Source organism: Heterodontus francisci, chromosome 28, assembly GCF_036365525.1.
Source record: "Heterodontus francisci isolate sHetFra1 chromosome 28, sHetFra1.hap1, whole genome shotgun sequence".
NCBI classification, from domain to species: domain Eukaryota; kingdom Metazoa; phylum Chordata; class Chondrichthyes; order Heterodontiformes; family Heterodontidae; genus Heterodontus; species Heterodontus francisci.
The window spans coordinates 31,491,189-31,609,758 of NC_090398.1; the positions used below are offsets into that span (position 1 = coordinate 31,491,189).

At 45.5% G+C, this 118,570-nt stretch overlaps 1 protein-coding gene across 2 annotated transcripts; it reads left to right on the forward strand.

Annotated features, from left to right (window-relative positions):
* The first annotated feature begins 8,521 nt into the window (after positions 1-8,521).
* On the forward strand, positions 8,522-112,410 carry LOC137385169 (NACHT, LRR and PYD domains-containing protein 3-like). 2 transcript variants are annotated; one of them, XM_068060138.1, is made up of 18 exons: positions 8,522-8,719; positions 10,830-11,056; positions 12,849-13,014; positions 14,610-14,762; positions 17,730-17,899; positions 21,335-21,430; positions 42,158-42,324; positions 55,882-56,053; positions 56,159-56,224; positions 65,854-67,591; positions 74,800-74,886; positions 76,351-76,521; positions 76,663-76,833; positions 76,977-77,066; positions 102,344-102,424; positions 102,693-102,863; positions 111,086-111,253; positions 111,421-112,410. In XM_068060138.1, exons 6-18 carry the CDS (start codon positions 21,367-21,369, stop codon positions 111,506-111,508), a joined length of 3,234 nt encoding a protein of 1,077 aa, XP_067916239.1. In that variant the 5' UTR covers positions 8,522-8,719; positions 10,830-11,056; positions 12,849-13,014; positions 14,610-14,762; positions 17,730-17,899; positions 21,335-21,366; the 3' UTR covers positions 111,509-112,410. The 2 variants fall into 2 exon arrangements, with proteins under 2 accessions (XP_067916239.1, XP_067916238.1); XM_068060137.1 differs by lacking the exons at positions 102,344-102,424; positions 102,693-102,863; positions 111,086-111,253; positions 111,421-112,410 and adding an exon at positions 77,317-78,336 and having other exon boundaries at positions 8,581-8,719; positions 76,977-77,144.
* Positions 112,411-118,570: the final 6,160 nt, after the last annotated feature.

Sequence of the window (118,570 nt, forward strand, 5' to 3'; positions counted from 1 at the left end):
TTCCACTGTGCGGACTGCGACACTGACCACTCCCTGGTGTGCAGCAAGGTTAGACTCAGACCAAAGAAGTTGCATCATTCCAAGCAGAAGGGCCACCTGCGCATCAACACGAGCAGAATTTCTCATCCACAGCTGTTACAAAAATTTCTAAATTCACTTGTAACAGCCCTTCAAAACACTCCCACAGGGGATGCTGAGACCACATGGGCCCACATCAGAGACGCTATCTATGAGTCAGCTTTGACCACCAATGGCAAACGTGCGAAGAGAAATGCAGACTGGTTTCAATCTCATAATGAAAAGCTGGAACCTGTCATAGCCACTAAGCGCACTGCACTGTTGAACTACAAGAAAGCCCCCAGCGAGTTAACATCCGTGGCACTTAAAGCAGCCAGAGGCACTGCACAAACAACAGCCAGGCACTGCGCAAATGACTACTGGCAACACCTATGCAGTCATATTCAGCTGGCCTCAGACACCGGAAACATCAGAGGAATGTATGATGGCAATAAGAGAGCTTTTGGGCCAACCATCAAGAAGATCGCCCCCCTCAAATCTAAATCAGGGGACATAATCACTGACCAACGCAAACAGATGGACCACTGGGTTGAGCACTACCTAGAACTGTACTCCAGGGAGAATGTTGTCACTGAGACTGCCCTCAATGCAGCCCAGCCTCTACCAGTCATGGATGAGCTGGACATACAGCCAACAAAATCGGAACTCAGTGATGCCATTGATTCTCTAGCCAGCGGAAAAGCCCCTGGGAAGGATAGCATTACCCCTGAAATAATCAAGAATGCCAAGCCTGCTACACTCTCAGCACTACATGAACTGCTATGCCTGTGCTGGGACGAGGGAGCAGTACCTCAGGACATGCGCGATGCCAATATCATCACCCTCTATAAAAACAAAGGTGACCGCGGTGACTGCAACAACTACCGTGGAATCTCCCTGCTCAGCATAGTGCGGAAAGTCTTTGCTCGAGTCGCTTTAAACAGGCTCCAGAAGCTGGCCGAGCGCGTCTACCCTGAGGCACAGTGTGGCTTTTGTGCAGAGAGATCGACCGTTGACATGCTGTTCTCCCTTCGTCAGATACAGGAGAAATGCCGTGAACAACAGATGCCCCTCTACATTGCTTTCATTGATCGCACCAAAGCCTTTGACCTCGTCAGCAGACGTGGTCTCTTCAGACTACTAGAAAAGATTGGATGCCCACCAAAGCTACTAAGTATCATCACCTCATTCCATGACAATATGAAAGGCACAATTCAACATGGCGGCACCTCATCAGACCCCTTTCCTATCCTGAGTGGCATGAAACAGGGCTGTGTTCTCGCACCCACACTCTTTGGGATTTTCTTCTCCCTGCTGCTCTTTCACATGCGTTCAAGTCTTCAGAAGAAGGAATTTTCCTCCACACAAGATCAGGGGGCAGGTTGTTCTACCTTGCCCCTCTCAGAGCGAAGTCCAAAGTACGGAAAGTCCTCATCAGGGAACTCATCTTTGCTGACGATGCTGCTTTAACATCTCACACTGAAGAGTGCCTGCAGAGTCTCATCGACAGGTTTGCGGCTGCCTGCAATGAATTTGGCCTAACCATCAGCCTCAAGAAAACGAACATCATGGGCAGGACGTCAGAAATGCTCCATCCATCAATATTGGCGACCACGCTCTGGAAGTGGTTCAAGAGTTCACCTACCTATGTAAATCTGAGTTCTTTTTGCCTTCAGTCTGGTTCAGTAAGTATACCGAGTCGGATGTGTAGGTAAAATCAATTACTTTATTTGCGCAGTAGCCAGCGGACTTACTCTGAGAACAGCGGCACTGACTCCACCAGAGTCTGTCGGGTCCCCCCCCAGAGTAAGTGAAGTTTGTGATACAGGTACGACTGTTTATACATTAAGATTCATGCTCTCCATCCTTGTTTAACCAATCAGTGCGGTACAATTCGACTTCACCCACGTGGTGACATGCAGTACATCTGTTACTGAGGTTACAATACACTCCATTCTCAATACATATTTGTTACTAATAAAATATTGTTTTGTACCAGCAAGATTAAAAGAAAACAGACATTAAGACAATTAGCAAAGGAAGAGGAGTTAGAAACAAGATACTGATTTTGATTCCCACAGATACTGCTTTTGCTTCCCACAATTGTCATAAGTCCTGGGATCCTGTAATCTCTATCAAGTCACATCATGAAGTAACACCAAGCAGCAACAGTATACAGTGATAGTGGGGCCTTTCATTCCTTATCATCACTCACACAGGGATGGCCAGCATCTCTCACAGGAATCCATTTGTTCCAAACCACAAGGAGTCACACAATCAAGTCATGAATGAACAAATGTCCTTGCAATTACCAGTGCCTGTAAGTTTATACGATCTCACACTCTCAGCCTTTACTTTTAACTATTTCATTGCAGTTTCTCAAGATTTAAATCATTTCATCAGAGCTCAGCAAAGTGACTACTCCTAACTTGGCTATATTTCCCATCTAGCATAGTGCCATGTCGTTCTGCTCACTTCCACACCTAGGCTCAAGTATCACCAGTAACCTGTCTCTAGATGCAGAAAATCAACAAGCGCATGGGAAAGGCTTCCTCCGCTATGTTCAGACTGGCCAAGAGAGTGTGGGAAAATGGCATACTGACACGGAACACAAAAGTCCGAGTGTATCATGCCTGTGTCTTCAGTACCTTGCTGTATGGCAGCGAGGCCTAGACAACGTATGTCAGCCAAGAGCGACGTCTCAATTCATTCCATCTTCGCTGCCTCTGGCGAATACTTGGCATCAGGTGGCAGGACCGTATCTCCAACACAGAAGTCCTCGAGGCGACCAACATCCCCAGCTTATACACACTCCTGAGTCAGCGGTGCTTGAGATGGTTTGGCCATGTGAGCCACATGGAAGATGGCAGGATCCCCAAAGACACATTGTACAGCAAGCTCGCCACAAGTATCAGACCTACCGGCCGTCCATGTCTCTGCTTCAAAGACGTCTGCAAACGCGACATGAAGTCCTGTGACATTGATCACAAGTCGTGGGAGTCAGTTGCCAGCATTCGCCAGAGCTGGCGGGCAGTCATAAAGGCGGGGCTAAAGTGTGGCGAGTCGAAGAGACTTCGCAGTTGGCAGGAAAAAAGACAAAAGCGCAAGGGGAGAGCCAACTGTGTAACAGCCCCGACAAACCAATTTTGCTGCAGCACCTGTGGAAGAGCCTGTCACTCTAGAATTGGCCTTTATAGCCACTCCAGGCACTGTGCCACACACCACTGACCACCTCCAGGCGCTTACCCATTGTCTCTCGAGATAAGGAGGCCAAAGAAGACAGCGAGCTCGAAGCACAGTAACAAAAACCCTCTTTAGAGATTGCCTCAAACTTCTCCATTTTATTTTTCTTCTGCTCTTTTCTGTCACTATTTGCATGTGTGTATCACATGTACATGCCAGTATGGGTGCGTGGTATATCCGTAGGCATTAACTGTGTTAGAGTCTAAGTTTAAGGTTTAATACATTTCACTTTTCTTCTTTGAACACAAGAAAACCTGGTGTGGTAACTTCTTTGCCTTATAATTGGAAAGTTGTGAACAAGGATTCACCAAAGGGGGAGCGTAAAACAAAGTGTGTTTAAAATTAATCCCTGTAACAATAAGACCAGGTGAAGATAGTAAAAGACCCCTCGACACCTTTCTCACCTGGTCCTAACATCAGTGACCATTTAAATTACTGCTAAAATACTAATTTGATTGCAAAATATAATCAGGTTCGCCATACATCCAAAATACCAAATTTGGATAAACATTTTGTGAAACTCCAGGACGTGTTTAAAGCGCCGAAACATGGTGCATTTTTAAGTTCTGCTAAAAGCAGGTTTTTTAAAATTCATTCATGGGATGTGGGCGTCACTGGCCAGGCCAGCATTTATTGCCCATCCCTAATTGCCCTTGAGAAGGTAATGGTGAGCTGCCTTCTTGAACTGCTGTAGTCCATGTGGGTTAGGTACACCCACAGTGCTGTTAGGAAGGAAGTTCCAGGATTTTGACCCAGCGACAGTGAAGGAATGGCGATATAGTTCCAAGTCAGGATGGTGTGTGACTTGGAGGGGAACTTGCAGGTGGTGGTGTTCCCATGCATCTGCTGCCCTTGTCTTTCTGGTTGGTAGAGGTCGTGGGTTTGGAAGGTGCTGTCTAAGGAGCCTTGGTGCATTGCTGCAGTGCATCTTGTAGATGGTACACACTGCTGCCACTGTGCGTCGGTGGTGAAGGGAGTGAATGTTTGTAGATGGGGTGCCAATCAAGGGGCTGCTTTGTCCTGGATGGTGTTGAGCTTCTTGAGTGTTGCTGGAGCTGCACCCATCCAGGCAAGTGGAGAGTAGTCCATCACACTCCTGACTTGTGCCTTGTCGATGGTGGACAGGCTTTGGGGAGTCAGGAGGTGAGTTACTCGCCTCAGGATTCCTAGCCTCTGACCTGCTGTTGTAGCCACGGTATTTATATGGCTACTCCAGTTCAGTTTCTGGTCAATGGCAGCCCCTAGGATGTTGATAGTGGGGGATTTAGCGATGGTAATGCCATTGAATGTCAAGGGGAGATGGTTAGATTCTCTCTTGTTAGAGATGGTCATTGCCTGGCACTTGTTTGGCGCGAATGTTACTTGCTACTAATCAGCCCAAGCCTGGATGTTGTCCAGGTATTGCTGCATTTCTACACAGACTGCTTCAGTACCTGAGGAGTCACGACTGGTGCTGTACATTGTGCAAACATCAGCGAACATCCCCACTTCTGACCTGATGATTGACGGAAGGTCATTGATGAAGCAGCTGAAGATGGTTGGGCCAAGGATGCTACCCTGAGGAACTCCTGCATTGATGTCCTGGAGCTCAGATGATTGACCTCCAACAACCACAACCATCTTCCTTTGCGCTAGGTGTGACTCCAGCCAGCAGAGGGTTTACCCCCGATTCCCATTGACCTCAGTTTTGCTAGGACTCCTTGATGCCATACTCGGTCAAATGCTGCCTTGATGTCAAGGGCAGTCACTCTCACCTCACCTCTTGAGTTCAGCTCTTTTGTCCATGTTTGAACCAAGACTGTAACGAGGTCAGGAGCTGAGTGGCCCTGGCAGAACCCAAACTGAGCGTCACTAAGCAGGTTATTGATAAGCAAGTGCCGCTTGATGGCACTGTAAATGACACCTTCCATCACTTTATTGATGATAGAGAGTTGGCTGATGGGGCGGTAATTGGCCAGGTTGGATTTGTCCTGCTTTTTGCGAACAGGACATACTTGAGCAATTTTCCACATTGCAGGGTAGATGCCAGTGTTGTAGCTGTACTGGAACAGCTTGGCTAGGGGCGCAGCAAGTTCTGGAGCACAGGTGTTCAGTACTATTGCCAGAATATTGTCAGGGCCCATAGCCTTTGCAGTATCCAGTGCCTTCAGTCATTTCCTGATATCACGCGGAGTGAATCGAATTGGCTGAAGTCTGGCATCTGTGATGCTGGGAACTTCAGGAGGAGGCCGAGATAGTTCATCAACTTGGCACTTCTGGCTGAAGATTGTTGCAAATGCTTCAGCCTTATCTTTTGCACAGATGTGTTGGGCTCCCCCATCATTGAGGATGGGGATATTTGTGGAGCCACCGCCTCCAGTTAAGTTTAATTGTCCACCACCATTCACAGCTGGATGTGGCAGGACTGCAGAGCTTAGATCTGATCTGTTGGTTATGGGATCGCTTAGCTCTGTCTATCGCATGCTGCTTACGCAGTTTGGCACGCAGATAGTCCTGGGTTGTAGCTTCACCAGGTTGACACCTCATTTTGAGGTATGCCTGGTGCTGCTCCTGGCATGCCCTCCTGCACTCTTCATTGAACCAGGATTGGTCTCCTGGCTTGAAGGTAATGATGGGGTAGGGGATATGCTGGGCCATGAGGTTACAGATCGTAGTTGAATACAGTTCTGCTGCTGCTGATGGCCCACAGCGCCTCATGGATGCCCAGTTTTGCATTGCTAGATCTGTTCGAAATCTATCCCATTCAGCACGGTGATAGTGCCACACAACACAAAGGAGGGTATCCTCAATGTGAAGGCGGGACTTCGTCTCCACAAGGACTGTGCGGTGGTCACTCCTCCCAATACTGTCATGGACAGATGCATCTGCGGCAGGCAGATTGGTGAGGCCGAAGTCAAGTATGTTTTCCCCTCTTGTTGGTTCCCTCACCACCTGCTGCATACCCAGTCTAGCAGCTATGTCCTTTAGGACTCGGCCAGCTCAGTCAATCGTGGTGCTACTGAGCCACTCTTGGTGATGGACATTGAAGTCCTCCACCCAGAGTATCTTCTGTGCCCTTGCCACCCTTAGTGCTTCCTCCAAGTGCTGTTCAACATGGAGGAGGACTGACTCATCAGCTGAGGGAGGGCGGTAGGTGGTAATCAGTAAGACGTTACCTTGCCCATGTTTGACCTGATGCCATGAGACTTCATGGGGTCCAGAGTCGATGTTGAGGACTCCCAGGGCAACTCCCTCCCTACTGTATACTACTGTGCTGCCTCCTCTGATGGATCTGTCCTGCCAGTGGGACAGGACATACCCGAGGAAGGTGATGGCAGTCTCTGGGACATTGTCTGTCAGGTCTGATTCCATGAGTATGACTATGTCAGGCTGTTGCTTGACTAGTCTGTGGGACAGCTCTCCCAACTTTGGCACAAGCTCCCAGATGTTCGTAAGGAGGACTTTGCAGGGTTGACATGGCTGGGTTTGCCGTTGTCGTTTCCAGTGCCTAGATCGATGCCAGGCGGTCTGTCCGGTTTCATTCCTTTTTATTGACTTCGTAGCGGCTAGGTGCAACTGAGTGGCTTGCTCGGCCATTTCAGAGGGCATTTAAGAGTTAACCACATTGCTGTGGGTCTGGAGTCACACGTAGGCCAGACCAGGTACGGAGAGCAAATTTCCTTCCCTGAAGGGCATTCGTGAACCAGATGGGTTTTTACAACAATCGACAATGGTTTCATGGCCATCATTTGACTGGCTTTTTTTTAAATTCCAGATTTATTGATTGAATTCAAATTCCACCTTCTGCTGTGGTGGGATTCGAACCCATGTCCCCAGAGCAATACCCTGGGTCTCTGGGTTACTCGTCCACTACGCCACCACCTCCCCTACATAAAAGATCCCCAGAATAATCAGGTGATTGTGTTGAACGAGCACAGAAATGAATAGAGAATGTATCCGGACAAACACTGTTCTCAGTTTAATTTTTTAAAAAACTCTCAGCCAAGCTGAACTGGGTGATCAACAAGAATCTTTCTTCTGAAAATAATTCCAAGTGATTATTTTGTTCATTTTTACAAATTTTTATTAAAATAAGCTTTCCATATCTTCATGTTTATATTTGAATGACAGTGATTTAACTGCAAATTTTGAAATCCAGAAATAGATTTGCTGAGGGGAAATAACTGAAATACAACACAGCATCCAGTTCAGCATTATAAAATCATTTATTCTGATAGTTGGATATGAAATATATCTGAATTCAGTAACACTGTCTAGTACTACATTAACACACAGTATAACATTATGGGGACCACAAAGGTCATTTCTTTCCCCATTGGTTTTGGGGGCTGGGAGTTAGTGTACACCTGCCGGGCAGACTAACTCAGAGATCAAATCCCTTTAATCTAAAATACACAGAAGATTCACTTGTGACTGTGTATTTTCACAGAATCACAATCACAGAATTGTTACAGAGCAGAAGGAGGCCATTCGGCCCGTCCTGTCTGTACCAGCTCTCCGAATGAGCAATTCACCTGGTGTCAATCTCCCGCCCGCAAATCCTGCACATTCTTCCTTTTCAGATCAGAGTCTAATTCCCTTTTGAATGTCTCCATTGAACCTGCCTCCACTAAACTCTCAGACATTACATTCCAGACCTGAACCACTCGCTCTCTGAAGATGCTTTTCCTCAAAGTCGCTTCTGCTTCTTTGGTCAATTATTTTAAATCTGCGCCCTCTTGTTCCCCATCCTGTCATGAGAGGGAAATTGCTGCCACTTGCCCTTCCATTGCAGGTCTTCATGCTGGATAATTGTACTGGGTGATCAGACTCTCCCAGTCTCATTCTCACTATTTACTCTCTTACCTTGTTATCTCAGGCCGGTGACCCTTCCTCTTAAACTGAGTCTCAGCAGCAAATCCCGCCGATCATTGGCCAGTCCGGCGCAGGCGCAGGCGCAATATAAACAGCCCCGCCTCCCCTCCGATTGTTTCTCGCGCGCATCAATCAAAAAGTGGTCATGCGCACTGGGGAGAGGACTCAGACTATTGCTGCCTGACACGGAGTCAGTTTTCTGGCCGAGCCACGTGACCGCGAGCGACCCTGTTGCCGGAATGGGGCGGAGCTGGGATTGCCCCCGGCCTGTTCTATCGGCAGATGTGGTTGTCAATCTGTGCATCCGCGACCAGTGGGAGGAGCGGACAGATTGAGTGTCATTAATTTATGCAGCGTTCGGTGGCGGTATTGCGCATGCTCCGCTCCAGCACCCCTCCCCCTTCCCCCAGCCTGGGTCGCGCGCAGTTTTCGTTAAATTTCTGTTTTGGGAAAATAAATAAAACGGAAAATACTGGAAATCTGAAATAAAAACAGAAAGTGCTGGAAATACACAGCATCTGGTCTGTCAGCATCTGTGGAGAGGGAAACAGAGTTCACCTTTCAGGTCTGTGACCTTTCATCTGAATCAGAGAATGGTGACAGCAGAGGCCATTCGGCCCGTCCTGATCGTGCTTGTTCTCTGCAAGAACAAATCACCTCGTCCCACTGCCCGGCCTTTTCACTGTGGACAGAAATTGTTATTCTCTTCAGATCCTGCCTTTTATCTCCAAATAGTTCAACGTTGATCAGTAACGAATTGATCAAAATGGACCTATTTAAATAAACACCCAAATACTGAAGGGATGATGTGCTTTTTAAAGACTTTGTTCAATCCTCAAACTCCAATTCTCCCCCAATCTCACCTATTTTGTCAGGACAGCAACCCTGATACATACTCAAACTCCAATTCTCCTAATCTCACCTATTGTGTCTGGAAAGTCACCCCAATAAATCCTCAAACTCCAATTCTTTAAGAACTGTTTCTGTTTTCATCGATAGTGATTTGATTTATCCTAAAAATAAGCGCAATCTGTATTTAATTACACATTCTGCTTTAAATTATTAAGTTACTGACTCTGATTTTCTCAAGCCTAAATATTTACTATTACAGACATTGTCATGAACAGATGAGAACCAACTATACATTGTGTTTTTGTGCACTTGGGTGTTATTGTCAACTGCCACTATACACAGCATGTTAAGTTTTTACTTCTGTGTTCCACTTGTTAAAATGGAGGAGGTGGGACAGCCACTTGAAGTGGTCCAGTCACATGGCCCAGAAGTCATCCTTTTCAGTCTGCCTGGATTTGAAACAGTAGCAGTTGAGGGAACAGCTCATTCAAAAGCCACAGCTGTCTTGAAGCTGCATCTAACTTCTCTGAGGCCTCCCTGCAAGAAAATTAAAAAGAAGGTGCAGTCTGCAAAATGGCAAGAAAATCTGCTCTCTGCCAGTTTTCTCTCCATTAGAAAAGGTTGCATCAGAAATTAAGCTGCCTCAATTTATCTCTGAAAGTGCAAGAGGAAGAAAGTGTAAGAAGTGTAAGAAGGATAGTGCCGAAGGATGTTGTAGGGTACAGAGGGACATAGATAGGCTGCAGAGCTGGGCTGAGAGATGGCAAATGGAGTTTAATGTGGAAAAGTGCGAGGTGATCCACTTTGGAAGTAGTAACAGGAATGCAGAGTACTGGGCTAATGGGAAGATTCTTGGTAGTGTAGATGAACAGAGAGATCTTGGTGTCCAGGTGCATAAATCCCTGAAGGTTGCTACCCAGGTTAATAGGGCTGTTAAGAAGGCATATGGTGTGTTAGCTTTTATTAGTAGGGGGATCGAGTTTCGGAGCCACGAGGTCATGATGCAGCTGTACAAAACTCTGGTGAGACCGCACCTGGAGTATTGCGTACAGTTCTGGTCACCGCATTATAGGAAGGATGTGGAAGCTTTGGAAAGGGTGCAGAGGAGATTTACTAGGATGTTGCCTGGTATGGAGGGAAGGTCTTACGAGGAAAGGCTGAGGGACTTGAGGTTGTTTTCGTTGGAGAGAAGGAGGAGGAGAGGTGACTTAATAGAGACATATAAGATAATCAGAGGGTTGGACACAGTGGATAGTGAGAGCCTTTTTCCTCGGATGGTGATGGCAAACACGAGGGGACATAGCTTTAAGTTGAGGGGTGATAGATATAGGACAAATGTCAGAGGTAGTTTCTTTACTCAGAGAGTAGTAGGGGCGTGGAACACCCTGCCTGCAACAGTAGTAGACTCGCCAACTTTAAGGGCATTTAAGTGGCCATTGGATAGACATATGGATGAAAATGGAATAATGTAGGTCAGATGGTTTCACAGGTCGGCGCAACATCGAGGGCCAAAAGGCCTGTACTGCGCTGTAATGTTCTAAAAAAAAAAGAGGTTTTTCCAGTGACTTGTACCCAACTCGACATTTCCAGTCTGTTAACTCCAGTTTTGGACTTTCTGATAATTAAAAAAAGGATTCTAGTTTCAACAGCAATCTATGTTTGTTTGCAGTTAAGATTTTTTTTCTATTTAGCAAATGTCCTTGCCCTTTTTATGTCTTTACCTTTCATTATATGTTCGTGAGCATGTGTTGGGAAGTTAACCCCTTCCTAAGTTTAAGACTGTGTTAAGAAACCCTACTGCTTTGTTTTAACTTTAACAACAGTGGGATTGCGGTCTTTTACAAGTCATGGTTCAAGGGAGGAAAAATTCAATCATAATCTGTTTCTGTGTGAGCTGATGCATTTTGGGAGGACTAACAAGGCAACGGAATATACAATGGATGTTAGGACTCTAGGAAGTACAGAGGGTCAGAGGGATAACAAGGAATGCTGGTAATAGTCAGCAGGTCTGGCAGCATCTGTGGACAGAGAAGCAGAGTTAACGTTTCAGGTCAGTGACCCTTCTTCGTAACAATATGTAAATGAGTTGTCAAATATTATCCAGTTATGTACATAAATTGTGAAAACTCCTGTGAATTTCCACATTGAGGTACTGTAAATAACTATTTTGATTGTTAAATATTCCTATTAAGATGTCTCACTTATAGTTACAAACATTCCTTAACAGCCCCACTTTGGAGTTTGTACCTAACTGGAAGCACATGCAGTCTCAGAGTCGTCCAGTACCAACGCAAGGCTGTTAGAAACCCAGTCAACAACACTTATTCAGCAGAGTGTCCACACTAAAAAGGAGCAGAGCAGCAGAAATATCTTGTTCTGCTGATATATCAGCCCCATGCTGTGTTATGTGAATACTAAGTGAAGTGAACTGACTACTATAGTTACACTTCCAGTCACAGTGTTGTGACAATACAGCTGCCTTTTGTAGGTAGAACCGTGTTACTGATGATATTTTCCTATCAACCCTCCCTGTTTGTTCATGGTTCCACTAAAATACAAATGGAAACTGGGAGTCTGGTCCCTGATTAGAGTTCAGCCAGAAAATGTAATGGAATGTCCACTGATTCAAAAATAGCCAATCTGATCCCAAAACAGGCAAGACATGGAGAATAAACTGTCTCTAAACAGGGACTGAATATCGAGACATGGAGAATAAACTGTCTCTAAACAGGGACTGAATATCGAGACATGGAGAATAAACTGTCTCCAAACAGGGACTGAATATCGAGACATGGAGAATAAACTGTCCCTGACTGGGGATTGAAGGTGGAGACATGGAGAATGAACTGTCTCTAACCGGGGACTGAAGGTGGAGACATGGAGAAGGAACTGTCTCTAACTGGGGATTGAAGGTGGAGACATAGAGAATAAACTGTCCCTGACTGGGGACTGAAGGTGGAGACATGGAGAATGAACTGTCTCTAACCGGGGACTGAAGGTGGAGACATGGAGAAGGAACTGTCTCTAACTGGGGATTGAAGGTGGAGACATAGAGAATAAACTGTCTCTAACCGGGGACTGAAGGTGGAGACATGGAGAATGAACTGTCTCTAACCGGGGACTGAAGGTGGAGACATGGAGAATGAACTGTCTCTAACCGGGGATTGAAGGTGGAGACATAGAGAATAAACTGTCTCTAACCGGGGACTGAAGACAGAGACATGGAGAATGAACTGTCTCTAACCGGGGACTGAAGACGGAGACATGGAGAATGAACTGTCTCTAACCGGGGATTGAAGACGGAGACATGGAGAATGAACTGTCTCTAACCGGGGACTGAAGGTGGAGACATGGAGAATGAACTGTCTCTAACCGGGGACTGAAGGTGGAGACATGGAGAATGAACTGTCTCTAACTGGGGACTGAAGGTGGAGACATGGAGAATAAACTGTCTCCAACCGGGGACTGAAGGTGGAGACATGGAGAATGAACTGTCTCTAACCGGGGACTGAAGGTGGAGACATGGAGAATGAACTGTCTCTAACCGGGGACTGAAGATTGAGACATGGTGAATAAACTGTCTCTAACCGGGGACTGAAGATTGAGACATGGTGAATAAACTGTCTCTAACTGGGGATTGAGGAATAAAACTATCACGTGGTGGCTGTGACTGTAAAGAAAGATGGAATGTAGGAGCAGAGCTCCTCAATAGTGTGTTTATTCAGTGAGATATTTTATTTAAGTTTGTTACCTTTTATTATTAAACATTAAAGAACAAGTGTACATTACATTTATCTTGAGACCATCAGTATTATTCTCATTTTCTGTCCTGCCATAATTAGATCTCCTGGTGAATGACGGAGTGATGAGAAAGGTCCACAGCTGGAAGTAAACAGGGATTGTAGACTGAGGAACAACAGCAGGTGAAACAGCACAGGATTGTGAGAGCACCAACCAGAGAGAACCCTTCCCATTCAAAGAGCTGTCATAGATCAACTGGGGATAAAGGTAAGAGAAAGTCCCATTCCGAGACTATATAGATTGTTTGAATACCACACATTCAGCGTATGTGGGTTTTTTGAGGCTGTGCGGCACACTCGAGTCATTGTTAGAGAGGACCTGGGGGTCACAGAAAACGCCATCTTTTGGGCTGATTCTACAACCTGCCCTCCAGTCCAGTGAGACTGCACCAAGAGCAGAGCCTGGTCATGTGACCCTGTAATACCGTGACTGGGCGGGGCTTGGGCTGGCTGCTGTGTGATTGGCTCCTGGCTTCCTTTGTGATGTCACCCGGAGACACAGTTCAGCCCCTGGTTACAATTCATCAGTTGCAGTTCCTGTGGGCAGGAACTGGAGTTGGCAGCTGACACGTGCCTGGATGGGTGCAGCTCCAACCACACTCATCCAGGGCAAAGCAGCCGGCTTCATCAATACCCCATCTACCACCCTCAACATTCACTCCCTCCATCACCGACTCACAGTGGCAGCAGTGTGTACCATCTACAAGATGCACTGCAGCAACTCACATCTCTTTTGAGTAAATGCTTGGTTAAAATGGTGATTTTTAAAATCATCTGAAGCGTAGAGGGAGGGGAAGCTGTTTGGCTTTGAGAGCAAATTCTGGAGCTTAGGGCCTAGACAGCTCAAGGCTTGGATACTAATGTAGGGACAAAGGAAATTGGGGTGTAGAAGAGGCCAGAATTGGAGGAGCACAGAGATCTTGGAGGTTTACAGGTCTGGAGGAGTCATAGAGTGATACAGCACTGAAACAGGCCCTTCAGCCCACCGAGTCTGTGCCAACCATCAACCACCCATTTATACTAATCCTACATTAATCCCATATTCCCCACCATATCCCCACAATTCTCTTACCACCTACCTACACGAGGGGCAATTTACAAAGGCCAATTTACCAATCAACTTGCAAGTTTTTGGCTGTGGGAGGAAACCAGAGCACCCGGTGGAAACCCACACGGTCACAGGGAGAACTTGCAAACTCCACACGGGCAGTACCCAGAACCAAACCCGGGTCACTGGAGCTGTGAGGCTGCGGTGCTAACCACTGTGCTGCCCCATTTGAGCACTGAGGTTACAGAGATAGAGAGGGGTGAGACCATGGAGGGAATTGAACATGAGAAATAAAAATGTTAAAATTGAGGCGTTGCCAAGCTGGGACCCAATGTAGATCAGTTAGCACCAGGTGAAGGGGCAACAGACAGCTGGAGTGAATACCATCCTGAACATAATAGGAGTAACCATGGCAAAATCACTTCCTCCTCGTTCAACAACACTTTCATTCAGCAGTTAAATGGTTAAAGTGTTGATCTTTCGAAGTGGCAAGTTCTGACCACATTGAAACATCAGACATTGACTGTTAGGTGTTGGTCTGAAAAGCCAAATATCAGGGAATTGGTGGAGCATTGAATACAGTTTCAGACAGAAAGGGAATGATTCATTTCTATTGAATGGGCCGTGAGACAGTATTTAATAAAGAATTAAAATCAAAATACTGCGGGTGCTGGAAATCTGAAATGTTTATGACTAACTTTGTTCACGGTTGAAAGAGTTGTTAAACCAGTTCGACTTGTATTTATTTTAAACAGCAGCTTCCAGTCAGAGGACAGAAGCATCAGATCCAATTACCAAATGATGATTTGCTGAAAGAAAACCAGGAACAACCTCGGGATTGGGGGCAACAGGTTTACACGGACGGAACTGGGAGGCTGCCCGTGGAAATGGAGAATCTGTGGATCAAGGTAAGGTTAATATAGTTTCTGAGCCTGTGTTCTATGTCTGTCTTTAATCTTCCTTTTGAAAGATAATTTCTCCCAGTGAGATTATGTTGTCTGGGAGGTTGTGGCCATTCCTTTTCCTCATGTCGCTCAGTGTGAACTCAGACAGTTACTGAGGGTGGTCTGTTTAACAATGAGGGTCCTCAGATCAGGCCGCTGTTGTTCTGCACCCTCCTTTCATTTTGAAGAGGGATGGTGTGAGATAATCAGAGTGTTAGACCATCCTAGGTAGCTGTGACAGGGGTGGGCCCTGGACTTCTCTTCCTCACTCTGGATGTTTACCACAATTCATACTGCATCTTTTGGGGAAGATTTCAGTTTTGAAGTTACAGGAAAGCAGGTTCAGGACCTCTGGCGGAGTCGGCCCGCAGGGTTTAACCACACCCATGCACTTACCCCACTCAATACTGAGCAACTCAGGTAATGAAAGAGCTCTCGGGTGTTTGACTAAAACTTCAAACATGAGCTAATCAGTGAGACTTTTCATCATGTTCAAGATACAGATGTAACAATTGGTGTTTAACCTTGTGTCTGTTTCACTGAACTTACTGAAGAAGTGAGAAAGAAACATTTCTAACTAGCCTTAAACATTCTTTACAGCTGAACTGGGTGAAGATTTGTCAAACCAGTTCAATTTGTTTTTGTAAGAACTGCCAGCTTTTTTTCTTAAAGTTCTTCAGATACAAACCAATCTCATAACAGAAGCGACCTTACATCAGAGGGTGAAACTCGGGCACAAATCCTACAAACAATGATCAACTGAAATGATCACACTCTGATTTGTACAAAGTAAACCAGGAATTGACGGTGAAAGAATTTATGAAGACAGCGCAGAGACAGAAAGCCCTGTGGGTTCAAGATAATGTGAATGTAGTTTCTGAACCTGATTCTGAATCATTCTGCATTAATTCATTCCTCTTCCCATTTAAAGCTGTCTTCTCCCAGAGAGATGATGTTCCATGGGTTCCTGTGGTAAATCCATTCCCCCGTGGCTATAGCCATTCTGTGGGAAGTGTTCGCAGACCAGGATGGTCTGTTTAACAGTGGGACCCTCCCCCGCCCCCCCCCCACCCCTGCTGAATCTGCTCCTGTTCTCCATCATCCCTCTCATTTTTAAAAGGGGTCATCTGCGATTAACCAAACCAATTAGGAGCAGGAGTAGGCCTCTCGGCCCCTTGGGCCTGCTCCACCATTCAATACAATCATGGTTGATCTGATTGTAACCTCGACTCCACATTCCCGCCTATCCCCAGTAACCTTTCACCCCTTGCTTATCAAGAATCTATCTACCTCTGCTGTAAAAATATTCAATGTCTCTGCTTCCACTGCCTTTTGAGGAACAGAGTTCCAAAGACTCATGACAGTCAGAGAAAAAAATTCTCCTCATCTCTGTCTTAAATGGGCGACACCTTATTTTTAAACAGTGACCCCTAGTTCTAGATTCTCCGACAAGGGGAAACATCCTTTCCACATCCACCCTTGTCAAGACCCCTCAGTATCTTGTATGTTTCAATCAAGTGGCCTGTTACCCTTCTAAACTCCAGTAGATACAAGTCTAGCCTGACCAACCATTCCTCATAAGACAACTCGCCCATTCCAGGTATTAGTTGAGCAAAACTTGTCTGAAATTCTTCCAATGCATTGGCATTCTTCCTTAAATAAGACCTACACATACGAAAATACGTATTGGAGCAAAACTAGGCCATTCGGCCTCTCTAGCCTGCTCCGCTTTTCAATAAGGTCATGGCTGATCTGTTTGTGTTTCAAATTCCACTCTCCCAACGACCCCGAATGATCTTTGATAATGCGGACCCAGTGTGATCAGACAGTGTGTAACCCGGGGGAGGATGGACCCAATGTGATCAGACAGTGTGTAACCCGTGGAGGATGGACCAAGTGTGATCAGACAGTGTGTAACCCGGGGAGGGTGGACCCAGTGAGATCAGACAGTGTGTAACCCGGGGAGGGTGGACCCAGTGAGATCAGACAGTGTGTAACCCGGGGAGGATGGACCCAGTGAGAGGAGAGTGTGTAACCCGGGGAGGATCCTCCCAGTGAGATCAGACAGTATAACCCGGGGAGGATGGACCCAGTGTGATCAGACAGTGAGTAACACGGGGAGGATGGACCAAGTGTGATCAGACAGTGTGTAACCCGGGGAGGATGGACCCAGTGAGATCAGACAGTGTGTAACCCGGGGAGGATGGACCCAGTGAGATCAGACAGTGTGTAACCCGAGATGGACCCAGTGTGATGACAGTGAATAACCCGGGGAGGATGGACCCAGTGAGATCAGACAGTGTGTAACCCGGGGAGGATGGACCCAGTGAGATCAGACAGTGTGTAACCCGGGGAGGATGGACCCAGTGAGATCAGACAGTGTGTGACCTGGGGAGGATGGACCCAGTGAGATCAGACAATGTGTAACCCGGGGAGAATGGACCCAGTGAGATCAGACAGTGTGTAACCCGGGGAGGATGGACCCAGTGTGTTCAGACAGTGTGTAACCTGGGGAGGATAGACCCCGTGAGATCAGACGTTTTCCTAAAACACTAAAAAAATGCCACATTTCCATATTAAATTGTGCAGGTTTGCAGGAATTCCAGGTGGGTGAGCTGGGGATCTGAGAAAGGGACTAAATTCACCAGACAGACGTGGCCCTGATCCTGAAGATGTGGAGGATCCCGGCAGCTATTTGTCCCTCTGTTACCTCAGCAATCCAAGAGACAGTTTCTGATACAATGTCAGTTTCTCCACGGTGCCGAGAAAATAGGCTCATTTCTGTCGCAAACACTGGGCTGGAGATCTGGAAAGTACAAAATTAAAGAGAAACACGTGACCCTCAAATTCAATTTTGATGGCCTGGAAGAAAAGTGTACATTACATTACCTCACACCGCCTGCATTCTTTTCATTTTCTGCCCTGCTATAGTTAGATCTCCTGGTGAATGACGGAGTGATGAGAAAGGTCCACAGCTGGAAGTAAGCAGGGATTGTAGACTGAGGAACAATAGCAGGTGAACCCGCACAGGATTGAGAGAGCACCAACCAGAGAGAACCCTTCCCACTCAAAGAGCTTCCACAGATCGACTGGGGAGAAAGGTAAGAGAAAGTCCCATTTACTCTGACAAACACTGGTCCTGTAGACAGTACACAAAGCTAATGAGATAAGGTGGGAATGAGACTGGGAGAGTCTGACCATTGAGAACAATTACCCAGAATGAGGCCGTGCAGTGGAATGTGAAGTGGGATCAGTTTCTGTCTCAAAACACACAAAAACCAGAAACACCTTCATAACCACACAGAGGTCCAAGTAAATCTTGTGTACAATTTTTAGTAAAGGGATTTGATGAAAGGGGTGACTCCAGTCTGGGGCAGAGCCCAGCAGATGGACATCTGTCTGTTTATTACGTGGGGCTGAACTCACACCAACATCATCAGATCAGTGTTAAAATGTCTCAGATTTGGGGACAAATCAAATGAGAGATTGAACTGTGAAAGTAATTCCTGTCAATTCACTGAACACGATGCAGAGACAAACCTCAAAGATCAGCACGGCCTCTGACCAGCAGCTGTGGAGTATTGTCAGATAGTGAATGCTGAACACAGCTTCATTACCTTTCAACAAGCCCAATGTTTAGTACTGGAGATGGTAAAAGACATTAAACACCGGGTAAGTGTTTGCCTCCTATTTCATTGGTCACAGAGACACACAATCCAGAAATCGAACAACAGTGGTCAAAGCAAGCAGGGAATGTATTTCCAAAATCAACGTCAGATACAAAGCCAACATCAGCTTCCCAGTGTATTCTGAAATAGAATCCAAACCAAAAAAAACACAGAATCTAGTCTGAAATGGGGATGAGTCATATTAGAAATAATGCAGAAAATGCTGGAAATACTCAGTGGATCAGAGAGTATCTGTGGAGAGAGGAAGGTGAGGTTGATGTTTCAGATCCTGATCCTGTTCTCAGGAATGGTCATCAACCTGAACCATTAACCTCACCGTCCTCTCCCCACAGACACTGTCAGACCCACTGAGGATTTCCAGCATTTTCTGTTCTTTTTATCAGACTTCCAGTATCTCCAATATCTTGCTGTCTCTAATAAGATTGGTTTAGTTTTGAGTTGGTTTCCTCCCTTGTATAAATGGCCCTTATAGTCAGGGTGAGACTGTCCAGACTGTAATAAATGCCTGTCCCCCATCTTACTCCCCTCACTACTCCATGCTCCCTGGCTGCCTCTTTCTCCCCATTCCCAGCCTCTCCCCTCTTCTCTCCGGCCCTCTGTACCTTGGACCCACACCCTCTTCTGTAGCTGCAACAAGCAAGCTCCTCTGATGGAACTCAAAGATTCCAGTCTCCCAGCTACAGCACGTGGAATATCCTGTAAAAGTGAACTGACTTTAATGGTTTCTGGAACATTAAATCAAAAATGAGATTGTGTATTCTAGAAGATAGGGTTCGATCAGGGACTCACCCAGTTTGACCTGTGGGTGGAGAGTTCGACATGTACATCTCCATCTCCAGCCTCACTTTCCTTTCATCAATTTGTTGGCTTCTTATTCCCTGCAAGTTTCTCAATCTCCATGCTTTAATCTCCAATCTGGCTTCTGCTCCTGTCACAGCTCTGAAATAACAAAAATCAAAGTCACAAATAGCCCCTTCTTTGACTCTGACTGTGAAACTCTCCCTCTTGATTCCTCTCTACCTCTGCAGTCTTTGACACTGTTGAACACAACATCCTCCTTCAGTGCCTCTCCTTCATTGTCCAGCTCAGTGGGACTGAACTCACTTGTTTCCACTCTTACCCATCCAATGATTGCCGGAGAATCTTGTTCAATGGCTTCTCTTCTTGCCCCTGCACCATCACCTCTGGAGACCCCCATGGATCTCTCCTCACTCCCTCCTATTTCTCATCCTTATGCTGCTCCTTGGAGACACGATGTAAAGACAAGGACTCAGCTTTCACATGTCCACTGACAACACTCTGCTCCACCTCAGCCGCATACCCCTGTCCTATCCCCATAGCCTTTCAAATTTATTTCCCTCAAGTGCCCATCCAATTTCATTTATAAATCATTGATCATCTCCACTTCCACTGTCCTTATAGACAGCGAGTTGCAGCTCATTGACACTTGCTGTGAAGAAAATTCTTCCTCACATCCGCCCGCCCCCCCCCCACCAGCATCTCTTACCCAAAATCTTAAATCTGTGGCACCTCGTCCTCATACCATCAACTAATGGGAACAGCTTTTCTTTGTCGACCTTATCCAAACCTGTCATAATCTTGTAAAGTTGCAGCGATGAGAAAAGATTGGTTTGGCGAGGGTCGTTTTCCTTAGAACTGAGGAGGCTGAGGGCTGACTGAATTGAGGTGCATAAAATTACAAGGGGCCAAGATAGAGTAGACAGGAAGGACCTGTTTCCCCTCGCGGAGAGGTCACTTACCGGGAACACAGATTTAAGGTGATTGGTAGAAGGATTAGAGGGGACATGAGGAAAATCTTGTCCACCCAGAGGGTGGTGGGTGTCTGGAATTCACTGCCCAGATCAGTGGCGGAGGCAGAAACCCTCAACCCATTTAAAAAGGTACCTGGACCTGCACCTGAAGTGCAGTTACCTGCAAAGCTACGGAGCAGGTGTTGGAAAGTGGGATTAGATTGGGCAGCTAGGTTTTTCAGCTGGCGCAGACACAATGGGCTGAATGGCTTCCTTCTCTGCCGTAACTTTCCTATGGTTCTAAACCTCTATCAAAATCTCCACTGGCCATAAACTTCCAATCTTCCTTAGATACAGGGGTGGTGCCAGAGGACTAGACAATTGCAAATGTTACACCCCTGTTCAAGTAAGGATGAACCCAGCAACTACAGGCCAGTCAGATTAACCTCAGTGGTGGGAAAGCTTTCAGAAATGATTTATTTATTTGTTTGGGGGATGTGGGTGTCGCTGACTAGGTCAGCATTTATTGCTTATCCCTAATTGACCTGAGTGGCTTGATGGGACATTTCAGAGGGCAGATAAGAGTCAATCACATTGCTGTGGGTCTGGAGTCACTCGAAAACCAGACCAGCTAAAGATGGCAGATCTCCTTCCCTCAAGGACATTAGTGAACCAGTTGGGCTTTACGACAATTGATAGTTTCATAGGCTTGAGGGGCTGAATGGCCTACTCCAGCTCCTATTTCTTATGTTCTTATGGCACCATTACTGAGACTAGCTTTTAATTCCAGATAGTTATTAATTTATTGAATTAAATTCCACCAGCTGCTGTATTACTAGTTCAGTGACATTATCATTACACCTTTGTCTTTCCCACTGCTAGTGCAGAGTCTCGGTGATGGGTGTCCATCTGGAACAGGGTGATGGAGCTCAGCGGGACTCAGGGCAGCTTTCTGGGTCACACCTGATGCTCGATCCCAGAGATAACAGCTGTTATACTGATGGGGAGGAGGGACTGATATCATGTTTAACTAGGCAACGTTCTTTTTTTTTAGTATTTCTGTCTGACCCTCTTATTAATTTTACCTTTATTACAGAGAACCAGAATCTGGGAACGCCTGTCACCACCATGGCTGAAGGTCCAAATAGAGGAGAAGATCCAACATCTTCAAAAAGAATGAGAATGGATACAGGTAGGTTCACAAAATACTTGAAAATATCATCTCTGACCTGATCTTGTGCAAGAACCTGCAGCTCACACAGCAAGAGGGAACAGAATGGGCTGAGTAGAAAGAGGGAGGTGAGTGACCATCTAGAGGGATATTACAGTCACAGGTGGAGGGAGCCCCTGAGTACTGGAACTGTCCAGTATATACATGGTATTGGGGACTGAAAGGTGGATAGAGACAGTGGCTTGGAGAAGGATCTTCCTCTGTAACAGTGTGACACCAGGGAGCAGGAGGTCACCACGAGTGAGTGGGGGTGAGAGACAGGTGGAACATGGCAATAGGAGAGTGTAGTGGTGGGAGATTCTATAGTCAGGAGGATTTTTTTTCATTCATTCATGGATGTGGGCATCGATGGCCAGGCCAGCATTTATTGCCAATGCCTAATTGCCCTTGAGGAGGTGGTGGTGAGCTGCCTTCTTGAACTGCTGCAGTCCATGTGGGTTTGGAACACCCACAGTGCTGTAAGGAAGGGAGTTCCAGGAATTTGCACCAGTGACAGTGAAGGAGCGGTGATATAGTTCCAAGTGAGGATGGTTTGTGACTTGGAGGGGAACTTGCAGGTGGTGGTGTTCCCAAGCATCTGCTGCCCTTACCCTTCTAGGTAGTAGAAATAGCAGGTTTTGAAGGTGCTGTCGAAGGAGCCTTGGTGAGTTGCTGCTGTGCACCTTGTAGATAGTACACACTGCTTCCACTGTGCACATCCCTCGGTGGTGGATGGAGTGAATGTTTGTTGATGGGGTGCCAGTCAAGCAGACTGCTTTGTCCTGGATGGGGTTGAGCTTCTTGAGTACTGTTGGAGCTGCACCCATCCTGGCAAGTGGAGAGCATTTCATCTTACTCCTGACTTGTGCCTTGGAGATGTTGGACAGGCTTTGGGGAGTCAGGAGGTGAGTTACTTGCTGCAGAATTCCCGGCTTCTGACCTGCTCTTGTAGCCACAGTATTTATATGGCTACTCCTGCTCAGTTTCTGGCTAGTGGTAACCCGCCATGTGTGATAGTGGGGGGTTCAGTGATGGTAATGTAATTGAAAGTGAAGAGGAGATGGTCAGATTCTCTCTTGTTTGAGATAGTCATTGCCTAGCACTTGTATGGTGCGACTGCTACTTGCCACTTATCAGCCCAAGCCTGGATATTGTCCAGGTCTTGCTGCATTTCTACACAGACTGCTTTAGTAACTGAGGAATCACAAATGGTTCTGAGCATTGTGCAATCATCTGCGAACATCCCCACTTCTGACCTTATGATTTGAAGGAAGGTCATTGATGAAGCAGCTGAAGATGGTTGGGCCGAGGACACTACCCTGAGGAACCCCTGCAGTGATGTCCTGGAGCTCAGATGATTGACCTCCAACAACCACAACCATTTTCCTTTGCGCTAGGTACGACTCCAACCAGCGGAGAGTTTTACCTGATTCCCATTGACTTCACTTTCCTTGGGCTCCTTGATGCCATACTCAGTCAAATGCTGCCTTGATGTCAAGGGCAGTCACTCTCTCCTCACCTCTTGAGTTCAGCTTTTTTGTTCATGTTTGAACCAAGGCTGAAATGAGGTCAAGAGCTGAATGACCCTGACGGAACCCAAACTGAGCGTCAGAGTAGGTTATTGATGAGCAAGTGCCGCTTGATAGCACTGTCAACAATACCTTCCATCACATAACTGATGATTGAGAGTAGACCGATTGGGTGGTGATTGGCCAGGTTAGATTTGACCTGCTTTTCATGTACAGGACATACCAGGTCAATTTTCCACATTGCTGAGTAGATGCCAGTGTTATAGCTGTACTGAAACAGCTTGGCTAGGGGTGCGGCAGAGTGACTCGAATTGTCTTAAGACTGACATTTGTGATGCTGGGGACTCCGGGAGGAGGCTGAGATGGATTATCCACTCAGCACTTCTAGTTGAAGATTGTTACAAATGCTTCAGCCTTATCTTTCACACTGATGTGCTGGGTTCCCCCATCATTGAGGATGGGAATATTTGTAGAGCCACCTCCTCCTGTTAGTAGTTTAATTGTCCAGCACTATTCACGACTGGATGTGACAGGACTGCAGAGCTGAGATCCTATCCGTTGTTGTGGGATCGCTTATCTCTGTCGATCGCATGCTGCTTATGCAGTTTGGCATGGAAGTAGTCCTGGGTTGTAGCTTCACCAAGTTGACACCTCATTTTGAGGTATGTCTGGTGCTGCTCCTGGCATGCCCTCCTGCACTCTTCATTGAACCAGGGTTGGTCTCCTGGCTTGATGGTAATGGTAGAGTGGGGGATATGCCGGGCCATGGGTTACAGATTGTGCTTGAATACAGTTCTGCTGCTGCTGATGGCCCACAGCGCCTCATGGATGCAGAGTTTTGCATTGATAGATCTTTTCGAAATCTATCCCATTTAGCACGGTGATAGTTCTAAACAACAGGATGGAGGATATCCTCAATGTGAAGGCGGGACCTCGTCTCCACAAGGACTGTGAGGTGGTCACTCCTACCAATACTGCTATGGACAGATGCATCTGCGACAGGTAGATTGGTGAGGGCAATGTCAAGTATATTTTTCCCTCTTATTAGTTCCCTTACCAGCTGCTGTGGACTCAGTCTAGCAGCTATGTCCTTTAGGACTCGGTCAGTAGTGGTGCTACTGAGCCACTCTTGGTGATGGACATTGAAGTCCCCCACCCAGAATACATTCTGTGCCCTTTGCTACCCTCAGTGCTTCCTCCAAGTGCTGTTCAACATGGAAGAGTCCGGATTCATCAGCTGAGGGAGACCGGTAGGTGGTCATCAGCAGGAGGGCCATCTTTGACCTGACACCATGAGACTTCATGGCATCTGGAGTCCATGTTGAGGACTCCCCAGACAACTGCCTCCTGACTGTATACCACTGTAAAGCCTGGCTACCCAACCCGAACCCAAATAGACCCGAGTGCATTTTTCGGGTTCGTGTCCGGTTGAAATTCCGATTCCGGTATTCGGGCTTGGATCGGGCTGGACAGTGCTGCTTCCGGGAAGTCACAGGATCAGGCTTACCCATGATTCCCCACAACTCCATCTGCAGAAATAGCCTGCTGCTGGAACAGATGAAGGATATTCGTGTCAGGTCGGGTCGGGTGCGAAAAAAAATTAAATTGCTCGGGTTGGCTGTGGCCAGGTCTGGCCCAGGTCAGGTTTTAATTTTATACCCGGGCCATGCTGTATACCACTGTGCCGCCACCTCTGCTGGGTCTGTCCTGCCAGTGGGACAGGACAGACCCGGTGATGGTGATGATGGTGTCTGGAACATTATCTGTAAGATATGATTCTCTGAGTGTGACTATGCCAGATTGTTGCTTGACTAGTCTGTGGATCAGCTCTCCCAACTTTGGCACAGGCCCCCAGATGTTACTAAGGAGGACTTTGCAGAGTCGACAGGCTGGTTTGCCGTTGTCGTTTCCGATGCCTAGGTCAATGCCGGGTGGTCCGTCTAGTTTCATTCTTTATTGACTTTGTAGCAGTTAGATACAACTAAGTGACTTGCTAGGCCATTTTAGGAGTCAACCACATTGCTGTGGGTCTGGAGTCGCATGTAGGCCAGACCAGGTAAGGACAGCAGATTTCCTTCCCTAAAGGACATTAGTGAACCAGATGTTTTTTTCTGACAATTAGTAATATTTTCATGGCCATCATTAGACTAGCTTTTAATTTCAGATTTGTTAGTTGAATTCAAATTCCACCTTCTGCCATGGTGGGATTCGAACACATGTCCCCAAAGCAGTACGTCGGATCTTTGGGGACTAGTCCACTGACAATAACACTCCGCCACCACCTCCCCCAGTATTATTCCCTTTGAGGTTCTGCTTCTTCATTTGGTGCCCAGTTCCTCATACTGACTCTGCAGAACCTCCTTCCTTGTCCTGCCTGTATCATTGGTACCTACATGGACCACGATGACTGTATCCTCCCTCTCCCACTGTAAGCTCCTCTCCTGAGCAGATGTCACTCACCCTGGCACCGGGCAGGCAACACAGCCTTCTGGACTCTCGCTCTTTGCTACTGAGAACAGTGTCAATCTCCCTCACGATACTGTCCCCGACTACCAGTACTTTCCTTTTTGCTCCTCCCACTTGAATGGCTTCCTGGTGCCATGGTCAATCTGCTCCCCCACACTGCAGCCCTCGCTCTTTTCCATACAAGCTGCAAGAACCTCGAACTTGTTGCTCAATTACAAGGGCTGTGCCTCCTCCGCTCCCACCTTCTTGATCCCTTTACCTGTCTGACTCGCAGTCACACCCTCCTGTCCCTGACCACGAACCAAAGGAGTGTGACTGCCTTCTGGAACAAAGTGTCCAGGTAACTTTCCCCCTCCCTAATGCATTGCAGTGTCTGCAGCTCGGCCTCCAGCTCAATGACTCTGAGCCGAAGCTTCTCAAGCTGCACTCACTTACGACAGACATGGTGGCCATGGATTGCTGTGGCATCCAGGAGCTCCCACATACTGCAGTCGTGACACATCACTTGTCCTGCCTTCTTTATTACGTTAATTTAAGTTAAATTGTTTTCTCTTAATTATTTTACAGTTGCCCTCTTTACTGAACTCCCTCACTTAACAAACTCCCTTCTTCACACTCTGTGCCCTCCAGCAGCACTCAATGTAGACAAGCAGCACTGAGGCCCCTGAATTTATACTCTCTGAAGCAAGTTTTTCCTCATGCTGCCTCTGACTCTTTTGCCAATCACCTTAATTCTGTGTCCTCTGGTCATTGACCTTCAATCATTGGATACAGTTTATTTTTATTTACTCTGTTCAAAGTCTTCATAATTTAAACGCCACTATCAAATTTCCTTTTCGCCTTCTCTTTTGAGAACAACTCCAGTTTGTACAGTATATCTGTAACATTAATCCCTCAGCCCTGTAACCATTCTAATAAATCTTTTTGTACCCTCTCCAAAGCCTTCATGCTCTTCCTAAAGTGTGGTGTCCAGAATTGGACAGTTTGGTTGGGGCTGAACTGGTATTATATAGGTTTAGTATAACCTCCTGACTTTTGTGCTCGATGTCTCTATTTATAAATCCCAGGATCCCATATATGTTATTAACTGCTTTGTTAGCCTGCCCTGCCACTGTCCAAGATTTGTTCACTAACACCCCAGGCTTCTCTGTTCTGGCACCTCCTTTAAAATTGTACCATCAGCTTGTATCGTCTCTCCTCATTATTCCAGACATCACACTTTGCTGTATTGAATTTCAGCTGCCATGTGCCCACTCATTCTACCAGCCTGTCTATGATCTCTTGATGTCTATTATCATTTTCCTCACCATTAACTATACTTCCAAGTTTCATGTGACCTGCAAATTTCTAAATTGTTCCCTGCACTTGCACACCCAATTCCAAGTCATTGAGGTGCATCAAAAACACCAGTGGTTCTAGTGCTGAACCATGGGAACCAACAGTTTTCTAACCCTTAACCAATTTTGTATCAGTGCTGCTACTCCCTCCTTTATGCCATAATTTTTAAATCATTACCTGATCATTAAAATTTTCACCTATGTGTTCAAATCTTTCCATGGCCTTCCTTTACACATCTCTGTAACCTCCTCCAATCCTACAACGCTCTGAGAATTAGAATTAGAACATTACAGCGCAGAACAGGCCCTTCGGCCCTCGATGTTGCGCCGACCTGTGAAACCATCTGACCTACACTATTCCATTTTCATCCATATGTCTATCCAATGACCACTTAAATGCCCTTAAAGTTGGCAAGTCCACTACTGTTGCAGGCAGGGCATTCCACGCCCCTACTACTCAGAGTAAAGAAACTACCTCTGACATCTGTCCTCTTTCTATCACCCCTCAACTTAAAGCTATGTCCCCTCGTGTTTGCCATCACCATCCGAGGAAAAAGACTCTCACTATCCACCCTATCTAACCCTCTGATCATCTTATATGTCTCTATTAAGTCACCTCTCCTCCTCCTTCTCTCCAAAGAAAACAACCTCAAGTCCCTCAGCCTTTCCTCATAAGACCTTCCCTCCATACCAGGCAACATCCTAGTAAATCTCCTCTGCACCCTTTCCAAAGCTTCCACATCCTTCCTATAATGCGGTGACCAGAACTGCACACAATACTCCAGGTGCGGCCTCACCAGAGTTTTGTACAGCTGCAGCACGACCTCGTGGCTCCGAAACTCGATCCCCCTACTAATAAAAGCTAATACACCATATGCCTTCTTAACAGCCCTATTAACCTGTGTAGCAACTTTCAGGGATTTATGTACCTGGACACCAAGATCTCTCGGTTCATCTACACTGCCAAGAATCTTCCCATTAGCCCAGTACTCTGCATTCCTGTTACTCCTTCCAAAGTGAATCACCTCACTTTTCCGCATTGAACTCCATTTGCCATCCCTCAGCCCAGCTCTGCAGCCTATCTATGTCCCTCTGTACCCTACAACATCCTTCGGCACTATCCACAACTCCACCGACCTTCGTGTCATCCGCAAATTTACTAACCCACCCTTCTGCACCCTCTTCCAGGTCATTTATAAAAATGACAAACAGCTGTGGCCCCAAAACAGATCCTTGCGGTACACCACTAGTAACTAAACTCCAGGATGAACATTTGCCATCAACCACCACCCTCTGTCTTCTTTCAGCTAGCCAATTTCTGATCCAAAGCTCTAAATCACCTTCAACCCCATACTTCTGTATTTTCTGCAATAGCCTACCGTGGGGAACCTTATCAAACGCCTTACTGAAATCCATATACACCACATCCACTGCTTTACCCTCATCCACCTGTTTGGTCACCTTCTCGAAAAACTCAATAAGGTTTGTGAGGCACGACCTGCCCTTCACAAAACCGTGCTGACTATCGCTAATGAACTGATTCTTTTCAAGACGTTTATAAATCCTGTCTCTTATAACCTTTTCCAACATTTTACCCACAACCGAAGTAAGGCTCACAGGTCTATAATTACCAGGGCTGTCTCTACTCCCCTTCTTGAACAAGTTGACGACATTTGTTATCCTCCAGTCTTCCGGCACTATTCATGTCGACAAAGACGACATAAAGATCAAGGACAAAGGCTCTGCAATCTCCTCCCTGGCTTCCCAGAGAATCCTAGGATAAATCCCATCTGGCCCAGGGGACTTATCTATTTTCACACTTTCCAAAATTGCTAACACCTCCTCCTTGTGAACCTCAATCCCATCTAGCCTAGTAGCCTGAATCTCAGTATTCTCCTCGACAACATTTTCTTTCTCTACTGCAAATACTGACGAAAAATATTCATTTAACGCTTCCCCTATCTCCTCTGATTCCACACACAACTTCCCACTACTATCCTTGATTGCCCTAATCTAACTCTAGTCATTCTTTTATTCCTGATATACCTATAGAAAGCCTCAGGGTTTTCCTTGATCCGATCCGCTAATGACTTCTCGTGTCCTCTCCTTGCTCTTCTTAGCTCTCCCTTTAGATCCTTCCTGGCTAGCTTGTAACTCTCAAGCGCCCTAACTGAGCCTTCACATCTCATCCTAACATAAGCCTTCTTCTTCCTCTTGACAAGCGCTTCAACTTCTTTAGTAAACCACGGCTCCCTCGCTCGACAACTTCCTCCCTGACTGACAGGTACATACTTATCAAGGACACGCAGTAGCTGCTCCTTGAATAAGCTCCACATTTCGATTGTGCCCATCCCCTGCAGTTTCCTTCCCCATCCTACGCATCCTAAATCTTGCCTAATCGCATCATAATTTCCTTTCCCCCAGCTATAATTCTTGCCCTGCGGTATATACCTGTCCTTGCCCATCGCTAAGGTAAACCTAACCGAATTGTGATCACTATCACCAAAGTGCTCACCTACATCTAAATCTAACACCTGGCCGGGTTCATTACCCAGTACCAAATCCAATGTAGCATTGCCCCTGGTTGGCCTGTCTACATGCTGTGTCAGAAAACCCTCCTGCACACACTAGACAAAAACTGACCCATCTAAAGTACTCGAACTATAGTATTTCCAGTCAATATTTGGAAAGTTAAAGTCCCCCATAACAACTACCCTGTTACTCTCGCTCCTGTCGAGAATCATCTTCGCTATCCTTTCCTCTACATCTCTGGAACTATTCGGAGGTCTATAGAAAACTCCCAACAAGGTGACCTCTTCTCTCCTGTTTCTAACCTCAGCCCATACTACCTCAGTAGACGAGTCCTCAAACGTCCTTTCTGCCGCTGTAATACTCTCCTTGATTAACAATGCCACACCCCCCCCTCTTTTACCATCTTCTCTGTTCTTACTGAAACATCTAAATCCCGGAACCTGCAACATCCATTCCTGCCCCTGCTCTACCCATGTCTCCGAAATGGCCACTACATCGAGATCCCAGGTACCAACCTATGCTGCAAGCTCCCCCACCTTATTCCGGATGCTCCTGGCGTTGAAGTAGACACACTTTAAACCAAGTTCTTGCTTGCCAGTGCCCACTTGCGTCCTTGTAACCTTATCCCTGACCTCACTACTCTCAACATCCTGTACACTGGAACTACAATTTAGGTTCCCATCCCCCTGCTGGATTAGTTTAAACCCCCCCGAAGAGCACTAGCAAATCTCCCCCCCCCAGGATATTGGTACCCCTCTGGTTCAGGTGAAGACCATCCGGTTTGTAGAGGTCCCACCTACCCCAGAAAGAGCCCCAATTATCCAGGAAACCAAAACCCTCCCTCCTACACCATCCCTGCAGCCACGTGTTCAAATCCTCTCTCTCCCTATTCCTCGCTTCGCTATCACGTGGCACGGGCAACAACCCAGAGATAACAACTCTGTTTGTTCTCGCTCTAAGCTTCCACCCTAGCTCCCTGAATTTCTGCCTTAAATCCCCATCTCTCTTCCTACCTATGTCGTTGGTGCCTATGTGGACCACGACTTGGGGCTGCTCCCCCTCCCCCTTAAGGATCCCAAAAACACGATCCGAGACATCACGAACCCTGGCACCTGGGAGGCAACACACCAACCGTGAGTCTCTCTCGTTCCCACAGAACCTCCTATCTGTTCCCCTAACTATGGAGTCCCCAATGACTAATGCTCTGCTCCTCTTCCCCCTTCCCTTCTGAGCAACAGGGACATACTCTGTGCCAGAGACCTGTACCCCATTGCTTACCCCTGGTAAGTCGTCCCCCGCAACAGTATCCAAAACGGTATACCTGTTGTTGAGGGAAACGGCCACAGGGGATCCCTGCATTGCCTGCTGGTTCCCTCCCGTTCCCCTGACGGTAACCCATCTACCTACTTCTTTTACCTGAGAAGTGACTACCTCCCCATAACTCCTCTCAATAACCCCCTCCGCCTCCCGAATGATCCGAAGTTCATCCAGCTCCAGTTCCCTAACGCGGTTCTCGAGGAGCTGGAGTTGGGTGCACTTCCCGCAGATGCAGTCAGCAGGGACACTCTTGGCGACCCTTACCTCCCACATTCTGCAGGAGGAACATACAATTGCCTTAAACTCCATTCCCACTATTCTAACTTCCCAACAAATCGACTGAAAAACCAAAAAAAAAGTCAAAACTTGTTAGCTTAGCAATCCGACGGACAGAATTTTTAAAATAAAAAGCTTACCTTATCAACACAAGAGAGTCCTTTTTTTTTGATTAGAGGAGGAGGGTGGGTGGGAGATACTACATGTGTAGTGTCTCGGGTACAGCCACCGCCCAAATATATAGTTTGCACTTACCCAGCAGTCCCCTGGTCCTCCGAAAACAAAAGGGAATTAACTTTTAACTTGCACTGAAACTGACTTCCCAGCTGCAAGTTTGCTCCGTACCTCCGCTTCTGTCAAAGCTGCTGCAACCAAAACGAAAAGAAAGTGATTTTAAACCGCCCAAATATCTAGTTTTTACTTACCCAGCAGTCCCCTGGTCCTCCGAAAACAAAAGGGAATTAACTTTTAACTTGCACTGAAACTGACTTCCCAGCTGCAAGTTTGCTCCGTACCTCCGCTTCCGTCAAAGCTGCTGCAACCAAAACTAAAAGAAAGTGATTTTAAACCGCCCAAATATATAGTTTTTACTTACCCAGCAGTCCCCTGGGTCCTCCGAAAACAAAAGGGAATTAACTTTTAACTTACACTGAAACTGACTTCCCAGCTGCAAGTTCGCTCCGTACCTCCGCTTCTGTCAAAGCTGCTGCAACCAAAACTAAAAGAAAGTGATTTTAAACCGCCCAAATATATAGTTTGCACTTACCCAGCAGTCCCCTGGTCCTCCGAAAACAAAAGGGAATTAACTTTTAACTTACACTGAAACTGACTTCCCAGCTGCAAGTTCGCTCCGTACCTCCGCTTCTGTCAAAGCTGCTGCAACCAAAACTAAAAGAAAGTGATTTTAAACCGCCCAAATATATAGTTTGCACTTACCCAGCAGTCCCCTGGTCCTCCGAAAACAAAAGGGAATTAACTTTTAACTTACACTGAAACTGACTTCCCAGCTGCAAGTTCGCTCCGTACCTCCGCTTCTGTCAAAGCTGCTGCAACCAAAACTAAAAGAAAGTGATTTTAAACCGCCCAAATATATAGTTTGCACTTACCCAGCAGTCCCCTGGTCCTCCGAAAACAAAAGGGAATTAACTTTTAACTTACACTGAAACTGACTTCCCAGCTGCAAGTTCGCTCCGTACCTCCGCTTCTGTCAAGGCTGCTGCAACCAAAACTAAAAGAAAGTGATTTTAAACCGCCCAAATATATAGTTTGCACTTACCCAGCAGTCCCCTGGTCCTCCGAAAACAAAAGGGAATTAACTTTTAACTTACACTGAAACTGACTTCCCAGCTGCAAGTTCGCTCCGTACCTCCGCTTCTGTCAAAGCTGCTGCAACCAAAACTAAAAGTAAAAACAAAACTAAAACTAAAAGAATTTCCTCTAAGTCGGGTCTCTTGTGCAGCCCCCACTTCTTTTGCCTCGCCATTGGCAGCATCCCTTCAGCTGTCCAGATCCTAAGTTCTGGAATTCCCTGCCTGATCCCCTCAGCCTCTCCATCTCACTTTCCAAGATGTTCCTTAAAGCCCAGCTCGTTGAGCAAACTTTCTAATTGTTCGAAGGCTGCGTTTGCTGACAATACAACCACCAGGTGGCGCAGCGCTTGCACATGCACAAATACAGGCTCTTCAACTGGAACGTCAGTGCCTGCGACGTTCTGGCAGCTGCCAGGATTAAAGATGGCACTGCTCAATTTATCACAGGAAATGCTTATGGCGACATTGTTCCAGCAAACTAACCTTACATTAAGTTGGATGGAAGCCCAGTAATATGCTACGATGTAGTTATAGGATACTAACTGTAATCCTCAGAAACATTTAATATTCCAGTAATCCTATTGAATGCAAAAGGAATTTTATACTTGAATTTCCATCGGAAAATAGTGTATTGTCACCCTGATCGAAAATCGGGCAGATTATAAAATGTGCTGCCAATTCATTATTGCGATTTGTTTATATGACTGACCAGGACTGATTTTACCCGAGTGCAGCTACTAGCTCCTGTCCCACTGGCCGCTCTCCCCCCTCGGCAACTCGCTCCCCCCCCCCCACCCCCCAACCCCCCTTCTCTCCAGACCTCGACGCTCCCCCCCACTCCCCTGGCCAATTGTTCCCCGCTCATGCCACTCCACTCTCCGGAGCAAGTGGCCGAGAGGAAGGAAGCGGTGCAGCCCAGAGCTAGCAGCCGGAGAGCGGGGTGGTACGAAGCGAGTAACAATCGGGTGAGGGGGAGCAGCGAGGTCTGGAGCGAGCAACTGAGGGGAGGAAGCGTCGAGGTCTGGAGGGAGTTGCTGAGGCGATCAAGCTCCAGCCTCAAAGTCTCCCATTCAGCCACTTCCTCCAGCGGAACGGGGGGGAGAGGGGGGGGGGTGCGTGGTGCTGGATACCCGATGATGCTTCAACGCGCATGTGCGAAGATGGACCAGGTGCCGATACGCGATGACATTAGTGCTGCACGATGACATCATCCCGCGCATGCGCCACTTCGTCCTGGTAAGATGTAGCTGCGTGTCTGTGCATCTTGGTGCACTCTGATGATGTCAGCGGTCTGCTGCGTTGTCAGGAATCACTTTGTTGTTCTAATGTCCCCTCCTTTGACTTGATGTCAGCTATCCTATGAATACACCCATTTTTCACCAGCTATCTCTTCACAACATTGTTTGTCTACCTTTAGAGATGTGTGCATTATGTCATGCTCATGTGGAGTGCAGCGATTGAAAATACAGAACTCAATTGAAGCGTTATAAAAAAATTGACTTTTAAAAATGTGGATAACTTGCTGGAAGAAAATGGCCACTGCAGGTCACACAGTATATTCAAACTGTCTTCCTGTCTGGCAAGGACAAAAGGATACATTTCAAGCTAAGAGGTGTCAATTACACTCATCCTGAACCATCAAGAGACATTTTTCAATTGAATAGGTTCTTCTGAAACAACAAAGGTGTGAAATAACCACATCCTGGTCCATTGTTGGTCACCACAGGGAAGAAGACCAGTGTCTCCTAACAGAAGCTAATGAGAGATTTCTTACCTTAAAAAAGCAGCCCTCTGGGGAGAGGGAGAGATCTCAGCAAGTCATCCAGCTGACACCTTTGAAAGCAGCCCAGCCAAGGCAGATGAACCCTGCTACACCACAGCACAGAATTTAAAATGACCATCAACTCAATTCTGAAATCTTAACCACCAGAAAATATACAAACATCTCAACAAGCTCAAGTCTACAAGCAAACCAGGCCTGCAACTTTAAATGAAAAAGCCCATCCACCAGAGAAGTTCCAACAGGTTTACTGCAAACCACGAACACCAACCTACTTCCCCCTTTTCCTTTCTATTCTTGTGTATGAGTGTGTGAGTGAATGCGGATGTGAATGAGGTTACCACCATTTTGGGAATCGTGAAAAAATAAATATTTAATCTTTTGTGTTAACCCTGTGATAAAACCTGTCATTTGTCTGTTTATTTGACCTAAAGATACTCAAAGGACTAACCCATCACTTTACCTTTCAACTGACCACAAACGTGTTTAGTTAAACAGTGGGAATGACCCACACACCTTACCACTTGTCAGTAAGAAATTGGGGGTTTGAAGCCAGTAGCTGAAACAGCAGGTTAGACAAGAGATTTGTGGAAAATTAAGCAAACGGGTTTTCTCATATCATTTACAGCATTGAAGGAGGCCATTTGGCCTGTCGAGTCCGTGCCAGCTCTCCACGTAGTTATGTTGTAAGTTTCACTCCCTGGCTCGATCCCCGTCGCCCTGCAAGTCTATTTCTCTCAGGTGACCATCCAACTTCCTCTTGAAGTTATTGATCGTCTCCATTTCCACCACCCTTGTGGGCAGTGAGTTCCAGGTCATTATCACCCACTGTGTAAAAATGTGTTTCCTCATATTCCCCCGGCATCTTTTGCCCAAAGCTTTCAATCTGTGTCCCTAGTCCTTGTAACATTTGTTAATGGGAACAGCTTTTTCTTATCTAACTTATTAAAGCCTGTCATAATCATGTACACTTTTAGTAAATCTCCGCTCAATCTCCTTTGTTCCATGGAGAACAAACCCAGCTTTTCCAACCTAACCTTGTAACTAAATTCTCCACCGCTGAAACCATTCTGGTAAATCTCCTCTGCACCCTCTCAAGGACCCTCACATCCTTCCTGAAGAGTGGTGACCAGAACTGGACACAGTTCTCTAGTTGGGGCCTAACCAGAGACACGTAGAGGTTCATTCTTTTCTTCTCCACGTTGGTAAAAACAAAAGACATGGCCATCTTTAATGCTCAGGAGTTGTAGAGCAGGGAGACATATCCCATAATATGTTAAATTAAGTATTGAAGATTTAAAAGTTGTAGTTACTGAGGTGGGAGACACTTTTATACAGCAAATAAAGAAACCTGCACCCGCTTCCCCTCCCCCCCTTTTCCCCCCCCCCTTCCACCTCCAGTCCCCTTCCCTGCTCCGCCCTCTCAGCTCACCCCCTCACAACCCTGTCCCAGCCCGCCCCCCCTCGCACCATCTTCCACCCCGCACCCCCTTCCCCTGCATCCCCCACCCCCTTACAGCCCCCTTCCCAGCTCCCCCTCGCACACCCTTCCCTCCACCCCTTCCCCACGCACCCCCTCCTCCCACCGGCATCCTCCTACCCTGTGTAGGGGCCCTAACAACCCCACTGCCTTGTGGGCGTCTCGGGAGAGACCAAGGCAAAGGGAGTAAAACCCGAACAGATAATCTGGAGCGGAACCCCGTAGGCGGTCATGTGTCACCTTTGGCATGTTTCCGGCAGTTCCTGCAGCCATACCGGTGCCAAACGTCGTGCTCTGCACTCCTTTGGACTCCACCAGAAAGGCCGAGAGGGGAGTTTTGACGACTGGGCAACTCTCAACCTCCATAAATTCGCCCAGGCATGCGCCATGGAGAGATCACTCCATAGTTGCCTCACAGCGACTGACACAACATGGAAGGCAGCAGTTACGGGTTATAAGTCCAGATAAATTGGCGTAGAAACTGGGCGCCACGGGTTGCCTTTGTCGGTGGGAGAGGTCATTGCACCTCACTGGATAGCTACCGCCCGCCTCAAACCGGGCAGCCCCCGGTCAATAAAGTTCTGTCCCGCCACAGTCTACCTGCTTCAGTGGGTGCTTGGAGCTCAGGGTCATTGCCCGAAAGGTGGACTGATACACCGCACCAAACTACATGAAAAAAGGAAAGAAGGTACCAGCCCTTCGCTTTGCAAGTTGGAACGTCAGAACTATGTGTCCTGGCCTGTCGGAAGACCTTACACAAATCAACGATTCTCGGAAGACCGCCATCATCAACAACGAGCTCAGTAGACTCAATGTAGACATTGCAGCACTTCAGGAGACTCGCCTCCCCGCGAGTGGATCTCTAGCAGAGCAAGACGACACCTTCTTCTGGCAGAGCAGGGATCCTGAAGAACCAAGACAGCATGGAGTGGGCTTCGCCATCAGAAACTCCGAGCTCAGCATGATAGAGCCTCCCTCAAATGGCTCGGAACGCATACTGTCCATCCGACTGCTCACCACCTCTGGTCCAGTACACCTACTTAGCATCTATGCTCCAACACTCTGCTGCCCACCTGAAGCTAAAGACCAGTTCTACGAGCAACTCCATAACATCATTAGCAGCATCCCCAACACCGAACACCTATTCCTGCTGGGGGACTTTAATGCCAGGGTTGGGGCCGACCATGACTCATGGCCCTCCTACCTTGGGCGCTATGGCGTTGGAAGGATGAATGAGAACGGGCAGAGACTGCTTGTGTTGTGTACCTATCATAACCTCTGCATCACCAACTCATTCTTTCACACTAAACCCTGTCACCAGGTTTCATGGAGGCACCCAAGATCGCGTCATTGGCACCAGCTAGACCTCATTGTCACAAGGCGAGCCGCCTTAAACAGTGTTCAAATCACACGCAGCTTCCACAGTGCGGACTGCGACACCGACCACTCCCTGGTGTGCAGCAAGGTTAGACTCAGACCAAAGAAGTTGCATCATTCCAAGCAGAAGGGCCGCCCGCGCATCAACACGAGCAGAATTTCTCACCCACAGCTGTTACAAAAATTTCTAAATTCACTTGTAACAGCCCTTCAAAACACTCCCACAGGGGATGCTGAGACCAAGTGAGCCCACATCAGAGACGCCATCTATGAGTCAGCTTTGACCACCTACGGCAAAAGTGCGAAGAGAAATGCAGACTGGTTTCAATCTCATAATGAAGAGCTGGAACCTGTCATAGCCGCTAAGCGCATTGCATTGTTGAACTACAAGAAAGCCCCCAGCGATTTAACATCCGCAGCACTTAAAGCAGCCAGAAGCACTGCACAAAGAACAGCCAGGCGCTGCGCAAACGACTACTGGCAACACCTCTGCAGTCATATTCAGCTGGCCTCAGACACCGGAAACAGAGGAATGTATGATGACATTAAGAGAGCTCTTTGGCCAACCATCAAGAAGATCGCCCCCCTCAAATCTAAATCAGGGGACACAATCACTGACCAACACAAGCAAATGGACCGCTGGGTTGAGTACTACCTAGAACTGTACTCCAGGGAGAATGTTGTCACTGAGACTGTCCTCAAGGCAGCCCAGCCTCTACCAGTCATGGATGAGCTGGACATACAGCCAACCAAATCGGAACTCAGTGATGCCATTGATTCTCTAGCCAGCGGAAAAGCCCCTGGGAAGGACAGCATTACCTCTGAAATAATCAAGAGTGCCAAGCCAGCTATACTCTCAGCACTACATGAACTGCTATGCCTGTGCTGGGATGAGGGAGCAGTACCACAGGACATTCGCGATGCCAATATCATCACCCTGTATAAAAACAAAGGTGACCGCGGTGACTGCAACAACTACCATGGAATCTCCCTGCTCAGCATAGTGGGGAAAGTCTTTGCTCGAGTCGCTCTGAACAGGCTCCAGAAGCTGGCCGAGTGCGCCTACCCTGAGGCACAGTGTGGCTTTCGTGCAGAGAGATCAACCGTTGACATGCTGTTCTCCCTTCGTCAGATACAGGAGAAATGCTGTGAACAACAGATTCCCCTCTACGTTGCTTTCATTGATCTCATCAAAGCCTTTGACCTCGTCAGCAGACGTGGTCTCTTCAGACTACTAGAAAAGATCGGATGTCCACCAAAGCTATGAAGTATCATCACCTCATTCCATGACAATATGAAAGGCACAATTCAACATGGTGGCTCCTCATCAGAGCCCTTTCCTATCCTGAGTGGCGTGAAACAGGGCTGTGTTCTCGCACCCACACTTTTTGGGATTTTCTTCTCCCTGCTGCTTTCACATGCGTTCAAGTCTTCCGAAGAAGGAATTTTCCTCCACACAAGATCAGGGGGCAGGTTGTTCAACCTTGCCCATCTAAGAGCGAAGTCCAAAGTACGGAAAGTCCTCATCAGGGAACTCCTCTTTGCTGACGATGCTGCTTTAACATCTCACACTCATGAGTGCCTGCAGAGTCTCATCGACAGGTTTGCGGCTGCCTGCAATGAATTTGGCCAAACCATCAGCCTCAAGAAAACGAACATCATGGGGCAGAATGTCAGAAATGCTCCATCCATCAATATTGGCGACCACGCTCTGGAAGTGGTTCAAGAGTTCACCTACCTAGGCTCAAATATCACCAGTAACCTGTCTCCAGATGCAGAAATCAACAAGCACATGGGGAAGGCTTCCACTGCTATGTCCAGACTGGCCAAGAGAGTGTGGGAAAATGGTGCACTGACACGGAACACAAAAGTCCGAGTGTATCAGGCCTGTGTCCTCAGTACCTTGCTCTATGGCAGCGAGGCCTGGACAACATATGTCAACCAAGAGCGACGTCTCAATTCATTCCTTCTTCGCTGCCTCCAGAGAATACTTGGCATTAGGTGGCAGGACCGTATCCCCAACACAGAAGTCCTCGAGGCGGCCAACATCCCCAGCTTGTACACACTACTGAGTCAGTGGCGCTTGAGATGGCTTGGCCATGTGAGCCACATGGAGGATGGCAGGATCCCCAAAGACACATTGTACAGCGAGCTCGCTTTAAAAACATCTGCAAACGCAACATGAAATCCTGTGACATTGATCACAAGTCGTGGGAGTCAGTTGCCAGCGTTCGCCAGAGCTGGCGGGCAGCCATAAAGACAGGGCTAAAATGTGGCGAGTCGAAGAGACTTAGTAGTTGGCAGGAAAAAAGACAGAGGCACAAGGGGAGAGCCAACTGTGCAACAACCCCGACAAACAAATTTCTCTGCAGCACCTGTGGAAGAGTCTGTCACTCTAGAATTGGCCTTGCTAGCCACTCCAGGCGCTGCTTCACAAACCACTGACCACCTGCAGGCGCGTATCCATTGTCTCTCGAGATAAGGAGGCCCAAAAGAAAGAAGAAAAGAAACCTGAAATACTGAAGAGTCCAGCTAGCTATTTTAAATTTACCCCTGAACCAGAAGGAAAAAAAAAAGCATTGAACTGGAGTCTGCGAAAATTATCCTCGCTAAAATTCAGTTGAAAAGAGGAGATGCAGTTTCAGAAAGAAAAAGAGGAAATAGAGTTTCAGTTGAAAAGGGAGTAAATACAATTGCAGAAAGAAAGAGAGGTGAGAAAGTTTGAGTTAAACAGGCTGCCAGCACAAGGTGAGAATGTCACCAGCCACTCAAACCTTATCCAGAATTCGGAACAATACTTTGATGTTTTGAGACACTCATGGTTAGTGCCAAAATTCAATGAGCTCGTTGAGCTTTTTCTCTGTTATCAGAAGAAAGCTGTCTCGATTATGAACAAACTAAAACAGCAATTCTGAATGTGTACAAGTTAGTCCCTGAAGCCTGTCGGTAACAGTTTTGAAATGTTAGGAAGAGACCTACCTGGACTTGCATTGAATTTGAAAGAATTAAACATTTGGCTCTCAATCTCTCAGGCTAAAACCCTCATGTGAAAATTTGACAGAAGTGATTTTTCTGGAAGAATTTAAAAGTAACATGCCAACTAATATAAGAACCCAAATTGAAGAACAAAGAATTAACGGTGAGAGACACAGCAAAAATGACCGATTATAAATTAACACACAGACCTTAAATTCAGAATAAACCAGTAACTGTTACAGGTCAGGGAGAAATGAGATGGATGTAGAAGAAGCAGAAATGGGCTTGAGAAAAGGAGAGAAGGGAAGGAAAAACAGATCAGTCTTCAACGATTAAAAGAAGGAACCAAGATGATAAACCACTAGGTTCCCACTGTGGAAAATCTGGGCCTGTTAAGGTAGATTGGACACTGCAGTCAAGCCAGTGACTATTGTTATACAAGTTGTGAGCATGTGTTCCAATATCACACAAGATCAGGTTAGCTACAAGAACTATTTGCATAATGGTAAAGGAAAAGGGAATGTAAAATTTCCTGAGGTAAACAGGATTTGTGAAAGGCACAAGAAAACTAGGAGCGAGGTCAGTGTGGATTTTCCCACTGAAGAATCAAACAATCAGTTTCTAAATCCAAAGCTAATGAAACCCAGCGATTAGAATCCACTAAGGACAAAGTGCAGGAGGAGAATCCCTATGCTTCACTGGGGCTAAAAATCAATTTATTAACCGAGAGATAAGAGTTATCGATATGCTGGAGTTTGAGCTGCTGAATCCATGTGTTGTGGAAACAGCAGTTAATGGGTTAAAGTCTGTACAGACTCTTGCCATCAGCCAAGAACAATGCAGTAACAAAAATTTTCATATTACAAACCTTGGCTCAGAAAAGAGGTCCCTGCATCCGCCTGAAAAAAAATGATCACTTCAAGGACTCAGGAGCCAAAATTGAATTACTCTTTAGGCAAAACCTCACAAACAACGACATGTTTGATATTAAAGTTCCCAAAGTACTACAGATGCTAGAGTAAAACCAATTCTGTTTGACAACACATAACTCGGACTTAAAGGCAAGAGACAATTCACAGAACCAGGTTTAAAACAAATTCTAGGGCTACATTTAGACGCAAAAGGAATTTCAAGTATCATTGTGCCTCATTCAAAGAAGGGGATGATCTAAAACACTTAAACAAGAAATGGCTGTTAATGCCAGCTGTAGCAGTTGGAAAATTGAGGTATGGGTGTCATGTGTGCAGTCGTGTGACTCCCATTCCTTCCTTCCTCCCTCCCTCAATTGAAAATATAGAACTCAAATTTAAGACTTGTATAAAAAAAAAATCACTTTTGCACTGAGGATCAAACAGTATATGTATTCCAAGCTAAGAGGTGTCAATTACACTCATCCTGAACCATCAAGAGACATTTTTGAATTGTGAGAGATTTTTACCTTCTAAAGCCAGCCCTCTGCAGAGAGACAGAGATCTCAACAAATCATCCAGCTAACACCTTCGAAAGCAGCCCAGCCAAGGAGGACAAACCCTGCTGCAACACAACACAGAGTTTAAAATGACCATCAACTCAAGTCTGAAATCATAACCACCAGAAATCCTTACAAACATCTCAACAAGCTCAAGTCTACAAGCAACCCAGGCCTGCAACTTTAAAAAAAAAAGCCCATCCACTAGAGAAGTTCTCACAGGGTTCCTGTAAACCACGAACACCAACCTCACTTTGACCTACTTACCCCTTTACTTCTCTATCTATCTATCCCTGTGTATGAGTGTGAGAGTAAATGTGGACATGAATGAGGTTACAGCCATTTTGGGAATAGCGAAAAAATATTTAATCTTCTGTTTTCAACCTATGAGAAAACCTGTCAATTGTCTGTTTATTTGACCAATAGACACTCAGAGCACGAGCACATCACTTTAACCAAACACATTTTCAGTCAGTTGGAAGGTAAAGAGTGGGAACCACCCACACCCCTTATCACCGGTCAGTAACCACTAGAATCCCCAATCACTTTCTCCAATTTCTTCAATACTTTTCCCTGAAGGGTTTGTGAATATTGAGCATTCACCCTACCCATGTGTAGAGTGTTTATAAGTATGTAAGTATCTATCCAAAGTAAACATTATTTTCCATTCATGAGCACAATATCCGAACACATTAAGAGACATCTTTGTTGAGACTTATAGAATGTAGCACATGTGGTATGTTTGGGTTTTCAGAAGATGTTTGTCTCAGTGAAGGTTGTAGCCGTTTGTTATAAGAGGAAATGTCACATTCTGGATAGAATGTCGATAATATGTTTAGTTTTCTCCATTTGTGTTCACAGATCCGAACTCCACCATCACTGATTTCTTGACAAATTATGACGATTACCAGTTGTTCAAGTTGACAAAACTCTACTGGGACAGACTAGAACAGGCAATTGAAGAAGGAGTGGACAGAGTCAGCTCATTGGTAACATACGAGAGACATTTCAGTGGACAAGAACATGGGGTAAGTGAGAGAGACACAGAATGAGTTTGGATTATTTAAACACCACAGAACTAACAGGATATCAGATCTTATAATCATAGAATGTTACAGAAGAGAAACAGGTCAAATAGAAAAGAAATGGATAAACCTGAACATATTATGAATCTGAAACAATGATATGAAGAGGTGAAAATACCCAGCGGGTATTACCGGCATTTCAAGAACAAAAACAAAAATCTTCAAATGGATAAAATGTGAGACCCAAACAGGGAAACTAACCAGAAGCCAGCGATGGGGATTGAAAACCTGATGTTGTGCAGGGTTTATTCTCCCCCACACATCACCAATTCCAACTTCAGTGCAGGCACAATCTGGGCAGTAGAACTTGCTGTGGAGGGTCACTCCCCGGAAGAGCACTTTGGAAAATTCCATACAAACAGCCTGTAATGTTCTGTTAGTTCCTTTTAATGGAAGAGAAGTAAATGGGAATGAAAATCAGACAGGGTATATAATGGACGATGGATCTGCTACCACCTGCACAAGTTGAAAAACTAGTCAAATCTCAAGCATCTGTTTACCACCCATTAACATCAATATCCATTCAATCTAGTCCCAATTTTATGATCATTCCCCATACTCTATCTTTCCTACTTTTTCACACACCAACAGAATTCTCCTGAATAAACATTTGCCCACTTGCTTCCACAGTAGTTTTTGGGAGTAAATTATGCTTTTTAAACACATTGTGTATATGAAGACATTTTTCCAAATTCAGTCTGAATGCATCAAATTTACTTAAATATTTGTTCTTTGGCCAATCAGTGAAAACTATAATCTATTTATTTGATCATTTCTCTTCAGAATCTGAAGACCTGCAGCAACTCCTCACTTAATCTGCTCACCCTCGAGTGGAATGAGCCCAAAGTTCTCAAATCCCTCACTGTAACAGTAATTCCACATTCCTCATTAACAGCATCCTAGTCAATCTGCATGTCGGTTTTTCTTTCCCCGATGCTTTTACTTCCTATAAATGGCGCGTTTTAAAAACGGATGGAAGAAATTTCCTGGCCCTGTGCTCTTGCTGTGAAACCTCACTGCAGAGAAATAGCAGGAAATTGAGCTCATTCAGTCTGTAATTTCCTGCCCCTATATTCTTGCTGTGGAACACCACAGCCTGGCGGAAGGTCAGGAAATTGAACATATTCTGTCTGTTATTTTCAGACAAATAGATTGACTTCTGCTCCATTTTGGTTATGGAAAGCATGACTAGGAGATAAAATGTTGTAGTTTAATGTTTTATAAGCAGCTGGATTTTGCAGTAGAAATAATAGTGAGGCTAACAGTGCTTGCCATTGCTAACATTAAACTGGACAGTAACTTTCAGCGGCTGCACATGCCCAGTTAAACACAGAAATCTCTCAGTTTCTGTCTGAGATGCTGTGCTCCTCCAAAAGCTTCATTGGTGATTTACCATTGAACTGTGTGAAGTTGCTGAATTTACCGAATAGATACACTTTAAACTGGTCAGAAAAAATGTTACAGCTTGTTCATTCCAGTGTAAGTAATTTTTTAGCAGAGTGATAAATCTTAATTACTGCCAAACAACCTCGCTGGCATGGAAAAATGACTTTTACAATTGTGGAGTCTCGTTCCTTCAAATTTAAATTATTGTTGGAGATTAAAGAAAATAAATGCATTTTAATTGTTTTTACTTTTTCTTGCTGTCTCTTTTCCCTCTCTCCCGATCTAATTATTCTTTCCCTCTTGTTATTGTGCTTTCTGTACCTGGTTTGACATTGAATTAAATATCCAAACTGACACTTCCTGCTTCAGACTCTGTGCCGTTCATTAACAAATTTTCAATCTGACTGGTTAATCTTCCCCTGTTCACACAGGTTCCAGATGCTTTGTAAAGGGGTTTTTGTGTTTTCAGGAGTTGACTGAAAAGAACCTCCAGCACAACTGCCTATAAAATGTTGATGGACAAGTGCCAGTGTGCAGTCCATTCACCACAGATCACAAGATCCGTCTCATTGTTCTTTCGTTCTTTATTCGGTTTCAATTTTCCTCAAGTTAAATATTATGATGACTGATGACATTGTCATCTTTTAACACAAACCCTGTCTCCTTGCTGCTTCTTTCCATCTCCCTCCATAACCACTGTTTGAGGCTGCACCTAAATGTTCATAAATTCTGCATCCTATTTCCTCGGACTGGAGGAAGTTATATAGTGGGATTCCCCAGGGGTCGGTGTTGGTACCAGTGCTTTTCCTGATATGTATTAATGACCTAGGGTTGTGTGTACAGGGCACAATTTCAAAATTTGTGGATGACAGAAAACTTGAAAGTATTGTGAACTGTGCAGAGGACAGTGAACTTCAAAAGGATGTAGACAGGCTGGTGGAATGGGTGGACAAGTAGCAGGTGAAATTTAATGCAGTGAAGTATGAAGTGATACGTTTTGATAGAAAGAATGAGAGACAATATAAAATGAAGAGTGAAATTCTAAATGAGGTGCAGGAGCAGAAGGACCTGGGGTGTATGTGCAGAAATAATTGAAGGTGGCAGAGCAGGTTGAGAAAGGGGTTCACAAAGCATACGGGATCCTTGTCTTTATAATTAGGGGCATAGAGTACAAAAACAAGGCAGTTATGATAAACCTGTATAAAACACTGGTTCAGACTCATCTGGATATTGTGCCTGTTCTGGGCACCACCCTTTAGAAGAATGTGAAGGCATTAAAGAGGGTGCAGAGAAGATTCAGGAGAATGGTTCCAGGGATGAGGAACTAGAGCATGGCTACCCAACCCGAACCCGACGGGACCCACTGACATGTGTTGGGTTCGGGTTGGTTCGGGTCGCTCTTCCGGGTCCAGCATTCGGGCTCGGTTCGGGTTGGGCTGGGTCAGACACAGTGACAGCCAGTACGTCAAGGCGGGAAACACTCCGCACTCGTCTGCAGTGAGTGATTCCATCGAAGGTAGAGCACTACATCTTCAATAAATTTGATTATATTCCGGTGGTCGGGTCAGGCATGGGAAAAATGAAAGGCCTCGGGCTCAGCTCGGATGTAGTTCTGTTGGACTCGGGTCGGGTTTCATTTGCAGACCCAAGCAGGCCGTTACGAGGAACTTCATTTAGGTGGATAGATTGGAGAAGGTGGAGATGTTCTGCTTAGAGAAGAGAAGGTTGAGAGGAGATTGTTCAAAATCATGAGGGGTCTGGACAGAGCAGATAGGGAGAAATTACTCCTGTTGGCAGAGGATCGAGAACCAGAGGACACTGATTGTAGGTGATTGGTAAAAGAAACAACAGTGACATGAGGAAGAAGTTTTTTTATGCAGTGAGTGGTTAGGATCTGGAATACACTGTCTGAGAGTGTGGTTGAGGCAGATTCAATTGAGGCTCTCAAAAGAGAATTGGATAATTATCTGAAGAGATGAAGAAGAAAAAAAATTGCATGACTACGGAGAAAAGGCCAGGATGTGGGACTAGGTGAGTTGCTCTTGCAGAGAGCTGGCACGGACACGATGAACGAATGGCCTCCTGTCAAACAGTCCATGATACTGTGATTCTATTGGCCTCGAACTGAGCTTTCGATCCCATACCCTCCTCATCATAAATACACCATACTGCTGTTGTGCCTAATACGAGCTTACTCTTAAAGAACCCACGGAATCTGATTGGTGAAAGGTATATCAATATTTTATTCACACACTAAATCATCAAAGTACAAGCTCTCACTACTTGCTCAGTATTCTACCCGTCAAGGCATGAGGTGATCAGTCTCGGACTTGTGGCTGCTCTTCTCTGAGCCCTTGGCTCAGGGGTATCTTCTCGAGTGTTCTTCCCCGGGGTTCTCGTGCCTTTCCCAGTTTCAGTCAGGGATTAAATCTTATTTCCAAGACCCTCCCCTCTCACTTACTCAAAGGGATCTGGTACAATGACAGAATGATAATTCCTTATTTGGCTCAGTGAGAACCTGTTCAACATTTTACAGTTTCCCATTGTCTACTATGAGTCTAATTATATCTGGTGTCCATGTTTATCTGTTATGTGCAAGGACAGTGTATTGGATCATCAATATGTCTTTTCAATGCTGTCTACAATTCCTCGGCCATCTGTGTGCTGTGGCCCCTTTCTACCCAGCCCCCCTATGCCTTAACACACTGTTCATTGTTGTGTGATTAGCCCCTTTGTTTCAACTAAGTTCTGATGTGCTTTTACTATATGTGTTTTTACTGGGTCTACACTGCTGTCTCCATTATATTGCCTGACTCAACTCCTATCTTAGCCCATCTGCTGATTAAACCATCATCCGTGTCTAAGTCATTAAACTCGATTATTTAAATGATTCCCTGACCAGCCTCCCGACTGTCACATTCTGTAAACTTCAGTTCATCTAAAACTCTGCTGCCTGTTCCCTGTCCTGTCCACATCCTGCTCAGCTACCACTCGTTTGCTCACTCACTTATTGTGGTTCCTGATTCTCTAATGACTCCATGAAAGTTCACATGAAAGGTCATTGATCTGAAATGTTAACTCTGTTTCAGTCTCCACAGATGCTGCTTGACCTGCTGAGTATTTTCAGCATTTTCAGTTTTTATTTCTGACTCCAATTTAAAATCCCCCATTTCCAATTTAAATACCTTCATTGTCTTGTCCTTCCCTATCTCTGTAAACTGCTCTATCCCTGTAAACTTCTGGTGCCACTGGAATTCTCTGTTCCCTCTTACACTGGCCTCTGTGCACTCACCCAGCACCTAGTTCTTTGCCTTACCAATGGTGGCCGGAGATGGTAATGTCATTGAAGGAGGAAGGAAAGTGGTTAGACTGTCCCTTATTGGAGACAGAGAGTAGAAGTAGGAAGGTAAGGAGCATCAATGTGTGACTTGAGGTATGGTGCAGGAGGGAGGGCTTTAGATTCTTGGGCCATTGGGACCAGTTCTGGGCCAGGTGGCACATATTCAAAAGGGATGGGTTGCACCTGAACAGGACTCTTCTGTTAGGTGGATCGGCACCAGCATATAGAAGTAGAAAAGAGGAATGAGGTGCATAAAGGAACATAACCTAAAAATAGGAGCAGGAGTAGGCCATTCAGCCCTTCAAGCCCATTCCACCATTCAATGATATCATGGCTGATCTACTTCAACACCATTTTCCTGCACTATCCCCATATCCCTTGATGTTTTCAATATGTAGAAATCTATCAATCTCAGTCTTGAACATCCTCAATGACTGAGCCTCCACAGCCCTCTGGGGCAGAGAATTCCAAAGATTCACCACCCTCTGAGTGAAGAAATTCCTCCTCATCTCAGTCCTAAATGGCCTGCCCCTTATTCTGAGACTGTGTCCCCTGATTATAGACTCCCCAGCCAGGGGAAATATCCTTCCTGCATCTACCCTTTCGAACCCTTTAAGAATTTTGTATGTTTGAATGAGATCACCTCTCGTTCTTCTAAACCAATAACCTTTGCTTGGTCCAGTGTGCTCAACCATTTCTTGATGATATGTGAAGTGAATCAAATTGGTTGGAAACTGAACATTTAAATTCCCCACCTAGCCTAGGTTCTCTGCATTTTATATCCTCAGTGCATCCTCCATGTGCATTTCAACATGGAACAGAACTGAGTCTTCAGTTCCGGAGGGTGACAGGTTGTAATTAGCATGAGATTTCCATGCTCTAGTTTTACTGAATTCATGAGACTACATTGGGTCTGCAGTCAGTGTGGTAGATTCTCAGGGTCAGACCCAGCCGAGTGTATTCCACTGTGCCCCATTGCCAGTGCAACAGAACATACCCAGGGATGCTGTTGAAGGAGTCTGGGACGTTGGCCAATAAATGTGATTTCATGAGTATAACTTCACAGAATTGTTACAGTTCAGAAGGTGTCTGCACTGGCTCTCTGAATGAGCAATTCACCCAGTGCCATTCCTCCACCTTCTCCCCATAATCCTGCACATTCTTCCTTTCAGATAACAGTCTAATTCTCTTTTGAATGTCTTGATTGAACCTACCTCCACCACCCTCTCAAGCAGTACATTCCAGATCCTAACCACTCGCTACATGAAGAAGTTTTTCCTCGTGTCATTTTGCTTCTTTTGCCAATCACTTTAAATCTGTGTCCTCTCGTTCTCGATCTTTTCATGAGTGGGAACAGTTTTCCCATATCCACTCTGTCTCGAACCCTCATGATTTTGAATACCTCTATCAAATCTCCACTCAGTCTTCTCGTCTCCAAAGAAAACAGTCCCAACTTCTCCAATCTGTCTTCATAACTGAAGTTCCTCATCCCTGGAACCATTCTCGTGAATCTTTTCTGCACCCTCTTTGACACCTTCACATCATTCCTAAGGCGCAATACTCAGAACTGGGCGCAGTACTCCAGCTGAGGCTGAACTGGTGTCTTATACAAGTTCAGCATAACCTCCTTGCTCTTGTACTCCATACCCCTATTAATAAAGTCCAAGATACTGTGTGCTTTATTAACCGCTCTCACAACCTGTCCTGTCACATTCAATGACTTCTGCACATATACCCCCAGGTCCCTCTGCTCTTTCCTCTTTCACCTCTTTAGAGTTGTACCCTTTGTTATATTGTCTCTCCATGTTCTTCCTATCAAAATGAATCACTTCCCATTTATCCACATTTAACTTCATCTGCCATTTGTCTGCCCATCCCTGGGCCCTGTACACCAAGGTCGAAGTCATTAATTTATAACAGGAAAAGCAAGGGTCCCAATATTTATCCCTGGGGATCCCCACTACAAACCTTCCTCAAGCCTGAAGAGCATCCATTAACCACTACCCCCTGTTTCCTGTCACTCAACTAATTTCATATTCATGCTACTGTCCCTTTTATTCCATGAGCCATAATCTGTCTCAAGTCGCTTGTGCAGCATCATTTCAAATACATTCTGGGAGTCCATTTACACCACATCAACAACATTTCCCTCATCAACTCTCTCTGTTATCTGTTCAAAAAACTCCAGCAACTTAGTTAAACATGATTTTCTCTGAAGAAATCGGTGTTGGCTTTCCTTAATTAACCTGTATTTGTCCATGTGACTTAATTTGCTCTTGAATTATTGTTTCTCGGAGTTTCCCCACCACTGAAGATAAACTGACTGGCCTTTTCTTTACATCATTTTTTGAACTAAGATGTAACATTTGGAACTCCTGTTACGACCGAGGTGGGAGGAGTGCACAGTTTATTCTGGTTCCACTTCTCCATGGGTCACAACATATATTGAAATGTTTTCCCACTTACTGATATGGTCAATTATAGACTCTATTTTTATCCCAGAGTGAAACAAACCACCAGGTTTCTTTAATAAACAGCAAAGTTATCAGTTTATTATAAAACAAGTGTTAACCAATAATGAAGTAAAGCATCAGCAAATAGATTGAAATATGAAAGTTCCCTTTTGACCTTAGCCACTCACTCACTCACTCACTCACTCTCTCACTCACTCACTCACTCACTCACTCACTCACTCACTCACTCACTCACTCTCTCTCTCTCTCTCTCTCTCTGTGTATCTCTCTCTCTTTCTCCCTCCCTCTCTGTCTCTCTCCCTCCCTCCCTCCCTCCCCCTCTCTCTCTGTCTCTGTCCCTCCCTCCCCCTCTCTCTGTCTCTGTCTGTCTCTCTCTCTCTCTCACAGACACCAATTCAAAAGCGAAACCGACAACATGAGTTGACCTCCATCAATCTTGACCTGTCACTTCTTTATAAACAACTTCTCCAAGTGTCCAAAGTTCTCCTGTTTATTGAGCTGGAAGTCAGGTGGTTTCCCAGAGAGGCTTGTTGTTGTTGCTGGAAGTCAGGTGGTTTCCTGGAAAGACTTGTTTCCTCACAAGACCACTCTGTGCCCCTTTTAAAAAACATTCCCGGGGACAGTTTTTCAAAGTCAAGTGGCCTTTAAATGATCCATTTTGAAAACCCCAAAGTTTAACATTGCTTCAATCTTAACAAAAATGAATCATTAAAAAATATAGTTAACAAAGCACAGAGGCAGTTTCATAACACTCTCCAGTACTTTGGCACCACCCCTGAGTCTAAGGAAGACAGAAAAAGTTGGAATTAGAATTAGAACATTACAGCGCAGTACAGGCCCTTCGGCCCTCGATGTTGCGCCGACCTGTGAAACCATCTGACCTACACTATTCCATTTTCATCCATATGTCTATCCAATGACCACTTAAATGCCCTTAAAGTTGGCGAATCTACTACTGCTGCAGGCAGGGCGTTCCACGCCCTTACTACTCTCTGAGTAAAGAAACTACCTCTCACATCTGTCCTATATCTATCACCCCTCAACTTGAAGCTCTGTCCCCTCGTGTTTGCCATCACCATCCGAGGAAAAAGACGCTCACTATCCACCCTATCTAACCCTCTGATTATCTTATATGTCTCTATTAAGTCACCTCTCCTCCTCCTTCTCTCCAACGAAAACAACCTCAAGTCCCTCAGCCTTTCCTCATAAGACCTTCCCTCCATACCAGGCAACATCCTAGTAAATCTCCTCTGCACCCTTTCCACAGCTTCCACATCCTTCCTATAATGCGGTGACCAGAACTGCACGCAATACTCCAGGTGCGGTCTCACCAGAGTTTTGTACAGCTGCAGCATGACCTCGTGGCTCCGAAACTCGATCCCCCTACTAATAAAAGCTAACACACCATATGCCTTCTTAACAGCCCTATTAACCTGGGTAGCAACCTTCAGGGATTTATGCACCTGGACACCAAGATCTCTCTGTTCATCTACACGACCAAGAATCTTCCCATTAGCCCAGTACTCTGCATTCCTGTTACTCCTTCCAAAGTGAATCACCTCACACTTTTCCGCATTAAACTCCATTTGCCATCTCTCAGCCCAGCTCTGCAGCCTATCTATGTCCCTCTGTACCCTACAACATCCTTCGGCACTATCCACAACTCCACCGACCTTAATGCCATCTGCAAATTTACTAACCCACCCTTCTACACCCTCTTCCAGGTCATTTATAAAAATGACAAACAGCAGTGGCCCCAAAACAGATCCTTGTGGTACACCACTAGTAACTAAACTCCAGGATGAACATTTGCCATCAACCACCATCCTCTGTCTTCTTTCAGCTAGCCAATTTCTGATCCAAAGCTCTAAATCACCTTCAACCCCATACTTCCGTATTTTCTGCAATAGCCTACCGTGGGGAACCTTATCAAACGCCTTACTGAAATCCATATACACCACATCCACTGCTTTACCCTCATTCACCTGTTTGGTCACCTTCTCGAAAAACTTTGTGAGGCACGACCTACCCGTCACAAAACCGTGCTGACTATCTCTAATGAACTTATTCTTTTCAAGATGATTATAAATCCTGTCTCTTATAACCTTTTCCAACATTTTACCCACAACCGAAGTAAGGCTCACAGGTCTATAATTACCAGGGCTGTCTCTACTCCCCTTCTTGAACAAGGGGACAACATTTGCTATCCTCCAGTCTCCCGGCACTATTCCTGTTGACAATGACGACATAAAGATCAAGGACAAAGGCTCTGCAATCTCCTCCCTAGCTTCCCAGAGAATCCTAGGATAAATCCCATCTGGCCCAGGGGACTTATCTATTTTCACACTTTCCAAAATTGATAACACCTCCTCCTTGTGAACCTCAATCCCATCTAGCCTAGTAGCCTGAATCTCAGTATTCTCAACAACATTTTCTTTCTCTACTGCAAATACTGATGCAAAATATTCATTTAACACTTCCCCTATCTCCTCTGATTCCACACACAACTTCCCACTACTATCCTTGATTGGCCCTAATCTAACTCTAGTCATTCTTTTATTCCTGATATACCTAGAGAAAGCCTTAGGGTTTTCCCTGATCCTATCCACCAATGACATCTCGTGTCCTCTCCTCGCTCTTCTTAGCTCTCCCTTTAGATCCTTCCTGGCTAGCTTGTAGCTCTCAAGCGCCCTAACTGAGCCTTCACGTCTCATCCTAACATAAGCCGCCTTCTTCCTCTTGACAAGCGCTTCAACTTCTTTCGTAAACCACGGCTCCCTCGCTCGACAACTTCCTCCCTGCCTCATAGGTACATACTTATCAAGGACACACAGTAGCTGCTCCTTGAATAAGCTCCACATTTCGATTGTTCCCATCCCCTGCAGTTTCCTTCCCCATCCTACGCATCCTAAATCTTGCCTAATCGCATCATAATTTCCTTTCCCCCAGCTATAATTCTTGCCCTGCGGTATATACCTGTCCCTGCCCATCGCTAAGGTAAACCTAACCGAATTGTGATCACTATCGCCAAAGTGCTCACCTACATCTAAATCTAACAGCTGGCCGGGTTCATTTCCCAGTACCAAATCCAATGTGGCATCGCCCCTGGTTGGCCTGTCTACATACTGTGTCAGAAAACCCTCCTGCACACACTGGACAAAAACTGACCCATCTAAAGTACTCGAACTATAGTATTTCCAGTCGATATTTGGAAAGTTAAAGTCCCCCATAACAACTACCCGGTTACTCTCACCCCTGTCGAGAATGATCTTCGCTATCCTTTCCTCTACATCTCTGGAACTATTCGGAGGTCTATAAAAGACTCCCAACAGGGTAACCTCACCTCTCCTGTTTCTAACCTCGGCCCATACTACCTCAGTGGACGAGTCCTCAAACGTCCTTTCTGTCGCTGTTGGCCTCTGCAATTTCCACTCTCACTTCCTGCGGTAACCTTGGATGCATCTCATCTGTCCCTGGTGATTTATCAACTTAAATATAGACAGCCTATCTAATACCTCCTCCTTATCAATTTTAAATCCTTCTAATGTATTAATGACCTCCTGTTCCATTGTGGTCTGGGCAGCAATATCTTCCTTGGTAAAGACAGATGCAAAGTATTCATTTAATACCTTAACTATTCCCCGTGCCTCCTTGCGTAAATCCCCCTTTTGGTCGCTAATCGGCCCTACTCGACCTTTGACCACCCTTTTACCATTTACATGCCAATAGAAGACTTTGGGATTCCATTTTATGTTAGCTGCCAGTCTCTTTTCATACTCTCTCTTTGCTTCTCTTGTTCGCTTTTTCACTTTCCCTCTGAACCTTCTATGTTCAGCTCTGGTTCTCCATTGTATTATTTATCTCATATCTGTCATAAACACACTTCTGCTTCTTCATCTCTATCTCTTTTGTCATCCAGGCAGCTCTGGATTTATTTGCCCTACCTTTATGCTTCAAAGGAAGATACCTTGACTGTGTCCAAACTATCTCTTCTTTGAAGGTAGCCCATTGTTCAGCTGCTGTTCTTCCTGCCAGCCTTTGATTCCAATTTATTTGTCCCAGGTACATTTTTACCCCATTGAAGTTGGCTTTACCCCAGTTAATTATTCTGACTCGAGATTTTTAAATTTTATTTAGAGATACAGCACTGAAACAGGCCCTTCGACCCACCGAGTCTGTGCTGACCAACAACCACCCATTTACACTAATCCTACATTACCCCATATTCTCTACCACATCCCCACCATTCTCCTACCACCTACCTACACTAGGAACAATTTACAATGGCCAATTTACCTGTCAACCTGCAAGTCTTTGGCTGTGGGAGGAAACCGGAGAAACCCACGCAGACACAGGGAGAACTTGCAAACTCCACACAGGCAGTACCCAGAACTGAACCTGGGTCGCTGGAGCTGTGAGGCTGCAGTGCTAACCACTGCGCCGCCCTAAATATTGGCCAGAGCCTCAGTTTAACATGACATCTGAAAGACGACACCTCTGACAGTGCAACACTCCCTCGGTACTGCACTGGAGTGAGTGCCTGGAGTGAGAGTTGAACCCACAACCTTTTGAATCAGAGGCAAGAGAACTACCAATGAAGCCACAAACACAGGACCACAGATTGTTCTTTATTCTTTTCAATTACCAACCTAAGCCTTATGATACAATAATCACTGTCCCCTAAATGTACTGCTACTTATATTTGATCCACTTGGCCCACCTAGTTCCCAGGGACCAGTTCGAGCAGGGCCTCCTTTCTCCTTGGACTGGAAACCTACTGCTGTAGAATATTTTCCTGAACACACTCTAGGAACTCTTGCCCCTCTCTGCCCTTTACACTTCTAATATCCCAGTCTATATTTGTACAATTAAAATCCCCCTTTGTAACTATCCTATAATTCTTGCATCTCTCTGTAATTTGTTCCTCTTCATCCTTTCCTGCTCGTTGGGTCCCATAGTCCACATCAAACAATGCAATTGCACCTTTTTTGTTCCTTATCTCCAGCCAAACAGATTTCATCCTTGACCCCTCAGGGATATCCTCTCTCTCCAGCACTGCAATGTTCTCCTTAATCAATACCTCCATTCCTCCCCCTTTTCTTCCTTTTCTATCTTTCCTGAACACCTTGCATCCAGGAATATTTAACACCCAGTCCTGCCCTTTGTCACACTCTTGTTGAGTAACGTGTGGTGCATCTCTCCCCGTTTTTGCACAAGTCCCAGATGTTAATGAGACGTTACAGGGCGACTGGACTCCGTTTTCCTTCATCATGTCCAAATCTGATGCTGAGGTGAAAACTAAGTGGCCAAATCTGTTTTATTCTAATATATCCACCTTTATCGAGGGAGTCAGGCCATTTCAGCAGCGACCGCATTCTTGAAGGACTGAAGTCATGTAGAGGCCAGACATAAAGGACATTAGGTTTTACGACAACCTTCATGAAAGCCGCTATACAGAGCTAAGCTGTTGATGAACGTCCTGACTACACAAGCCCCACTGCTCAATATGTTCTCCCAGTCAAGGTTTCCACTAACAGTGGGCATGTAAAATACTGGGAATCAAATGTATAATTAGTGAGGGACAAGTGATTGGATTTTCATTATTATTGGTTGATCCTCCTGAACGATAAATCAACAGTGGTTATTTCGATTAGTCGGTGGTCATTTCTCAGACAGTTTTCTAGCTGCTTCCCTCACTTCAGAATTAACCCTTCCCTGTCACTTGAGTTCTGATTCTCTGGTCTTTTATTTCTGAGTAAATCAGAAAGTGTGACAACAGGAAGTAAGTGTGAGTAACAAGTGGATCATTTTGTCAGTCAGTATCTGATGTCATGTTGGACACTGAAGGACAGAGAAACCTAATCCCATTAAAATTGCTGCAGATTCTCAGTGATTCCTCACTCTCCTGGAACAACTCTTCTGATTTCTATTTTGGTTCCATCTAATTTATTTCCATTAATGACTGAACCAAGATCAGAGATTGATAGATTATTGCTAACCCAGGGTATTAAGGGACATGGAGCCAAAGTGGGTGGATGGAGTTAGGGTACAGATCAGCCATGATCTGATTGAATTGTGGAGCAGCCTCGAGGAGTGAATGGCCTCCTCCTGTTCCCATGTTCCTAAGATGTTTCTAGAATATTCCGCTCATGTTCAGAATGGATCAGTGCCCAGCCCAGTGACTGCTTTCTGTGCTGAAAACCACTGGGAGATATCATCATTGAGCAGATCCTTTCCTTCTCATTCTCCATGTGTGTCTTTCACTCCCCTCCTCAATGTAATCATTATTATTCTTTGCAGAAGATCATTGAACTCACAGAGAAGGGAAACAGGGCAGACAGTTCCAAACTTCTCCTAAATCTGGTGATGGAGAAAGGCTCACGGGTCCGAAGGCTGATGTGGGAATCCTTTGTGAAAATGCGTCACGGAGTACCAAAGTTGGACAAAATACTAAAAGAAATACAGGAACTCGGTACGGTAAAATCACACACTGAATTCAACTTCAGATTCAAACACTGCAGAATTTACTATAATATTACACAAATCTGATTTCATGAAATTCAAATAATTTAACCAGGTTCTGATCCATTTGACTACATGAATATCGCACAGGGTTTATCCGAAGTATCCAATAACCTGAAAGGTAAGAGATGATACGGAGATTTCAAACCGTTTATTTCACTTTTGAGTGTCAGAATTTTTGACTGCATCCGTTTGTCAGAATCTGGGAATCAAATTCAAAGAATGTGCGAGCAGGATTGAACATTCCTCAAATTTGTCAGCAATCCTCATTATTCTGCATAGATTCAAGTTTCAATTTGTACAATTTCTGATGTAAGTTGTAAATATGTGGAATTGCCTTTATTTCACTCAATACAGTTGCAGATGGGCATCGCTTGTGAAGCCTTTTACTCACCTAAAAGGACCCAGATACACTGAAATCCCATACACACCTGGCAGGATCCTGATACACTGTGAAACCACATACACACCTGGCAGGATCCTGATACACTGTGAAACCCCATACACACCTGGCAGAATCCTGATACACTGTGAAACCCCAGACACACCTGGCAGGATCCTGATACACTGTGAAACCTCATACACACCTGGCAGGATCCTGATACACTGTGAAACCCCATACACACCTGGCAGGATCCTGATACACTGTGAAACCCCATACACACCTGGCAGGATCCTGATACACTGTGAAACCCCATACACACCTGGCAGGATCCTGATACACTGTGAAAACCTATACACACACCTGGCGGGATCCTGATACACTGTGAAACCACATACACACCTGGCAGGATCCTGATACACTGTGAAAACCTATACACACACCTGGTGGGATCCTGATACACTGTGAAACCACATACACACCTGGCAGGATCCTGATACACTGTGAAAACCGATACACACACCTGGCGGGATCCTGATACACTGTGAAACCACATACACACCTGCAGGATCCTGATACACTGTGAAAACCTATAGACACACCTGGCGGGATCCTGATACACTGTGAAACCACATACACACCTGGCAGGATCCTGATACACTGTGAAAACCTATACACACACCTGGCAGAGGCCTGATACACTGTGAAACCCCATACACACCTGGCGGGATCCTGATACACTGTGAAACCCCATACACACCTGGCAGGATCCTGATACACTGTGAAAACCTATACACACACCTGGCGGGATCCTGATACACTGTGAAACCACATATACACCTGGCAGGATCCTGATACACTGTGAAAACCTATACACACACCTGGCGGGATCCTGATACACTGTGAAACCACATACACACCTGCAGGATCCTGATACACTGTGAAAACCTATAGACACACCTGGCGGGATCCTGATACACTGTGAAACCACAGACACACCTGGCAGGATCCAGATCCACTGTGAAAACCTATACACACACCTGGCAGAGGCCTGATACACTGTGAAACCCCATACACACCTGGCGGGATCCTGATACACTGTGAAACCCCATACACACCTGGCAGGATCCTGATACACTGTGAAACCTCATACACACCTGGCAGAATCCTGATCCACTGTGAAACCCCATACACACCTGGCAGGATCCTGATACACTGTGAAAACCTATACACACACCTGGCAGGATCCTGATACACTGTGAAACCCCGTACACACCTGGCAGGATCCTGATACACTGTGAAAACCCATGCACACCTGGCAGAATCCTGATCCACTGTGAAACCCCATACACACCTGGCAGGATCCTGATACACTGTGAAACCTCATACACAGCTGTCAGGATCCTGATGCACTGTGAAACCCCATACACACCTGGCAGAATCCTGATACACTGTGAAACCCCATACACACCTGGCAGGATCCTGATACACTGTGAAACCCCAGACACACCTGGCAGGATCCTGATACACTGTGAAACCCCAGACACACCTGGCAGGATCCTGATACACTGTGAAACCCCATACACACCTGGCAGGATCCTGATACACTGTGAAACCTCATACACACCTGGCAGGATCCTGATACACTGTGAAACCCCATACACACCTGCAGGATCCTGATACACTGTGAAACCCCATACACACCTGGCAGGATCCTGATACACTGTGAAACCCCATACACACCTGGCAGGATCCTGATACACTGTGAAACCCCATACACACCTGGCAGGATGCTGATACACTGTGAAACCACATACACACCTGGCAGGATCCTGATACACTGTGAAACCCCGTACACACCTGGCAGGATCCTGATACACTGTGAAACCCCATACACACCTGGCAGGATCCTGATACACTGTGAAACCCCATACACACCTGGCAGGATCCTGATACACTGTGAAACCCCATACACACACCTGGCAGGATCCTGATACACTGTGAAACACCATACACACCTGGCAGGATCCTGATACACTGTGAAACCCTATACACACATGGCAGGATCCTGATACACTGTGAAACCCCATACACACACCTGGCAGGATCCTGATACACTGTGAAACCCCATACACACCTGGCAGAATCCTGATACACTGTGAAACCCCATACACACCTGGCAGGATCCTGATACACTGTGAAAACCTATACACACACCTGGCGGGATCCTGATACACTGTGAAACCACATACACACCTGGCAGGATCCTGATGCACTGTGAAAACCTATACACACACCTGGCGGGATCCTGATACACTGTGAAACCACATACACACCTGGCAGGATCCTGATACACTGTGAAAACCTATACACACACCTGGCGGGATCCTGATACACTGTGAAACCACATACACACCTGGCAGGATCCTGATACACTGTGAAAACCAATACACACACCTGCCAGAATCCTGATACACTGTGAAACCCCATACACACCTGGCGGGATCCTGATACACTGTGAAACCCCATACACACCTGCCAGGATCCTGATACACTGTGAAACCTCATACACACCTGGCAGGATCCTGATACACTGTGAAACCCCATACACACCTGGCAGGATCCTGATACACTGTGAAACCCCATACACACCTGGCAGGATCCTGATACACTGTGAAACCTCATACACACCTGGCAGGATCCTGATACACTGTGAAACCCCATTCACACCTGGCAGGATCCTGATACACTGTGAAACCCCATACACACCTGGCAGGATCCTGATACACTGTGAAAACCCATACACACCTGGCAGAATCCTGATCCACTGTGAAACCCCATACACCCCTGGCAGGATCCTGATACACTGTGAAACCCCATCCACACCTGGCAGGATCCTGATACACTGTGAAACCCCATACACACCTGGCAGGATCCTGATACACTGTGAAACCCCATACACACCTGGCAGGATCCTGATACACTGTGAAACCCCATACACACCTGACAGGATCCTGACACACTGAAACCCCATACACACCTGGCAGGATCCTGATACACTGTGATACCCCATACACACCTGGCAGGATCCTGATACACTGTGAAACACCAGACACACCTGGCAGGATGCTGATACACTGTGAAACCCCATACACACACCTGGCAGGATCCTGATACACTGTGAAACCCCATACACACCTGGCAGCATCCTGATACACTGTGAAACCCCATACACACACCTGGCAGGATCCTGATACACTGTGAAACCCCATACACACCTGGCAGAATCCTGATACACTGTGAAACCCCATACACACCTGGCAGGATCCTGATACACTGTGAAACCTCATACACACCTGGCAGGATCCTGATACACTGTGAAACCCCATACACACCTGGCAGGATCCTGATACACTGTGAAACCTCATACACACCTGGCATGATAGTAGTGGTTTGATACAGCTGAATGGCTCGAACCAGATGGGTTTTTAGAACAACTCAGTAGTTTTGTTGTCAACTGTTAGTGAAACTTGTGTTTTCTTCCTGATGTGTTTAATTCGCTGAACTAAAATCCCCAGCTGGCATGTCTTCGGATCACGAGTGCAGGCATCTATATTACAAGTCCAGTAACATAACCACGGTGCTACTGTACTCAAAACAGACAGATCATAAACAATTTTGTTTTCGTGTGGAGCCTTTCATGACCATCGGACGTCCCAAAGTGCTCTACAGCCAGTGAAGTACTTTTGAAGCACAGTCACTGTTGTGATGTTGGAAACGTGGCAGCCAATTTGCACACAGTAAATTCCCAGAAACATTACAGAGTCATAACCCCACCGAAGGAGGCCATTTGGCCCGTCGTATCCATGCTGGCTCTTTGTAGAGAAATCCTGTTAGTCCCATTCTCTGGCCCTATGCCAATTGCCTCTTAAGTTTACTTCCCTCAAGTCCCCCATCTGATTTCCTTTTGAAATCATTGATCGTCTCTGCTTCCGCCACCTTCGTAGGCAGCGAGTTCCAGGTCTCATTACCACTCGCTGAGTGAAAAATAAAATCCTCACATTCCCCCTGCATCTCTTGCCTAATACATTAAATCTGAGTACATGGTCTTGGGGACAGTCAGCTAATGGCAATAGCTTTTCTTTGTCTACCCTCTCCAAACCTGTCTATCAAATCTCCACTCAATCGCCTTTGTTCCAAAGAGAACAACCCCTGCTTCTCCAACCTGACCTTGTCGCTAAAATCCCTCCTCCCTGGAACCATTCTGGTAAATCTCCTCTGCACCCTCTCAAGGACACTCACATCCTTCCTTAAGTTTGGTGACCAGAACTGGCTACAATTACTCTAGTTGTTGTCTAACCAGTGCTTTATAAATATTCAGCGTAGCTTCCCTGCTTTTGTACTCAATGCCTCTATTTAAGAATCCCAAGATCCCACATGCTTTGCAATACAATAATAACCAGATAATCTGCTTTTGTGATGTTGATTGAACAATAAATATTGGCCAAGACACTGGGCATAACTCCCCTGGTTGTCTTCGTAATAGTGCCATGGGATCTTGTACGTTCACCAGAGAGGGTTGATGGCTTTGGTTTAATGTTTCATCAGAAAGACGGCCCCTCTGGCAGTGCAGCACTCCCTCAGTACTGCACTGGAGTGTCAGCTTGAATTTTATGCTCGAGTTCTGGAGTGGGACTCAAACCACAACCTTCTGACTCACAGGATGTGAGCTACCAACTGAGACACTGCTGACACTATTCACTATTGACCTGGGCACCAGATATAACCAGCCTAGTCGACCCTGCAAAGTGCTGATCACCAACACCTGGGAATTGTGCCAAAATTGGGAGAGCTGTCCCACAGGCCAGTCAAAATACAGCCTGAAATAGTCATAGTTACATCATCATATATCTCAGCCAATGGTCCAGATTCCTCCATCACAATCACTGGATATGTCCAGTCCCACCGACAGGACAGACCCATCACAGGTGGTGGCACAGTGTTACACAGTCAGGAGAGAGTGGCCCTGGGAGCTCTCAACATTGACTCCAGATCCCTTGAATTCTCAATCAGGTCACATATAGACAAGGAATTATCCTGCTGATTGCCACCTACTGCCCTCCCTCAGCTGATGAATTACTGTTCCTCCATGTTGAATAAACACTGAGAAGAGATGGCACAGAATGTATTCTGAATGGGGCACTTCAGTGCAGCACCACTGCTGACCGAGCTGGTTAGGTCCTGAGGGATATAACTGCCAAATGGAGCCTGCGGCAGGTGGGAGAACCAGCACCAAGTAAAATCCAGCTTGGTATCGTCTTCACCAATCTACCTGTTGCAGATGCATCTGTCCATGACAGTAACCCAATTGAGGAATGTCTGTTGATGGTTTCAGGATGGGTGTAATTGACACCTCCTAGTCTGGAATGTATCCTTTTGTTCTTCACAGATAGTGAGACTGTTTGAATATACAGGCCAAGTCAGCCCAACCTTCGGTGGCCATTTTGCAGCACACTGTCCACTTTTCAAAAGGAACGGTCAGTTTTTATAAATCTTCAGTTTGCTTCTGTATTTCCATTCTTGCACTTCTCGTGAGTGTGACACCATGCAGCTGCTGCCCCTGTCCTTCAGATGGTAGAAGTCGTGGGTTTGGAAGGTGCTGTCGACAGAGGCTTGGCGAGTTGCTGCAGTGCATCTGTATATGGTACACACTGCTGGTGGAGAGAGTGAATATTTAAGTTAGTGGTTAGGGTGCATATCGAGTAGACTGCTTTGTCTTGCATGGTGTCGAGCTGCTTGAGTGTTGTTGGAGCTGCACTCGTCCAGCGAAGTGGAGAGTATTCCATCACACTCCTGACTTTTGCTTTGTGGATGGTGGACAGGTTTTGGGAAGTCAGGAGGTGAGTTACTTGCCGCAGAATTCCCAGCCTCTGACTTGCTCTTGTAGCAACAGTATTTTTGTGGCTGGTCCGGTTAGGTTTCAGGTCAATGGTAACCCCAGGGTATTGAGGGTGAGCAGGGTGGGGCGTGCGATGCTCAGTGATGGCAATGGCACTGAGTGTCATGGGGAAATGGTTAAATTCTCTTTTGTTGGAGATGGTCAAGGGCTCATGGTGTTGGGGTAATATATTAGCATGGATAGAGGACTGGTTAGCAGACAGAAAGCAGAGAGGGCATAAATGGGGCATTTTTGAATTGGCAGGCAGTGAATCATGGGGTGCTGTAAGGATCAGTGCTGGAGCCTCAGTTATTTTCAGTGTATATGAATGACTTGGATGAAGAGACAGAGAAAAATATCACTAAATTTTCTGATACACAGTTCAGCTGTGGGGAGGACATAAAGAAGCTGCAAAGAGACATAGAAGGTTAAGTGAGTGGGCAACAGGATGGCAGATAGAGGATAATTTAATGCAGTGTGAAGTCGTTCACTTTGGTCGTAAAAATCGAAACACAGACTACTTTTCAAAAGTTATGAAACTGGTAATGGTTGATCAGAAAGACTTAGGGTACTCGTATAAGGAGTGCACAAAGTTAACATGCAGGTGCAGCAGGCTATTTGGAAGGCAAATGACATGTTCGCCTTTATTGCAAGGGGATTGGAGTACAGGAAAAAAGAAGTCTTCCCAAATTTGTACAGGAATTTGGTGAGACTGCACCTGGAATACTGTGTGCAGTTTTGTACTCCACATTTAAGAAAGGATATACTTGCACTGGAGGCAGTGCAGTGAAGATTTACTAGAATGGTCCCCGGGAAAAGGGGGTCGTCGTATGATGAGAGGCTGAGTAAACTGGGCCTATATTCTCTAGTGTTTCGAAGAATGAGAGGTGATCTAATTGAGACTTGCAAGATTCTGAAAAGGGGCTTGATTGGGTAGAAGCTGAGAGATTGTTTCTGCTGGTTGGGGAATCTAGAACGTGGGGACACAGTCTCAGGATAAGGGACGATCATTCAAGGCTGAGATGAGAAATTACTTCACTCAAAGTGTTGTGAATCATTGGACTTCTCTACCCCAGAGGGTTGTGGATGCTCCATCGTTGAATACATTTCAGTCTGGTATAGATAGATTTTTGGTCTCGCAGGGAATCAAGGGATATGGGGAGCAGGCGAGAAAGTGGAATTGAAGTCCAAGATCAGACATGATCGTATTGAATGTTAACAATATTATCATGGGCTGGTTCATCTACGATAGGTAGAATGGTGAGGAGAAGGCCAAGTAGATTTTCCCCTCTTGTTGGTTCTGTCACTACCTGCTGTAAGCTCAGTCTGGCAGCTATGTCCTTCAGGACACGGCCAGCTCGGTCAGTAGTGGAGCTAGAGAGACGGTCTGAATGATGGTCATTGAAATTCCCCACCCAGCAAACATTCTGTGCCCTTCCTACCCTCTGTGCTTCTCCCATGTGATGTTCAATATGGAGGAGTAATGATTTGTGAGCTGTGGGAGGGCTGTCGGTAATAATCAGAATGCTTCCTTGCCCATGGTTGATCTGATGCCCTGAGACTTCATGGGGTCTTGAGTTATTTTTTAGGGACTCTCATGGCCACTCCCTCCTGACTCTGTACTACTGTGCTGCCAGTTCAGGTGGGTATGGCCTGCCAGTCTGACAGGACATAACCAGCGATGGTGATCGAGTCGTTTGGGACGTTGGCTGAAAGGTATGATTCTGTGATGATGAATATCTCAGGCTGTTGCTTGTCTGGTCTGTGGGACAGTTCTCCCAGTTTTGGCACAAGATGTTGGTGAAGAGGAGTTTACAGGGTTGACTAGGCTGGTTATGTATGTGGTATCAGGAGTGTCGGTCGATTCCAGTTGTTTGTCAGAGTGCAGTGGATGCCGGAACATTGAGTAAATTTAAGGAGGAGATAGACAGATTTTGAATTAGTAATGGGTTGAAGGGTTATGGAGAATGGGTAGGAAAGTGGAGTTGAGGCTGAGATGAGATCAGCCGTGATCGTATTGAATGGCGGAGCAGGCTCGAGGGGCTGAATTGCCTACTCTTGCTCCTAGTTCTTATGTTCTTCTGCTGCCTACACTTTTTTGTACTGATCTGATAGAACTGAGTAACTTGCTCGGCCATTTCAGCCATTAGTTAACAGTCAACCACATTGTTGTGTGTCTGGAGTCAGCTAGAACCAGACTGGATAAGGTCGGCAGATTTCGTTCCCAAAACGACATTGGTGAACCAGGTGGGTTTTCATGACAATCTGGTAGTTTTCATGAACAACATTCTTGATACTAGCTTTATTCCAGATCTATTTACTGAACAGAATTTACATTCCCCAGCTGCCGTGGTTGTATAGAAACTCATATCTCCAGATCAGTGGTCCAGGCCTCTGGCTTACTAGTCCAGTGACATAACTGTGTTACTCTACCCTTGGTGGAATGGAGAGACCTCAGAGTTTTGCCAGGCTGGATGTGGTTACAGAGATAGGGAGGGTCCAGGCCATGGAGGCATTTGAAAACAGTGAGAATTTTTTTATTTATTCATTCATGGGATGTGGGCGTCACTGGCTAGGCCAGCATTTATTGCCCATCCCTAGTTGCCCTTGAGAAGGTGGTGGTTGGCTGCCTTCTTGAACCGCTGCAGTCCATTTGGGGTAGGTACACCCACAGTGCTGTTCGGAAGGGAGTTCCAGGATTTTGACCCAATGACAGTGAAGGAACGGCGATATAGTTCCAAGTCAGGATGGTGTGTGACTTGGAGGGGAACTTACAGGTGGTGGTGTTCCCATGCATTTGCTGCCCTTGTGCTTCTAGTTGGTAGAGGTCGTGGGTTTGGAAGGTGCTGTCTAAGGAGCCTTGGTGCATTGCTGCAGTGCATCTTGTAGATGGTACACACTGCTGCTATTGATATGTTGCCGAACTGAGAGCCAATGTCCAGCCAGATAAACTGTTCATTGTCTGATACAATAACAGTGGGATTACTGACAATTCACAGTATAACCCACTTGTGTCCGATGTCAAATGTCCCGTTTCTGCAGAAGGTAAACACCGCTGATGGTTTTAAAAATGAATCTAATGGAATCTCTACTCTCGAATAACCAGGATCACGTGTGGATTTGTAATGAGATTTCTAATCGTACAGAGCAGGCCGGATCATGTTAACCATCAGAGGGAAAATATCACCTGTGTCGGCACCTCCATGTTCAGTAAATGTTAGAATCAAATCAGGATTTAAAACTTCTTTTCACCATTGTTCACCTTCAAGCAAAGTTTTCATTAACTGAGTTTTAATTTATACACACACCTCTATTGAAGCTTTGAATTAAATCTTGCAACATTTATTGAATAATAAAATGTTTTTCAGAAGTTGTTTTTATATCAATATGACTAACATTGAAAACCACTTTCTGTCTGTTCTAATTGAAGATGTTCAACAGAAACACAAGGAAACACTCCGGGAACAAACTGAAACACTGAGAGTGAACACTATCCTAATAAAGGAGAAGGTTAAGATTTTCCAGCTGGTTGATCGATACGCTGAGCTAACGGTCATTTCTACTGTTCGAGATCGGACACTTGTAGAACATGAACTGCTGGCAAGAGGCCGAGACCATGAAGAGTGGAGAGAGAAACATCTCCGGAAAGAACTGGAAAAAATCCGAACTGATCAGTTATTCCAGAGCAGTTTTTCCCACAGAAAACACAAATCTGGGAGTTCAGCAGCAGTGAGTGGAGTCCCAGGGATTGGAAAAACAACAATGGTACAAAAGATTGTTTATGACTGGGCCACTGGGAAAATATACCCAAACTTTCAATTTGTTTTCAGTTTTAAATTCCGGGATTTGAACATGATTAACTGTCGAATAAACCTGAGGAATCTGATACTGGATCAGTATCCTTACTTTGGGAATGTTCTGGGAGAGCTCTGGAAGAATCCAGAGGGATTGCTGTTTATATTTGATGGTTTGGATGAATTCAAGGACACGATCGATTTTACTGACAATCGGAGAAATACAGAACCTCAGTACATGTGCACAGATCCCGAATGCTGGTGTGAAGTGTCTGACATTGTGTACAGTTTAATACAACACAAGCTGCTCCCCGGATGTTCAGTGTTAGTGACCAGTCGTCCCACTGCATTACATTTATTGGAAAAGGCTGAGATCAGTGTCTGGGCTGAAATCCTGGGATTTGTTGGTGATGAACGGAAGGAATATTTCAACAAGTTTTTTGAAGATCAGACGGTGGCAGCAGCTGTTTTCAAACACGTGGAGGAGAACGAGATCCTATACACCATGTGTTACAACCCTTCCTACTGCTGGATCCTCTGTCTGTCGCTGGGTCCCTTCTTTACACAAAGAGACAGGAAACAGCAGCAAGTTCCGAAGACCATCACCCAGCTATATTCCTACTATATTTACAACATTCTGAAAAACCATAGCCAAGAGATTGAAAACCCCCGTGATGTGTTACTGAAGATCGGTGAGATGGCCTTCACAGGAGTCTCCAGGAAGAAGGTTGTGTTTAGAAATGGAGATTTGATCGAGTACAATCTGCAACCTTCCCAGTTCCTGTCTGGATTCCTGATGGAACTTTTGGAGAGAGATAATTCTGTCCAGAGTGTGGTTTACACATTCCCGCACCTCACCATCCAAGAGTTTGTAGCCGCACTCACACAATTCCTGTCTCCAAATCCCGGGGACATCCGGAAGCTCCTCAGTGATGCCCACAGCAAGGAAGATGGAAGATTTGAGATATTTCTCCGTTTTGTTGCTGGTCTCTCCTCCCCACAGGCAGCTCGACCCCTGGAGGAGTTTCTGGGTTCATTTCGACATCAAACAACCTGCCAAGTAATTGACTGGGTGAAGGAGAAGGTTGAAGGAGCCATTGGAAACACAGAGAGTGAAACTGTTAAAAGGGACATCCTGAACGCATTGCACTACCTGTTTGAGTCTCAGAATAAAGCACTGGCTCGGGCCACAGTGGGATCTGTGGAAATATTTGCATTTAGTGAATTTACATTGACTCCGATTGACTGTGATATTCTGTCTCATGCCATTGGACTCTGTGATACAATAAAAGAACTTGATCTACAGAACTGCTATATTCAATATGAAGGACTCCAGAGGCTGGGCCCTGTACTGCATAAATGCCAGATGTTGAGGTAACTCTTTATTTGTCTCTAACTGGTGGATGAATTTTTGAACAGCCATGGATTGTGTTGTTGCTTTGTAATGAAATGAAAGAAACAGTTTAATTAAGCAGAGACAAGCAGTTGCAACACGTCTCTGACAAATAATAAGAGGACGGTTAGTAATTCCCTAAGTTTTGGAGAATCTGAATTGGCTCCTCATGAGCCAGTAGGGATTTTACAGTCTTTATTGGATCAGTAAATATAGGTCACTGAAATTATCTGCTAATTTTATTGCGATAAATCATCATTTAATAAGGCTGGACAGCAGAATGTAAATGTAAATTATATCCAATAGGGCAGAAAGTTAATTAATAATATTTTCCACATCCACTATTTACTAAAAGCAGGACAGAAACCCGAGTTATAAAACTAACAAAAATTAAATCAACACCATGAGGTTTATCTTGTTGAGCAGGATGTTTCCTGGATTGGGAAGATTGTGGAAGCAGGAATTCTTTCACCTGTAATTCTTAGAATAATTCACAGTTCTGAACATTCGATAAAGAATGACATTTGGGAACTTAAACCTGCTGATAAAAAGGCTTAAGGCTCCAATCTAACGGGTATTACCCCTGGAGCACAGCCACATGTCAGCCAGCAGTAGGGCCTCACACACAGCGGGCGGCTCTGAGTAAACCGGGGACAGTGAACCTCTGAATAACCCAAATCTTCCCTCTGTATGTAAGGCCTGGCTCGGGAAAGAACTGCCGAAAATTCCCCAAAAACTGTCCGGCCAGTTACACGTGAAATAAATGTGGATCCAGGTCAATGGGAATAAAGTGAGACATTCCCCACCTTATAAACTTGCAGTGCAGGGACACTTAAAATTCGTAACAGGACCGAATAAACTTTCCTTGTTATATAAAATCCCGGTGGATGGAGTTTACAGCAGCGGTTAGCACCGTTCCAAAATATAACTCAGCTCGAGGTATTATACAGATTCATGTGTACAGAACATAATGTGTGGAAGAGAATCAATGCTTTGTCATTTAATCCCAGGAAAATTGCCCCAAACCCATGAAATAATATGGCGACCAGAATTGTATGCAGTACTTCCGATGTGGTCTAACCAAGGTTTGATGCAAGTTTGTATAACGTCACTTTTCAATTCTGTCTCTCGTTTTATGACCTTATTCACCTGTGTGACTACTTTTAGTGATTTGTGTATTTTACTCCTAGATCACTTTTCTCCTTGACCCCATTTAGATACATATTTTCTGAGCAGCCTCCTTAGTTTTCTTGTCAAAATATAATACTTCACATTTATGTGTTGAAATTCATTTGCCAATCATATGAACATTCTGCAAGTTAGTTGATATGTTCTTGCATTTTGTTGAATTCCTCCTCAGTATTGACTATTCCCCCCATCTCCAGTTTTCAGTCATCTGAAAATTTTGAATTTTTTTTGGATTCCAAAGCATAAATCGTGAATATAAGTTGTGAACAACACTGGTCCCAGCACTGATCCTTGTAGAATACCACATTCCCCCTTCTACATTCTGAGTAACTATCCTTTACCCCTCCTCTCTGCTTTCTGTTTTGACGTTAGCTAGCTATCCATTCTGCTACTTGTCCCCTGACCCCACATTCTCTGACCTTATTCATTAGCAACTGACTCGAAAAATGGCACAAGGTAGGGGTGCATGGCGTAGTGGTATTAAGGTTCCGGGCGTACAAATGCACAGTGCACTAAAATTAGAGGCAGAGTTTAACTGAACTATAAAAGCAAACAAAGCACTGGGGTTTATTTCTCGACTTATAGAATTGAAAAGTAAAGAAGGTACCTTATCAAAGGCTTTTTGATAATCGAAATAAGTTATATCTACGACATTATTGTTATCTACTCTCTCCAATACCTCTTCAAAAAGTTCAACGACATTGGTCAAGCAAGACATTTGCTTTTAAAATCCATGCTGACTATTCATTATTATATTTTTGATTTCTAGATGTTCTTCTATTCTCTCCTTTGTTAAGCATTTCATTATTTTTCCTACCACTGATGTTAAGATAAATTGACTACAGGCACCTGGACATGCTCTGTCTCCCTTAAATATAACATTAGATATTCACCAGTCTTCTGGCATGACACCTTTTTCTGGTGAATTAAAAATCTGCAGTAATATCTCTGCTCTCTCTTCTGGATATTATTATAAAATGTGCAGATGTAATCTATCTGGACCAGAAGTTTTAGCCTCTTCAACTTTGATTGGTATATTTAATATTTCATTTTTTTTTTAATGCAGTTATCTCATTTCTAATCTCATCATCCAATGTCATGCTCACCTGCCCAGTTTCCCTGCTATATACTAAAGCAAAGTAATTATTTCCTATTTCTGCCATGTTTCTGTCATTACCTGTGATATTATCCTGCCCATCAAGAAGTGACCCTCTTCTCATCATGACTTTCCTTTTTTAAATTTATGTGCCTGTAAAAACTTTTACTATTTTGTTTTATGTACCTTGATAATTTGATTTCATTGTTCCTCTTTATCGCCTCATTTTTTGACATCTCTTTTAATTTCTTCATGCTCTCCCTTGTCATGCTTTCCCCTGCTGTCCATAGAATCATAGAACCATAGAAAAGTTACGGCACAGAAGGAGGCCATTCAACCCAAACTGCCTTTGTTGTTATCTCTTTCCTTACCCTCAGATTTTTCCTTATGTGTTTAGTCATTCATGGTGACTCACTAGTATTTAGATTGTTCTTTTTTAAGATAAATTATTTTTCCTGGACTCTGCAGAATATTGTTTTAAATGTTTTCCATTGTTGTTCTGCATCATTGTGTGCCAATATTCTTGTCCATTTTGTTTTCCCACATTCTATTCTCGTCCCCTCAAAATCGTTTTTTTCTCCAATCTGTTACCCAGGTCTGATTATTATCTTAAAGTGTATAGTGTTAGATCTCCCACGATTATTATTTGACGTTTTCTTTTACTAATTTCCCTAATATCATTGTATATAGGATCATAGGAAATAGGAGCAGGAGTAAGCTATTTGGCCCGTCGAGCCGGCTCGCCATTCAAACAGATCATGGCTGATCATCTACCTCTACGCCATTTTTCTCCACTGTACCCAGATCCCTTGATGTCGTTAGTATTCAGAAATCTATCGATTTCTGTCTTGAACATGCTCAATGATTGAGCATCCACAGCCCTCTGGGGGAGAGAATTCCACAGATTTACAACCCTCTGAGTAAAGAAATTCCGCCTCACCTCAGTCTTAAATAGCCAGCCCCTTATTCTGAGACTGTGTCCCCTTGTTTTAGACTCACCAGTCAGGGGAAACATCCTATCCACATCTACCCTGTCACACCCTGTAAGTATTTTGTAAGTTTCAATGAGATCACCTCTCATTCTTCGAAACTCTAGAGAATACAGGCCCAGTTTCTGCAATCACTCCTCATAAGACAATCCCACTATCCCAGGGATTAGTCTGGTTAACCTCCATTGCACTCCCTCTACGGCAAGTACATAAGGAGACCAAAACTGTACACAATAATCCAGGTATGGTCTCATCGAGGCTTTATACAATTGAAGCCATACATCTTTACTCCTGTACTGAAATCACTTCGCACTGAAGGCATAGCATTTGCGTTCCGAATTGCTTGCTTCCCCTGCATATTAGCTTTTAATGACTCATGAACAAGGACACCCAGGCCTCTTTGGGCATCAACACTTCTCAACCTCTCACCTTTGAAGAAATACTCTGCCTTTCTGTTTTTCAACCAAAGTGGATCACTTCACACTTATTCACATTATATTCCATCTGCCATGATCTTGCCCATTCACTTGGCCTGTCCCCATCCCCTTCAAGCCTCCTTGCATCCTGCTCACAACTTACATTCCCTCCTAGTTTTGTGTCATCAGCAAATGTGTAAATATCACAATTTGTCGCCATATCAGCTGGGGCCCAAACACTGATCCTTGTGGTACCCCACTAGTCACAGCCTGCCAATCTGAGAATGACCCATTTATTCCTACTCTCTGCTTTCTATCTGCTAACCAATTCTCAATCCATAGTGGTATATTACCCCCCAATCCCATGTGCTCTAATTTTGTTTATTAACCTCCTGTGTGGACCTTATTAAAAGCTTTCTGAAAATCCAAATACGCCACATCCACTGACTCTCCTTTATCTGTGCTACAAATAACATCCTCAAAAAAACTCCAACAGGTTTGCCAAACATGATTTTCCTTTCACAAATCCATGTTGACTCTGCCCAATCATTATTTTCCAAATGTCCAGTTATCTCATCCTTTATAATAGATTCTAACATTTTCCCTACTAGTGATGTCAAACTAACAGGTATGTAGTTCTCTGTTTCTCTCTTGCTCCCTTCCTAAACAGTGAGGTTACATATTTCTTCCTCCACCTCCCTTCCACTATTACGTGGACTGTAGTCTACCCCTGTTGGTGTGAATGATCCCCTTATTATCTTTTATCTCTATTCATATGGATTCTATTTCTATCTTGCTGATGGTCACATTACTTTTTTCTACTGCCATTATGTTTTCCCTAATAAATACTGCTATATTGTTTTTCCTTTTTTCTCTCTCTCTATCTTTCCTAAGTATGTTATACCCTGCACCATTTCATTCGCAGTCCTGATTCAGTAATCCCCACGATAGTTGCTTGGTAGCACAAAACTTGTGTATTGTTGAGAGAAACATGCTGTCGAAGTATTTCATCTTGCACTCATCAGGGCAGACGCAAGAATGCCAAATTTCAAAGGGAACAAGAATTTATGCGACATGACTAAAGGGGTGCTTATCGGTTGGCAGATTGACTCTGATTGGTGGAGGTGTTGCCATGGAGAATGCACCAGGAAATTATTATGCGACCATGCTTTTGTTTAATGCAAAAAGTCACAAAGCCTGCACATGTTCTTTTTGCCTGCAGTGGACAGGTCCCTACGTGTGAACATATGTAGCTTCGAGCAAGCGTACGTGAGCCACATTGCAAGCCTGACTGATAATGTTCAATTGGTTGTTAGTGTAATTCTTAGCATATTCAGAATTTTGTGGTCAAACAAGCTCCCTTTCCTTGACATGCAAGTTGAGATATCCGCATCATGGGATGTGGGCGTCGCTGGTGAGGACAGCATTTATTACCCATCCCTAATTGCCCTTGGGAATGTGGTGGTGAGCCGCTGCAGTCGTGTGAATTAGGTACACCCACTGTGCTGTTAGGAAGGGAGTTCCAGCGACTGTGAAGGTGTGGTGATATAGTTCCAATCAGGATTGTGTTTGGCTTAGAGGGGAAGATGCAAGTGGTGGTGTTCCCATGCATCTGTTGCCCTTGTCCTTCTAGTTGTTAGTGGTCCCAGTTTTGGATGGTGCTATCTGAGGAGCCTTGGTGCATTGTTGCAGTGCATCTTGCAGATGGTATGCACTGCTGCCACTGTGCATCGGTGGTGGAGGGAGTTAATGTTGAAGGTGGTAAATGGGGTGCTACTTAAGCAGGCTGCTTTGTCCTGCATGGTGTCGATCTTCTTGAGTGTTATTGGAGCTGCAGTCATCCATGCAATTGGAGAGTATTCCATCACACTCCTTACTTGTGAGCATCAATCTCTCTTTTTTTATTTAGAGATACAGCACTGAAACAGGCCCTTCGGCCCACCGAGTCTGTGCCGACCATCAACCACCCATTTATACTAATCCTACACTAATCCCATGTACCCTACCACATCCCCACGTGTCCCTATATTTCCCTACCACCTACCCATACTAGGGGCAATTTATAATGGCCAATTTACCTCCCAACCTGCAAGTCTTTTGGCTTGTGGGAGGAAACCGGAGCACCCGGAGAAAACCCACGCAGACACAGGGAGAACTTGCAAACTCCACACAGGCAGTACCCAGAATTGAACTTGTGCCTTGTTGATGGTGGACAGGCTTTGGGGAGTCAGGAGGTGAGTTACTCGCCGCAGGAGTCCTAGCCTCTGACCTGCTCTTGTAGCCTGGTGTTTCTATGGCTACTCCAGTTCATTTTATAGTTTATTACTGTCTCCTGCAAACCTAACTTCACTGGTCAATATACGCATTGGGATTCCTACAGCTCCAACATTGGCCTTATTGGCAATCTTGTAAATAAGGCCCAAGCCATTTGTTTACCGAAATAGGGCACATCAAAGCTATCCCACGGGATAATGGCTACCCCGCTCATATCATTGCTCGCTGTGTCTTGCACATACTCACCATTGGGCCTAAGGCTGCCACTTTCGGACCTGAAAAGTGCCCAGTCTACCTCAAAGTACCCTAGAAGGGTAAGGTATCTGAAAGAGTCGAGCAACAGGTGAAGCTATCTACTTCACGCTGCTACTATGCAGCAGCAACATGAGTATTACTTACCACTAACTGGATGCTACCGTCAAATCCAAAAGATGGTCTGACTCCCAGAGAAATAAGTAATGTGGGATATTAATTTCAGAGCCGACACAATGCCTGGTATGTAGGCCATAGGTTAGATGTGATTCCACGGATTGGACAGCTCTTGCTGAACAATCCTGAGAGTGCTAATAATTACATTAACAACCAATTTAAGATTATCAGTCGGGCTCACAATGAGCTCACTTACGTTTGCTTGAACCGACAGATATTATATTCACACCCAGGGACCTGTCCTCTGCAGGCAAAAGGAGCATGTCCAGGCCTTGCACCTTTTTTGAATTAAACAATAGCGTGATCGGATAATAATTCCCTGGCACATCTCTATGGCAATGCCTTGACCAATCAGAGGTGACTTGCCAACCAATCAGTACCCCTTTTCTCATGCAGTATAAATTGTTGCAGCCTTTGAAATTTAGCATTCTTGTGTCTGTCCTGATGAGTGCATTATGTTGTGCCTAATACGCACTTGCTCTTAAAGAATCCACGGAAAATGATTGTTAAAGGTATGAAATCATCAAAGTAAATCATCACTACTTGCACAGCATACTTTCCATCACGGCACGAGGTGATCAGTCTTGGACTTGCAGCTGTTCTTCTGTTTTCTGAGCCCTTGGCTCAGGGGTATCTTCTCGAGTGTTCTTCCCCAGGGTTCTCATACCTTCCCTAGTTTTAGTCAGTGAGAGGAAAACCTGCTCATTAATTTCCTGTGATGTCTCGCAGAAAAACATATATATCAGATCCAGGGCTTGATTCCATTTGTTTCTCACTCTCTGTCTGTTTGCGTTTAGACTGAGTTCCAATCAACTGGGAGATGCAGGACTGAAACTACTGTCAGCGGCTCTGAGGAATCTGGACTGTAACATACAGGAATTGCGGTATGTACAAGACATTTTTAAAAAATTTGTTCCTGAGATGTAGGTGTCGCTGGCCAGTCCAGCATTTATTGTCCATCCCTAATTGCCCTTGAGAAGGTGGTGGTGAGCTGCCTTCTTGAACCGCTGCAGTCCATGTGAGATAGGGATACCCACAGTGCTATGAGGAAGTGAGTTCCATGATTTTGACCCAGCGACAGTGAAGGAACGGTGATATAGTTCCAAGTCAGGACGGTGTGTGGCTTGGAGGGGAACTTGCAGGTGCTGGTGTTCTCATGTATATGCTGCCCTTGTCCTTCCAGGTGGTAAAGGTCACCGGTTTGGAAGGTGTTGTCGAAGGAACCTTGGTGCATTGCTGCAGTGCATCTTGTAGATGGTACACACTGCTGCACTGTACCTCAGTGGTGGAGGAAGTGAATATTTGTGGGATGGAATGCCAATCAAGCGGGCTGCTTTGTCTTGAGATGGTGTTGAGCTTCTTGAGTTTTCTTGGAGCTGCACCCCTCCAGGCAAGTGGAGAATATTCCATCACAATCCTGATTTGTGCCTTGTAGATTGTGGACAGGTTTTGGGGAGTCAGGAGGTGAGTTACTCGCCTCAGGATTACTAGCCTCTGACGTGCTCTTGTAACCACGGTATTTATATGGCTACTCCAGTTTAGTTTCTGGTCAATGGTTGCTTCCAGGATGTTGACAGTGGGAGATTCAGCGATGGTAATGCCGTTGAATGTCAAGGGGAGATGGTTAGATTCTTTCTTGTTGGAGATGGTCATTGCCTGGCACTTGTCTGGCGCGAATGTTACTTGCCACTTATCAGCCCAAGCCTGGATATTGTCCAAGTCTTGCTGCATTTCTACACGGACTGGGTCAGTATCTGAGGAGTCACGAATGGTGCTGAACATTGTGCAATCATCAGCGAACATCCCCAGTTCTGACCTTATGATTGAAGGAAGGTCATTGATGAAGCAGCTGAAGATAGTTGAGCCTGGGACACGACCCTGAGGAACTCCTGCAGTGATGTCCTGGATCTGAGATTATTGTCCTCCAACAACCACAACCATCTTTGTTTGCGCTAGGTAAGACTCCAGCCAGCGGAGAGTTTTCCCCCTGATTCCCATTGATTCCAGTTTTGTTAGGGCTCTTTTATGCCACACTTGGTCACATGCTGCCTTGATGTCAAGGGCAGTCACTCTCACCTCACCTCTTGTGTTTAGCTGTTTCATCCATGTTTGAACCAATGCTGTAATGAGGTCAGGAGCTGTGTGAGATGGTGTTTATAATAACTGGATGTCTGACACTGTTCATTATTATTAGGCTCAGCAGTAGTGATATTCATAAACTCTTACTATAAGTATTATTACTCTAAGTAATCTTGTTATTAATTAGCACTGTACCTTATTATTGTCAGTAACAGTGTTGCTAGTGAACACCGGTGATTTATCCTTATTTTTTTCCCTCTGATCGGCAGGATGGAAAATAACGGTCTCGCAAGTTCTTCTGCCGAAGATCTCGCCTCTGCTCTCAGTACAAACCGGTCACTGACGGTTCTGAACCTAGGTAATAATAAACTGGGAGATTTAGGAGTGAAACTACTGTCTGCAGCTCTGAGGAGTCCAGACTGTAAAATACAGAGACTGGAGTAAGTATCAGAGTGTGAATGATTGTGTCCATAATAACTGAATGTCTGACTCTGTACATTATTATTTGTATCAATAATAGTATTCTTCATAAACACTGGGGATTTAATCTGATTCCTGTTATTTCTCTCTCTGATCTTCAGGCTGGCTCGTGTCGCTCTCACAAATTCTTGTGCCAAGGATCTTGCCTCCATTTTTACTGCAAACCGGTCACTGACGGTTCTGAACTTGAATCACAATAAATTGGGAGATTCAGGAATGAAACTACTGTCTGCGGCTCTGAGGAACCCGGACTGTAAAATACAAACACTGGAGTAAGTACCAAAATGTGTGAGATTGTGTTAATATCAACTGGATCTCTAACCCTGTACATTATTATTAGTACCACTAATAGTGCTATTAATAAACAGTTGAGATTTACTCAGATTCCTGTTATTTCTTTCTCTCTGATCCCCAGGTTAGATGCAGCTGGTCTCACAGATTCTTGTGCCGAGGATCTCGCCTCCACTCTCAGTGCAAACCAGTCACTGAAGGTTCTGAACCTGGGATCAAACTTCTTCACAGACCGATCTGTACCCGCTCTCTGCCAACTCATACGGACCTGCAGGAGTCTGGAGCAGATTTGGTGACTATTTATGTTAATGTTTACTGTAATAAGTAAAATATAAATGGGATTCAAACACTTTCATGGGTGGCATTTGTCTGTAATTATTATTGAAATGTTAGCCCCAATCTCCATTGTATTTTCACTGTTGTTCAAACTGTTTATTTCCTGTTTAATTTTTAATCTGTTTCAGGCTGGATGGAAATCAATTCAGTTTAAATGGAAAGAAACACCTGGAGTCGCTGCAGGAATCCAGAGCCAGACTGAGTGTGGAAATATGAATTTGTCAATTTATAAACTTTGCTGCTCTCATTATTTGACCATTTTTGGCCAATTTTCTGTCCTTCCCCTTTAATTGGCCGCGCTCCAGGTTTAAATCCTATTGGCTGTTTCACTGTTTCTAGTTCGAGCTGAGCGAGTGTCATCTCCCATTGTGACATCAGAGGTCCAGCAACAGGGTCACGTGACTCAGCCGCCCGGCCCCACAGCGCTGTTTCTGCAGGATATCCGGGACTGAATGTTCCTCAATGGGGCACTGGGGAAACGTACAGACAGGAAGGGTCCAGGGTGGGGCTCAGTCTGAGCTGCAGTGGGACACTGGTAATTGCACTCAATATCCCTGGGTTTGGGAACTACATTATCCTGGGTTCACGCTCAGTGCCCCTGCATGGGAAGTGAATTTGTGTGGGTTCAGGATGTACGTGATGTCTGTTCAGCTGGGAAGGATCCACTGACCAATAGGGACCAACACTCAGTGTCTAGGGCGACCCAGGGAGAGTATCCTTTTGCGAGAGGTCCCTGAGACAGGTGCACCGAGAATGGACCAGCACACTGGGAGAAATGAAGAAAGTGTCAGTTGGTTGTCTGCCATTCTGTGCAGTTGATTGTATGCATTTATAGTGTTTCAGGATCCTGAACCTTCTGTGTTTCTGGCAACAACATGAGAGCAGGTACTGGTGTTATCATGGAAATGTAAACACTTACTGAAGACTGAATTTTAAAATGATCCAAGAATGAAAACCATGAGATTGTGAAAAGACCTGCTGACTCCATGAAATAGCCTGAGAAAACTGAGGGGCTTTGTGTAATGATGTGCACTTGGAAATGTTTTCAATTTTGTTAAACTTCATCTCTGTATTGCTGCTTCCTGGATATCTAAGGAAATTGGTTTGTTATTGTGTGAGGTTCAATTAAATTATGCATTAGCTTATAAGTGCATCTCAGGGCTTCTTACCAAGTTAAAATTTGAGAATCATTTCAGAGAATTTTGTCCTGAAGGCCTCGAATCATTACCGTTATCAGATAAATCTGAGTGTGGATCAAAATCAGCTTTGGTCTGGTAAAATTCAGAGAGGCAGATCAATGACGGATCACTAAGAAAAGTGACAGGTAAACCAGGAAATTATGGACTGATTAGCCTAACATCTGTTATTGGGAAGAGTCTATAAATAGGGATAGGATGACTGAACAATTTGAACATTTTCAGCTGAGCAAAGAGAGCCATCATGGATTTGTAAAGGGTAGGTCATGCCTAACGAACCTGATTGAATTTTTTTTGAAGTGGTGACTAGAATAATGGGCAGCGGATTATCTATGGCTGTAATTTATATGGACTTGCAGAATGCATTTGATACAGTTCTTCATAAGAGACTGTTAGCTAAAGTTGAAGTTTATGGAATGGAAGCCAAATTACTGATCTGTTTAGGAACAATATTGAGCAACAGGAGACAGAAAGTAGGGACAATGGGCAGGTACTCCAATTGGCTGGAGGTGGCTAATCATGTGCCGCAAGGATCTGTATTTGGGCTTCCGCTATTCATTGTGTTTTATTAAGATGTAGATTATGGAGAGAAAGTCACAAAGCTGATGTTGTTGGTGACACAATGATAAGCAGCATTGTAAACAGTGTAGGTGGAAGCATAGACCTACAAAGAGATATTGATAGACGAAGTGAATGGGCAAAACTTTGCAAATGGGTTTCAGTGTAGGCACATGTGAGGTCACCCACTTCAGATCTAAAAAGGATACAACAGGATACTTTCTAAAGGAGGAAAAGCTAGAAACTGTGGAGGCAACTTGAGAGTTCGTGTACATAAGACTATTAAAGTACCATTATCAGGTACAAAAAATAATCAAAGGGATAATGAAATGCTGGCCTTTATATCTCGAGGACTAGAATACAAAGGGTAGAAGCCAGGACTCAGTTATGTAAAGCTCTTATTAGACCACACCTAGAGTACTGTGTTCAATTCTGGGCATTATATCTTAGGAAGGATACATTAGCCTTGGAGGGAGTGCAATAAAGGCCTGCTCAGGTCGGGAAAAAGAACCCGACCGATTCGCAACGGACCCGTCCCGTGTCCCTCCAATTTTGCCCCGAGCCTGGCCCGACCACCCCTTGAGTTACCTTCGGATTGGGAAGCTCCACAAAGCTGCAACGCATGCATGATGCTGTCAGTGTGACGTAATTCGCTCACTGCGCAGACTCAGTTTCGCCACGAGCTCCCAGCTCAGGTTAATTTTTAAAATTTCAATACTTACCAGCGGAGCACTTACCGTGTGTGTACGGCCCAAACCGACCCGGACTCGGCCTGATCCGACCCGAGCCCGAAAGCCGTACCCGGAAGAGGGGCCCGGGCAGACCCGAACCTGAGGCATGTCATTGGGTCCTGTCAGGTTCGGGTCGGGTAGCAGGCCTTCAGAGTGCAACGCAGATTTACCAGAATGATATGTGGACTCCATTTATTAAATTACGAGGAGAGACGACACAAACTAGCATTGTATTTCCTGGAATTTAGAAGGCTGAGGGGTGATTTGATCAAAGATTTCCAGATATTAAGGGGAACAGATACCGCAGATAGAGAGAAACTTTTTCCGCTGGTTGAGTCCAGGACTAGGATGAGCAGTCTAAAAATTAGAGCCAGACCTTTCAGGAGTGAAATTCAGAAACACTTGTACACACTTCTACAAAGATGGTAGAGGTTTGGAAGTTTGTACCACAAAAACCAATTGAAGCTAGACCAATTGTTAATTTTAAAATTGAGGTGGATAGATTTTTGTTAACCAAGGGGATTAAGGGATATGGGGCAAAGGCGGGTATATTGAGCGAGGTCACAGATCATTCAAGTTCTTACTGAATGGCAGAACAGGCTTGTGGGGCTAACTAGCCTATTCCTGTTCCTTTTTTCCCTCTTGACCTGTTCATCTCACTAGTCTGTCTACTCCTGTTGTCTCAACAGCAAAAAAAAAAATCAACCTTCAGTCACTTACACGTAGCCCTCTCAACTGACATTCCTGGAACCCATCCAAAAAAACAGTTGCTTTTGTTTCTGCCACTGAAATGAACTCTCCCCTATATAATTTATAATTACACTTTCAAGCTGCCAACTGTCCAGTGATTGGCTTGCCATTTGTCACAGTGTTTCTGCTGCTGTCGACGTACTTCCATTATGAAGGTCTGCATCCCGGTAAAATCCTTACTATCTCCTACTGACATTGTTCCTTCTGGTCTGGCCTCCATCTTTACTTAGGCGATTTAAAAGTGTACAGGCATAAATGTATCTGGTTAACAACTGGTTCAACCATCCATTGAAGGGCGACCTAGCTGTGTCATTGGTGTAGCCAATCTATTATTTTGTCAGTCGGTATGAGGTACTGTAGTGCTGACAGGGACCTGTTCCAAGAATGAGTTATCTCTCATTACAGATTGAATCTAAAACTATGATGGTAGTAATCACCCTGTAATGCTTTTTAATCCAGTCGCTACTAGAACAGGGCAGAGGCTGGGAATTCTATGGCAAGTGATGATCACTCCTGACTTTGTCTTGAGGGAGCTGATTTAGTTGTGGTTGGGCCCGTTGCTTTCTCAATTCCTTCATACCTCCCTCCAGCATCCCTGGATTCAGCAGCAGATTGTAAACTGTTGCAGAGTTTTAACCAGTATTGACTGGTGCAGTGCCGAGCAATCTGCGGAGACTTGTTCCTGGCAGCTCTGAGAGCATCTAGATTTTCGTTGCTGGGAACTTGCTTGTTGCTCAGGAAGGCTCTCCACTTCGAACCTAAACACTTCAAACTCTGTTCCTCCATTGACACTGCTCTTAGTTCCCACAAGAAATCCCCTTTGGATCAGAGTTGATATTTATCTGATTAACCTTCTGTGAAGCGCTTTTGGACATTTTATTACGTTAAAGGTGCTCTATAAATGCGAGATGTTGCTTTTGAACTTTTACTTTTATTCTTGATTAATGAGAATATTCTTCAAAACTCTTTTCACATATATTCATCTTGCACCAGTCGAAGAGTTTCATTTCTCGCAGCCCAATGTGAATGCACCCGGCCGTCCCTGTGAATCATTGTCCTACTCCTCCAACCGACAAAATAGACCCACAGTCCTATTCCACTGCTCCAGTTGGCGTATTCAAGTGTCCAGCCTGCTTTGGAAGCTAGATTTTTTTCTGAAAGATTTTGAACCCCAAGACACTCAGTTTAGAGCATTGAGGGAGACCCCAGAGGCAGGAGATGCGACAGAAGGTCCCTGATCTCACTGCCGACCAGAGATTTCATCACAAGATCCAACTCCTAGTGTTTTAACTGCAGAAACTTTTATTCAGACTATTCTGGCACCAGACCTGCCCTCCAATAGATCCTCATTGAATGATTAATGAAATATCAAAAAGTCACAAAGACAGCTGCTGCAGCCCAGCTTGTCCCCCAGCAGCCGAGTGCCGGACCGACATGGCCCTGTCCTGTGTTATAGTGCAAGGAGAAAAGTTGCAGCACCGGGTAGGGAGCATTATAACCTCATACACCATCACTCTTACAGCTTGGGAGGGAGATGAATATTTTTGATTTTATTTTCTTCATAAAGATCTGGCAATGTCTTAATCTGCCGCCAACGTCTTATTTTCCCTCCACCAGAAGAATAATTTTATTTTGCTGTGTGTTCATTCTGCAATCAAAGCTGATTTCTCTGAGCTCTCCCAGAATTCAGTCTATGTTCATTTTATAAAACACTGTTTGATGCGTAATCTCCGAAGTCGGACACATCGACATTCTCTGAGCCGTTTACTTCCCTCTCCACTGGAGCCAATAAACTTCAGTATCACCCAAAGATAAAACATGGCAGAGGTTAATCCTTTTGTTCCTAAAGTATCTTTGTTATCAAGAAAAGCTGAAAGGGTTGGGACTCTACACTTCAGAGAATGGTAGAATTGGGGTTGAGCTGATCCATGTTTACAAGATGATTGAAGAAATACATCATGTTCCAGTTGAGTATGTTCCAGTTAAATGGCTTTGGGAGGGTCCTGGCTCTAAATTTGAAATTGTACAAGGCCAGGCCTAGGATCAGTGTGAGGAGATGGTTCTTATCCCGGAGAATAGTGAACCTCCGGACCAGGCTTCTGTCTCAGACAGTAGATGGTGATTCACTGAAATCCTTCAGTCGAGAACTGCATTTGTTTCTGGTTGGGGAATATATCGCCTCTTACACAAGGATAGGGGAGAAGTATGGAACAGTGGCTAACATGTGGAGAGGGAGATCCACATGCACACTCCTGGCAGCATGTGGAAAGCAGGAGCCTCATGCTCACTGTGGGTAACACACGGAGAGTGGGAGCCACATGCTCACAGTGGGTAACAAACGAGAATGGGAGACACATGCTCACAGTGGGTAACACAATGAGAGTGGGAGACACATGCTCACAGTGTATAACAAACGGAGAGTGGGAGACACATGCTCACAGTGGGTAACAAACGGAGAGTGGGAGCCACATGCTCACCGCGGGTAACACAATGAGAGTGGGAGACACATGCTCACAGTGTATAACAAACGGAGAGTGGGAGACACATGCTCACAGTGGGTAACAAACGGAGAGTGGGAGCCACATGCTCACCGCGGGTAACACAATGAGAGTGGGAGACACATGCTTACCGTAAGTAACAAACGGAGAATGGGAGCCACATGCTCACCGCGGGTAACAAACGGAGAGTGGGAGCCGTGTGCTCACAGTGGGTAACAAACGGAGAGTGGGAGACACATGCTCACAGTGGGTCACACAATGAGAGTGGGAGACACATGTTCACAGTCGGTAACAAACGGAGAGTGGGAGACACATGTTCACAGTCGGTAACAAACGGAGAGTGGGAGACACATGCTCACCGTGGATAACACACGGAGAGTGGGAGACGCATGCTCACAGTGGGTCACACAATGAGAGTGGGAGACACATGCTCACAATGGATAACACACGGAGAGTGGGAGACACATGCTCACCGTGGATAACACACGGAGAATGGGAGACACATGCTCACCGTGGATAACACACGGAGAGTGGGAGACTCATGCTCAACGTGGATAACACACGGAGAGTGGGAGACACATGCTCACAGTGGATAACACACGGAGAGTGGGAGACACATGCTCACAGTGGGTAACAAACGGAGAGTGGGAGACACATGCTCACAGTGGGTAACACAATGAGAGTGGGAGACACATGCTCACCGTGGGTATCATACGGAGAGTGGGAGACACGTGCTCACAGTGGGTAACAAACGGAGAGTGGGAGACACATGCTCACAGTGGGTAACAAACGGAGAGTGGGAGACACATGCTCACAGTAGATAACACACGGAGAGTGGGAGACACATGCTCACAGTGGGTAACAAACGGAGAGTGGGAGACACATGCTCACAGTGGGTAACAAACGGAGAGTGGGAGACACATGCTCACAGTGGGTAACAAATGGAGAGTGGGAGACACATGCTCACCGTGGATAACACACGGAGAGTGGGAGACACATGCTCACAGTGGATAACACACGGAGAGTGGGAGACACATGCTCACAGTGGGTAACAAACGGAGAGTGGGAGACACATGCTCACAGTTGGTAACACAATGAGAGTGGGAGACACATGCTCACAGTGGGTAACACACGGAGAGTGGGAGACACATGCTCACAGTGGTTAACAAACGGAGAGTGGGAGACACATGCTCACAGTGGGTAACACAATGAGAGTGGGAGACACATGCTTACAGTGGGTAACACAATGAGAGTGGGAGACACATGCTCACCGTGGGTAACAAACGGAGAGTGGGAGACACGTGCTCACAGTGGGTAACAAACGGAGAGTGGGAGACACATGCTCACAGTGGATAACACACGGAGAGTGGGAGACACATGCTCACAGTGGATAACACACGGAGAGTGGGAGACACATGCTCACAGTGGGTAACAAACGGAGAGTGGGAGACACATGCTCACAGTGGGTAACACAATGAGAGTGGGAGACACATGCTCACAGTGGGTAACACAATGAGAGTGGGAGACACATGCTCACAGTGGGTAACAAACGGAGAGTGGGAGACACATGCTCACAGTGGGTAACAAACGGAGAGTGGGAGACACATGCTCACAGTGGGTAACAAATGGAGAGTGGGAGACACATGCTCACCGTGGGTAACAAACGGAGAGTGGGAGACACATGCTCACAGTGGGTAACAAACGGAGAGTGGGAGACACATGCTCACCGTGGGTAACAAACGGAGAGTGGGAGACACATGCTCACAGTGGGTAACACAATGAGAGTGGGAGACACATGCTCACAGTGGGTAACAAACGGAGAGTGGGAGACACATGCTCACAGTGGGTAACAAACGGAGAGTGGGAGACACATGCTCACAGTGGGTAACACAATGAGAGTGGGAGACACATGCTCACAGTGGGTAACACACGGAGAGTGGGAGACACATGCTCACAGTGGGTAACAAACGGAGAGTGGGAAACACATGCTCACCGTGGGTAACAAACGGAGAGTGGGAGACACATGCTCACAGTGGGTAACACAATGAGAGTGGGAGACACATGCTCACAGTGGGTAACACACGGAGAGTGGGAGACACATGCTCACAGTGGGTAACAAACGGAGAGTGGGAGACACATGCTCACCGTGGGTAACAAACGTAGAGTGGGAGACACATGCTCACAGTGGGTAACAAATGGAGAGTGGCAGACACATGCTCACAGTGGGTAACACACGGAGAGTGGGAGACACATGCTCACAGTGGGTAACAAACGGACAGTGGGAGACACATGCTCACAGTGGGTAACACAATGAGAGTGGGAGACACATGCTTACAGTGGGTAACACAATGAGAGTGGGAGACACGTGCTCACCGTGGGTAACAAACGGAGAGTGGGAGACACATGCTCACCGCGGGTAACACAATGAGAGTGGGAGACACATGCTCACAGTGGGTAACACAATGAGAGTGGGAGACACATGCTCACAGTGGATAACACACGGAGAGTGGGAGACACATGCTCACAGTAGGTAACAAACGGAGAGTGGGAGACACATGCTCACAGTGGGTAACAAATGGAGAGTGGGAGACACATGCTCACCGCGGGTAACACAATGAGAGTGGGAGACACATGCTCACAGTGGGTAACACAATGAGATTGGGAGACACATGCTCACAGTGGATAACACACGGAGAGTGGGAGACACATGCTCACAGTGGGTAACAAACGGAGAGTGGGAGACACATGCTCACAGTGGGTAACAAATGGAGAGTGGGAGACACATGCTCACCGTGGATAACACACGGAGAGTGGGAGACACATGCTCACAGTGGATAACACACGGAGAGTGGGAGACACATGCTCACAGTGGGTAACAAACGGAGGGTGGGAGACATGCTCACAGTGGGTAACAAACGGAGAGTGGGAGACACATGCTCACAGTGGGTAACACAATGAGAGTGGGAGACACATGCTCACAGTGGGTAACACACGGAGAGTGGGAGACACATGCTCACAGTGGGTAACAAACGGAGAGTGGGAGACACATGCTCACAGTGGGTAACACAATGAGAGTGGGAGACACATGCTTACAGTGGGTAACACAATGAGAGTGGGAGACACATGCTCACCGTGGGTAACAAACGGAGAGTGGGCGACACGTGCTCACAGTGGGTAACAAACGGAGAGTGGGAGACACATGCTCACAGTGGATAACACACGGAGAGTGGGAGACACATGCTCACAGTGGGTAACAAACGGAGAGTGGGAGACACATGCTCACAGTGGGTAACACAATGAGAGTGGGAGACACATGCTCACAGTGGGTAACACAATGAGAGTGGAAGACACATGCTCACAGTGGGTAACAAACGGAGAGTGGGAGACACATGCTCACAGTGGGTAACAAATGGAGAGTGGGAGACACATGCTCACCGTGGGTAACAAACGGAGAGTGGGAGACACATGCTCACAGTGGGTAACAAACGGAGAGTGGGAGACACATGCTCACCGTGGGTAACAAACGGAGAGTGGGAGACACATGCTCACAGTGGGTAACACAATGAGAGTGGGAGACACATGCTCACCGCGGGTAACACAATGAGAGTGGGAGACACATGCTCACAGTGTATAACAAACGGAGAGTGGGAGACACATGCTCACAGTGGGTAACAAACGGAGAGTGGGAGACACATGCTCACAGTGGGTAACAAACGGAGAGTGGGAGACACATGCTCACAGTGGGTAACACAATGAGAGTGGGAGACACATGCTCACAGTGCGATATTATTGCCACGCAGGAGGAGAGGTTCCGGGCTCCATAACAGTACTTACCCCATTGTCGAATGTCACTTGAGGGGAAGTTGGGCTAAAATTGTCAAACCATGCCTTCCCCAACAAAAGGGATTTATTTTTATTTAAATGATAGTTTCCCTTTCCTTCACTGGGATCAGTCAGTAATCAAACCTGAAGTGGTTGGAAGTTTCTTTTTGGTCTTCGCCCCTCACAAAGATGGTGGTCACTGAGGGGCAACGAGACTGGACACAGGTGTCATTGTTAACGAGGAGTATCCTGGTGGGGGGACAAGAGTGAGCTCAGGTAACCATCTCCTCCAGCGGCACCAGCAGGAACTTTTGGCCATCCAGATGACTTTTTTTTTACATTAGATTGAAACAAAATATATTACTTTTGTTTCAGGCAATCTGTTCCTTATTTTACCTTATTCGAGTGGCCCAGTCTTCATCTGTGAAAATAGCCATTTAACAGGCTACTCTGCCATGGAAAGCTGCACAAATTGTTCAGATCCTGGAAGTCTTTCAATAGCAGCAACTGTGGGAACCCAACAGCAACTGGTTCAAGAAAGAAGGGCCAATGCCACCTTCTCAACAGGCAACTAAAGATGGATAGTTGACGCCGGCATTGCCAGCAGCACCCATTTCCCGCCAATCATGGAAGCAGTGACCAAATGTTGGAAATAGACGAAAAATATTTATTTATGGTCTTACACAGACCCTGGTGAGTGGTGGGAATTATCCTGCAGTATGTATTCCGGTTTGTGAATATGAATGTCTGGTTTATGAATGGGTTAATTCTGGCCCACTGTTCTTTGTGGTCTGTGCCACGCACCCTCCCCCCCACCACCACCCCCCCGCACTTTCCCCAGAACCCCCCACCCCCACTCCACTCCCCCACTCCACTCCCCCACTCCCCGCCAGTGTATTTCAGCTCATCTAACTGTCTGTCACAGCTTGCCCACTGCCCGCTGCTCTTTGGCATATGTGACCTAGCCCGCCACCCCACCAGTGTATTGAAATAAATGTGTTTGTGCAGCAACTTAAAGTCAGCAGCAAAAACCCGACTTGTCTAAATATAGATTCAGAATCGTTGTAATCCTTGTGATCTGTTCCAGTAATGATAGAATATAAGAAATCTATAACAAAAGCCAGCCAACGAAGTATGAAGCTGCCAGATATGGAGAAAAGTGAAATCACAGACTTCCTTCTGCTCCCTGTTTCTGGGTCACTGTGATTTTCTCTTTTGCTCTGACCCCTCAGTCCTTTACGGACTCGACTGGCCACTAAAATATTTCTGACTGTCCGAGCGTTGAACAACAGAATTAAAGCAAAAGGGAGCAATGGGGTTAAACACTTATCAAACAAGTCAAACCCCACCCATCCGGGCTCAGAAAAATAGTTTGTCTTTATAGTACAGTCCCACGGAACATTGTCGATTACCTTTACAGGTTCTTATATAAAGTAGAGGGGGACTTTTTTTTAAACAGAGCAGAATACACGTCATTGATGGAACAACAGCTGCAGTTTTCTCAGAGCAATATTTTGTTTTTAGCTTCTGTCAACAAATAGCAACAAATCGATCAAAGGTGAAAGTGACAGTGAACCAGACAGAACAGTCTGCGGCTGCACGAATCAGGACAATGATAACACTACACATTGGGGTGGATACCCAGGAAATATCCCAGGAAATAATAAAAGTAACAGATTCTGAACAGTACGATCACAGCGATAATGGACAGAAGGTCTGCCGTTGCCATGGCCACCAGATAGCGAGTGGTGCAGATGGAGACACCACACTTTCCCCGAGATAGGATCACAATCGCCAGTTAATTAACTGTGAGAGAGAAGGGAAAATACACTGGAAATTACTGATCAAACATTCTCTGTGTCTCAGTGAGGGCAGGATTTTACCCAGTCTATATGCAGATTGAAGTCACCCATGATTGCTGTATCACCCATGCCACATGCTTTTATAACCTCCTGATTAATACCATGCATCACACCACTATTGTTTTGTGGCCTATAAAAAAAAACTCCTACCAATATTTGCTGCCACTTGCTGTTTCTTAGCTCGACCCAAACAGATTCCACATTTTGTTCGGCCAATCTGAGATCCTTCCTTACTGATGTACTGATCCAATCCCTTATGACCAGCGCAACACTACCTCCTTTTCCTTTTGCCTGTCCTTCCTAAATGTCAAATATCCTTTCAGATTCAGTTCCCAGTCTTGGTCACCCTGTACCACGTTTCCATTATAGCAATTAGATCATACCCATTTACCTCTATTTGGGCCTTTAAATCATCTACCTTGTTGTAAATGTTGCGTGCATTCAGGTAGAATGCCCTTAACCTCATCTTCTTGACCTTATCCATTCTAAGCCTAGTTGATGCCCCCCTTTGTTTCGCCTACCTTCTGATGTAACTTGCTACTTTTCTACCTCCTGTTACCAGATTTATTTCCTTCCAATTTGAGCTACCCCTCAGGTTCCCATCCCCCTGACAAGGTAGTTTAAACGCTCCCCAACAGCACTAGCAAATCTCCCTGCGAGGATATTAGTAACGGTCTTGTTAAGGTGTAGCCCGTCCATCTTGTACAGGTCCCATCTGCCCCAGAACCGGTCCCAATGCCCCAGAAATCTGATACTCTCTCTCCTACACCAATTCTCCCGCCGCGTGTTCAATCAGTCAATTCTTTTATTCCTATGCTCAGTTGCACGTGGCACTGGGAGTAATCCTGAGATTACTGTTTTGGATGCTTCTTAATTTCCTTCCTGACTCCCTATAATCTGCTTTCAGGACCTCATACCTCTTTCTTCCTATGTCATTGTTACCAATGTGGACCACAACCTCTGACCGTTCACCCTCAGGATGCCCTGCAGCCGCTCCATATCATCCTTGACCAGCACCAGGGAGGCAACACAGCATCCTGGAGTCATGTTTGCTGCTGCAGAAACGCCTGTCTGATCCCCTGACTATCGAGTACCCTATCACTATTGTTCTTCCACTCTTCTTCTACCCCTCCTGTACATCTGAGCCACCCGTGGCGCCACGGACATTGTTCAGGCTCCACTCCTCGAGGAACCATCACTCTCGCCAGTGTCCAAGATGGAAAACCAATTAGGAAGCAAGATAGACTCAGTTTAATGGAGTAAGGCCAGGGGAAGTGGAGGCAACCGGTCCCAGAAGGCGGATTGGAAATTAAAATATTTTTTGAGGCCGTAAGTCTCGGATTTAATCTGCTTTACATGTTTAACACTGGCCAGCCAGTGTTCTCAATTATACCCACGCCACATACAAAGAAACCGGGGCTTGGTGATCGGAACCATTTCCCCATCCAGGATCGGAATGCTCCTCTGGGATTGGACCTCCTCAGCCTTCGATTGCACCCCATGACCATGCCCAGGTTTGAGATCGGGCATTCCCTGTCCCTGTTCCCATCACCTCCCTGTCACCATACTGCAGCACAGGAGACCCTTCCATGAGGTTGGGGAGCGACAGCCCAGTGATTGAAGATGGCACCATACTTTCCTTTTCTGGAGTTGAGGATTGTACACCCACTGATATCAGGCAGCCCCCATATCCAGGGTCAGCATTTGGATACCCTACCCCCGCGCCCCCCTCACCCCCCCCCCCCCCCCCCCCCCAACCTCCCACACCCCTCCCCCGGTCCTGAAGCCTTCTCCAGAGTCATCCCTTCCCGACTGGAGGTAAAGCCTGTCTATTAGGCTGATTTCAGGGTGGGGAACCGGTCAAGGATAAAAGAGGCAGTCTATGGAGTTAAAGCTCTGAAACTCCACTCTCCACATATGTCATTCACCCCTGTTAATATCCAGGCCTAAGTATTGAAGTAAAAACAAAATACTGTAGCTGCTGTATATCTGATAAAAATAGGAGAATGTTGACAACACTCAGTAGGTCAGGCAGTATCTGTGGAGAGAGAAACAGAACGTTTCAGCCTGATAGGCTGGCATCAGAACTGGAAGATATTGATAGATTTAAAACGATGATAAACAATGATGCACTATCCCAAAGTTCCCTATCATTCCATTTGTAACAACGATCTATCGATCTCTCTCTTGAGCATACTCAACCCAGCTCTCTAGGTCAGAGTATTCCAAAGATTCACTAGTGTCTTAATGAAGAAATTTCTCTTCATCTCAGTCCTAAAAGGACGACGCTTTATTCTGCACCTGTCCCCCATATCCGAGATTGTCCAGCGAGGGGAAGCATTTTCTCAGCATCTACCCTGTCAAACTCTTTCAGAATTGTATTGGTTTCAATTAGATAACCTCTTATTCTTATACTCTACATAGAGTATAGGCCTAGCCTACTCAGTCTCTCTTCATAACCTTAATTGTATGAATATTGTTTATAATTTTTGTAGGTGGTGGGCATTAACTGGGGATTCACGTGAGTGCCCTATAAATGTAGAAAGACTGGATTTAGGAGGTGCATGTTTTTCATGTGCAACACTGTAAATAAATCTAGAAGTGTGCAAAGATTTTCTCAGGTTCTATCCTTCATCAATTATCCTTCTAGATTAGAACACATTGTGAACCATCCCCTTATCGCAGGAACCCATCTCTTGAACCTTAGTTTCACTCTTTGTAAGGAGACCAAAATTGCACACTGTACTCCAGATGTGGCTTCAACAGAGCCCTGTGTAATTGTAGTAAAACTTGTTTACTCTTATACTCCAATTCCTTTGTAACAAAAGCTAACTTTGCATTACTATTCAATTGTTGTACCTGCATGTTAACTTTCTGTGATTCACGTACAAGGACACTCAGGTCCCTCAGACTGAAAATATTTCCCAGTCCCTCTCCCTTCATAAATATTTCTGTTTTTTAAAAATTATTTTTCCAAAGAAGTTGATAACTTCTCACTTTGCCACATGGAATTCCAACTGCCATATTCTTGTCCACTCACCCAATCTGTCTATATGTAAATCTGAGTTCTTTTTGCCTTCAGTCTGGTTCAGTAAATATACCGAGTCGGATGTGTAGGTAAAATCAATTACTTTATTTAGCCAGCTGACTTACTCTGACACGACAGCACTGACTCCAACAGAGTCTGTCAGATCCACCAGAGTAAGTGACCGTTTGTGATACAGGTACTACTGTTTATACATTAAGATTCATGCTACACCTCCTTGTTTAACCAATCAGTGCAGCACAATTCAACTTCACCCACGTGGCGACATGCAGTACATCTGTTACTGAGGTTAACAATAGACTCCATTCTCCATACATACTTGTTACTAACATAATATTGTTTTGCACCAGCAAGATAAAAGAAAGCAGACAAGCAAGATAATTAGCAAGAGCATAGGAATCATCAATAAACATTCTGGTCTCACTCCCTACATTGATCATGAGTTCTGTCTCGACTTTGTGACAATTAATTGCGCTGCATCCTGCTATCTCTATGAGGTTTGCATTCCTGAGTGTTTCGTGCAGTCTGCAGCTACATCAAGCAGTGGCAGTACACGAAGATAAGAGGGGCCCAGCATTCCTTATCACTCACACAGGGATGGACATCATTTGATTCACAGGAGTCCATTTGTTCCAAACCACAGGGAGTCACACAATCAGGCCATAAAAGAACAGATGTCCTTACATTTACCGGTGTCGGCTATTCTTTGCGATCTCACACTCTCAGACTTTACTTTTAACTATTTCATTGTGGTTTCTGCCACTTAATATCATACTATCAAAGCTCAGCAAAGCTACTATTCGTAACTTGGCTATATTTCCCATCAAGCATAGTGCCATGCCGTTCTGCTCATTTCTACATCCCCCCCATTTATCATTCTATGATAACCTTCTCTCTACTGATCAACTTGTATATGAACGTATATATATTCACTAGGATTATATGGGTCTATCTACTCAAATAACACTTAAATAATATATTATAGAAGCAAAAGCTCAGCAACTTGCTGAATCAGAAGGGTAGGCTGAGCCACCCTCGGACAAGGGGGCGTGTGTTAGCCTGATCAGTATGTTTCTCATACTGACTGTTCCCTAGGATTGTCTCATGTCTGGTTGATAAGAAGAGTGCTGTTGAAGCACAATTTCTCTCTCTCTCTCTCTTGCTGTACCAGCTGCAAGGCCAAGTTGCCTCTGCCGCCCTGAAGTTATGAAATCATTTCTAATAAGCTGTCCCTCCCTACATCACCGAAGCTGGCCTGTTAGCAATACATGATTGATTAATTGTTTTATATTAAATGTTCCCATATAATACTGTTCTTAAAAATTCTAAAATCTAAATTCTGTTCTCAGTCCCTAAACTGCACAGTGGTGCAGTGGTTAGCACCACAGCCTCACAGCTCCGGCGACCCAGGTTCAATTCTGGGTACTGCCTGTGTGGAGTTTGCAAGTTCTCCCTGTGTCTGCGTGGGTTTCCTCTGGGTGCTCCGGTTTCCTCCCACATGCCAAAGACTTGCAGGGTGATAGGTTAATTGGCCATTATAAATTGCCCCTAGTATAGGTAGGTGGTAGGGAAATATAGGGACAGGTGGGGATGTGGTAGGAACATGGAATTAGTGTAGGATTAGTATAAATGGGTGGTTGATGGTCGGCACAGACTCGGTGGGCCGAAGGACCTGTTTCAGTGCTGTATCTCTGAACTAAAACTAAACTAAAATTCTGTTCTCACAGTCCCCCCTCTTTGATTCTTCAAAACATTTTTAAAAATCATTCCCTTGATCCCACCTAATTGCTTTTAATGGTCTCCATTTGTCTAAAAACAGCCTTCAACACCCAGAGGGGTCACACTCAATACGTTGCCTGCTTGTGCCACAAGAGGGGCCTGAGGAAACTCTGTAAAGGCATAAGTTTTGCAGGGGCTTCAACTACTTGTCTACAACAGAAAAGGTGGTACACTTGTACAATTACAATTTCATTTGCAAAGCAAAAGCATAAGCAGTGTAATATTGAAAAAAGCACAATTTAAACATCACCATTACATAATCAATCAATTGTGCGAACATAATACAGTCGCAATTTCATTCTTAGAGTATACTGATCATTCACTAATTCATTTTAACAATATATGAATAGGTTATACATTTACCCTTGTGTGGCATAACTAATTGCCTATCCATTTATCGAGTAAGTTCGAATACTGATTGCCTTTTTGGGTAGCTGTTCAACCTGTGTTGATACATCCTCTTACATCACCTAATTAATTTCTAAAGTTGCCAAATTAAGTAGGTCACATATAACACCATGATACCCAAAACCACTATCAGGACATGGGAGATAATTCTAAACCAGGGGTGAATCTGCACATCCATCTTATGGACCCGCAGTTCCATAAGTCCTCCTGCCAGGTAGAATCATTTATCTTGTCAATCTCATCTTGTAGCATCTTCGACTGTTGTTCCAGATTGTAGTACACTACAGCAATGACTTCTAGCTGCTGTCTCTCTTTACCCAAGCATGTGGGCAATGGCTGAATAGTCAAATCCTCCTTAATACTTTCTGTCACAGTTATCGTTTCTGTCTTTTGTTTATGTATCTCCACCAACTCCATCTTCCCTACTCGGTTTGGTATTTGTGGGTTGAACCAAAATGTACTGTTGCTCACCGGGCAGGTCCGTTTATGTCCATACTGGTACTCCCTCGCTGTGGTGGTTAAGCGATATCTCCCCTTTCCCATGTAGGCCACATGGGTTAGCCCTGACAATGCTTTCCTTGTCTCCATGGTGTAATTTACAGTGGCATTAAATCCACATTTTGATTCTGCCATTTTATCTATAGGATGAGGACATATGACCACCTGGTTTTCCAGACTACACTCAGACAATGGACAATGTTGTTCCAGTTACCTCTTTTCCAATTTCCATAACATAGGGTAAAATATCGTTGTATTTTATGTAATCTTTTCCCCTTATCACCCCTATATTTTCTACTTTGTTCTATAAAGCTGATCCTGGCCTCTAAATCTAGTGGCACCCATGGCATTGGCAGCCTGATGCATTACAATCTTACTTAATACACTATACATATTTCTTGCCTGTTCCATACAATATCCCAGCATTTGCATCCCTGAGATATTGACCAGGACAGGCACAATCTCATATTTAACATTATCATACAACGCTTCCCCTGGGCTCGATGTACCCACATACATCCATGTTCCTTTCAACTTTCCTTATCATCTATTGCCCAATGGGAGGGGCACAAACAATTCCAAAGACACAGCTCTCAGTTACCCATTCCCCTTTCTGTCTGGTCACGCAGTTAGCACGGTCATCTGTGGAACACCGTACACACTTCCCATCCAACATGTTGTACATGTCCTGGAGAATCCAGGAGTTAATTTATATTCTTATCATCTCTACTCTTTCAAAATTATCTATATGGTCCCGTCGTGCTTGGGTTTCGTTCCCCACAATCCTTGCCCAGTTAGTAACCCATCTAATAATAATCCAAATACCTATCAATACGACCATTATTCCCTCATTACCAAATTCCTGTCTCAGCAATTGTTACAGTAATACCTTACTGTAGGGCGGCACAGTGGTGCAGTAGGGCGGCACAGTGGCGCAGTGGTTAGCACCGCAGCCTCACAGCTCCAGCGACCCGGGTTCGATTCTGGGTACTGCCTGTGCGGAGTTTGCAAGTTCTCCCTGTGTCTGCGTGGGTTTCCTCCGGGTGCTCCGGTTTCCTCCCACATGCCAAAGACTTGCAGGTTGATAGGTTAATTGGCCATTATAAATTGCCCCGAGTATAGGTAGGTGGTAGGGAAATATATAGGGACAGGTGGGGATGTGGTAGGAATATGGGATTAGTGTAGGGCTAGTATAAATGGGTGGTTGATGGTCGGCACAGACTCGGTGGGCCGAAGGGCCTGTTTCAGTGCTGTATCTCTAAACAAAAAAACCTTGTACAACTCTCTGGTCTTCTCAGGGCACCAGCCAGGTAGCTGGATATCTGAGATATTCAATATTACCGGTACCAACTAAAGCTTTATATTATCATATACAATTTTATTCGTTTTTATTATCGCAAGTCCATTTTCTGGTCCTGTAGTCAAGGCCGGGCAAGGGAGATCAGTCACTTGTGGCTGTTGGGTCGTAACCTTACTTGTTAGTAATTAAAATGTGGGGGTAATCGTGGTGATTGGAGCTTGTTGTCCGTTTAATAAATTTTGAATGCTGGTTTGATTGCTGGCTCCTTTTCTTATACACCCCCCAATTTTTTTATTTTATTTTTTGACACAAGGTCCCTTGAGGGCTTTTGCTGTCAAAATCTGACACACCTGGTAGATTAAATTGTCCACTAAAATAAAAGCAAAATACTGCAGATGCTGAAAATTGTCTCATTGATAAAGATGCTGTGATATTTGATGTCTGCAATTAAGGTCCTAAATTCTCAAAGCTGCTGGATCTCTCGCTGTGGCATTAATTCTCACATGGCCTTTCATCACCTGCTTAATAACAACCCACAAAGAATCCACTGTGGCTCTGCCCCTGAGCCCAATGGGTTAATTTGTCCAATTCTATCTGTCAATTTGGAAATTTAATGTTTAATAATGTCCAATATATATAAATTTTACTCTCAGCAATGCAAAATTGTGTGGTGGGTTAAATGGAAAAACAACAGCTGCAGCGGGGTTTTTTTTTCAAGGGGTGGAGCAAAATCGTCTCAGCTGCGTCACTTTACAAAACCTTTTTCTTCTCTGATCGAAAAAAACCACACTCCATTTTAATCTTTTTTTAAAAATCCTTTTGGTATCCTTAGGGTTGCTCTCCTTTGAAGTTGAAAATGCCACAAATGCTTCCGTTGCTTTCCAAATAACAAATCACATCTGCACACTTACACTGGTATTCCACTGTCATGCCACATATTCTGAACTCTCAGGAGATCTTATCAAAAGATCAAATATCAGCGGTGAGGAAAAGGGGGGGTGGGGGGGCACTGGTGGTGCCTATCTGAGATCTTTGCTTACCTCCCCCTGCAGGGTCCTGATGTCTCAGGTTATGGCCAGACTTTCAAATGTAGCTCTCTTAAAAACTCATATCTCCAAGAGAAAACTATCAATTGCTAGTCTTATCTACACTTTCCTGACTTTCACTGGAAAATTCGAGGCTTCTTGGAAATTAGCTGTTTATTTCACTATTTGTTTATCCCCAGAAATACTTTATTAGCGCTTGCATCAGCCAGATCTGATTGCCAATTCCCATTAATTATAATTCTCTCTCATTTTGAGCCCTGGAGAACCTTTACAATTAATATTCATAATTCCTTAAAACAGAAATCAAACATTTCCATTTGATTCCAGACATTAGTGTATATTGTTTATGTTTTTTTTTACCTTAGATGACATTTCCTAATCCAAGGATTATTATTTTTTTTAAACAAAGATGATTCCAAATTCCAATTCACTGCAATAATATTTAAAAATCAAAACTGCCAATGTTATATGAGTGAGTCCTCTGTCCGGAACTGAAGACTCCTCCAAAACATGACATAATAAACTTGTAAGTTCATTGTGGCAACAAATGAAATTTCCAGTTCTTCAACTTAAACAGGTCAATTAACCTGAACAGTATTAATTCAATTCAGACTTATTAATTTATAATACTTATTAACTACACACAGAACAGAATAGCATGTGCTTATTTTAAAAGATAGGTAAATTACTTCATTTTTCTTGTTCTTCAGGCGCCTTTCAAATGACTGTAATAAAACCAAAAACTAAAGAAAAAGTTATTTAACATTCTTACAACAAAAGATTTAACACTAGGTCCTTACACAAACTTTAATCTTTCCCATTGTCTCCTTTTTTTTTTATCCTTCTCTCCCTTAAAACAATATTCAATTCCTGACATTTGCTACTTAAAAACAGTCAGTAAAACATGTCTTTAATTTAAACTCAAAAAAAACTAGAACAGATTTTAAACTGGAACTCCAATTAAAGCAGGAGTTGTAAACTTCAAATTGGATTTCTGCCAAACATCTTCAGACCGTCAAGGTTGAAGCTTATCTCTTAGAAAATTGTTCATTGTCTTTTCACAGTTGCAAAACCAATTAAAAATAAAACTTTAACTTAAAATATAATTCCATTTTATATCCCATTCCTGGGTGCACAATCTTAAATTGAAATGAACACACTCAACAATCACTTTTCACACTCACTCAATTCCAAACAACTTAATAGACTCATGCTTTCAACACCAAAGCCAGACAACAAAGAGTTAACGACAGTCAGTTCGACAGAACACAAGCTGTACATCCCAGACATTCAATTCATTCGCGGAAGCTTCCAACATTCTCACAGTCGAATCAAAGATACAGTAACTTGTTTTTACTCTCAAACATACCTATCTTTAAAACACATATTTACCGTGGCGCTTCTGCGTCTCCTTCGAGGGGTCAAACGGACGTGGGTCGCCTTTCTCCAGAGGACACGAATTACTTGTCCCCGGGGGCGACCCTTCCCTCTTGGAAGCCGTTGAGTCCAGATTTCCTTCTACTTTCTCAAAAACCTTCTTCACTTGCGAGTTCTTTTCTATGAATCAAGTAGCATTAAAACAAAAGAAAACAAACAAGACACAAGAAAACGAATAGACACAGTAACACAAACAAAGGACAAACCACACACAAGGAGACAAACAGGCGCAGTTAATGTTAAATTCTCAAGGTCAGCTAACCGGCTCACCCCTGTCTCTCAGGCCAACGCTCTTCCGTTCCCCCTCCGTCTCACAGCCTCTCTCTCTAGGGCCAGATCCCGGCTCATGTACTCAGGAGCAACAATCACGTGCCTGTCGGGTCAATTTGGTATTAAATTTAGTTACAGCCCCAGTCGTTTACCGTCCCAGACGGTTGTCCTAACTCCTTTTGTCCCACAGCCTCTTTACTCCACCCGGTGGAGGAACAGCCTGTGCAAACTCAAATTAGGATCACCAAATTCCCGGAATTTGGTGCTACGCCAAATTTTCTAATTTTCTGGATTTTCTACTTTAGGTTCCGAATCCCTGTTAGGTTCGTTTAGGATCCCATACAAAAGGGATCCTGCCGACTGCGCCAAACTGTTGGAGAAATCCAGATTATGCCAAATTGTTGAACAAATTCTCCGGACTCAGACTTTGAGAATAAACACTTTATTGCATGATATCATGGGGTGCACACCTTCCCTAAAGGCGGTCCAGTGCTACTCCACCGGACAAAGGAAAATCCACAACAGATATACAGTTACTCAGCCCATCCAGGCTGGACACAATCCAATCAGAATGGTTATTGATTACATACATTACACATATTACCAATTAGATTACTGATTAGTCATCATGTGGCAACGTGATCAGCTCATGCAAGCCCCTGATCACCAATTGATGATCTCAGGCCCCATCAATTATCCTGGAGTCTTCCAACTATCACTTTAATTGGGCCTGCATTCCTGAGGGTGCGGTGCAGTCTGCAGTTACACTGATAAGAGGGGCCCCTCTCGGTGTCTGTGCTCTGCTGTACCAGGCTCAAACTGCGAGCTAACTAACCTGTCCCACAATGCCTCGGGTAAATACTCCATTTTGTACCAATATGTAACTATACTTTCAACTTATATATGAGAGTATATATATATATATATATACATATATTCGCTAGGATTATATTAATCTACTTACTCAAATAACAGTTATAGAAGCAAAAGCTCAGCAAAACTGCTCCCACAGTGAGGTACCGGAAGACTGGAGGATAGCTAATGTTGTGTCTTTATTTAAGAAGGGCAGCAGGGATAAGCCAGGGAACTACAGGCCGGTGAGCCTTACATCAGTGGTGGGAAAGTTATTGGAAGGGATTCTGAGAGACAGGATTTATATGCATCTGGAAAGGCATGATCTGATTAAGGATAGTCAGCATGGCTTTGTGCGTGGGAAATCATGTCTCACGAATTTGATTGAATTTTTTGAGGATTTGACCAAGAGGATTGACGAGGGCAGGGCGATGGACGTTGTCCACATGACTTTAGCAAGGCCTTTGACAAGGTCCCACATTGTAGGCTGGTGCGGAAGGTTCGAACACATGGGATCCAGGGTGAGCTAACCAATTGGATACAAAAATTGGCTTGGTGATAGGGGGCAGAGGGTGGTAGCGGAGGGTTGTTTTTCAGATTGGAGGCCGGTGACCAGTGGTGTGCCACAGAGATTGATGCTGGGCCCTCTGTAGTTTGTCATATATATTAATGACTTGGATGTGAATGCAAGGGGCATGATTAGTACGTTTGCAGATGACACCAAAATTGGTGGTATAGTGGACAGTCAAGAATGTTGTCTCAGGTTACAAAAGGATATAGATCAACTGGGAAAGTGGGCAAGGGATTGGCAAATGGAATTTAATGCATACAAGTGTGAAGTGATGCATTTTGGGAAGTTAAACCAGGTCAGGACATTTACAGTGAATGGCAGGGCCCTGGGGAGTGTTCTTGAGCAGAGAGACCTCGGGGTGCAAGTACATTGTTCCCTGAAAGTGGCAACACAGGTAGACAGGGTGGTGAAGAAGGTGTCTGGCATGCTTGCCTTCATCAGCTGAGGCATTGAGTACAAGAGTTGGGACGTCATGTTGCAGTTGTACATAACGTTGGTTCGGCCACACTTGGAGTACTGTGTGCAGTTCTGGTAGCCGTACTGCAGGAAAGATGTGATTAAGCTAGAGAGGATGCAGAAAAGATTCACAAGGATGTGACCTGGTTTGGAGGGCCTGAGTTATAAAGAGAGATTGGATAGGCTGGGTCTGTTTTCCCTGGAGCGAAGGAGGCTGAGAAGGGACATGATAGAAGTATATAAAATTATGAGAGGCACAGATAGGGTAGATAGCCAGAGTTTGTTTCCCATGGTAGGGGTGACTAAAACTAGAGGGCATAGATTTAAGGTGAGAGAGAGGAGGTTTAAAGGGGATCAAAGGGGTAAATGTTTCACACAAAGAATAGTGGGTGTCTGGAATGAGCTGCCAGAGGAGGTGGTGGAGGCAGGGACAGTAGCAAAATTTAAGAGGCATCTGGAAAGGTACTTGAATGAGAAAGACATAGAGGGATATGGAATTAATGCAGGCAGGTGGGATTAGTATAGATAGGCTTTATGGTCGGCATGGACACAGTGGGCCGAAGGGTCTGTTTCTATGCTGTACGACTCTATGAGAATGCTCCACTTTCCTGTATTGTTTATTTTCAGGTTCATTTCATTTTCTGTTCATCCCTCCCCATCTCCCCACCCTCCCCCACCCTGCCCCGTCTTATTAGTTTAAAGCCTTTACCATCTCCCTATTTACTCTTTCCACTTGGACACAGGTCCCATCCCGGTTCAGGTGGAGTCTGTAAACTCAGTATAACTCCTTCCTGTGCCAGTACCGGTGCCAGTGTTTCATTTAAAGGAACCCCTCTTTCCCACACCAGCTCTTTAGCCACACTTTAATTCTCCTGATTTGACTGTTTCTTTGCCAATTCACATGTGGCTTGGGAAATAATCCAGTGATTATTGCCCTTGAGGTCCTGCTTTTTAATTTAGCTCCTAACACCTGATATTTCCTCAGCAGGATCTCCTCCCGGTTCCTACATATGTCGTTTGTTCCAACATCGACCACGACAACTGGATTATTCCCTCCCCTTCCAAATTGCTCTCCTGCCACCATAAGATATCCCTTACCCTGGCACCTTGTAGACAACGCACCCGACAGGATTCTCATTCATGTCTGCAGAGGACACTATCCATCCCTCTAATTATAGAAACCCTTATCACTACCACATTCTATTCTGCTCTTTCCCCCTTGGACAGTCTTCTGAGCCACAGTACCTTGGTCTACATTGTGACTGTCCTCCCCACAGTCTTTCTTCTTGTCCTCACAGGTAACAAGTACATTGTACCTTTTGGACAGGACCTGTGTTTGAGGAACCTCCTTCTCAACCTCTCCTCAGTCCTCACCATGCTGCTCCCTAATGGTTACATCTTCTTCTTGAACCTGTGATTTTCTCTGAACTGTGACTGTGTTCTGGATAAAACTGTGAAGACATTCCACCCCCTCCCTTATGTTTGGGAATGTCTCAAACTCACATTCCAGCCCATTGACTCTGAGCTGGAATGACTGAAGACGGAGACATTTCCTGCTGGTGTGGGAATGTGGGACAGTCTCGCTATCCTCAAACTCCCACATCCTACAGTCCTGACACGTAGCCTGCCCTGTCATCTCTAGTCTTTTATAATTAATTTGTTTATTGATAATCTGAATAAATGTAATTAGGTCTTTTAAAACAATTCATAATAAATGTATTAATTAGTTCATTTATCGAATTAATTTAATAAAATAATAGATTTATTTCCCCAAGCAATACTTTATTCAAATGCTGTCACTTAGAGAGACAAAAACACACTGTAATACTCAACAACCAATCACCTACCTTCTGTCCTGTTACTTCCCTCTTTGATGTTTATTGACAGCTCCTGAATATATGAGGAGTTCGACAGTGTGAGATTCATTGTCAGTGATGGGAAAATCTGGTTGTTAATTTCCTCAAGTCTTTTTCAGTGTTTCCTGTAACATTCAACAGAAAGTGAATTGTATGAGGTCCAGGGTTTGATTCAGTTTGTTTCTCACTCTCTCTCTGTCTGTTTGTGTTTAGCCTGGATTCCAATAATCTGGGAGATTCAGGAGTGAAACTACTGTCTGTGGCTTTGAGGAACCCGGACTGTAAAATACAGAAACTGGGGTAAGTACCAGACTGTGGGAGATTGTGTTTATAATAACTGGGTATCTGACACTGTACATTACTATTAATATCAGTAATGGTGTTATTAATAAACACTGTGCATTATTATTAGTATCAGTAATAGTGTTGTTGCTAAGCACTGCATATTACTCTACTAATAACACCATCAGTAATAATGTTATTAATAAACCACCCCCCCGCACTCTCTGCACTTCCTCCCCCTCCCCCCCCGCTCTGATTCCTGTTATTTCTCTATCTTTGATCCCAGGCTGGGAGGAAACAATCTCACAGATTCTTGTATCGAAGATCTCGCCTCCGCTCTCAGTACAAACCGATCACTGACGGATCTGGACCTGAGTTGTAATAAACTGGGAGATTCAGGAGTGAAACTACTGTCTGAGGCTCTGAGGAACCCGGACTGTAAAATACAGAAACTGGGGTAAGTACCAGACTGTGTGAGATTGTGTTTATAATAACTGGGTATCTGACACTGTACATTACTATTAATATCAGTAATGGTGTTATTAATAAACACGGTGCATTATTATTAGTATCAGCAATGGTGTTATTACTAAGCACTGCATATTACTCTAGTAATAACACCATCAGTAACAATGTTATTAATAAACACTGGGGATTTACTCTAATTCCTGTTATTTCTCCATCTGTGATGCCAGGCTGGTAGAAAACAATCTCACATCTTCTTGTATCGAAGATCTCGCATCTACTCTCAGTACAAACCGATCTATATATGTATATGGATTTCAGTAAGGCGCTTGATAAGGTTCCCCACGGTAGGCTATTGCAGAAAATACGGAAGTATGGGGTTGAAGGTGATTCAGAGCTTTGGATCAGAAATTGGCTAGCTGAAAGAAGACAGAGGGTGGTGGTTGATGGCAAATGTTCATCCTGGAGTTTAGTTACTAGTGGTGTACCGCAAGGATCTGTTTTGGGGCCACTGCTGTTTGTCATTTTTATAAATGACCTGGAAGAGGGTGTAGAAGGGTGGGCTAGTAAATTTGCAGATGACATTAAGGTCAGTGGAGTTGTGGATAGTGCCGAAGGATGTTGTAGGGTACAGAGGGACATAGATAGGCTGCAGAGCTGGGCTGAGAGATGGCAAATGGAGTTTAATGCGGAAAAGTGTGAGGTGATTCACTTTGGAAGGAGTAACAGGAATGCAGAGTACTGGGCTAATGGGAAGATTCTTGGTAGTGTGGATGAACAGAGAGATCTTGGTGTCCAGGTGCATAAATCCCTGAAGGTTGCTACCCAGGTTAATAGGGCTGTTAAGAAGGCAGAGGGTGTGTTAGCTTTTATTAGTAGGGGGATCGAGTTTCGGAGCCACGAGGTCATGCTGCAGCTGTACAAAACTCTGGTGAGACCGCACCTGGAGTATTGCGTGCAGTTCTGGTCACCGCATTTTGGGAAGGATGTGGAAGCTATGGAAAGGGTGCAGAGGAGATTTACTAGGATGTTGCCTGGGATGGAGGGAAGGTCTTACGAGGAAAGGCTGAGGGACTTGAGGTTGTTTTCGTTGGAGAGAAGGAGGAGGAGAGGTGACTTAATAGAGACATATAAGATAATCAGACGGTTAGATAGGGTGGATAGTGAGCGTCTTTTTCCTCGGATGGTGATGGCAAACACGAGGGGACATAGCTTCAAGTTGAGGGGTGATAGATATAGGACAGATGTGAGAGGTAGTTTCTTTACTCAGAGAGTAGTAAGGGCGTGGAACGCCCTGCCTGCAGCAGTAGTAGATTCGCCAACTTTAAGGGCATTTAAGTGGTCATTGGATAGACATATGGATGAAAATGGAATAGTGCAGGTCAGATGGTTTCACAGGTCGGCGCAACATCGAGGGCCGAAGGGCCTGTACTGCGCTGTAATGTTCTAATTCTAATTCTGACTGATCTGGACCTGAATTTTAATAAACTGGGAGATTCAGGAGTGAAACTACCGTTTGACGCTCTGAGGAACCCGGACTGTAAAATACAGAAACTGAAGTAAGTGATAATTGTATATTAATTGTGTGCAGATAGTGGGCATTAACTGGGGTTTCACTTGAGCACATATAAATAGACATTTATCAATACTGTGGTGTGGTTGAGTGAGGAGGTGTATGTTTGTAATGCTAAACTCTAAATTAATGTAAGACTGAGTAAAGATTAGCTCCAGTAATATTCTTCACCAACTGGATTTCCAGAGTAGAATATGGTAACAGAGAATGGTCCCCTCAAGGTGAAGGGCGAAGGTTATGAAAAAAAGGCTGCGTTTGCTGACAATGTAACCACCAGGTGGCACTGCACTGGCACATGTGCAAATGCAGCCTGCTGCACTGAAATGTCACTGTCTGCGGTGTTCGGGTAGCTGCCAGGACTAAAGATGGAGCTGTTCAAATAATCACAGAAAGGCAACTGAAACACATGGCAGCACACAATGGCTGGACAGGGAGCGGGGTGTGTCGGGGGGGATGTGAGGTGGGAGCGGAGAGAGGGAGGGCTGGGGCAGAGGACGACCAGAGTGAGGATGGGGGGTGGGGGGAGTGGGGATGAAGAATGAAGAGGGGTGGGGAGAGGGGAGCGAAGAGCGGGGTGGGGAGCGAGTGGTGGGGAGTGAGCGGGAGGAAGCAGGGAGTGAGTGGCCTGCAGTCAGTGGCCGGGGGCTGGGGAGAAGGAGTGCACACTCGCACCCACCGCCACCAAGTTCTTCAGGCTACTCCCGCCCCCCCTCCCCCCACCGCTAACCCCCCACTTACTCCCCCCACTTACTCCCCCCGCTTCCCCCCTTCGCTCTCCCCCCGCTTCCTCCCTTCGCTCTCCCCCCGCTTCCTCCCCTCGCTCTCCCCCCGCTCGCTCTCCCCCCGTATCCCCCCCCTCGCTCTCTGCCCGCTTCCCCCCTCGATCTCTGCCCGCTTGCCCCCTCGCTCTCTTCCCGCTTCCCCCCCTTCGCGCTCTCCCCACTTCCCCCCTCGCTCTCTCCCCGCTTCCCCCTCACTCTCTCCCCCTTCCCCCCCCCTGCTTCTCTCCCCACTCGCTCTCTCTCGTTTTCTCCCCGTTTCCCCGCGTTATGTGATGACATCTTCTGCCCATGCACTAACCAGTCCTGGCAATGCGGAATGCCACACACGTGCAGAGAGTAGGAGCTTGTTTGCACATGTGTACAGCTCGGTGTAGTCTGATGATGTCAGGCTGCTCAATTCAACACAAAACAAAAACAATTGAACCCGAACTGCCTCACCCCTCAATAGCAGTGATCACCACTTCCACCCCCCGTCAAATACACCACTCCCTCCCGCGATTGCCGCTTCTCTTTCCCTCTCCCTCCCACACACATCTTCCTGCCGCTCCCGACTGCTCACCACTCCATTTCACCATTCTCTCCCATACCCGTCTGCTCGCTGTTCCCTCCCGCTGCTCGATCCCCACCTCACCACCCAGAGAAGCAGCGGGGGTGCTGGGGCTGTATGTGTGGGTGACAGAAGTGAGTCCAGCAGGAAGCGAGTGGCGGGATGGAGCAGGAGACGTGGCCGGGGCAGTTGGAGGGTGTGGGTGGGGATTTAGCGACTAGGCAGGATGGAGCAGTGAAGAGTCGGGAGTGGCGAGCAGGCGGGCACGGGAGAGAACAGTGGGAGAGAGCGAGGAAGAGAAGCAGCGACTGAGGCGTGATGGTGGGAGGGAGCGGGGTACTGTTGGAGGGAGAGAGATTGTGAACACGGCCATTGAGGGGTGAAGCAACACTCGGGCATTATTACGTCTGACGTCATTACATGGTGACGTTGACACACACGTGCACAGACCCATACTGGCAAGCTGACAAATGTTCAGACACAGTGATGACGTCAGTGATCGATCTGCACATGCTCTGCATTGTCAGGAGATATTCCGAAAAAAATAACAGACAAAAAACTACAATCCAAGCAGCAATGATCAGAAATAGCCGAAAGCAAGTGTAAATTGTTGGGCTTTGATTACCCTCCGATGTTCTCGGAATCTGAACCATATGACCAGGTGAGGTGAAAGTGATTGCTCTTGATATCGAGGCAGCATTTGACCGAGTGGGACATCAAGGAGCCCGAGGCAAATTGAAGTTAGTGGGAATCAGGGGGAAAACTCTCCACTGGTTGGTGTTATGAGCGAGGATGGAGGAGTGCACTGTCTTTCTCTAGTTCCACTTCTCCACAGGTCACAACATATATTTAAATGTTTTACCCAGTTACTGATACAGCCAATTATATACTTCATCTATTTCAGTTTCTGAATAAAAATCTACCAACCAAGTTTCTTTAATTTATTATAAAACAAGACTCATTTCATAAAGATACAAAGGTTATTAACACACAGGTTGAAATATGAAAGTATAAATATATTCCCTTCGAACATCAACACTTACAAGTTTCACACCATTTAAAAAACACTCTGCTTTTCTATTTTTACAACCAAAGTGAATAACTTTACACTTCCCTACATTATATTCCATCTACCATTCTCAACTGCTCAGATACTGAAGTAGTCCATGTCCCCATGAGGCCAGACCTGGACAATATCCAGGCTTGGGCTGATAAGTGCTAAGTAACATTCATGCCAAACAAGTGCCAGGCAATGCTCATCTTCAACAAGAGAGAATCTAACCATCTCCCCTTGACATTCAACGGCATTAATATTGCTGGATCCCCCACTATCAACATCCTGGGAGTTACCATTGACCAGAAACTGAACTGGAGCAGCATTATAAATACTGTGTCTACAAGAGCAGGTCTGAGGCTGGAAATTCTACAGTGAGTAGTCCACCCCCTGACTCCCCAAACCTGTCCACCATCTACAAGGCACAAATCAAGAGTGTGATAGAATACTGTCTACTTGCCTGAATGAGGGCAGCTCCAACAACACTCAGGAAGTTCAACACCATCCAGGATAAATGCAGCCCACTTGATCGACACCCCATTCACCACCTTAAACATTCACTCCCTCTACCAGGGACGGACAATAGCAGCAGAGTGTACCAGATACAAGATGCACTACAGCAACTCACCATGCCTCCTTCAACAGCACCTTCCAAACCCACGACCTCTTCCACCTCGAAGGAAAAGGCAGCAGATGCGTGGGAAGTTTTCCTCCAGGCCACACACCATCCTGACTTGGGAATATATCACCGTTCCTTCACTGTTGCTGGATCAACATCCTGGAATTCCCTCTCTAACAGCATTGTGGATGTACCTACACCAGATAGACTGCAGAGGTTCAAGAAGGCAGCTCACCACCACCTTCCCAAGGGCAATTAGGGATGGACAACAAATACTGGTCTTGCCAGTGACGCCCACATCCCACAAAACAAATAAGTATAAAAAATAACCAGTGGAAGAATGAAGTGGAGATGTGGACATGGGTTGTGTCCCGATGAGAAATCTGGAGAAATGTGTGTTTAAGTTCCCATCCCTAGGTGACCCAAAGAACATGAAACTAGTCATTTTTAGCGATGGTTCACATGCTAATCTTCCTGATGGGTATTCTAGTGCAGCTGGTTTCATAATATTACTGATGGGTGAAAATGGGAGATACCGTCCTTCAGCTCGGGAAGCTCAGAAAATAAAAAGGGTTGTTAAAAGTACTTCAGCTGATTGACACACTGGCCCTTGTGGAGACAGTGGATATGGGATTCTATTTGTCAAATATTGTAAGTGAGATTCTATACAAGGGGTTTACTGAAGATCACATACTCATTGAATGTTATGTAGATAATTGTTCATTGTTGGCTGATGCACATTCTACTAAAAGTGTCAGAAAAGGTTCCAGATCGACCTTGCTGGCTTGAAAGAAATGCCGGTTTAGTCTGAAAGAACGAGTTTGTGATGCAGAGGTTATGATAGATACACAACTCCAGCAGTCTCTGTCCATTCTAATTCATCCTTCCAATGCCATAGCGCCCGAGGCAGGAGGGCCATGAATCATGGTCGGCCCCATCCCTGGCGTTAAAGTCCCCCAGCAGGAACAAATGGTCGGTATTAGAAATGCTACTAATGATATTATGGAATTCCTTGTAGAACTGGTCTTTAACTTCAGGTGGGGAGCAGAGTGTTAGAGCTTAGATGCTGAGTAGGTGTACTGGACCAGAGACAGTGAGCAGTCCAATGGACAGTATGCGTTCCGAGCTATTTGAAGGTGGCTCTATCATGCTGAGCAAAGAGTTTCTGATGGCGAAGCACGCTCCATGCTGTCTTGGTTCTTCAGGATCCCTACCCTGCCAGTAGAAGGTGTAGTCTTGCTCTCTTAGACATCTGCTCACAGGCAGGCGTGTCTCCTGAAGTGCTGCAATGTCCACATTGAGTCTACTGAGCTCATTGTTAATGATGGCGGTCTTCCGAGAGTCATTGGTTTGTGTAAGGTTTTCCGACAGGCCAGGACACATAGTTCTGATGTTCCAGTTTGCAAAACGAAGGGCTGGTACCTTCTTTCCTTTTTTTGTCGTGCTGTTTGGTGCGGTGTTACAGTCCACTTGTCGGGCAATGACCCTGAGCTCCAAGCACCCATTGAAGCAAGTGGACTGTGGCAGGACAGAACCTTAGTGACCGGGGACTGCACGGTTTGAGGCGGGCAGAAGGGGGTGCGAGTGGGGAGGGGGGAAGGGGGTGCGAGTGGGGAGGGGGGAAGGGGGTGCGAGTGGGGAGGGGGGAAGGGGGTGCGAGTGGGGAGGGGGGAAGGAGGGTGCGAGTGGGGAGGGGGAAGGAGGGTGCGAGTGGGGAGGGGGGCGCGAGGGGTGCAAGGGGAGGAGTGGGTGTGAGGGGTTGGGGGAAGGGGTGTGAGGGGGTGGGGGAAGGGGAGGGAAGGGGTGTGAGGGGGTGCGAGGGGGTGGGGGAAGGGGAGGGAAGGGGTGTGAGGGGGTGGGGGAAGGGGAGGGAAGGGGTGCGAGGGGGTGGGGGAAGGGGAGGGAAGGGGTGCGAGGGGGTGGGGGAAGGGGTGCGAGGGGGTGGGGGAAGGGGAGGGAAGGGGTGCGAGGGGGTAAGGGGGTGGGGGAGGGAATGGGTGCGAGGGGGTAAGGGGGTGGGGGGAGGGAATGGGTGCGAGGGGGTAAGGGGGTGAGGGGGTGAGGGGGTAAGGGGGTGGGGGGAGGGAATGGGTGGGGGGGGTAAGGGGGTGGGGGGAGGGAATGGGTGGGGGGGGGTAAGGGGGTGGGGGGAGGGAATGGGTGCGAGGGGGTAAGGGGGTGGGGGGAGGGAATGGGTGCGAGGGGGTAAGGGGGTGGGGGGAGGGAATGGGTGCGAGGGGGGAAGGGGAGGGAAGGGGGGCGAGGGGGTGGGGGAAGGGGGGCGAGGGGGTGGGGGGCGAGGGGGTGGGGGAAGGGGTGCGAGGGGGGCGAGGGGGTGGGGGAAGGGGTGCGAGGGGGTAAGGGGGTGGGGGGAGGGAATGGGTGTGAGGGGGTAAGGGGGTGGGGGGAGGGAATGGGTGCGAGGGGGGAAGGGTGAGCGAGGAGGGAGGAGTGGGGGAAATGGTTGCAAGGGGGAGGGGAGTCGGAAGGGGGTGCGAGGGGGATGTGGGGGGAAGGCGAGGGGGATGTGGGGGGAAGGGGAGGGGGATGGGAGGGGGATGTGGGGGGAAGGGGAGGGGGATGGGAGGGGGATGCGAGGGGGAGTGGGTGTGTGGGGGGAAGGGGTGCGAGGGGGGAAGAGGGAGGGGGAGCGGGAAGGGGGGTGCGAGTGGGGAGGGGGGTTGCGAGGGGGAGTGGGTTGCGAGGGGGATACGAGGGGGGAGGGGGGTTGCGAGGGGGAGGGGGGTTGCGATGGGGATGCGAGGGGGAGGGGGTTGCGAGTGGGGAGGGGGGTTGCGATGGGGATGCGAGGGGGAGGGGGTTGCGAGTGGGGAGGGGGGTTACGAGGGGGGATGCGAGGGGGAGGGGGTTGCGAGGGGGGAGGGGGGGTTGCGAGGGGGGAGGGGGGGGTTGCGATGGGGATGCGAGGGGGAGGGGGATGCGAGGGGGAGGGGGTTGCGAGGGGGGAGGGGGGTTGCGATGGGGATGCGAGGGGGAGGGGGTTGCGAGGGGGGTTGCGATGGGGATGCGAGGGGGAGGGGGTTGCGAGGGGGGAGGGGGGGTGTGAGGGGGGAGGGGGGGGTGCGAGGGGAGGCTTCCGGCGGGGTTTGCGACCCTGGCGAGCGGGCCAGCCCACAGCCTGCACGGCCTCCTCGATGTCACCGTCCTCCAGGCTGACTCTGTCCTCCTGGTCACCATCCAGCTCACGGTGGAACTTCTTTCCCGGCTCCCAGCTGTGACGGTGGAAGGGCGACCGAGGCCGGATTGAGGTCCTGAGCCTCGACGACCACCTCATGGGCACTCGGGCCACCTGCTCCTCCCCATCGAGCTCCCAGTAGATGAATGAAGGGTTCACTGAAATAGCTGAACATTAAAGCTGCTCTTGTGCATTCTTGTGTATTCCAGCCTGAATTTCTCTCTCACCTGCTCTCCCTGGCTGCAGCTCTTAGTCCAGTCTTTCCTGTTTAGTTTGTTCAAATCCCATCTACTTTGTGGAAATGGTGAAGAATCTTTCAATATCTTTACTAATTCATATTATTAATTATTATATAATTATTATTTATTAATATCAGTAATAGTGTTATTAATGAACACTGGAGATTTACACTGATTCCTGTTATTTCTCTCTCTGATCCCCAGTCTATGGGGTGTCGGTCTCACAGATTCTTGTGTCGAGGATCTCGCCTCTGCTCTCAGTACAAAACAGTCACTGAAGTCTCTGAACCTGAGATCAAACTCCTTCACAGACCGATCTGTCCCCACTCTCCGCCGCCTCATACTGAACTGCAGGAATCTGGAGTGGATCCAGTGAGTGTTTGTGTTAATGTTTAATGTAATAAATAAAATATAAATGGGATTCAGTCACTCTTATCAGTAATATCTCTAATTATTATTGAAATATTAATCCCAGTCTCCCTGTTATTTACATTATTGTTCAGTCTGTTTATTTCCTGTTTAATTTTAATCTGTTTCAGGTTGTGGGGGAATCGGTTCAGTTCAAATGGAAAGAATCAGCTGCAGTCGCTGCAGGATACAAGACCCGGACTGAATGTGGTTGTGTGAACATTTCAATTTGTAACCATCACTGGTCTCTCTCTCTGAACATTTTTGGCCAATTTTCTGTCCTTCCCCTTTAATTGGCCGCGCTCCAGGTTTAATTCCTATTGGCTGTTTCACTGTTTCTAGTTCGAGCTGAGCGAGTGTCATCTCCCATTGTGACATCAGAGGCCCAGCAACAGGGTCACGTGACTCAGCCGCCCGGCCCCACAGCGCTGCTTCTGCAGGATATCCGGGACTGAATGTTCCCCAATGGGGCACTGGGGAAATGTACAGACAGGAAGGGTCCAGGGTGGGGCTCAGTCTGGGCTGCAGTGGGACACTGGTAATTACACTCAATATCCCTGGGTTTGGCAATTACATTATCCAGGGTTCACACTCAGTATCAGGACCCAGTGACCCTGCTGGGAAGTGAACCTGTGTGTGTTCAGGATGGAGACAGGCTCTGTTCAGCTTGGATAGATCCCACCGTCCAATAGATACCAATACCCAGTGTCTGGGGTCACCCAGAGGGAGTATCCTATTGGGGAGGTTCCTGACACTGATGCACCCAGGATGGGTCAGCACTGCGAGAGGAGAAATGGGGAAAGTGCCAGTCGGGAATCCCACTGTTCTGTCTGGGTGATCGTGAGCATTTATAGTGTTTAAGGATCCTGAACTTAACGTGTTTCTGGCACCAGCATGGGAGCAGGTACTGGTGTTACCATGGAAATTAAACATTGTGTACTTACTGTGGACTGAATTTTCAAACGGAATCACCTGAGACTGTAAACCATGAGATTGTGAAAAGGTGCAATGACCCTGTGAAACATCCTGAGGAAACTGAGGGGTCGATGAACGGACTTGTTACCTGTACTCACCTGGATTTGTATAATGACTTCCACTTGGAAATGTTTTATTAAACTTCACCTCTGTATCACTGCCTCCTGGATGATGTAACAGTACTGATGAGAATTGTTATTGTGTGATGTTGAATTAAATGATACATTATCTTAACAAGTACATCTCAGGACTTCTTACCAACTTCAAATTTGAGAATAGTTTCAGAGAGTTTTGACCATGGAATCCCTTCTTATATTTTCTGGTCATAGAAAAGCCTCTGGAGACTGAGTTCATTCAATCGTGACCTCACTATTGTTTGAATTGTCCAATTAGGAAACGATCTGTCCACCCAAACCAGGTCAGAATCTCAAAATCTCTGACTTCCCACACTCGGACTCCTATCAGCTCGAATGTGAACGCCTGGTAAAAGCAAGTAGAAATGATGTGGCCTTAACATCCAGCTAATTTGCCTCGGCACTACCTATATCTGAGCCTCTGAGATTCTGCTAAGGTGTTTATCTTTTACTTCTCACACAGCAGGTCACCTGTTTTCACACTCTACTGCATCTCTGTTGAAGTTTACTATTGACCAGGGTTATAAAGTTACAATCAGATCTAGGCTGATCAGGGTGATGTCAGGAAGCACTTCTCCCAATAAGAAAAGTGGAAATCTGGATCCTCACCGAAACGACTGTGGATGCTGAGGGTGTATTTGAAAAGTGAAAACATATTGATGGACCTGACTGATGAGTTAGACAATGTGTAAAGGCTGGTCAATGGGTTTAAGACACAGAGGGATTGAATGGCCTCCTAGTGGTCATGTTTGAGTTGTTATAATCACAGAGATGAGATTAATATACTGTTCATTTATGCCCCAGGAGGATTTACACAACGGAAGGTTTCGGGCCTTTTAGAATTGTTGATTTCAGACACATTTATTCTCTATTAGCGAGAGGGAGAATATGTGTGAGTAAAAAGGCAGAAAGGGTTAGGAAACAAATGTGAGTAAATTGAATGAAGAGACGGCAGGTTGATTGGCCTCTTATTATTGTTAAAGCTGGTCTATTCGTACCGAGTCCATTAGTCAGCCCTGAAAACGGTTTATTAGACAAACTAAGGCAAAGTGTGAAATCCCAGATATTACCTAAACCGGGGAATGTTACCTGTATTTTCTGCTTTTATTACTTGTTAAACTGGCTGCTTTATTTAAATTTCTCTGAAAACATTCAGCCAAGGGTGAGTAATCTTTCTGATCTCTTGGGCACCGCACCTTACACTTACTGAGTTCAGTATTTACATTTCAGGGTTTTGTGTTACTTCAAATAATTCAACTAAAATATGATATGGAGTGAACCACTGAATTTCACACATGTAAAAAGGTTAGTCTAGCAGTTATGGTGATACATTACAAGGTTATAACAGTAAGCATTGTAAGTTAATACAATACACCTTGTGTCCGTAAGTCGCTGCTTAAAATATCAGACTGTGGTTCTCCGTCCACTCCATTCATTACCACTGAGTCTTACAGTGATTTAGTCATTTCCAACACAGAAGGAGGACATTCAGCCCATCGAGTCCATGCCAGCTCTCCACAGAGCTATGCTGTCAGTCCCACTCCCTGGCTCGATCCCCGTAGCCCTGCAAGTCTATTTCTCTCAGGTGACCATCCAACTTCCTCTTGAAGTCATTGATCGTCTCCACTTCCACTACCCTTGTGGGCAGTGAGTTCCAGGTCATTACCACCCTGTGTAAAACAGTGTTTCCTCATATTCCCCCCGGCATCTTTTGCACAAAACTTTCAATCTGTGTCCCCAAGTCCTTGTAACATTTGTTGATGGGAACAGCTTTTCCTTGTTTAACTTATCGAAGCCTGTTATAATCTTATACACTTCTATTAAATCTCCCCTCAATCTCCCCTCAATCTCCTTTGTTCTAAAGAAAACTAACCCAGCTTTTCCACCTTAACCTTGTAACTAAATTCTCCATCCCTGGAACCAGTCTGGTAAATCTCCTCTGCACCCTCTCAAGGACCCTCACATCCTTCCTGAAGTGTGGTGACCAGAACTGGACACAGTTTTCTCCAGTTGGGGCCTCGCCAGAGCTTTATAAAGTTTCACCAAAACTTCCCTGCTTTTGTATCCCAAGATCCCACATACTTTACTAACTACTCTCTCAATATGCCCTGCCACATTCAAAGATCTATGCACAATCTATGACTTAAAATGGTAAACAGATGTATGTATAGTTTTACTGAGGTTCTGAGAGAGCAGAGAGCAACTGTTGGAGACACACACACAAATACAGACACAGAAACACACACAGACAGACAGAAACACACACACACAGACAGAGTGACTGAGGGACAAAGAGCAACAGAAGTATTTTTAAATTTCCAGAAGGAATTCAATAAAGTCAATCTTTGATTTAAAAATGAACAATTGATTTTGCATCAATGAGTATTTGCAGAAGACATTTCCAAACGAATACCACCTTTTGTGTGGAGAAGTGTTTCCTAACTTCACTCCTGAAATGTCTGCCTCTCATTTTTAGACTATGCTCACTTGTCCCAGACTCCCCAACCTACCGAAATAGTTTTACCCAAACTACCCCATCAATTCCCTTTAATATCTCAACAACATTGATCAAATCAGCCCTGACCCACCTAAATTCGAGGGAATACATACCTAGCTTGTGTAATATCACCTCGTAATTAACCCTTGGAGTCCAGTTATCATTCTGGTAAATCTACACTGCACTCAAATGGACATGGAACTCCCACCCCACCCCCCGCCAAGTCTCTTTGCACCTCCAGTGTTTCTAGTTTTTCATATCTATAAAGTTTCTGTTCTGTTCTTTTTTGCTGACATTGAAATTCATCCACCACAGTTTTGCTCATTCACGTGAGACATTAATATCTCTTAGTAAATTTATGCTTCTAGCTACACTGCTGACAATGCTGCCTATTTCTGTGTCAATGGCAAACCTGGGAATGTGGCATTCTTCCCCATCATCTTCAATCATTAATAAATACAGTAAAACTGAGACACACACAGGCTTTGTACCAGCAGACAGGAGGGAATCATTCCATCCTAGAGGTTTTTAATTCCAGATTTATGTTTTTTCAAAGAAAAAATCAGAATTCAAGTTCCCAGCAGTTAGTGTGGGATTTGAACTCCTGCTTTTTTCAATCATCAGCTCAGGCCTTCAAATTAAAACCATTAAAAAGAGATTCACTTTCCTACTGCTATTGTCTGACTGTCTCAGGTTTTGTATATTGTTCCCTTCATGTGGTGAATTGTAAACACCTTCAATTCTGTGTATTTGCAAGGGATACAAATCAAATTCTCACCTTATCTCATCAACCAAAACCTGCAAGTCCATTCAAACCCCCCTGATTCCTGTCTCTGTAAAGATATCTCACATTTCTACAATGCAGGAATGTCTGAATGGAAACAGCTTTTGACACATTTCCCGACACATTTCAGGATGAGGAGCAAGTTACAACTCACAGATTCCAAGCCCCAAATTGAGCTTTATGGTAGAAAAGGTAACATTGATGAAATCCCAGGTCTCTCTGTCCTGGCACCAATTCTAACATTGTACCATTTAGTTTATATCACTCAGTCTTCCTTCCAAAATGCATCATTTCACATTTCTCAGCATTGAAGTTAACCTGCTATGTGTCTGTCCAATGATAGGTTGGATAGTAAGCTGTCAAGAGGACATAAAGAGTCTACAAAGAGATTTCGATAGGTTAAGTGAGTGAGCAAAAAAGATGGAGTATAATCTGGGAAAATGTGAGCTTGTCCACTTTAGCAGGAAGAATAAAAAGCAGTATATTATTTAAATGGAGAGAGACTGCAGAACTGTACAGCAGAGGGATCTGGGTGTCCTGGTACATGAATGACAAAATGTTACTATGCAGGTACAGCGAGTGATTAGGAAGGCAAATGGAATGTTGTTGTTTATTGCAAGGTGAATAGAATATAAAAGTAGGGAAGGGTTGCTACAGCTGTACAGGGCATAAGTTAGAGCACATCTGGAGTACTGTGGACTGTTTTGGTCTCCTTACTTAAGAAATTATATAATTGCATCAGAAGTAGTTCAGAGAAGGTTCACTAGGCTGATTCCTGGATGAAGGGGTTATCTTACAAGGAAAGGTTGAACAGGTTGGACCTATTCCCACTGGAGATTTGAAGAATGAGAGGTGATCTTATTGAAACATCTCAGGTCCTGAGGGAACTGGACAGGGAGGATTCTGAGAGGATGTTTCCACTTGTTGGGGAGACTAGAACTAGGGAACACAGTTTAAAAATTAGGGACATCCCATTTAAAACTAAGATCAGGAGAAATGTTTTTCTCTCAGAGGGTGGTTAATCTGTGGAATTCTCTTCCCCAGAGAGCAGTGGAGGCTGGATCATTGAATATATTCAAGGCTGAGTTAGATAGATTTTTGATCAATTAGGGAGTCAAGGGTTATGGGGGTCAGACAGGAAAGTGGAGTTGAGGTCACAATCAGATCAGCCATTGAATGGCAGAGCAGGCTCGTGGGGCCGAATGGCCTACTCCTGCTCCTAATTCATTTGTTCTTGTGTGTTCCATTTCACCAGACTGCCTCTATCCTCCTAAAGTCTGCTACTACTCCCCTGTTTATTACATTGCAGATGACACAAACATTGGCAAACATTGAAGTTATGCCCTGTAAACCCAAGTCCAAGTCATTAGTATATATCAAAAAGATCAGTGGTTCTAATATAAACCTCCACTATATACCTCCCTTCAGTCTGAAACAACCATTGTCCACTCTCTCAGCCAATGTCGTATCCACTCAGCCACTGCCCCTTTCATCCATGGAGCACTAATATTGCTAACGGGTCTATTATGAGGCACCGTTAAGTCCTCCCCATGAGGACCCTGGTCCCAGACCTCTCTGTTTCTACTCTCCCATCAACATTCCCCAGACAGGTACAGCATGGATTAGATGCAGAGTAATGCTCCCTCTACACTGTCCCATCCAACATTCCCAGGGCAGGAAGATCATGGGGTGGATACAGAAAGAATCTCACTCTACACTGTCAGAAACAGACACAGTGAGAGACAGAAAGTGAGAAACAGAGAGACATAGACTGACAGGGTGACTGAGAGTGAAAGAAGGATATTTAACATCGGATATTGGAAGAGGAGGATGCAATTTAACTCCACAACCCTGTTCCAGCATTCAATGGAGTGTTTGATGGGCTACATTAATCGGCCGTATACAGTCCTGTATCAGGCTGTGAAGAAGCAGAGCATGTTCAGTACACAACGGGTCAAAGGGAATGATTCACACCTGTCTGCTACTGGGAAGAAAGACTGATCTTGACATCAAGGCAGCGTTTGACTGAGTGTGGCATCGAGGAGCCTGAGTAAAATTGAAGTCAGTGGGAATCAGGGGGAAAACACTTTGCTGGTTTGAATCATACCGAGCACTAAGGAAGATTGTTGTGGTTGTTGGAAGTCAATCATCTCAGTCCCTGGCCACCACTGCAGGAGTTCCTCAGGGTAATGTCCTCAGCCCAACCATCTTCAGCTGAGATCCCAGCAGAAAATGCTGGATATACTGAGCAGGGCAAGCAGCATCTGTGGAGAGAGAAATAGAGTTAGCGATTCAGCTCAATGGTTTCCAGATTTCCAGCATCCACAGTATTTGCCTCTGATAATGTAGCAATCCAGAGCCACATGCACCAAGGCTCAGACAACATTCAGGCTTGGGCCGACCAGTGGCAATTAACATTCACATCACCCAAGTGCCAGGCAATGACCATCTGCAATACGAGAGAATCCAACCACCTCCCCATGGCATTCAAAGCATTATCCCATCGCTGAATCCACCAGCATCAACGTCCTGGGGAAACATTGACATCAAACTTAACTGAATGAAACAATAGTTTTTTCACCATCTCTCTGAGACAGAGAGACACAGATAAAGAACGTGAATGGACCTTGACAGAACCTCAGTAAATTGTTCCAACCGTTGATAACGATAGAAATCAAGGATTATATCAGAGCAAAGGAAGAGGCATATAACGTTAGCCCCTTTATAACTGTATCCTTTAGTTTAGATTGCCTCTCCTCCTTCTTCCTACCTGTGGAGGTGGATGATGTGGGCATGGTTCTTAATGAATACCATGTCTCTGTCTTCATAAAAGAGGGGGAACGATGCAGACAGTGTAGTTAAAGAGGAGGGTGTGAAATATTGGATGGGAT

Coding starts and splice junctions, on each gene's coding strand:
- LOC137385169 (XM_068060138.1), top strand. CDS start 21,367: ATGGCTGAAGGTCCAAATAGAGGAGAAGATCCAACATCTTCAAAAAGA. Junction 77,067..102,343: donor CTGAAGGTTCTGAACCTGGG/ATCAAACTTCTT, acceptor GTTTAGCCTGGA/TTCCAATAATCTGGGAGATT. Junction 102,425..102,692: donor TGTAAAATACAGAAACTGGG/GTAAGTACCAGA, acceptor CTTTGATCCCAG/GCTGGGAGGAAACAATCTCA.